The sequence below is a fragment of the Pezoporus flaviventris genome, unplaced genomic scaffold, assembly GCF_033815535.1.
Source record: "Pezoporus flaviventris isolate CSIRO_AGI_PZ_B2104156 unplaced genomic scaffold, CSIRO_AGI_Pfla_v1 ptg000002l, whole genome shotgun sequence".
Taxonomy (NCBI): Eukaryota; Metazoa; Chordata; class Aves; order Psittaciformes; family Psittacidae; genus Pezoporus; species Pezoporus flaviventris.
Genome location: NW_026892550.1, coordinates 64500800 through 64644978, shown reverse-complemented (window position 1 = coordinate 64644978; position 144179 = coordinate 64500800). Strand labels below are relative to the sequence as shown.

General features: G+C 39.3%; 1 protein-coding gene across 2 annotated transcripts; it reads right to left on the bottom strand.

The window, feature by feature from the left end:
• Positions 1 to 24070: 24070 nt before the first annotated feature.
• Positions 24071 to 91393, bottom strand: SLC7A11 (solute carrier family 7 member 11). Of its 2 annotated transcripts, XM_061442320.1 has the most exons (13): positions 91309 to 91393; positions 82713 to 82938; positions 81179 to 81305; positions 77037 to 77152; positions 69170 to 69295; positions 66858 to 66957; positions 63689 to 63733; positions 38214 to 38337; positions 36933 to 37036; positions 36341 to 36437; positions 33239 to 33388; positions 31368 to 31545; positions 24071 to 26293 (listed from the first exon to the last, which is right to left on the bottom strand). In XM_061442320.1, exons 1-13 carry the CDS (start codon positions 91324 to 91326, stop codon positions 26226 to 26228), a joined length of 1479 nt encoding a protein of 492 aa, XP_061298304.1. In that variant the 5' UTR covers positions 91327 to 91393; the 3' UTR covers positions 24071 to 26225. The 2 variants fall into 2 exon arrangements, with proteins under 2 accessions (XP_061298304.1, XP_061298300.1); XM_061442316.1 differs by lacking the exon at positions 91309 to 91393 and having other exon boundaries at positions 82713 to 85228.
• Positions 91394 to 144179: the final 52786 nt, after the last annotated feature.

Genomic DNA, 144179 nt, shown 5'->3' with positions numbered 1-144179 from the left:
CATAAAGGCATAAGATTGGTGCCACGAATAAAACTTCCCCCCCCCCTCAATGTGAAAAACACCCTTGTTTTTGTTGTGCTTCTACTCTGCACATGCTCAGACAATTCAGTTATCATCTCGCACTTTTTCAACAAGGCAATATCTGAAGATTGCAGCATCTAAACAGGGATGGTTTTCACCTCCAGGGACATGTAATTAGAGATAAAACACAGCTATGCATGTGGGAATTGTGTTCTCAGAGTATGAATGAGTTCCTCCTTTTTGTTAGTCAGTAATCACTGCATTTCCAACCACCATCAATCAGTGCATCAGCTCAGATTTAATACCAAAAGAATATTAAAAGTCCCCTAGAAAGCTTCCAGTTCTGCCAAATGTGTAACCTGGCAGCTACCCATCTAACATGTGGCTCCTGTGCCACCCTTCAAGCTCCATCAGTGGACTGCTGGCCAGGCACTGAGTTCATCTTCATTTAGTGCAGGAACATTCAGCAGTGACAGTTCTGAGTCAATGGGAGTCTACTCCATGGAAAAGGAACACCAGTGACAGATGATATATGGTTTCTTTTGATATATAGTTCAAAGTGACGTTTAAAGCTTTGTGACGGAAAGTTAATTTCCTGCCTGCTGGTATGATACAACCTGGAAGCACAAGAAGTGATCCTCCATGATTCACAGTCAACAGATTCTGAGCTTTCCAGATTTAACAGTTAACAGCATACTCTGTGCATTTCTCAAGATATTTGGGAACAAATAATTGTTCTGACAAGGTCATTTCTACTGCTTGGATCAGTTAAAACTCTTGAAGAGAAAAAAAATACATTGCCTGTTAGCACAGGAAATTCAGCTGTAGATTCAAGGTATTTCAAAGTGCCTTCATAGTTCAGAAAATATAACCTTATAACATTGGAACAAATTCTCTAACACAGACACCTCTGCACAAACAGCTTGATTTTGTTAAATGTGATCAATATACAGAGTTCTCATAATGGGTGTGTGACCCCAACATGAGATATCCAAATAACCAGATGAGCAATCTTTCCATATTCTTCTTCCCACGTATCTCCTTACTGTCCACATTTGCATGTCCTTATTGGCAGCCCAGGAGAAAAATCTGAGGAGTGTGGACTGATGGATTCCTATCACTTTGGGAGGCTGGAGGGCTGTGTGAGCTGAGTCACTGTGCCACAGATGTTGTCTTAAAATAACCTAGGAAAATATTCAGGGAAGAATAGCAGTGTTCTCCGGTTGTATCGTTATGCTAACTTTCCTATACTGACAAGCCCTCAGAGAAGGCTGGTGAGAACTACCTTACTCACACCAGCTGAGTATGTTGAGATTCTTGATGAAAAACATTGCTGAGGTACAAGTCTCATAAGCAGTGAGAGGTCTGAGATGCTGGCAGCTGGCCACCAGAGCAGCTGAGCGAGTGCAGCCTCATAGCAGAGCTGGGGTGGCTGGAGTCTTCTGAGGAGCTTTGCCCTGCTTTGTGGAAGGGCAGGTGTCGTAGCTGTAGTCTGCAGGTTCGCATGGTTTATGTTTACAAGGTGATTTAAGATGGAAAGCAAATGCAGGCAAAAGCCACAGAAAGTGCAGTCACCCCTTATGTGCCTCTGGCTACAGCAATTGGTTTGCCTGAAGCACACTGCACTGGTGGGTCACAAGGTCTCAGCTGGTCATTGGGGTACAAATGTACAAAGTCAGGGTAATCTCACAGTGCAAAAATCTCCACTGTATTACTGCTTTGCCTGCAGCAATCACTGTTATCTCTTCTGTAAGCATAGCTGTTATTGTTGCAGCTGAACATAATTACATTAGTAATTTGTCTATGCTTTGAAAAAAATGTGTAGTTTGCAATGGTGTGAGCCACTGTCACAAACTGTCTTGACTCTGCTGCTCTCTTTCACATAGCATGTTTGCCAAATTTGCTTTGTTTTTCTGTTTTTTTTTCCCCTCTTGGTCACAATAAACAAAAAAAAACCCACATAACAAAAACCTCCACCAGTCCCGAGGCCCTTAATCTTTACTCTAAGGCAAACATGCTATTAAAGTCAAGCTGATAGCTGTCTCCATTCAGAGGGACTGGCTCCAAAAGGGCAGGTCTGGTTTCTCCTTGTAAACTTCCCCATCCAGACAAGCCCTGGCCCTGGGCACTGGCCTTTACCTGGTAGTGCTGGAAGAACAGTACAGGTACGGTCTTTTGTTGTAAAGACTTTCACCACTGACCAGAAGGTCTCTCTTCCTGCTCAAAGCAATGGAGAACCCTCCGCTGAAGACTTTTTGAGGCCAAACTACATAGTTCCTCTCCCCAGAAGCAGAAAGGGCCATCTCTCTCTTGCAGTCCAGCAGCATTTCCAAGGCACCAGAATAGAAAAGGGGCTTACATAGCATCAGTTCATGAAACCTTATGTCATGTGGAAAGGGTCATCTCCTATGCCCTTTTCCTTGCTTAAGAAAATTAAAGAAAGAAAAGAAGGAAAGACACTCTGATGCACAATAAAGTGAAAAAATGTAGACAAAAAGTAGGCAGAAATACCTATGTTTGTGTGTTATTTATGAGTGATTAACAGATGTTTTTCATCTCTGGTTATATAATACATCCAATCCTTGAAATATACCTGTATGTGTGGATATATGTCTTTTTTTTTTCCCTCTGGTATAATTAGTTCATTTGTTAGCTTAGTGTCATGCTGTCAAAAGCCTTCTGGGAAAAATAATCAGGATTTCATGGTTATTCTGAACTTTTCATTCCTTCCTTTCAAACAAGGTCTATGGATTTCTTATCTGCTCCCTTCAAGTGTGAACACATTCTGTCATACATTATTACATGAACCTCCTTAGGGACTATATAATGCAATTAGATCCCCTTCTGTCACCTTCTTTCTAGGCCTAGAGATACTGTACTTTTCAAGCCTCTTTTCATACATAACATACTCATTTAATTCCCCACAGTACACTTTTTGCCCTTCTCTGCACTTTCTGCAGTATTTAAGTACCATTTTCAAACTCTTGTTATGAGACCATCCAACGAAACAGCACACAGAAATTAGTCCAATTTCTGGAGACACTGTAAAGATGTTTTCTTTGACTCATAACAAAGCTCTTGCTGGTCTTCTGGCAGCTCAATCCTTTGAGAAAAGGAGCCTCAGAAGCAAGTTATTTTGAAAAGAGAGCTACAGCTTTTTGCTTTCTCTGGTACACTTCAGTCATTTTCAGGGCTTTACTGAGTGTCCTGGGTTATACAATTTCCTTTTGCTGAAGCGTGTCATCAGCACCTAGATTCTGTTTTGGTAGTGTTACAGTCAGCATACAAACAGTGCAAGGGATGAATTTCAAAATAGATCTGCTGGGAGCTAAAGGGCATTTCCTTAGTTTTCAAAGTGTTGTCACAAAACTCTAAAACCTTGAATAGCTATCAGACAGAATGAAACGTTTGCTTAGGAAAGGAAGGTTATAATTTGTAACAGGAAGAGTTTCTATTCTAAAAAGCTAAAATAAAGCTAAGGGAACAAAGTATCAATCCCTTATCAAGCAGCCCTCTAGAGAAATCAGCTATCTCCTTACTAGCAATGCCACTTATGAGTGAAGTATTCTCCACTTTTCTTCCCAAATGAATTTTGTACTCAATAAAAGCATGAATGCATGATTACATAACGCTTCTTACAGTTGCCACTGCCTAAGTGTATTTAGTCCACTTCTAAACCCTGTCAGGTTTACATTTTCCCTAATGTTAAATAGACTATTTTGTGGAGTTCGCTTCTTCTGCACAATAATGAGCAGACTGGTACGTGTCGCTCTTGCACTGTCATTAGCAGCATTCTGGAAAGAGGCCATGCCTTGCTGGAGCAAAGCCAGACTAGAGAATTGTCTTAATAAATGCCAAAGCTTGTCCAAGAGAATACCTCATATAAAGCAAGCCAAAAAATTTCCATCAAAATAAGTTTTTGTTGAAATGCATCAGGTTTCTCAAGCACAAAATATTAAATACAAACATGCTGATTATGGTGATAGGGGCCATGAGAAGTATGACTAGTTTCCAGCCAGGTGAAGCAATCCTCAGAAACTGTCCAGGTCTGTACTGGAAGCATCTTTTCTGTCGAGAGCCCAGCAGTTATTCCATGACTCATGGCCCAGGAGCAGATCCCACTTGCAGGCTGGCACAGGTAAAGGGCTCTGTGAACTACTATGGAGGGATATTTCCCCAAAGTTTTCCCCAGCTTTTCACTGGAAGTTTCACATACATACTTTTTCAAACCCCCTCCCCCCCCCCCCCCCCTTTTTTTTTTAAGTAAAAGTACCCAAAGCCCCAGGGCTTCTGGGTATCTCAAAACTGAAAAGAAATCTCTGCTTTCCACTACCTCTGTTTTCAAATATTGACTTCTTCAGAGAGCTCATAGTAAATTTGATACGCAGGTCTACACAATGCAACACTTGGGGTAAGTATATGCTTTAACATGTAATTGCTTTGGTTTCCCTACAGGTAGAGGAAAAACACAGTAATAATGATGCAGTGTTGCCCGCTCTTAAGTGTTTCTTGTATTTCTTTCCTTTTTTTGGTGAAATACAGTATATTTCGAATTTTTCAGTGGAACCATCAGCACTATGCAGCCTTATAGTACAGGAAGTATACTCCTTGAAGCTTGGATTTAATAGTAGGTTTAATGGTCCAGATAGTGTGCTCCTCTGCCTCATCTGAGTATCATTACAACTAGCCTGTGTAAAATGACATGAAGATCCAAACCAGATGAATCGGTATTACATCTGCAAAATGAGAATAGCATTGAACTCTGGTCTTCCCACTAGTGTAGTGCAGCACAACTGTAGAGATGACTTATGAGGCAATTCCTCTACATTAATTTAGATGACATGCTCTCCCCTTCAAAAATAACTTAGGCATTCTTCTGCCAGCAAGTACATTGTGCTGAGTCAGCCTCTAGCTAGCTCTTTATTTCAATGCCATAAATTTCAACAACTGGTAATAAAATATATACTTTTTCTTCGTTAGGAGAACCAGAAGTTTGAGGTCTACATTTCTTTAACCATGGAGCTGGGTTTGGTCATTGCAGTGGTGCCTGTGGGTAGAAGTAATTAATTGTTCCTGACCAATACTCTTCCTCAAAAACAAGTCATCATTTGTATGAACAGACATATGTGTCTGTGTTAGGAAAAAAAGCTCTTGAAAAAAGCTAAAAATTCAAGAGATGTGAAAATTTGCCTTATAGTTGGGGCAGGGGTAGTGATGCTGTAAATTATATTTACAAATGAAATTATGCTCTCTTTTGGTTTTAAGATCCAAACTTGCCTTAACTATTCCATCAGCAGTAGCACCTGGGTATTTTATAAGAGGATACTTATACATGCCAAATCCTAGAAGAAAGATTTTATTTCACTATTATCTTGAGTCTGATAGGGACCTGGATTGCTATTTCTGTGATTTTAATCCTCTTATTTTCTGGCCTCATTTACCTGGCATGTGTGGTTCTATGTCATGCAGCGGGAGAGGTTTGCTTTCCCCTGGAGTGTTGCAAACACTGTCTAAAGGTTTACAGACTCTTAGTGGTAATAATGTCTAATGTCCCCAATTCCCTGTTCTACTCACACACTCAGTATCAGCCTGTAAGCCAGATTTAACGTCTAGACGGATTTTATATCCTATTGGCTTGGCAAGGACAAAAATATGGCAGCTTTAGCTCTCCATTGTGTGGAGTGCAAAGGGATCCCTAGGCTTAGATGGGCATTCTACCCTACAAAATGCTGTGCCATAGGGGCACGAGACACTGGTCTTTACGTACATATGCATGCAAAAGACTTAATCTCAGTTTTTCTCTGCTTTTTTTTTCTGGCCTCTCTCCAGTGCTGCTTCCTGTGGTTCATTATTTTTTTTTTGCCTTTGAATCACTTACTACAAATCTTATGTTGATTATTGGGTATCAGAGTGATTTGCAACCGCTGCAGGCTGGTGACAAGTAGAGTAGATGTTTTGTAGACCCTTCTAACCCAGACATCAATAGTACAGTTGTCTGTGATAGTCAGATGATCCCATATTTCTAACATATTTGAGCAAATGTTAAATGCATCCTGTCCCTTCCTTCTCTCTGTTTTTCCTCTTAAAATGTCATTTGTAAAGTTAGACTTGTAAGACAGAAAAATATCTGAAGATACCTGATTTAAGGCTAAATTTCCCTTGGTTCATGAATATCTGCCCTGAAGAAGAAAGGACTATAGCACCTTGAAGGAAACACTGCAGTGCCTTGGAGGAAAGACTGAGAATCAAAACGCACATTTTGAAGAAAACAGATACCCAGTTTCACGTATAATATCTGAAGGCGTGGGTTGGTATGCTGAATCTTACATTTAACTTCACAGTGAGAGGTTATCTTTGTTTTATCTGTAAATATAATGAAGAACTGAGCCCAAGGGCACTGATTCAGCTCCCAGGTTGCAAATGTCCCTTCTGCATCATATCTCAGGCTCTGTAGGCGGGGTTGCTTGCTTGTTCTGAGCCCCACTTCTACACATTAAGCATAGAAGTCTATAATTAGTGTCTAAAGTAAATCTTTATGACTATTCCAAGGTTTCTGCCTAAAGCAGAAGCTTCAAACAATTGCAGACAACTGAAACGGGGATGCTGTACTGCAAACCATTCCTTTGTTCAGCATTTTATTTATTCCTCACTAGTAGTTCCAACTTAATTTATCTCTTAAATATTCACTTCTCTTCACTATGATCTTATAGTGTTGAAGGTTGACCACAAGCTGGGCTGTACTGGTAAGACTGGAGGCAGCAACTCAATAAAATTATTATGCTCCTCTTTTTAGCACTTCTGAGACCACGTTTGGAGTAGCATTCCCAGTTTTGGGCTCCCTGATACCATCAGGACACGGACATACTGAAGCAAGTCCAGCAAAAGGCCATGAAACTGGCTGGGGATCTGTGAGAAGATGCCAAGGGAGACACTCAGTGTAAAAAAGTAAGTCCTCAGCTGTCCAGTAACAGGTTTTATGGAAGAGCCAGATGCTTCCTGGAGGAGTAACAGTGAAAGGACATGAGGCAAAGGACACCAGATATGCCAAGGAGCAGAGTTTCCCACAAGGGTGGTCCAACACTGGAGGAGATTGCCCAGGAAGGCTGTGCCATCTGCATCCTTAGAGGCATGCAAAACTCCACTGCGCCTGGCCCTGAACAGCCTAGTCCAGTGTAGAAGTTGCTCATCTTAGATAAGGAGGCTGGACCAAACAAGCTGTAGAGGTCCCTTCCAACCCATTTTTTCCTCTCTGCAAATTTAAAACCCCTATAATGAAATTGAGCAATGTGTAAATCAATAGGCAGAGGTGCAGAGAAATGCAGGAAATCAGAACAATTTTAATCCTGACCTGAATTTCTCTGTCCTTTGAGACTGTAAATTATTTCATAAACATAACTAGGGAAATGTCCAGTTCCTGAGGCACATTTATAAAATGCGTTGACATTGAAACAAGTCTTCCAGAGCAACATCTTTCCCCCTCTCACAAAATGTGTTTTTTGATGACATTTCACAGAGGGACAGCCAGCCGTGAGAGAGCGGATTAATTCCACTCCCTGTTCACTGGGGGTAGTTTAAAAGCTGAAATGCAGGCATCTAGCCTAGCAATACTAATTATAGTAGTAAGATGACTAATGAGATGAGTAATGGAGGATATTATGGCTTAAAATTTCACCTTTCCCAGGGATGAAAGGTTGACGGACATAGTTGCATTTACACACTAATTCCTCCCATGGAGGGACCAGATGGTTTTTAGAATTGATTCCATTGATTTTTTATTTTTTTTTTTTTATTTGACATTCCAGCAAGAGAGCTCTTCTTTCACAGCAGCTGTGGGACTTATCTTTTCATAGTTCTACAACAGTTCTTTCTTCCCTTTCCTTTTCCTGATCTGTGCAGGTTTTGATAACCAAAAAGCCAATTTTGCAAAGTTTAAATGGAGCAGGAGTGCAAGATGGAAACATTATTCTTTTGCTTAGCATGGTTTGTCTCTTATGCTAAACAAAAATTCAGCCCTCAGAAAAAAATTTACATGCAAGAGAGATAAATGGTGGCTTACTCTAAAGCATGTTAAAATGTTTTGCCTTCTACTAGGCTCACACTGCCCAATACTGTGTTAAAGTCACACCTGAAAAAGCACTTAAGCACATACCTATTTACAGGTGGCAGAAGTATTTTGCAAACCAGGAATGGACTACTCAGCTGGGGACCACATTTGCAAATTGCACACTTATCAGCAATCTAAGTATTGTAAAAGGAACTGCCTGAATAGCACACACATGGTGCAGAAATTACCATACTCCCAGAAAGAAAATATATGGAGTGGTAATGATAATTACTATTACTAGTATTGTATAGAAATGATGAGTAACCGGTAATGATGTATCCCAGTGTTTAGATTTGAAAGTTTTTTTCTGAGATTAGGAGTTTCACAAAAGTTTGCACTATAAAGGGCAATATTTCACAAAGCAATGCAAGCTTAATGCCATGTTTTAAAGAGCTCTGAATATCAGGATGTTTCAACAACAGAGGCTCATTCAAGCATTGTTTTGCAGGGCCTTACAAGCAGGCATTGCTAGGTGCCACACAAGAGGATCTTCTGCTCCCTGTGAATCAGTATCTGTTCCTTGCAGCAGTACTGACTGTGCTTGGGTCTGCTACCAAGGGTCTCTCCAAGTGGACTGAGGGTGTTGGAAAAGCAAGATGTTGCATGCTCTGACTTAGCATCTTCATCTCTTGACAGCTGCTGAGGTGAATAAGTAGCTTCAGCATCAGGTTCTGAAAAAGGAGGTTTCCGTACAAGTTTTGCATCAGAGGCTGCGGACATAAACAAGTTTGTTTCACAAGGAAACTCTGGCCTTTATATCCCCAACTTCCCTCTGATGAGAAGACAGGTTGCAAGACTGTAACATCTGCTGCCTCTTAGAAACAGGACAATGATATTAACTCAGCCTAATTGCACAGGCTGAATACTTGCATCCACATAAATGTGGAGATCTGCCCACAGGGAGCACACTGACTTCCCAAGTCACTTAGAAATTTTTTGAGAGTCTTATACATCAGATCAGATTCACCACCAGTCTTCTTTTGCCTCAGAGGAAACCATGACAAATATGTTCACAGTTTTTACTTCACAAAGCGAGACAGTGTATGCGTAGTGCCAGTTGTCTTTGCTAGATGACTCAGAGTTTTCAGTTCTCTGTTCAAGAGGTCTATCTCTCAATTTGGAAAGACTTTTTATGTTTCAATTTATTACCCCGAGTTTGTTTCAGTTGAATGGGAGATACTCAGTTTAATAATTTGAATTTATATGCCTTCCGCTAATAACTTCATCTGACTGTGAAGTGTGAACAATGGTAAAGACACAGAGTAGTCTTATAGCAAAATAGCTTTTGAAAAATTGAAGTTGGATTTATGCTAATACAGCTATAAATAAACAGGACTAGTCTATGACATCTCTACAGAGAAAAATAAAGCAGCAGGGGTAGTTCTTATGGCCTTTCTCACACTTCGTTTTTTGATTTTCCATTTCAACTTCATGCACTTCAGGGATGAAGCGCAGCAACACCTAGTTACCATGGCAGTACTGAAAAACTCTTTCAAATTCACCGTGAGTGTAGCCTTTTGCTTGTACAATTTGCCTGGTATTGGCAGCCACAAGAGGCACAGTCCTGGATCCCTGAATTGCTGATGGGAAATGGGGAGGGGAGTATTTACCCCGTATAATTGCAAGACATGAATCCTCATGTAAGCCAGGGTCTTGGGTCTTGCCTTTATTGCTCACCTCAAGGAGCCTTTTCTGTTTTCCCTGATGTACAGTAGACCAAAAACCACTAGCAGATACTTTAGAGAAAGGGGCTTTTCTCACAGCCCTTTCCTCCCTGTTCCAATTCACTTATGGGCATTGCCTAACGTACCTGATAAAAATCATAGAATCATAGAACAGTTTGAGTTGGAGGGCACCTTTAAAGATCATCTAGTTCCAGCCTCCCCTGCAATGACCAGGGGCATCTTCAGCTAGAGCAGATTGCTCAGAACTCCATCCAGCCTGACCCTGACTGTTTCTAGGGATGAGACATTCACCACCTCTCTGGGCAACCTGCTCCAGTTTTGCTAAAAGGTCTCCCCAGAGCTTTCTCTTCTCCAGGCTGAACAACTCCAGCTCTCTCAGCCTTTCCTTATAGGAGCATTCCATCCTTCTGATCATTTTTTTATAGAAATAGGAAAGCATCCTCCTTCCCCAAAGCAATGACTTTATTTGCAGTTGATATTTATCCAGGGTTTAGGCATCACACCTATCTGTTGCCTTCTTCAGCCACACTCCACCCTCTTTTTGAAACATGAAACCTTTCACTTGTACTGCCCTTTCTGACTTGCAGATGGAGCTTTGATTGCAGATGAACTTAGAAAAGTCTCTGTTACCCATTAACTTTTTCTTTCTATAGCTATATTGCAGCTCAGCCACTGAAGGCTGATCCAACTACAGTAACAGGAACTGAAGAAGCAAGAGGACAAACTCAAAGCAATGTACAGACAGCCCTGATATATAAATGTGTATCTTTGTGTGTGTCTGTGTGTGCACGTGAGATAGGTAGTGCATGCTCATCCCCCCACACACACGCAAAATTGCTAGATTACATTTTTTTTAATAACTTCAGTCTGAGACAAATTAAATCACCCCTCCAAAAATAATGAAAGCCAAATTGATCTCCTAAGTGGATCAATAGAAGCTTAACTGAAATAGATAGGGGAGTTTATCAGACCCGATGTAGTAAAACACTAATAAGATCGCTTCCAATTCACACATATAGGACTAAATTTTAAGCACAAATTGATCTCATTGCCAAGGATGAATGAGAACCTTTAGTAATGGATTAGGGCTGTAAAGCATTCTTTTTCTATGCAAAGAGTAGATTTTCCTCTTATCCTTACTGATTGCATATTTTTAATGCTGCCTTCTGCACAAACCAGTAGATTTCCCTCTGAAGTGCTTATTTGTTTCAGAAAACAAATTATCAGTTCATCACCTGCACCCTTTTACACTGAATGGTACCTGAAACAAAGAATCTGGAGTAAAATCGTTTATTGTCATGAGTGTAAGAGCACTCCTCTCACAGCCCTCCTTGCTATCCCTGCCTTCATTGTCCAAATAGTGAGGTTGGGTAAAGTGGAACAACCTCAGGAGAAGGGATGGAGAGTCCCCAGCAGCACTGAAGAAGAGGGGAGAGCTGAAACGGAGGCTCCCATGGCTGGTGCTGACCACTGGGTATTTGGCACCTTTTGCCTTAAAATTTCAATTTTGAGATTTTCTACACTACTTTTACCCTAGCTCCTTGATTATGAAATCTGCAAAAGGCACGTCACTCCTTCTGCTGCAGCAACAGGCATAAAGCCATCTTTTCCAGTGAAGCACCTCCTTCTCCTCATTCTCCCCAGCTAATGAGTTGCTCTCCTCCCTCAGCCCGTTATCCTGGCTGTTCACACAAGCATCCATACTGCTAGCTGGATGGATAATCCCATTGGGTTTATCGCTACTACTTCAAAGAGTGGGATTTACGTCATCTATTTTCAACTGCCCAAAAGTCCAATGTGTTTGTTCTTATATAGTTCCATGGGCAGTGGGTAAAACCAGGCTACTCCAGAGGGAGTGATGAGAAAACCCACCATACTCAAATGGCTGTGAGCTGAGATGTGTAAGAGGCAGCAAAGTCCAACAGTACTGGAGAGACGAGAAAGTACAACTTCACTAAAAACAGAAGGCAGGCAGATAGAAATCATCCTGCGTACAGCAGAATGGCTCATATCGCCTCCTGGAAGGACGAGTTTTTTTCCAGTGACTAGAGATCTTCAACACTTGCACTGACTAAATGCTTAGTTTTCAGATGGTTAGAGGCAAGTGAATCAAATACACCTTTGAAGATCCAGCAACCACAACTGTGAAGTTACCTCTTAATTTGATTCAATTTTTTTCTGGAAGGCTGTTCATGCAGCTGGAATATAACTTGTTTACTGCAGGTCGATCCATTTAAAGGAGGAAAAAAAAAAAGGGACAAGAGAAAACACTTGTCTTCCCATTTTTTGTTACATACATGTAAATAAATGTGTTCAGAAATGAGACAGCCCTTGTACAGCTTTACCTTTCTCTGTCTGACTCCTAAAATGAAAATTAGAGGAATTGCCAAGAGGAATCTTTCTTGTGCTATAGGACATGAAAAAAAAAAGGGAAAGAGACACAATAAAGTATATAGATAAAAAACAAACAAGAATTTTGACTATGTGAAGTTTTGGTAATGTTAAGAGGTACTCCCTGTAGCAGCATTTCTGACCCATTGGGTATAGGATACAGAGTTTTGTTGTAACCCTTTCTGAGTCTAATATACCTTCTGTGAAGTGATACAAATTGTTTTGATGCAGAGATATTCAGTAAGGAGTTTAGTATGCTCTGGGATTAAAGGATCCAGAAGACTTTCAGCGCCAGAGATGAAAGATGGCTAAATATTTTTATCCCAAGGTTTAAATTTCCTGTAAATTTATAATAATTTACAGGAAAAATAAGGACGAAATTATAGCACAGCATAGTAACATGCCTTTCCTAGTGGTTTGAAGTTTTTGTTTTGTTGGTTTTTTGGGGGGTTGGGGTTTTTTTTGGTTTGGGGATTTGTTTGATTTTTTTTTTTAATATAAAGGGATATTTAACAGGATCATTCTTTCTTTTTAATTGTAGGACCAGCTATATATCATTAAGAAAATGGACTTCATCGATAAATACATTTATGAAAGGCAATAACTGCTTTGTAAAGAAACCCTGTAGCAATATACAAGAGCAATACAGACGATACACTATGAAGGAAACCGGAATGATACTGAAGATTTCTGACAGCAAAACAACAGGATACCAATTGCAGGTATGCATTTGATACCAAATGAGAGGACTCTCAGCATTACCTATTACTACAGATAAACTTACTGAAAACCACACAGGACTGAAGAAAGATAATATGTCCTGGACCAGAACTTCTGAACATGAATTATTGTCTGAAACAAGCATGTTGAATATGGCATATTATAATAGATGACAAAACCAACTAAAGTGGAGTTACAATCAATTTTTGAAACAACAGAAACATAAATAAGAGAGCAACAGTATCATGATACCCATCAGACCTGAATTTTGTTAATGAGAAATAAAGGATTTCTGCAAAATAGGCTGTTAATGTAAAATCCATAACTCTGCCTAGGCTTCAGATAGCTGTCTCTGGAATGATAGCTCCTGATGTGCCGAGAATACAAGAATGTAAACTGTATGCAGAGTGCAGACAATTTTTTTTTTTTTTTTAGTGAACAAAATCTTCTGGTAATGGACTTGAATTACAGGCTTTGCAGGCAAAAATTCTGAAGCACTTTTGGAACACAATAAGTGATATGCACACTGTTCAGAGATTAAAAAGAATAAATTTACTGCTCCAAATAGAGTCCCCAGCTTCTAATTTAAGGTTCTAAAAGTCTGAAAATTAAACTCGAAGTATAACAAACTAGATGCTCTGAAACACAGAAAACCAAAATCTGTTGCTCTATGTCAATGTATTTTTTTCTTACTTAAAAGACAATTGGAACTGAAGCCCTTTGTGCATGTCCTTTCCATTATCATTTGAACTGAATGTTTGGAATAGGTGCCCTAGATGAACAGAAACAATATTGTGTGTCTGTCTGAACCAATCACAATTGGTTTATGGCTATAATTCCTCAATTGTAGACTAAAGAATTCAAAACTATTTCTCGAATATGTTTGAATGTCAAGTGACTCTCAGGGAACCACAATTTGTTAGTTGATATAACAGTATCAGAAAAAGGAGATGCAACTGGCAAAAACCTAAAAATGCATTGTCCGTGTATTAGTAAGAAACGAAATCAAGAGATAAATTTCTATTAGATGCACAGACATTGTTGGGGAGCCACAAACCTCACCAGAATAAATTTTCATGGTGAAGAAAAGCAGGACAGAAGAAACGACAAATAAACGGTGCTGCAGGGACACTTACCCCCCCGGGTAGGCAGTGCACATTCACAAGTGAAGAGAGAGGTTATTGTGTACCACTTCAGAAGCACCCGCGTAGAAATAGGAGGGGTGCCTGACCGACAAACAGCCTATCCTGGGCCATGTGTCCTCTGATTTGTGTGAGCACCTGCTGAAGGTTCAAGTCCACTTATTGGGTGTTTTTTCTTTCTTCATCTCTTGCTGAACCTTTCACAAGATGAAGTGACTCTGATCATGGCTGCAGGCAGGGGGGACCTGATGTGACAAGAATTTCGTGAAGTTTGGCACAGCATTTTGGAGTCTGAAGAGGACTATTTTGGTGCTAATGTTTCAGTGGGAACTCACTAATGCTCAGTTATTTCTTTACAGAGCTTTGTATACAGCACAGCTCTCTGTTAGGTGTCTCTCCCTTAACCAGGACCAAAATATCATGTGTTACACAACTCGTTAAAAGCGTTATTGCTGTCATGAACCTTGGAAATATGTGATTTGTTCTAACGATTAGTTCTGACCTGGAAGAAAATTAAAGAAAACAAAATGGAAAAAAATTCCAACCCAAAACCCCAAACTACTATTCTTTAAACTGCACATAGCTATCCTCCTTCCTATATTCCTTCCCAGATAGGCTCAAAAGGAGTGAGAGCACGTTTTTTGATGATGTGCTTCTCACAGCTGTTAAATGCCCTAGTCCAGATGCAGTCACTGGCACAGAAAGTCCTTTGTCCCCTGGGTTGCTGGGAAGCAAGCCAGAGAAGCTATGTCTCTCCCTCTTTCTGATAGTTTTTGTTCTCAGAAGAAAAGCCACTGGCAGGGACAGGACACTAGATTACATGGACCTTTGCTCTCAGCCAGTTCAGCAACTTTTATATACATAGATCTGTTTCAAACATTTACATTATTTTAAAAAAAAAAAAAGTTAGATTGTACAGAATACAAAGAAACTCCTTGGTCTCAATTTCCTGCTTGTTTCAGTCCCATCTGGTGGCTGGAAGGTCTTGGGACACACACACACACAGCTGAATCAGGGCTTGCTGTGGAAGTTGCCCAAACTCATGCATTTGTTGCCTGAATGTAAATATGGAAAAAAAAATAGGGAAGACAATTCAGACAACTTGAAAGGTTTATATAAATGTTGCTTCTGTATTCATACGAATGGAGGCCACAACAGTTTCGATCTTTTTCAGCTCAGTCCTAGTCAATATAACTTGTCCAAGGAATCTCTTGTCTGCCCTCAGGTTTCATACATCAGCCATCAGTTTCCTCTGGCTGGGAGAGATAGGTCTGCCTCTCTAGCACTCTTCTTTGAGTCTTTTAAGCCTGCAGTTACCTCTTTGAGTCACCTTGACTTGAAATTCATGGCAACAAAACTCTGCCCATTCATTCTTGCTGATGATGACTCTGTGTATTGCCCTGATCCTCAATTTGGTCTGTCTCCCTTTAACTTCCCTCTTTTCTCCAGCTACCTAAAATAAGAAATAATCCAGCTTTTGCAACTGCCCTCAGAAAATTAGGCTTTTTTTTTTTTTTCTGTAAGATATGCTTGTTTGTCCAGCATGTTCAGTTAATTATCTCCTATGGACACAGAAGCACAGGAATACACACAACACTGACAGCACTGATATGGTTGGGTTTGGGGTCTATTTCTTTTATACAGTCTATTGTATGCTGGTATAAAAGACTTTATTGCAAACTTCACATAGCTTGCATTTGTCACAAATACTAGGTTTTGGATGGGCTCTCAAAAGCCAGCTGTTTTCCCCAGGCTCTCATTAAATACAACATTCCCCCTGGGTATGGCGAGACCAGGAACCAAGTGGCATAGGTCATGGGTTGCCTCTCCATGAAGGCTAATGGCTTTTCCCAGGTGCTTGCTTCTGCTAATGCTCTGTAGCTCATGCTTCCCATTTCCAGGAAAACAACACTCCAGCCAAATTTCTCCATGGTGTCAGCACCTGAAAAGCTGGCATTGAAAGTGCTTGGGAGGAGAGATGGGAATATCAGAGGGGCATCCCAGATATGCAGCAGCACAATGCTCCCACTACTGGACTTGCTCCTTCCCTGCAGCTGGTGCCTGACAGCTCAGTGTTGGTACACAGAGCACTGCTCTTACGTGCTGCTTCAACCAGTAATGTTTTATTCGTCATCTCCCACACACAGCTATCCAACTTTTATTAGAGCAAAAATGTTTTATATAAGTCTGGAGGACTGGGGTTTATTTTTAAAATGCTTGCAGTAGTACTTCTGAAGCATCCCTATCATCTGGCAAAAAAGGGAATTTAATGCAAACCCATATTTCAGTCACTCTCCTAACACTGCTTCTTCCCCTACAGAAATTGTTTTATTGAATCTGAGTTTTTTTAAATGAATTTGGTATTCATGAAAGAGCTCAGATTGATAGCTTGGAAAGTGATGGCCAGATTTCCATGCAGAAGCCAGGTAGCAAAACTTATTTCAGACCTGCTGCAATAGCTGCTTGAAGAAGTTCAGTTTTTAGAGAGGTTCATCTGGGCTTTTGGTTCTAATCTGCAGAAAAACATTTCCCCCATGTGCACAATGTCATGCAAGGCAATGTTGCCACTGACACCCAGACTTCTTCCCAGGCTTATTGTAAAGATTTTTTTGCCTGGATGGAGCTCTATTGGAGGTCCAGCTCTGCATTTGGTGCCTTTGGGAGGCAGCATAAAGACAGACAGTGACCAATAATATGGTCAAACAGTGATTCAAACAACTGATCCAACAACAAAAAGCTGATTTATTACCTGACAGATTCAATATTCTCTTTCATCAGTATAGTTAGAAAGAAAGGAACTGGTTGCATTTTAAAAGCAATGTTGAAAAATATGGTACAGATGAAATACGAAATAAAAAACCTTTTCTTTCTTTGGGCATCAGAAGAGACTACCCAAAACCTTACAATAGTGGCTACATCCTCCAAAAAAAACATCAAAGGTTGCATCAGCCTTTGTATCTAAGAGTTATCTTCACATGACCTGATAAACACAGCCACTTTGATATGAGTAAACACAGTTTCAGATTTGCATCAATCAAAAGAAAAAAAAAAACCACAAAACCAAAAACTGTGTTAAGTTTATCCAGCAACTCCCTTTTATTCTATTTTCCATTTCTATCCAGCTTTGTTCGAAGTTCAAAATAACAAGCCTTTACTTCATGCACAGTTTTAGCATTTGGCAAACTGGAGGCTGATATGATACCTTACCAATAAAGATGTTACATGCATAAGGAAAAGAGGGACCATCTCATTTTATCTCATATATATAGGGGAAAAATAGATTCTGAAGTACTGCAGAATTATTACAGAGAGCTTGAAAGAACCTCCTAATTATTATTCACTGCTTTATACATCATTGTTAAAAGTGTTAATTTCAATATCTAAATGTTTTTCTGGCTTGTATGTCATTTGCAATAAAATTACCAGGGCCAGATTTACTGGTGTACACCATTTGCTGCATGCAATTCCAGCCTTGGGTTTACGACTGCTTTGTGTTGCTGGAGTGGTGTACTGAGCTTTCTAATGAATCTGGCTTATTGTCTTTTCCCTACACATTCTGTATCAATTTATTATTCCATGGTGGATGGTTATATGCTTTCTGCAATTTACTTTAGAAATAATATTAAAAATGAAGTTGACATGCATTAAATAGTACTTTTTTTTTTCTTACTTTTTTCTTAAACTTGAAACACAGGAATGCACCTCTGTAACACTAGTCCTAAATCATATATATACACATATATGCATACACAGAAAACCACATGTATAATAGAGAAAACCAGATGAAAGCCATATAAATTGAGCATAAGTATATCTCAAATAACATATTGAAAAATTGTGAGGGAAAATATCCCCAAAATTGTACTGCATGAGCCTGTGCTTTGTATGAAGGCACATTCATAACATGAATGAAATACCATTTCTCCATAAGCATCGCTTCCAAATGAGCCACACTGTTACAGTGGCTACACAAGCTGCTCGCTCACTAGCAAGCCCAGGAAGGGGAGACAGCCACATGCTGCTCCCCTCATGCCTCTGCCCAGGGAAGCTATTGGGTTTCAGACCATATTTCAAGCACAGAGTTTCGGTGCAGGCATCCATCAGCAAGAGCCAAACAGCAACAAATGAAACCCAGATCTGTAGCAGTAGATGGTTTTTGATACCCGATTAGCCACTTTTTTTCTAAAGCAGAAATGAGAGCAATATTTGGGTGACCACCTAACCTTCTGACTAACACGCAATGATTTAATTTCTAAAAGAGGCAACTCTAAGTGAGCTTGGAGGCGAGGTATTTTATTACCCACATGTGCCTGCTTTAGATAATATCTTTACATTTCCATTTTGGAAAGGATTTTGAAAGCAATTTTTATTTAAAATATGGGTAAAGGAATAAAAATAGGTCAAGGTGGATTCAACATAAGAGATAATTATTAGCATGAGCTACAGCGTGAAGCATTTTAGTGTACACATGCCGCTAGATAAATATGACACTGGCTCAGCACTGTATGTTATCTTCTAAGCTAGCGTGCTTTTCATCATCCAGATGCGTTTGTATGATCTGAAGTAAGGCTGCATGAAACTTGTAGTCAAATGCAGTGCTGTCAAAAAGGTATGATCAATCATCTCTGCCAAGCTGACAGTACAGAATCTGATTTATCCTGCCTCTGACTCACATATTTGTTATAAAATCAAAGGTTGCCAAGGTTTAGCACCAGTACATAGTGCTGGAGTTTTGTTCAATAGTGAGCTGTTGCATGTGGAACAAGCATCAAATCTCCTGGCATTTAATGATTCATTTTAAATATATCTGGCACATGAATTAGCGGAGCTGTGGAATACTAACAGCAGCCAGAAGTAATTTATGAATATCAAATTGCACTGTGCAGTATGTCATGTAAAAATACAGAAAGAATTCTTTTAAAAGATTCTTTACATGTCCCAGCTTTCTGGTAATCAGAACACCTGAGCAAGCTGCACTGAATGTAATGTTCTAAATCTCCAAATTTAAGAAAAAATAAAAAAAGAAATGGATAGCAGATATTCTTTTAATGAAGATGTTGTTAACTGAAAATATGCAAGTAATTAAGTATATATAGATAGCTAATCACAAGACTCACTGCTGTTCACATAGCCTTTCAGTTTGTCCAAATCTATCAACATCCCCACAGAATTTTCATAACCTCTAGCAGGGTTTGTCACGTATCCAAAATTTCTAACGCAAGTTGGCTGTGTCAGGACCTTTAATAAGGTGTTGGAACACAAGGATTCTATTAAACCACTGCAGCACATCTGAGATACCCTCGAGGAGCTGAGTATTTGAAGTGATAAAGCCTTAAGATCCTCCAGTTGCAATCTGCAAACAAAACTATATGAGGCTGTGAGGAAGGAGCTGCTTGGAAAGGCTTTAGAGCCTTATGTGACCATAACTCGTGATCATGTTACTTCTTAAAAGTACTGTTACAGCCTGGAAAACAGGTTTTCTATGACATGACAGTTTTCAGATGAAGAAAAATATGAGGCTTAAAAAAAATCAAAACTGTATGGGCAAGAATAGCAACCAGCTTAAAATTAAATACAGATATTTCAAAAAGCTAGCTTGCAGAGGAGACACTGAAAGGAAATGCTTTCAGTGAAAAGTTATTTGTAACATTCAATCAGGGTGCATGTAGGAGAAAGTACTAGGGGAATGGTAAGAGCCATCATCTGCCGAGGAGTTCATATTTATACCTCTAAGATTTTCCTCATTGCCTCCACAAAGTGCAGCAGAATGCACACGTGTATGCAATCTAAAACACCTCAGGCTTTGCGCACACTTTGTCCTGGGCTGCGTCACAAGCCCTTTTAAAAGCCCTCATCCACTTCAAACCAGAGATCCTGCCTCAATGCTTTTAAACAGCTTGATAAGCAGGTACTGTGAAAACTCAAGTTCTTGCGAAGATTTACTCATTCATCTGTGTCCGTCTACTATGCTATGCATATTCATTGATTAGTATCCTTTAGAAATCAGCTGGATGTCATAATTAAGACAAGCCAGCATTGCTAGCAGCAAATTATACACATACTTTAGATCCAATTACATTGTAATGACTGTGTGGCAAAGAGATATTGGCAGCTAAAGCTGAACCAAATGACTTTCTTGAGGCAGAGCCAACAGCATGGGGTAAAATTAGAAAACTGTCCCGTAACATTTAGACTTCTCATAACAAACAGGGAGGAGAAACAAAAACCCAACCAAAATAACAATTTTGTAAAACATTGTAAGTACATGTGTGAGTGCTGATGGAAAAGCCAGCTACTTTATAAAACCCAGGACTCTAGTTTCTCTTGAAGAGAGCAAGCTTTGGGCTCAGCAAGGTACCTGTCTGCAGCTAAAGCTCACTTGTTAACAGCCAGCGCTGTGAGCCAGGTGGTGAGGCGTACCCCAAAGGAAAGGATATTTCTCTTTCAAAGGGGATCTAGCCAAATTCCAGGGAGCAGAAAGAGGCCTTCAGGAAAGCTTAGCAGTGGGAAAGTTTTGTAGCTTGCCTTGTGAGAAGAGCATGAGCTACAGAAGCAGAAACCTGACTGTAACCACAGTGCTTTTATAACCATGTCGGATCATCATCAATATGATATTTAGAAAACATCAAAGCTGTGGTTTAGATCACAATGCTGTAGACATTCCTGTAACAGGGAAGGTAAAGAGCATCCAAACTCTCTCTTGATAAAGTCAAGCCTTTTTTGAAAAACGTGTTTTATCCATTTGGGTCTTTGCATTTCAAGGAAAAAAAAAAATTATTTGAAATGTTTCTTTGAATAAAAAGGAAACAAGAAAGCAAATGTAAACAGAATTGTTGTGTCAATTGTAGACATGCTTCCCAGTATTTCCTTGGCAAAAAAAAAACCACAATAACAGAAATCAAATTAAACATGGACTAACATGCAAGAAAAATACAGAGACTTCTGAAGGCAAGCAGAAACATCAGTTTGCCAAGTCTCAGCAAGTCACCAGTAGGTGTTTAACACAAGGAGACTTTCCTGAGTCACTCCAGACTCCCCACCACAGAGAAATGGATAAAAGAGTGCAGGGGGTGGGGTGGGAAATGTACAAGGGGAAAGAAATCCAACTGCCGTCTTCTGCAAACAAGAGCTCCTTTCTTAGGATGCTTGTCCTCACCACTGTTACAAGGCTTGCACAGAAAACACCTTTACAGACTATATATAAAGCCTGAGTAGGCTTAAGAGTGCAAGTTCAAATGCTTGAAGGTCCAGTGATGTTCCTGAACTGGCATTTGGTACTGGCCTTTTATGTGCCAGCAGTCACACAGACATTGCAGCCACTACAAAAAAGACTCTGGTCTTTGGAAGCAGCCCTATAACAGGGCTCAAAATACCAGTTTTTGTCCTTCTCATCCTTCCCAGACATGAACACCCTTTCAGCACTGCATTTCAGCATGTTCCCTGCTACAGGGTCTGCTGTATGAGCCATCTGTGCTCTGATGGTCATTAAACACAATGTTTGATAGGTATGTTGCAAAAATCAAATGTCTACTTTCTCCTGAAGAAAAATTAACATCCATTTTTCTAAGACCTATACTGATTATAATCTGCCTGGATTCTGATACATGTCTAAAGCTTGAACCAAAAGTTCTGGAGGTACTGAAAGTTATGAAAAGTCCTTCTCATCTTGTTCCATCAACACAATTAGCTACCTACCTTGTGAACATAGGTAACATCTATCTTTTTCTGTAGAAGAATGTTTGAGAAATATTCTTAAATCGAAAGCTGATTTTCCTCTGAAAATCAAAAAGCAGGAGCATACACGTTCAGCCAAAAATTATATCTACATAGTCAAAGGCAGATGAACTTCTTACAAGCCAAGTGTTGGAAAATCTAGAAAACGGAGTGTGTTCTACTCAAAGAAACCTCTATGGCAATCTGAACTTAATATAAATAATTCTTAGGGGGTAACTGTAATCCTCAGTACCACTTTAGAAAATAAGGGGTTTTAGTAATTATATTACACCAGCTGCAGTAATTTAGGGTTCATTTCACTCCTGCTCACCTGACGTGATAAGCATGCCTAAACTAGTCTTCCCACCTCCTCCTCTAAGAAAAACAGAGCTATGAGCAATTCCAGAGATCAGTTCATGTAATTTACCTTGAATACCTGTCTTAGCATGGGATGCATCACATCCTCAGGCAGCTTAGTTTTCTCAGGCTTGTCTTTCACTAGGCCAGCATGGCCGTTGGTTTATGATACCAATCTGATACATATTTATATCAAATCAGATTAAATGTCTTTGTTACTGTACACTAGTATTAAAAGACTATTTTTGAAATGCATAAGTGAGAATAACAATAAGCAACAATTTCTGTATAAAGTTAAAAATGCACAAAAAAAAAAAGCATGAAAGTTATGATACTGTTTCATTTTTAATGGCTTTTCCAAAAGTACTTGGAAGTTTTTTCACAAAAACATAGCTTGAACACGTTATGGCAATATATACAAATATGTACATATACACATGCTCCTAAAACACCATGATCGATAGTGCAGTAATTTTAAGGCAGACCAAAATCCTTGCAGATTGACTGAAAGTACTACACAGCAAACTGCAGCAGCCTGGGAGCTGATTGACAGGGTGAGGAGCTGGAAACAAACATTGAGCTAAAAGCATCTTTGCTCCTTGGCCACATCTGGAGGCCCTGGTGTCCCTGGAAAGGTGTTGCCTGTCATCAGCATGTTGGCACTACTTCTTCACAAACAGCATGCCATCAGAACAAAAAGCACCCCTAAAACATTGCAGCTGCCAGTCACATTAAAGACCTCAATGTATTTTGTCCTGTACCGAAAATGTTCATGTACAACAACGTAAAAAGGGCACTACGAAAAGCTCTATAGAGTGGATCTGGAAGCATCTCACACAACAAGTACAGTTCAGATTTTATCAGATGACAGGCACCTCGTTTAAAAAATGAGATTCTCTCTTACCTGCTTTGATTCCTGTGTATAAAGGAGATTACCTGGAGTAGCAGCAACAAAGCATTAAAATTAGGTCCAGAAAAGGATGTATTGCCGAGGAAGAGAGGACCCTCTAGCTCCCATCCGATAGCCCCTCAAAAGCCATAGGACACCTGGGCTGGGAAGGGATGGCAGAGACAGACTTGCAGCACGTGACACCATAGAAAAGGTCAGCCACACTGTGCCCATGCAGAGCTGGGAGCAGCCTTCAGAAATCAAAACATGCCCCTCTGATTAAATTATGCCTTAGGCAACATCACAGTTGAGATCAGGAGGTGCAAAGATAGATTAGCTTCTTTGGAGGCTTCAGATGCTGAACTGCTTCTCTAAGAGGTGCTGTACCAAACCTCATCAGTATTTGCTGCTCACAAAAAAAAACCTGTACATTTCTGCTGCCTTTGGTGACACTTCTGCACTTACCCCAAAAGAGCAACAAATTCAAAGGAGAAAAACAGCAGCACAAATCTAAACAAAAAGAAAGACATATTTTGACAGAGTCCAGTTAATGAAAACATGCAAAGTGCAAGGACAAATAATGAAAAAATTAGGGATCATTCAATCCCTACAGAAGCAGTCTCATTGGCCTGACCACCTTAGACCCAAATTAAAAAATTACATATTAAGTTTATCTTTTATTCTAGAAGAATTTGCTTCATGACTCTGAAGACAATACTTTCTTGAAAGTCCTGAAAAAATTAACTAATGCTTTAAAAAATATCTGTCTTTCCTCCGTTTGTGATGATATGCTTCACTTCCAGATATAATAAAGTCCTTAATACTGGCTTTTATAACACAGTGGAAACCCAGCTACAATATTTTGTATTGTGATTCTGTGTGCTAAAGAAACTATACCTGGAGTTAGAATCCCTGTGCATATCAAAGTCAACAAGCCTTAGGATTTTCCTTACATGAAATAAGCCTTGTAAAATTGTGGTCATTGAATCAGGTTTCAGAAGCATTTCTAAACTTTAATGTCCATGACAGGAAAATAAAGCAACACCCAGTTATATCTACAGAGCCCATTTATTTCCATAAGTTAACATTGCCTCCATTTAAGTTTTCAAGTAATGTGGCACAACAGGAATGAATACTTGGAATTATACAGTTGGTACTGAAAACCTGGCACCCACAGTAGCAGTGTTCAGGTGTTTTCGCTTTGGACTAGCTCTGGTGGGATCCTGTGCACTCAGCATCCATCAGCAGAGGAGTGTGTTAGTTGCAGTCCTGGAGGGCATCATGTAGTTTATTTTTATCAGAGAGAAGTGCAGTCTGTATACTTTGAAGATGCTCCACGATGACACAGGCTAAACTCTGGAGAACTTGGATGGCAGAAGGTGGCATCAAAAGTAGTATTTTACCCAAACATAAATACTAATGAAACACATGCACTGCCAATATAAAAATCTCTCTCAAAATGTTTGCTTAAAAAAGTTTCAAATAACATTTTAAGTTACTGTAAACAGAAAACATTTTAAGAAAAAAGTGTTTGCAAGATGTTTTCTGTGTCTTAAATTACCACTTTTCTACAGAATTAATTACTCACATTTCTCTACTTCTATGAAATTCCACCATAGAAATACAAGAAAGAAAAACATGTATAAATTTAAGGCATTTTCCTGTACACCCTTAAAACAGTTGATATTTTGGATATATACAACATATATACAATACACAGTCTCCCTCTACTGTAGTGGTATGGCTACTAGTCGTACTTTTCTCCCAATTTAGGAAGTTTAATGTTGCTTAGTTCCATAAAATTTTCCTTGAAACATATGACTTACTGACAGCATACAGCTCAAAAAGTAGTGCATTAAATATTTAAGCATTATATTCTTGATAGAGTGATAACAAACCTTAATCTTAAGGTTGAGTAGTCTGACTAACAATATAAAACTGAATTTCTAAGCATTATAAATCTTTTCATCTACAACTGTTTTTAAAAAAGAGTAAAATGAGCTCACATTTGAGCCAAATTTCAGCTTGAACATCATTCTGAAGATGAATTTCATTTGAGTTTATCAGTTTTCATGGCCTTTCTCTGTTTCTGCTGAGATAAAACTGCAAAGAAGACATTGGCAGAGCACCTTTTCCTTGGTGTTTCAGAGCCCAGTTAATTGGAGTGTGCTCGAATCTCAAGCCCACAGATTAGGCAAATATCCTACTCAAATCAACAGATCTGTTGTAGCTTGCCTATACCTTATTCATAAAAAGGTATTTCATTTATTGCCTTGTCTATACAGTATTCTTAGTAGTAACTATTACTTATTTCTGCCCACTGACAATGATATAAAACTTTAAAATCAGTTTTGCCTGACTGATAACTGAAGGTCCACAAGCTTCCCGACAGAAAATACTCATATAGCAACGGAGGCTGCATCTAAATGTTTTCACTCATTTGGAGGTGATTACTCATTTTCTGTATTTCCTATACATACGTACACAGAGAAACCTTGGCTAAACCAGTCACCAATTCCAGACTGGTAGTAACTTTAACATGTATAAAATCAGTCCCCAGGCTAAAATCTTCCTGCTTCACTGTCAGGAATACTAATTCTCAGATGTTCCTATCAGGTATAGCAGAACAACCCTGGAATGAAGAAACCTTGTCACCACAAAGGTGTGGAAACAGTTGTGCTTCTGCATCAGCGTGCTGGTGCTCCGAGTGAGCCAGAAGTTGCCAAATCGGGCTACCAAGTGGAGTGATGGGAAGAACACTAGTAAGTGAAACTCAGCAGCTTTATCTCATCCTTTCTCTGAGGAGAGTCAGGCTCTTCAGGGACAGCAAGCCGGATACATTCTTCACAGTACACGACTACTACTTACACATTACTTAAACCTATTTTCAGTGACAATGCATCTCAAAATCCTAGTCTGAAGAACCTAAGGTTTGTTAAAATATGACACTGTAACAAAAGAAATAGTGAAGAGATTAGCTCCCTCGTAGCACAAGTTCTTGCTTTCTACACATAAACCAATCATATTAAAACAAAAATTTGCAACATCATAAAATATAGGCCTGGTAATTGACTCGCTAGGTATCCATCTCAGCTGTGTCTTGTCCCTCCAGTTTGCAGAAGAAGATAAGGTGAGGGGATAAATCCCCCTACCCTCTTCCTCAGGTAGAAATGAAACACCAAGTCAAAAGCTGTACATGAAGATCATGATTTCTGGTCTTCCTCTGATGGGACAACTTCCAAGAGGATTTGCAATGTCACAGTTAGCTTGTCTGCAAAGATAAAAGCATACACATGGGAAATTGGGGTGGGGATGGAGAAGGCAGAAGCAGACCGGAAAATTATCTTAGCTGCTCTATAGCCTGCTTGCACATGTGGTTCACAGTTGTTACATATACCAAGTGCATATATCATTTAAAAGTCTGGTTTGATTTTTTCTTCTCTTTAACTATGGGGGTTTTTTGCCTCTGGTCCAAGCCTACACATGTACTATAATAATGGAAGAGTATAGATGCATAAACTTGTTCAAAAAAGGTCTTCATGTATTCAAAACCTTTCTTAAAGCCTAACTAGTCTGCACAACTGCTTAGCTTTAACAAAGTTGCAGTGTTGAAATAAAAGCCTGGAAGAGTTCAAACAAGTTAATTCAGGTGTACCAAAATCTGCCTCAGAAAAAAAAAGGAAGAAAGAAAGAAAAATAATGCAGAAAACACTGATTACAAAGCTTCCCAGGCCTAACAATGTCACACATCCAAAGCCACTTCACACTGTCTTTTTGTCGCTGTGAACATTTATTTCCTTCTGGTGGTTTTGGTGGAGGGTTTTTAGGGCACTGATTCATAAATGGCACAGTTAATTTATCTACAGAATAGTAAACCAGCATTGTCTTACCACTGCTTTCACTTACCACTTTTATCTTAGTAACTCATTTTAAACAAGCAGGAATTATTGTAAGACAAAGTTCTGATATTCCTTGTCTAGCTCGTCATCAGTGTAAAGCAAGGAGGATAACACAGTGCAACTCACAGAACATATGAACTGAAACTACTTTCCTGATCTCCTGTCTAAGGCATACTCTACCACCTTTTGCTCTTCTCTCTGAAGGTCACCAGTTCAGTGCAAAGCCAGGTTGCCCTTAAACTATAAACTGATGGGGTCAGGGAGGCTGAGAGTCAACAGGGACTGCATTTTCCTCCCATCTCCCTCCCCTACCTACAGCGGGGACTTTGGAGCTGGGCTGAGCATGGCCGGGGTGAAGGGCAGGAGGAAAGCCAGCTGCAGGAGTCCAGCAGGGCTTCCACCCAGCCATCCCACCCCTGCCAGGTTTGAGCCTGAGCAAGGGAAGAAGAAAAACAGACTTTCCATCAAGCTGAGCTGTGCTGTAACAGCTCTTGGAAAAGGGCACGGCAGCAGAGGAGAAGCCTGGGCATCTCAAGAGCTGTCTGGGATTTTAAAATCCTGTTTGACAAAACGGACAGAGCCAACTGCAGCAAGACCTTGCCCTTGCTGTAGCGGGAGGTGGCTGCCATTCTTCCACTGATGCACAGAAGCTTTGCTCTGTGCTGGGATTAAGCCATGGAGCAGCAATCAGACAACTTGTGGGGGGCTGCAGTGCTTGTTTGGTGTTTCATTAGGTTGCAACATACTCAGGATAAGACAGTATAAGGAGTATTTCACCCAAAAAAATGTTCTGATCTGTACCCAGTCAGTGTATCTATATCGTGTGCTTTGAGCAGTACATAGGTTTAAGGGACTAGTTTCACATTTGTAACAAGACGACTTAACATACCATAACAGTAACTACAACTTCCCATCTCCCCGACCTGTAAACCTTAATTTTCCCTTTCAAGAAGAGAATTCACAGTAAATGGGTCCCAGAGGACAGCCTCTAGAAAAAAAATAGACCTGGTATCTGCATAAGCACCCCATAAAACTTGGGTGGGGAAAGAAAGCAGTAATTTACTGCATCTGCATAAGCTAGACATGAAATCTGCAACAGCAAAACCCTGAGATGATTTCCTGTAGAACCCAACATAATAAACTTGACAAATATAAGCAAACCAAGCTTATAACACTATGTCCTGAGGGAGCAAGTGTCATCTCTTGGCGTTTGTAAATAACCCTGAAAGAGACATTTTGTTGCATAAACAGATCTCTTTTCCAGTATGGGCTCAAGCTATGAAGAAAGCAGGATTCAACTTTTAAGCTCCTTGCAATTCAATCCACTGTAAAGAAATAGATGTTTTAAATATAAGTCTAAGGTTGGGTTTTCAAAGGAGAAAGACCAAATAGAATCATTCTCATGCTGGTGCTTCATCCTTTTACACACTGATCTGCTTTGTAGGATTTGCTAAGCTTGACTTTCTTTTCATTTTTGCATTAGTTCTACAAAAAGCGAGAAAGTGGAGGTCAAATGAAGCCTGTACTAGCTGGAAATTATTTGTCCCAGCACATCTGGTGCTACAGTGATTTTTTTTTTGGAAGAGGACAGAACAAAATGTTATTCTCACTGCAAAATACCACCCAAACCCTATTAAGCCCACAAACTGTGATGTTACCTTTTGTTCAATACAGTAATTTGGTAAGGGGAATGGGCAACATAACTGCCATTAAGGGCAGTCAAAATGAAAGATGTTCAGCCTGGGAGAGGATTTTGTGGGTAATCCATTTGAGGGCTACTGTAACCAGCCTGAAACCCCTTTCACAAATATACTCATCTTCAGGCTGGGTCTTTTATCCCACTACTCATTCTGGCTGTCCAACATCCCTTTCCTCTGATCCTAGTAAAACCTCTTCTGAATATCCCGTGTAATCTTATGTGGGGCTGGTCTGTACCCATGCGTCCTTGCACCAGCGTTGTCCTTTACTTAAATAGCACATGTTCCACGTGAGGTTTATGAGCAGCAGTCATTTCTTGTACCCATATCTGGGTAGCTGAACTAATCAAGTTCCCTACAAGGCGACTTTGCAGATGGGTAGAGAGCCCCATAGTGCTCTGTTCATGCACTGAGCTGCACAGATGAAGCAATTTGGGAATAGTCTTGTTAGCACAGCGTCATGTTCAGACAAACAGGCTTTGAATCTCCTCATGGTACTACACAAAATGCTTTGTTGAAATCTAAGTAGATTGGATCTATCACATTCTCCTTTGTCTAGAAAAATCAGTTATCTTCTTAAAGAAAGTTACCCAGTTCATCTGACAAAAATCTACCTCTTAAATTACAATCCCACTCTTTCCTGCTGTCCTTTACCTCATGTCTGGCCTTACTCTTTCATGCTTATATACACCTAATGCATATTGTTTCAAGGTTAGAATATTAAGCTTGCAGCTGCCCAATGGCTTTTCTATATCTCACAGGAGTACCTTAAGTGAATTTATCCTCACTCAATGCCTTTGAAAAATGCTCTCAGGCTATACAATGGAGCTCCCTTAACACTCACAAAATAATGCCAGTTTAATGACACCACACAGAAGGTTTATTGTTTCTTCTGAGGAAATAAAAAAAAATCTTTATATTTAACAAGTAAATATCTGTTCTGCACCACCTCAAAATTGTCAGCATCAGTTTTCAGTCATTACTGTTGTTATTTTGGGAATAATAATTGCAAAGCAAACAAGCTGTTTCACCCACTGACTGGCATCCACTGCTTTCCCCTCTGAGCCAGTAAACTGTGTCCCTTCATACGTATTACACAGGCAACAGGCCTTCTTTCTAGGAGGGGAATTTTGTGTTATCTGAAAAGCTAGAAGATTCACCTTCTGCGTCACAGCTGGCAGAAAAAGCTTCACATCTACCCAGTCTACCTTAAAGAGAATATTTTTTCCATCACCCATGTAATGTAGTTCAACACTGGCATCCTGTGGCCAGAGATTCAAGCAACGATTCAAAACCTCTCAGACTTCACAGAAAATGCCAGAAATCTCCTGGGTTTGATAAGGGAAAATTTCCTAAATGTCAGGGCTGAGAAATTATAAACAGACAAAATCCCAACTATTTAATGCAATGTCCTTTTGCATATAACTGTTTTCCTTTGCACTGGAGCTTTCCACCCATTCCCAGGACATTGGAAGAATTTTATAACCCTATGGATAAAAAAATTAAGATGACCAGATTGTGCTAGCCTTAAGATAACATCTTTTTCTGTAAATACTTTCTGCCCTATTGTCTATGGAGTTCCCAGCATGACTTCAGAGGAAAATTCATAGATCCTGCAATAGATAGATAGCACATAACTATGCAGCCTATATTTATAGAGAGAAAATACATACAAAAGGTTATAGTATGATAACATACATATAAAAAACCCATTCTTTTATTCTGAGCAGCTCATTTTAAATCATCCTTTAAGACAGAAGCACAGAAGACGATATGCATTTCTGATCTGGCACCTATACAAGAAACAATTTTTAGTTGAAAACTTTCATGGCTTGAGTTTTTCTTTTGCATCAAAAGAGATTTTCTTTCAGTTTGGTTTAATAAATTATCCAACATTTCTGAAATATTTTGTCTATATTCTTGTTTCATGTTTTGAAAATTACCTCTACTTTGAAAACCTATCATACTGAGCAACAAAAACCAGAATAACAGGGAACTGTAATAAATGATATTGACTTCTTTCTAATGTAAATGCTCCAAATAACTTTTCTCTAATACAGCAGAACTGATACAAATGCTTTCAAAAACATTCAGAAATGGTACAAGGATTATTCTTAGGGTAATTCAGATGTGAAATACTACAGCCAAGCTACACAAAAGCTGTTTTTCATTAAGCACAGAAACAATTTTCCACAGAGGTGTATCAAACCCAGTAGTATCTTTTGTTATTATTTTGTCAGGACCCACTGCTAAGGACAGTGTCCTCATAGCAAGCCCGCCTGCACCTGTCCCATTCCAAATACTCCACAGGTGCTTCGTCTCAGTAGCGCACACCAAGCCTATCCTGTCACTCCCAACTGTGATTTTTAAGTTTCCAAACTGATTCTCCTGAGAGTGTAATACTGTCTCTACTAGCATAGGCCAACAACCAGGGGATGGAGATGTGTGATTTAAAAAGAATTGGATGTTTGTAAGAGAGCGAGAGAAGAATAGGACAGAGGGAGAGGCATCTAGTCTTTTAAAGTCAATCACCAGGTGAAGAATAGTCTTGCTGTAGATGTATCTCATTAGTTAGTGAACACTGATTGTAACCAGCAGTGCAATGCTACAGCATGCGCCAAAAAGAAACTTGCATTTTCATCACTGCTAAGAGCAGCTGAGAGGGTTGATCGGGAAGTATTTCACAACACAGGGTGCCCTGAGAAATTCCTGGAGGCAGTATGAAGAAGAGGAGTCCACCGGGGCTTACCTAGGAGGTTTTTGAACCACTTTGGCTTATTGTCCCATACAATAAAGAAGTAGTAGGCAGGAACTCCAGTCAGGGTTATTGCAAATCCAATCCCTGTATTCACTGGATCAGAGTAAAGTGACAGTGCAACCATGAAGAGGCAGGTGAAGGAAAACAACGCTGGAATAAATAGAGGTACCTGAAACATAACCACACAAAGAACCATTACTTTACATTGACCTTGCTACTGAATGACTGTGGCATTTAATGTTCCATTAAATGTAAATTGGATAAAACCCAGCAGTACAGGATAGTTCTGGAGAAATACAGGCATCCAGAACATGGACACAAAATGTCAGTGACTGAAGAAACCAAGCTATGCTGAGTGTTATGCAGTAAGTACCACAGAAGTCTTTTAATTACACACTAAAACACTGCAGTGTTTTACACCCTCGAAAATGTAAGGGCTGTAAATAAGTTACTTTGCAAAAGTCCTTTCTCTAATCCCCCAGTAGATAAGTAAGCAGGTCTAACCTCAGTAAAGATATCCTCTTTGATAATTACCTATTAGAAAACACTTTAAAACACAACCAGGAGCTCAAGTCACCTTTTAAAACTATTAAGAACATATTGATTTTCTTCCTAAGGTAAAAATTAAAATCTAGAAAGAAGAGAGCAAATTAGACACTAATTTGACCAGTGATAAAGATTTTTGATAACATTATGCAAGTGGTAGCTACTGAAAAAAGCACTTTCTGACTGTATGACTGGTAGTATTGCCAGTGTTGAAAGTAGAAAAAATAAAAATATCAGATTAATTCTTTCAATTTTCAAGAACATCACTACAATCACTATGGTAGCACCTCTCTGAAGGAAACACCGGGAGGCATGGCTGAGATGTTTGGTATAACGGAGAGCTGGAGAATTCCTTGGAGAGTACTCTCCTCACTTCATGCCTTGAAGCATTACTGTTCCTCTTTTGTGGACTGTCAAAACCTTTTTTTTTATTTTTAATCAAAGTAAAACAGCTAGTGCTTTTGACCTTATTTACAGATATACATACAGGAATGCAACACTGCAGATTCCTAGTTCTTCACAAAACAAGCATCTTGACAATACATAAACAGGGATAGATTCCTCCATTTTTTTCATGATAGACATTATCTTTCCAAATACATACAGGACAACTTACTTTGTAAGATGTTACTTCAAATAAGCAAGAAAAATGGCAGAACCAAAGCTAAAACAGCTACTGTTCAATGGGCCAGACTATTAGCACTTTCAGGGTTCACAATAACTGTGTTTGCAAATCCATTGCAAGTCCCAGACATCATATTAATAGCATTAACAACTCATTTGTGCATCAAATTGGCATATTGGATAGGCAATGAAATAAATGTTTACTATTAATGCTTATGCTTAACATGAATTCTGGTGGCAAAATTATTCAGGCCTTTATCAAAGAAGAGATTAAATAGAGAACTGGCTGAAAATCAAGGTGGCACATGTAACCCCAAGATTTGAAGTTTGAATGCTATGGACTACAGGGGACTAGAGGCATTTTCAAACAGCCTGAATCACACTGCCTCAGTGCAGGAGATAGGCAAAACTAAGCAATTCCCTTTGGAACAGCAGCTTCAGTTGCTGCCACCGAAGCACCACGCAATAGACAAGAATTATCTTTCAGAAGTGAACATAGCTGAAGAAGCACTGGGGAGCTTGCAGGAAAACACTCAGAGACCTTTCAGTGCAAAAGACTATTTTCTATTGACTCTACTTTTCTCAAAAAAAGAGCTTAGCTTTCTACATCATAAAATTCTCCTTTACTGTCTGGCCACACAATGGATAGGAGGGAGAAGGATTCATGTAAAACAGTAGAGAGTAGAGGTTACCTTGAAAGGACGAGGCATATCAGGACGTTTATATCTGAGATAAATCAACCCAGCAACTACCAGTCCAATAAAAAGCCACCTGGCAAAACTGAGGAAATTCAGGAGGCTGTAGAGATCACCGGTGAATAACATTATCATTGTGAGAGGATGCTGCAAAAGAAATTCAGAGCATAAGAGGGGGTTAGTGGATTGTTCTCTATTATTTTACAGCCACGACATCAATTTTTTCCACAGGGACAAGTAGCACAGCCTTGTGCAGAGACACCTGAGGGCCACAGATGTGGGGCCTTCCTTTGTCATACAATCAGGTGTGTAATCAATCCAGCTGTCCCCTGAGATCACATCTGATAAATATATCTGTCTCATGTGGCCACATATCTGTGACCAATACATGTCTGTCCATTGTGTCCCAGAAAAACACATGCAGGCACACAGCCCACTGCATCACCAAAATGCTTGAGCATCCTAAGCACTGTTCTTGTGGGACCTGACAAATATATTAGCCCACTGTTTTACTTGCCCGCCACTGACACAGATGACAAGAGGAGATGAGTCTTGGTCACATCTGATTAAATGAAAGCAGAGGTTTCCAGGTGTCTTGTGGAAGGACAAAGTCTTAAAGTCCTGCAAGGTGTAACGGGAAATCTGCAAAGAGGGCACGGTAAGTGATAGCTACACACTACAGGATGACAGCTGGGCACACTGGTTTGCCACCAGCTTGTACTTTCACTGTGCCTTTCAAGCCTGGAGGGTGGACTGACTACACATCAGAAATGCAAACATTTCTAAGCAGGGAAAAGCATTAAGTTGTCACTCAGGCAACTACTGAAGAACAAGAAAGAGAGGGGACACTAGAATAAATGCATTTCCTCATTATAGAGCTGTTCTGAGAGACAAGGTCTCTGTGAGGCAGGTAAAAGCTCACATATAAACTAGTGCTGTGCCTTGGGTTAGATTATTAGCGTAGGCTACAGGGATCTATTTTAGGGTAATGTCTTGAAAAAAGCGTAATTTTTGTAGCTTGGATTAACTCTGGAGGGTAATCTGCACTTCCCATGGGACAGCCTATGCCCACAACAACACAGTCCTCGGATTTGGGGATGAAGGAATGAATCAAATCCAACACAGCCCTTATTATTCAGCAAGAGGGATGATCCCGGCAGCCACAGCCTCTCCAGGTATGTAATGAGGCAACAGGTGAAATCAACTGCAGATGCAGTAAAACACTGGGCTAAATCTTAATGTAAGGAAAACTAACTTTTATTAATTATCTAGATTCACAGTCTCTTTGTCTCTCTCTCTCTGCCTTTTAAGCAGTGAAGACAGCAAGGATTTTGGACCAAAAGGATCAATATTTCAAATGTGGGTCTCTGGATTCCAGCCTCTAGTGACTTACAAAGTTCTTGGTCCTTTATGTTGATATTAAGCAAACTCCTCTGTAAAGGTCAAAGGAAATTTTACCACTGCATTATATCGGGCAAGATTTCTTCTATATAGACTCAACCCCCAAAAGTTTAAAACCTCAGTTATAGGCACAATAAAGCTAGAAAAGGCCACAGACAATGAAGAAGAGGTATCAAGAAATAAAAAATAACTGTGATTGCATGATTTCTTGGAGCTGTTTCACACACATCTATCAAATACCAGAACATACATACATGAACGGATCTCTTAATTACTAAGAATGGGTTTTTTATTTAGCAAGCCTCAAACACTGAACATGCTCATTTTCTGTTTATCCTCAAGAGTTTTCTTTTCTTACAGTGTGGAGACCTTGGTAGAAGAAATAAACCAGGAAAATGTTAAAATGCAGACTATTGATGCAGAATATGTTCTGCTACTACTCTATTTGCAATAAGGCAAGAAAAAAAAATTATTATCTCTGAAGGAAAGACATCTTAATGTGGGAATATGACTTTTTCAAAGGAAATCAATGCATAGGTGTAACAGAACCAGATGCAATAGCAGAAAATGTATTTCAGAAAAAAAAAATTAAGTATTTCATTCTCCAGAAAACAATGCCTTTACGTGAAAGATATTGCTACTCCCCCAAAGCAATAAGATGCAAAGTAAATGCTTATGTAAAATGAATTCCATAAAACTTTTCACCATAATCACATTGCCTAATATTCAAAATGTGGAAGCCTTCAGTTGTATGTGCAAATGTAAAATTCAACACTTTAGCTGGCACTTCAGAAGCAAGCTTATAAGCATATAGCTCAAAAACTGATTTAAATTCCAGTATAAGCATCTGATCTTACTACCACAGACTCACAAGGGCACATGTGTCTTCTGCCATGGCTAGATCTCCTCACAGATGCAGAGTTTCTGTCCAGATACATTACAGTCATTAGTCCCAAAAGAAGGGCTAAACACCCATGGTTACAAAGACTGCAAGTTAAGTGAAAATCTTCAAAGCACTTTGCAAACTGAGGTTTGAGGTCAGTATTTTGACATTTTGTCCTAACATTTTACCATACAAATTAGTCTGCAATGCAAACACATGGCCAACATTTAGCTCTGCTGCTATTTTAGAACTCAGTAATAGGATTTCCACTATAATGCTGGTGTTTTTCCTTAGACAATTCACAGACTATTGCCCAGGCACACTTCTCTCATTTTTTTAATCACTGCTACACTGCACTGCTGAGGGTTCCCCTTCCATTATCTTAGCGCATAATTGTTTACACTTTTCACTATAAGGTAGTGTAATGAGCCTTTAGGGTGCTCCCAGATGCTGGTGTTTAGCTGCATTTTCAGTTAAATTGAATCCCTTTTTTGTTTGTTTGTTTAAGTGGAATTTGTTCCTCTGAAAGGGGACTAGCACATCACTAGCAGGTCCTTAGAAACAAAGTGCAATAAGACATGAATGAGGTTGTGGAGATAAGCAGACAAGTGCTACCAACAAGATTGCAAGAAGGAGATGATAGAATAAGAACAACTCCCAAACCTCATTCCTCTCTTTACTGTCCTCTGCCCTGCCCAAAGCCCACGTACACATTAATAAATGAGACTCAAGCAGTGCCCAAATTCTGTTTGAATCCTCCAGAGCAAGGCTGTAATATGAATTCTTGTGCAGGAACATTTGTTTGTATGATTTACCAAAACAATGACAGCTGGCAGAGGAGTGTGCTTGCGGACATGAATCATGGAGAGAATTTCCGGAAGGTGACCCTCACGGGATGCAACGAAGAACATCCTGGTGGGAAACAAATGTGGACAGACTTTAAATGTGCTCATTACTGCGACTAGGCAAAGCAGCTCATGAAAGTCACAGAACACAGCAGCACTTCTTAGGCTTGTTTGAGGCATTCTGAATGAAAAGACTAGCAGGAGAAGCCTATAAGCAGAAATCAAAGTCATTTCTGAAGGTGTCCCCTCCTTACTTTATGCTATGATCAGTGTTTGGAATTAGTTAACATTTTTCCTCCGATTTCCCTCCTTCACACGAAACAAAGCAGCCATTAAGTGCTATGCTCAGAGGGATCTACTTCCAAACATTTCAAAGGGTTTTAACTATAAGAGTCAAACTCAGCAGGAACAAAGATGAGAAATAGACCCACATCTGGTAACCACTGTAGTCATTTTTCACTTCCTACTAAAGAAATGAATCCTACTCTCCTATCCTCTTACTTCCTTGCTTCAAGTGTATATCCTGTGCCCTTTACCTCCAGTAATATTAGCTAATGCTTACCTGGAGACTGCAAAAATGCCGCCATTCATAGATCCAAAGCAGGAGAGAGCAACAAATACTGGTACAGCTAAAGAAAAGTTTCCCATCAGTCGTTCAGCAAAGGTCTGTTAGAGGAGAGAAACACAGTGATTTTTCCTAAAACGTGAGAGTAATTTTTATCTATTAGCTAATCACTAATAAGTATGATAAGTTCTAGTCATACACCTTTTCTATATCCCTCACTGGAAGTTGCACTGTGCCTTTGTTACCTCTTATTTTATGTTGCGAACACTACTGTGGATGAGGTCTCCCACCCTTACTCCTGACTGTGTGTAGAAAATAGTCAGTTGAGGCAATGCTGTGGTGGTCCTTTTTTTTGTCAGTTTAGACCATTATGACTCAAAAAAAAAGAAGACCTAATCTGAATGGATCATGGCCTGATCTGCTTACCTAATAATTTTGTCCTACAGTCTTCACTCAGGTGATACTACCAAGTGGTACTGTCCATCCATTCATGGTTGTTTTTTTTTGTTCTAGATTACCAGAAGAGCCTTAATTGGAGTTTGAGGCACCACAGGAGACATGCACAAATTTCTTCAGGTTTGCAAAATGTTTTCTTTCTAAATCTCTCATGAGCTACAGAATTTGGTCATTTTAAATGCCACGTCGATTGAAATAGCCACAGACAGTACCACTACTGGAAAGTAAATGGAAATTTTTATTTCCTCATTGTGAGTCAGATACTGTAAATATGAAAATCAGTGTCATCACCACAATTCAGCAAGAACAATCAAAGCAATAGTGCCAAGCCAGGTTGTTTTGCAACTCCTTCCCAAATGAACTTCAGTGTTCACAGCAACCCCCTTCCTAAGTACTCCAGATGCACAGTTGCAGAGACTTACAAGAAGCAAGACAGCTTCTTGCTACAAAAAACAGTTCAGAACTCCCACTTCCACAGGTATCTGTGTTTCCTGCTTCCCATTAGTTTGGCCTACAGTTTAGCACAGAATTATTCAAGCATTCACTTGACGACAAAATTTAAGTCCTATTGACTTTGTTTTATCAGGTAAATAAATATGGTCTAACATTACTATGAATGCTAACTATGGCCTTAAGTGCAATCCCACTCAACCAAAAATCAGAGTAATTTCACCAGGATGCTATTATACGGTGTAAAAGAGGAGCCACAGAAAAGCCTGATTGTATGTGTCCCCCCGATTTTTTTTCCCCAAGAAATAAGAATACATCAACAAACACAACTGCAGCAGGGATATAGCTTTGTATTTTTCTTCTGTAACTTACCACTGCTACAGCTTTTGAAAGGAGCAATTCCCCAGCACTGATTGTAGTGAAATAAGCCACGTTTGTTAACACATAGCCAACTGTGACGATAATCATTGAAATGCATATTGCGAGGGGTATGTTTCTGAAATACACAAGGTAGCTCATTATTTTGCAATCTTGTTGCTATTCCCTGAACATGAAACAAATAACATGAGAAGAAGCCACTAATGATGGTGAATGCACATTTGGTGATCCTGAAATACCATAATTGAAAAGTACCAGTAAAAAAATAACATCTAAACAAAACCATCTATATAGAGCAAATAGGTTTATAATGAAGAGGTGAGAAACCATTTGAGGAAGGAGTCCTTTGGGGACACCAAGAGGTTGTGGTCCCCATACTTCCCATGCAAGAAGTATTGCCGATTTGAACTGCCTACCCATATAGACTTTCAAGCTGAGCCCAATGGGAAGGCATCAGGCATCAGTGCTTGAACCAACAATAAAGCAGATGACAGACACAGGTGATCCAGCTCTCTATCAGGAGAGCAATCACAATAACATCTACAAAAACCTACTACCACTGAGTGCCCAGCTGGAGGTGGTTCAACACCCTGCCCTGGATGCCAAAACGTCTAACATTTGGAATTCTGCTCTTTCCTCTTCTGTGCAATTCCACCCTTGCACACCTTATCATAATCCCAGATATCTCTATACTTTTTATGGATACATGAGGGCAGAATATGACACAGAAATAGGAAAAGCATAAATTTGTACTGTTGGTACACCAGAAACGTTACCGAAGAGCACAAACCTAACATTTTAGCTAAAAAACAATAATAAATAAGAATGTTGAACTTGTATAGAGCACATCCTCCCAGTCAGCAAAGCAGAAAAGCAGATTTCTATTTTCAAAAAGAGGAACAGAGACACAGTGAACTCGTCCGAAGCCACACTGCCAGCAAACATTTGAGTTAGGGGAAAAAAAAAACAGATGCTTCAAGGCTTACACTAGTCTGTTTTCCCTTGATATCATTGCTTGATATCATTGATACCTGCATTGTACCAAGAAGAGACTCAGAGCTGAAACCAATGTTCAGTCCTTTAATTCCAAGGCTGAGAGATGCAGTTGGAAAGACACTGCATGTGTACTCCCTCTGAGGAGAGCTGATCGCTCCTGCTTCACAGCTTGTTCCCTCTGGCTATCTACATTAAGACAGCTTTTGAAGAGATGGAGAGGTTGCCATATGTAAAGAACCTTATTGTGAAGGTCACCCCATCAGGTGGGAGGAGAGACAGAATGAGGAATTCTGGTGTCCCAGAAGAGACTGCAAGCACAGTCCTAAAGGACTATTGCAATTAACTCAAAGGAAAAAGTGTTTTGAAATCCAACCAAAGATGTGTTATTTTCTGGTATTTTTCTCAAAGAAACACAGCTAGGTCTGAATTTAAGGATTCTCTTGGCTATCAGTCATTTCTCAGCAAAATTCCAATTATGCCTGTACAGAGCTGAAAAGCAGTGCTAAATGGAGACTAAAATAAATAAAGCGGGACAGTAATGCTGTCGCACACCTTGCCTATGAAACCATGATGGCAAATACTGTCACTAACCCAGACCACAGGTAGGTAAGAGGATCATACCATATTGCAGCACTAAATCTGGGTAGACAGAATGATTCTGCATTAACCCATTGCTACCTCACACAGTCTTAGATGAAGAAGCTGGAAGGAGGGAAGCCAGTCAGCTTGTAGGATGTGCTCGTTGATGAAAAAGACAACAGCAAGGACCACAGCAAACAGCCCAGAACACAAGTGCTGTATTTCTAGGAAAACCACAGAGTTGCTGACTCAAGCAACATTGCAGAACTGCATGTTGATATATCTGCAGAAAAAGTTTTTGTAGGTCAGTTGCCAGATATTTTGCAACTAGTTTGATTAAGCTCATTACTTGACCTGGGTGTAAATTAAATTCAATCCACTTGGCATCTGATTCAAGGTATGGATACATTGTTTTAAAGCCTCTCAGAACAGAGATTTTAATTATATCTTGTGCATCATAGCTTCAGCCATGAAGCTATTGGATAAATCAGCACTTACTAAAACCTTAAAAAAATATTTCCAGTCAAAGATATCAAACTTGTACTATTTTCACAAATACTGTTTAATGACTGAAACCACACTGTTGAATTTAACAAAATATTTCTATTCTGACTGTTACCTAACAGCTGCTTGTACTGGAATAAAACCTGTAATGCTATTACCAATAAAGATTACCTCCTTTCCTTGGAGAACCACTGTACCAATTTTTTTGTATTTTAGATATTCTCCTAAACTTTCAAATCTTTTCTCCAAATCAGGAAAAATCATACCTAACTTCTATTCTCCATTAAACTGTCTCTATCGATGCAGATTTAACCTTTTCACTTCTGTATCCTATAAGCCATCCCATAAGCCATGTTTCTGATATAATGTAAATTTACAACTGCCACACAGCTAGACAGGAGATGTTATGGAGAACAGCATTACTCTGTGCAACTGGTACCTTTCTAGGTCTGAAGTTTTAGCCTAGAATGTATTTGTGCTAATTTGGTTTTTAGGAAAGCCTGCTGGAAAGGGTATTGAAAGCATTTGAGAGGTGGTGTGGTTTAATCCTGGCCAGCAACTAAGGACCATGTAGCTGCTTGCTCATGCTAACTCCCTCCTGGTGAGATGGGTAGGAGAACTGGAAAAAAAGAAAAGTAAAATTTGTGGACTGAAATTGATTAACAATCAAAATAAGCCAAAGTAAAATATAATAATAATACAAATAGTACTACTGCTAATAATAATAATAATGAATAATAAGAAAAGAGGAATAAAACCCAAGCACAATACAGTTGCTCAACACCCACTGATGCATATCCAGCCCCACCTGAGCAACGATGAGTCCCTTCTGTGTGACTCCCCCCAGTTTATATCCTGGGCATGACGTGCTGTGGTGTGGAATACCCTTTTGGCTAGTTTGGGTCAGGTGTCCTGTCTCTGCTTCCTCCTGGCTTCCTGTGCCCCTCCTCACTGGCAGAGCATGAGACCTAAAAGTCCTTGATCAGGGTTAAGTGCTACAGAGCAACAACTAAACCATTGGTGTGTTACCAGCACTGTTCCCAGACTAAAGCCAAAACACAGCACTGCACCAGCTACTAGGAAGAAAATTAACTCTATCCCAGCTGAAACCAGGACAAAAAGTTAATAAAAGCTACTGCCCTTCCTAACATGCTTTTTAACACAGTTTGACCCTTTAAAGTCAGCTGGTCATAGAAGACCCGTTTTATGAACTGTAAGCAATTATATTCCAAACCAGTGAAGTCAAACACCAGGAAGAAACCAAGTAATTAGGCACTGTGGAATCTTTTCTTCTCTTCCTAGGTGACAGAAAGCAAGAAGGTTTCTAAATACAGACTGCGTGATTCTTCACTCTATTATCCCAGTGCCGTGCTGCTGGGTGTCTGCAGATGTCAGAGGTACAGAACCAATGCATTGAAACAGAGAAGGGAGCCCTTTTTAATGCTCACTGCGGCAGTAACATTCATGGAGTGTGTGGTGGCATAAATGACAGTGCAGCTTAATAGCTAGCCTTCCTTTTTTTTTTTTTTTTCTTCATTTTTCCCTGGAAAATCACCATCAGAAGAAGATGAAGCAAAGTCATGTAATTTAATAGTGTCTGAGCTGCAAGCCCACAAGTGGCAGCTCTGTCCAGAACATGAGGTTTGAACATACTGGGGGGCAGAGGAAGGGGGAAGCAGTGATCTAATGAGGAGAACTTTTGCTGCAATAAACAAATAATAATTGCTCATTTTTGAAGTCAGCCATTGCTGAGACCTGTATTAGCATTTACAAATACATGGAATCAAGAGGTGCTGTAATGAATTCTACCCTTTTTGCCTCTATTTCTGACTTTGATTCTGTCATGGCAGGTGGCCAAGTTTTGAATCCTCCTTTTAGCAGATAGGCTAGATTGTAATTTTTTCACCTGTTGACATGGTGAGAACCATTTGATCCCTTCAGTATAATGGGCTATGCCGTATGCTGCTTTTTACATGGAAAACATGCATTCCATATAAGTAAATTTATATCAAAACATATTGCTTTGCTCTCCAGGTTTCAGGATTGTTACAGCTCACAGAGTGACTAGCTAGGAAGGGTGAGAGATGTAGGTCAGGCTCTGGAATGCAGCACTTACTAAGCCAAGCCTATACATCTTCTGTCCTCGCAATGAGGTCCTAGTAATATTAAATTACCAGGTCTCTCTTGCTGCTTTCTGTATTGTATTTGTTTGTTGTTTTTTTTTTTTTCCAGTGTCAGGTTATTTGGATAAATTTGCACTTGTGAATTCTTCTGCCCAGCATTTGCCCTATGGGCAGTGCAGTGGATGAATGGATTTTTTTAAGAGTGACAAATCTGGAAGGAGTTCCCTTTGAAAACTGTTTAACAGATTGCAAATGGTGAATAAATTATCACAGAAGGGAACTTTTGAAAAGAATCTTAAAATTCCTTTGGTGGTAAATTTTCAGCTAAAGAAATATAGCATATACAGATCCATGCTCACAAAAAAGCAAGCAAATCCCTGCCAGGAAACCATGTGAAGTAATTAGGACTTTTTCTCTCTCTCCTTTTTTTTTTTCTTTAATTTTAATTATAACAAAGTATCTTTCACAATTTCCATATCACAGTAAAGATGTGGCTTATCTCACTTAATGTTACCAGTAATTAATTGATTTGTTTAGACCTTCTTACTTACGTTTCCCATCTGGGTCCCACTGACACAGCTTTTTCCAGGACAGTTAACTCAGACTAGATATTTGTAAAACCTGTCTTTGAAGTGGATGCAAGGAAATTATTTTGGCACAGCCTCTAAACAACAAAGGATGCAGTGACAATATGTTTCATCCTTGTGAACTCAGTGGGGCATATTTGACTGTGTGCTTGTCGTTTCACAGAAAGAACAGCCCACAGTGGTCACAGCTCTTAGAGATCACTGTTGTTATAAAAGCTGTCATTAAGCTGGGATATGAGCTGCAGACATCTGGAACGTTCCTCAGCTGATTTATTGGCATTGTTGTTCTTATTCCCAGGTTCTCACTCTGGCTTGCTTGCTTTCTTCCTTCCTGCCCTCCCCCATCCCTTGGTCTGCTTTGTTTTTTCTCTCAAAAATGTCTGTAGGAGGTAGATCAGTCTCAGAGCAGATTATCAGAAGACCTATGATTCTGAAACACCAAAGGTCAAATCCAAAACCCAGTGGATTATCCTGATTAACTGAACCCTGTGCCCTAGCTCTGGGGCAGGCTCTAGAAGAAGGAAATTTGCTTTAAAGCTGTATACAGCAGAGCTTGGCAGTGCATTTCATCCCTGTATAGCCATGGGATGTGCTAGCTGTGTTCCTAATGATGAGTTTCTTTGTGATGGTAGACACCTCAGTGATTCTTTCAGAGAAGCAGAAGGTAGGTGTGCTCTTTCTGTAAGCTGTTGCAGTTCTTCATTACAATTGCTTTGTATTAGGGCAGAAGGGGAATATTTGGTTTCGAATTGTAGTTAAATCTTAAAAAGCATGGAGATTCAATTATGATCAACATTCAGAGGTTTATAACCTACCCTAGCTGTCTCTCATCTGATTTTATTAAGACTTTTAAATTGCATTGCTATTTTCCTGATTCAGGCTACCTCAGTTATTTTTTTTCCATTTTGATTCTGATTTTCTTCAAAGTTCTGGGAGAAAGATGAATATTGCAAGAGACATCCATAGAAGTGGCTTCCCCTTCTACACAAGGAGCAGCCTGCTTGAATATCATCTTGGCAGTAATGCATGAGACAATCACAAATCATTGTACAATATTGGGTCTAATATCAGCACCTCAAAATTTACTCAAAACCAACTGATTTGAAAAGAGTTTTCTCAATTTTGAAATCTGTTGAGATTACATTCCAAGAAGAAATGCAAAAGGAAAGAACTGCCCTGCAGTAACCAGTGGCCGCTTCAATGAAGTTCAAGTCCTGGGCCTTATTTAAGTAAATAAAATATTGCAATCTCCGATACCAAAAAAAAATAAAAATAAAAATGTATTGGAACACATATAATGCTATGGATTTTAAGCAATTGGCCATTCTGAAGGCTTTACCAGTTGGACAAGATTTACGTCTTGATTCTAAAATTTTTTTCCTAAGAAATGCCACACTGAAATGGGTCAAGCTTTTCATCAGAAGTTTTAACTTCAGTGAATAAAAATCTTAGAGTAAATTTCTTGCATTTTCTGATTACCTCTAGTCTAAAACTTTCTCCTTCTAGGCAAATCCTCCCAGCTGAAGTCTCAAGCAGAAGTAGTTCTGTCAACAGCTTTGAGAGACTGAGAATAATTGTTATGCTCACAAGGTGCAATTTTCTTTAATTTAATAGAGATTTAAACCTGGTTGCATTCACATCGTGTACCAAGTCAAGTTGGCAAGACAGATCTCCCCAGTGCCGTATCATTTACGTCATAGCCCAAGCCCCAACTTGTGAAGCCAATGCTTTTTCTGAAACACCTTTCTTCAAAGAGCAGGATGGATTCCTCTGAAACTTGGACTACCAGCTAGAGAGATCTCTTATGTTCAAGCAGGATCCTGAATCTTTTCACATGGAGTGCAGAGCATTCCTGGCTTTCCCAAGGAAAACTAAGCCAACAGAACAAACACTAAAGATGGTAGCTAAATCCACAAAGGATTTTCAAGGTCACAACACTGTGTTACTCACTCTGTCTCTGCTTGACCATGCATATTTCTTGTACAGCAAGCATGTGAGCATTGTTAGGAGCCAGAGAGCGAGCACAAGAGGCAACACACATAGCTGCTGGAAAAATATGAAATGCAAATTAAATGGGGGCCTAATTTTTAAAAATAGCTCTTTAAAAAAGAAATAGAACACAGACTTGAATCATAAGATATAAATTATCCCCTGTGACTTCTCAGTCAAGTCTTTGATAAACCACTTCCATATGTCCATCAAGTGCCAATATTCAACATTACCTCACTTCAAAATAATTGTACAAAGTTTATGACCATTACCCAAAGACATATAATCAAACCTGGCTTTAATTTTGCACTGTAATTTGTCCCCAAGCCACATTCCTCCCCAGGACCTAAAGGTCCCAAGGACCTAAGCTGGCTTTCCTTTCCCATGGAAATAGTCAAGCCTAGCCACCCCTGCCTGCAGCTGAGCTTGCCCCGGGGAGCTCCAGTATGCTTATTATCAGACAGTTTAAGAGGTTTAACTGGGGAACAGCCAGGTGCCTGGAAATATAGGCAGCAGCTGAGCAGGATCTGTAGCAAAAGATCTGCGTTTAGCACTTCAGAACCTGAATTGACAGTAAAGATGTTCAGATAAAGATGCTCATTTGTGTAGGGCATTGCAATAAAGGTGTGGTTTAGGCTGGACCAGTAACTTAAAAAGTGTCTGCCACATTCTTTAACAAAAGCTTGCTTTTAAAATGCAGCACAATCTAAATTCAGAGGATTCAAATGCAAATCTATTGTCACTCCTGGGTCTGAAGAATAACTTGCATGCTTTTACCCAACATCAGCCTTTTGACATCCTCCCTTTATTTATTTGCTATTTTTGCCTATATGGCTAAGCGACACTTTTGAGTAATGCAAGAGATCAGGCTGGAGAGGCTGCTATCATTCCAAAAACGAGCTGCTCAACTTTGGAGCCTGGGAACAAGAAGCGTGAATACAGAACACCTCACTCAGCTCTGGTGGAGGGCACAGGAGGGTACAGCCCCACAGCTGAACTTCTTAGGAAGCACTGCTGGTAGCATATTAATGATTCTTTACGGTATCAAGAGAAGACATATTCTTAGGTGCATAAAGGGATGAAGGCAGGAGCCTGTGTCTCTGTGTGTGTGCATGAAAGGAGTCGGGTTTCTTATACTTGTTAAATTCCTTGACATTTAATTTTGAACAAGAGAATTTCCACAATGCAAAGGATCATAAAGGAACAATTTGTTGCTGTATGTTATCACTGATATTTCAGCGTGAATGAAAATTGCACCATTCGGTGATGAAAAGAGCAGCTACTTATAATAAGGAGCTCCATGGAAACTGAAATATCATTTACTAAGAAAGACTCTTCTTCTGAAGGAATTCAGAATGAGAAAAATGGTAATGGTGGTTGCCTCGAAGCATTAGTATTTTAAAATATATAAAAGGCTTTAAATGAAATTAAAAGGAGATGTCTTAACAATACTGCACTGCCATGAAGAGGGCTGTCTGTCAGAAAAAGAGTTCTCAGCAGAAACCTTGGAAATAAGGCTTTTGCTAAGGACAGCCTAGCAGTCTGGCTACAGCTGTGGAACAACCCATATAGCACACAGAAATAACTCTGGAAGAAATGACTAGGTTCTGACACAGAAATCTAGAAAACTCCAAGTTTGAGCTGAAATATGCCTTTGTAGCATGTCATAACCAGAGGCACTTGAATGGAGCTCAAATGGGAACTTTTCCCCTTTTATTACCTTCAGTGCTTTGAGAAAGGAAATATCAGTGAGCTGAAATCTGCTTGCTAAAACTTCGTAATGCTTGAACTACCATCACATGCATAAAGGACCATATCCAATTTCAGGGGGGGTTGTGCTTTTGGTTTCTGGTTTCTTTTAGGGAGTGTTGAAGTAAAGTCATGAAAAGAACTATACAAAGTCTTCAAAATTTTAATTTTTTTTTTTTTTAAAGGCTGGTGGTTTTGTGTCCAACCTGAAAAATCCTAAATATAACCCTTAGAGAACTAGTACTGAAACCCTTCTGCAAGTCAAGCTCCTGCTAGTTTGGATAGTGACATGAAATAGCCAGAATTATTCATCTTTTTCAAGAATCTTGGACAAGATGGTCAATGAGACTTGGGATTTTAAGGATGACTTATCTTTGCAATGGCACACCGCTCAGTGTACCCTCTGTCCACGTTGCACTACTCTTCCATGCTGCAATCATAAAATGAAAGTGATAATCATGGTTTACACAAAATTTACTGCATCATCTCTTATTCTGACTCAAAATCAACACATTAAAACCCATATATTGGTGCTATTGAAAAGCCCTACATTCTGGCACTCTATAGCACACAGTCCAGTACCACCCTCCCTGACATCTGCATTTGAAAGCAAGCCTAGAGAAAACACAAGCTCTGTAGAACAGGACAAGTTTATGTGTTAGTTTAGCAAAAGCAAGCTTGCAAGGGCTTGTTTCAGTAACCAGAATAAGCACAAAGCAGATGGCAGGATTTGGGCCACTGTGGGAAAAATTACTTTCTTAAGAGTAATAAAAATATGGAATTCATTGAACTCCAGGGTAGCTACTCTAGGACAGCATCCCGACTATGACAACGGTCAACATCATGCCCAGGTGGACTAGAGCTGGGACCCACTTGTGTCTGGGATAATCTGCAACTAAGAAAAAAATTCTCCTCATGACCTTCACAAGCACCAATCAAGACTCCTAAAGGGATTCTGCTTATTTTTCATATCTATAGAAATATTTTTTCCTTAGAACCATAAGAAGCTCATCATCTAATGGTGTTTTGCCCAATTAAAAGGAATTGCATGGTCTTCTATGCTCTTTGTGGATGAATATTTATTTTCTTCTGTTTTTTTCTTAGCAGCAGGTTTTTTGCTGTAATAAAAAGATATGAAAATCAGAAGCACCTGTCATTCCTTCACTGTAGGATGAATCTAATTTTTCTTTTCTCTAAAATAACCCGCACAGAAGCTAAACTTCTTGTCATACTAGGTTGCTCTTATTCTCTGTTCATTCTCATGATCTATGGAGGAGGTCTCTCCATCACTGTTAGAACTCTTAAAATGATGATATCGAAACTAGACTTCTAAGGGAAATTTCATTCCACCATACTTCAAAAAAATTAAATAGTGTTATTATATAGTCAATTTTTTTACCATGAACTAAACATAATGACAGGGTGAAGATGCAAATAACAGTACTTGCTCACAAACAACTGTTACATGTGAATGAGGATTGACATAATAGACCTCAGCAGTGCAACTTGTAAAATGCAGATTATTCACTTCACAACTCCTCTGGAGCCATTATAATCATATATAAATCCCCTTAGTTTACAGTTTATGAATGTAGGCTGTACTGTAATTTAAATGATTGAAAACCCTTATAGGTTGTTAGTTAAAAATATTATTTTCTTAAATAAAGTATCACTGTCACTGTGCATTTAAAATTCCAACATACTCACAGCCAAATATCAAAGTATAAGTAGCACTGTAAGAGACCTGCTTGCAGAACATCAGTACACCATTAAGCACACACATAAAACAGCTACACGTAAGGAACGAGTGTGCAGGGGAATAGGAATCTGAGCACTCACTGACTACAAACAACCTAGAGCCTCCTCTGATGGCAATTCTGTGATCACACAGAATGGGGTATGTCATCCACAGGAAAGATACACAAAGCTGAATTGTCTTGTTTTGATACAACTATTACATATCTTAAATACAAGCCAGCTTTTTCACTACTTATTGAAGCGGAACAATCAAAGATGACAACCCCATTGAATGTCCCATCCACCAAGACCATATCAAAGTTAAGTAAGTTATTCTGCTACCTGAACCAGGTGGATTATATTCCTTTTATTGCATATGATAATACCATTGCTACTGATATTTTGATGATGCTGTTCTAAAGGATAAGTACTCTTGATGACATGGCACATGTCAATAACTGTGCAGTTGTAAAACTCCAGTCTGATGCACGTAAGTACAACAAAGAACATACCACCCTTGCAATTTTAGTATTTCATTCCTTTGGTTTATGCTCACATCTGTTTTTTATACCAGTAAAAGAAGCTATCTTACTTTCTCTGTCAGTTAGTTGCCAGCATCAGCCTATAGTACATTTAGATGATGCTCTAATAAAAGAGTTACTGCTAATGACATGCAAGATGTTGCTATAGTTTCCAGTATAACACCACTCTCACCTAATACCGGCTTAGCACCCTAACAGTTTTGAGACTCATCATTAAATGGGAAATGAAACAAAAGGGGCACAAAGAAGCTCATTCTCTTCTGCCACCAGGATGCACCACTGTACAGATCAGAACATCATGCTGTGAATTAAACTAGCAGTCCCTGCCATAGGTAGCTACCCATAGGGAGTGTGTTGGCTTGCTTTTACAATTAACAGGAATAACAGCTGAAAGACTCCCCTTTTTTCTATGCAGAGGATGTAACTGACACTGAAAGTACCCATGAGCAGACTGCTCTACACCTGTGCAATTTCATGAGGAATTTCTTTGCAACTGGTGGGTTTTACAGTGAGATTTCAGTGTTATCAGGTCAGAGATTTTTCAGTTCTTTGAAACGCAGATTTAAACCTCAGACAAAAACATTAAGGCGAGTACTCAGATTGTCTCCCCAGTGGCCAACGCAATTGGTAAATAAGAAGGACAGCATCAGAGGAAACCAGGCTTCCATTTTATAGTGGGAAGGGGAAAACCCAGGAGAGGTTTGCCTCCACTGCAGACCAAGATCAACACCAAAAATCATATAAATCACACTTGCTTTCTTTCACACAAGGCCCAAGATGATAAATGTGGAGGCCATGGAGGAGCCACAGGGACTGTGCTCTGTGTCAAAAGCCAAGCTCTGACCAACATCACTTTGACATACACTTTGCCACATTACCCAGTTGTTAACCCAAAGCACTGTGATAGTGGTTATCAGCCAGCACAATCAGAGGTTTTAGGTATTTCGTTAGCATACAAAAAGGCAATATGTCATAGTTAAACGAAAAAACCCTTCTTGATCCAGTAATTCTTATGTAGACAAAATGTTTGCTGACTTGGCCAGGTATGTTTGGCACAAAGGACTCAGCGCTGTGGCTGACGTTAAGTGCATAGATACAGCTTTATCCGATCCCTATTTGGACAATTCGATTTTTTTTTTTTTTTCCTCATCTAGTTCTAATTGATTTAGTAAGTTCAGTCACTTTTCTACCTGCCATCAATGCTCTGCTGCCTCACCGCCTTTCCAGTAAATTCAGTCAAGTGACCTGCTTACGGACCACCAAAAAGAATGAAAAAATCTGAGAGCCTGGGACCTTCACTGCAGACAAGAGAAGAGCTAGCTTAGCCCTGGGAGACCCATGATCTCTCCAGTAAAATGCAGCATGATTTGCAGCTCTGGAGCATTAGCTGTACATCAGTCTTGCAAGAGACTTTTATTCCTGCAGTGGATGTTCTGTTGAGCAGCTCAGGGTTCCCTTAAAGGCTAAGAAAATTTGGGCTGTTCAGCCTTGAGAAGGCTGCATGCAGACCTCATAGCAGCCTTCCAATATCTGAAGGGGGCCTACAAGGATGCTGGAGAAGAACTCTTCATCAGGGACTGCAGTGATAGGACAAGAGGCAATGGGATCAAACTTAAACAGGGGAGACTTAGGTTAGATATAAGAAGTTCTTTACTGTGAGAGTGCTGAGGCACTGGCACAGGTTGCCCAGAGAAGCTGTGGCTGCCCCATCCTTGGCAGTGTTCAAGTCCAGGTTAGACAGAGCTTTGAGCAACCTGGTTTAGTGTGAGGTGTCCCTGCCCATGGCAGCAGGGTTGGAACTGAATTATCTTAAGGTCTTTCCAACCTTAACCATTCTGTGGTTCTGTGACTCTATAAAGAGGATACTGTCATCCTTCTGCACAGGTGCTGCTATGTCACTTTATGTGAGAGAAAAGGATGTTAAAATAGTCTGGCATGTATTTATGGAGGTGAAGATGAAGGAAAACACAGGGCAGTGGAAACTCCGAAGGTTACATAGTTTTGTCATTACATTACATTAGCCTGCTGGTAAAACAGATTAGGATTTTGCCAGCTACCCCAGGGACACTGTGAATAAACGTTTGTTCTACTTCTTTAGCAGGGCTGATGCAGAGTAACAATGATTCATATAAACAAACAAAAAAGAAAAGGAAAAAGAAGCAAACAAAGCAAACACACCTTGCACTCAGCAGGTTATCACATCAGCAAGCACACAGGTCACAAAGGCTGGAGAGGAGAGACCTGCTCTCTAGCAACGGTGGCACAACACAAATTAAACATCCACCACAGCGACAGCCAGAGCCAGCATGTGGCTTATCACATCCTTACACCTCAGAGTCACCAAAGCTCCATGAAACTCTGAGCCAGAGGTACTGCAAGGCAGCCAGCCAGCTCCTGCAAACCTGGAGCACTTGAGGCACTCTGGGGAGACACCTCCGCCAGTGTGGAGGAGGAAGGGCAGGAAGCTCCAGTTGAGTTCCCTGAACTTTGCTTCCTCGAAAGAGGTGCCACAGTGTTGGCAGAGGATGAAAAACCTGATTGAGGGTTTGACTCTCAAGTGTCCACTTCCGTGTAGATATTTGCCTCTTCTGTGTATGTTCCACACAACAGCTTTACCCCCACCCAGTCACAACACCCTACATCATCTGTGTCAAATTAACAAAGGCAGTCACTTGTAAAAATCAAAGTATTAAAATATGCTCATCCCCTGAAGAAGCGATTAGCCTGGGCTCCTTTCTCCAGTACTCTTGGATCAGAAAAAATAAGCTTACACATCATGGCAGCCCAGGCACTTGCTTGTCCACTCATCCCATCAGGCAGCACACAGGAACCTCTCCCATCCAGCAGACACCTCTCCTTTGGTGGGAGCCCACCCAGATGATGTTTTCGAAACTATAAATAATCCTCAAAAAGTTTCAAGTGTCTCCAGAATTGACAGATTTAGTGCACTCATTTTCATTTCAGGTTGGGCTTTTTATCTTAAACCACAGGGTCTACATAAACAGAAACAAACATATCAAAGCAATGGCTTCTGAAGTATTGCCTTAATGTAGGTGCTGCCTCAGCAGGGAGACCATCTCACATTCTGCCTCACCCTCCTAAGAGCACACATACGAACACTGTTACACAGGAACAGAACCACTACTAACCCTGTGTCCTGACATATCAGTGTGGCATTATGGCCTTTGCCTTTACAATTTATCTTTTCCCTTTCTTTCTCCTTCCATTCTCCAGCTATGCTGAATACCTTTGATTTTTCAGGTGGGTGAGTATTTTCCTGATTTCTGTACTAACGTTTCTGCAATATCTTTATTACATTCTTGAGAAATAAAAGGAATTGAAATCAGATCCTATATCAGACAATTAGGGGAAAAAGAATAACAATAGCAGTATTTATTTTAATACACATATCCATAGCTAAAACCCAGCACAGTGATACTGATTTAACCCTGCATCTACAGCATTCATTTCTGTTCTTCCATTTTTCTGATAACTCTTCCTGAACACCCAAACCACATGTGCTATAAGTTAACTTTAACTGTATGAAATAGTAAATCATACTACAATATCAAAATCAAACAGAGATTAGACAGAAAAATACAACTACACTTTTGATGGGTTTGGTGTTTTTTTTTTTTACCTTAAAGCTTAGGTATGAAGTCTGCATTTCCTAGTCCTAAATGTTTCCATGGCCATCAGCTCAAGTTTTGTGCCAGTAGAAGCATTTTATAAATGAATATAAATGTTCTAAAAGGTAATTAAACAAGTGACCTTGCCTTTCTTCATTATTAGTCTCCTCAACTGTAATTTTATGAGGCATCCTTATTGTCTTAATTAATGATCAAGGTACATCTTTGAAACCTTTACAGACTCTATAGATTACACCAGCCTCTTTTCTAATTTATACATATTGACTGGCATATCAGTTTAAACATGTAGCTCTTCACTTCAATCAATTGCTAAACAGAACAATCACTGGTTTTTTCTCTTTTTTTTTTTTACATTAAAATAGAAGGATTATAAAGTGGAGTAGGAGACAGGAAGATTGGAGGTCAGCTGAACCAATTCAAATGCTAACTTGATGTTTAGAAAGCAGCTGCCAATGACAAGGTTCTGCTGTCTGAAAGCTGCACCAGAGGGTCATCTCTCTGTCTCTCCTGGTGTGGAATTGCTCCACAGGACTCGGCACTGTTATAAACACCAAAAAAACATGGGGTGTAGATAAAGCAAAAACTAAACATGAAACTGCGCAAGAGAAAAGGAAAAAGTAATAATAGCATATGTTGAATGCATGCCGTGTACACATTCCTGAACGTATAGACTGTAAAGGTATCTGTTAGGTCAGTCCCTAATTACATGCTTAAGGAAAGCATGCAAGCTCTGGAAAGCAGTACGCACACACAACAATACAGCCACTATCTCTGACTGACTGCAGAGGTAAGGAAGACAAGGAGTGCCCAACGAAATCTGCAGCCTTTTAGTTATCCCTGCAGTGAAGCCTTTGCTCTCTGAGATCCCCATTCCAGATGACAGGTGAATTCATGCAGCAAGTCATCTTCCCAGCCCCTCTGCTGTCTGCATATATTGCTCTGGTGAATTCAAAGCACTGCTTAGACATGAAATGCATGTGTCAAAGGCAAGGCAGGGGATTTAGGTTTACAGAGTGTCTTTCTGCATACATCTGGATCATTCCAGACTCAGACTACATGGTACACCATGTTTTACAGCTGTGCTCTCTGTTTCCTCCCTCTTATGACACAGCACTGCTTTTGAGGAGGGCACACTGCACCCACAGGGCAAGGGACTTCCCGGTTTGGTAGGATAAACAGCCTGTAACAGGAAAAACAAGAACTCAAGGAATGAATCTGCATCCTCAGGTAATTGTGAGATACTATGTATGGTAGCTAGTATGCTGGAACTCTCAAAAATTGCAGGTCCAAATCCAGCTACCTGGATTTTAATTTAAGTTACTGATTCAAATTCAACCCTATTATTTTCCCTGTTTTAACTCAAGCTGCTAACCCTGTTAAAATTGCAGTTTCTTTTCTTCACTCCAGCTGGTTGCAAATCTTTTGTCGATTCAGTGACTCTCACCAAATCCTACCACAGACAGGCCCCAAGTATGGCTCACAAGTAAGTTGCAGCCCCTGAAACATTTGCATGTCTCACATCTTAAACAGATTGTCAAGGTTAGAGCATTTATAGCATTTACAGCATGTCTCATGGGGGGTGGAATGAAAAGGGGAGAAAGAAAGAGAACTGGACTTGCCTCAGTGCCTGCTGCTCCAGCACAGACTTTTCCTTCAAGATCATTTTACCTGTGTCTCTAAAAGGTCCAGTCACTGACATGCAGGACAGTGCAGCAGCAAAAGCAATATGCCCTGAAGGAAGTCTGTTGGCTTTATATAAAAGCATATTATCCCTTATGGATTGACCAGCATCTCCAGTAGGAATTAAGAGGCATTGCAAGAAAATCTGACTGCAGTACTATTGTGTCCAAGATAAGATCATACTTTTATTTTCAATACTTCTCCCCAGCTTTGTAATTGGTTTTGAATCCAAGTTGACTCAAACTATCACCAAAAATTAGCTGAGGTCAGGTGCAAGATAAAGTAATAATTATTATTTCCTACCAACAAGTTATATCTAGGAAGCGTATCATGTCACAGCTAATGCCTGTGCTGCCTCCCACATAATACTCCATCAAGCAATTCTGACCCTGATTTTGTACTCATGGTCTTCAAGTGACACAGTCTGGGAGACTCCTGTATACCGAACTATAGGATGATTAAAGTCTCCCAAACTAGGAGTTTTAGTGAAATATATATATATATATAAGAGCAAAGCAACTCAGAATATTTTTATCCCACTCATAAGAGAGTGTTTAGCTTGCAACACGAGAAGAAGCAACATCCTTTAATTAAAATAAACAAATAATTCATGAAGAGCAAAATATCAGTTTCTATACTGAGATTTCAGAAATCTGAGCCCACCAAAAGCATGCATTCAAGACTGAAATGCTTCGTTTCAGAAATTATCATTTATAGAAAACTATAATGAATGTGTTGACCATGTGGGGCATTTAAGCAGTAAGTAGTTAACAAGGTTAGTGAGAAAGCAAAAGTAAAGGCAAGTTCATTTTATCAAGAACAGTTTCATTCTGGTGAGCCATCTCCCCTATGAGCTACTAATTGTTTCTCCCTCTCAAACACACACAAATACTACTGAATTACATTCTTAATTAAATGCTTTTTCATACACTTTACAAACAGCAAAACCCATGTTTGGTTTTATTAAATATATTTGGCCTAGTAAATTAATTAGTTTTCTCTATTTAACAGATTCATCTCCATATGAAAGGATTTTATAGTTCTGAAGACATGATTGTGAATCTATTGCTTTACCTCTTACACAGGGTGCAATTAAATTGTGGGAAGTGATGTTGGATTCACCAGTGTCTGGACACCTTACCTTCCGGGATGCTTAGCAGATAACTGAGGGGAATTTAGGTAGCCTGTTATGCTGTTAGATAGAATAAAATTTAGAGAGAATAAGATTGACTGAAGTGACACATAAAAATAGTTGGAGGGAGGGTAATTACAACATCCTTATTCTATCATGGAGAATAAGTACTCAAATAGAATAATAACCCAAGACACAAATAATATCCTGAAGAAAAAAAAAGCAGATGCTCACCTAACTGTCCTGGCTTTCCCTTTAAGGTAATCTGATGAATTTGCATGAGCAAATGGGTTTTACAAAATATTTGACAGATTAGCATTTGTCGTTTTATATTGTATTCAGATAAAATATCACTACATTATCCTGTAGCTTCTGCACTTAATATTTGGCACCGTAGCCTGACATGAAGAAAATGGAGTCAAATGTATCTTTTACAGGTACGTGAAACAGAATAATGTAAGAAAGATTTCAAACTCCAGGTACCAAACATATTTTGCTTACATCTAGGTGGGACACCTGCATCCAGTGTTACACTTGAAAGGAAGAAACTGTACTTATGCCCACCTTTTTTGTAAGAAAAGCTTGTCCAAAGTTTATTTAAAAACTAGACTACAATCCCATGGGGAACACCCCCAGGTGCTAGTTACTTGTGTAGGCACCTACACACGCTTCCTTGTTCCACTGATACCATACGAGACTTTACAGGACCTACAGAACCTACACCTAGGGTTTGATAAATCTGCTAAAGGCTACAGTTTAAGTAATAGTTGTGTAGATTTTTAAATCCAAATAAACTCCTTTTTGGTTCCCCATAGCCCATGGCTTGCCCCTGACCTTAGAAGGACATAAATACCTCAAAAGGGAAGCCAGGAGGTGACACCTCCCACTCCATAAAGTGAACAGACAAAAGAAGGGGAGCAGAGAAAGGGAAACACAAGGAGAAAAGATGAAGTAATCTGCCCTCCATTTTCACAGCAAGTTTGTGCCTGAGCCAGTTTTCCCGAGTCCCTGTTCATTGCTTCAACTACATCATCTGTCTTTCCTGAATAAAAAGCAGTGATGAGGTGTGTTTGAAATGATTGACAGCATCACTGCAGGGAGATAAACTTCTGACTTTATTCCTTTTCTGATGCCCAAGATAATAAATATCAACATTAATGTTCCTCTTTAGAATAGTTTGCTATTAAATTCTAAAATAACAAAAAAATAACAAGGAGGCAGAAAAGGCAGAAAAGGCAAAGGCTTCCATTCTCCTAATTAGCATAAAAAATATTTTTCATTGTTATGATTACTGGGAATGAGTAGGGTCTAGACTGGTAAGTGAGAAACAGTGCAATACAACTTTCTGATTGATACTGGAAGGGAGTGGAGGGATGCATCCTAATGTGAAGTGCCAAAATCGTATAATCTTAAAAAGCTAGGGAGCTGGAAGAGTTTTAGTGTCTTAGCCACCATTCCCCTCCCATCTATCTGCACCACTATAATGCATAAAAACCTTAAAAAAAAAAAAGTCACTAATACCATATTTCTCTCAGTCCTCATAGATGCCAAGTGTGACTTTAAACTTTAATTAATACAAATGGGTGGTACACATTAGATTAATTAGACAGGACACTCACATTATTTAAGCCCAATATAAAATCAGTTTCTGTCAAACATTTTGATATCCTGATTTTACAAAAAGTCCGATGACATCAAGCTTTGGTGACATGCTATACATCTACTGTTTCTCAGTTCCATACAAAAGAAGGAATAAATGAAGTGAGAAGAACACTGGAAAAATTTAATAGACAAACTGACTAATCTCAGACCCCAAGGTCATAGCAAAGCAATTCATTTCGTGGCTTTTCAACAGCACAAGACATGATTTATCAATCTGAGACCAGGCTTATAAACATTATACATCTCAATAATACGTTCTTTGCACTGTGTAACTTTTTAAACAATGATAGATTGCCTGGGCTGAACCAAAGTTATTTTACAAACAGAAACAGAATATATATGAATGAAATGAACCAATAAGGGAAGGGAAAGAAAAAGAAGGAAAAATAAAAAAAGGAGGAAAGGATTATGCCAAATAACAGTTATACTGCTATGCAACTGTAAAGGAATCTTAACTTTTTGCTGTAAAATATATTCAGAAAACATGCCCTTTAATTATCTCCTATCTATCATTTTGTAGAACTGAAATGGAAGACCACTAAAGGAAAAATATTTCCTAAGTTCAGCAACACTAACAAAAACTTGCACTGCCAAAGAAATAATATGACTGAGTTAAAGGACTGTGAATCAATACACCTAGCTGCCCACTTGATCACAGACTGCCGTGATGTCATTATCGAGTTCAAGTCTTAGTCTCCTTTCCCTTAAAGTGAAATAATATTTTCTTTCTCTTCCAACAAGAGCCTAATCTTTAGGTGAAATGTTTGGGTTCATCATCTGCTCATCCTGAGGATGAGGAACATAGTTTTTTTAAAGTAGGATTCCTTTTGGCCAGCATCCAAGGCAGTCTGGCCCTAATTTTGACAAGGCTCTGAAGACATTGCTGTAATGTAAAAACATTCCTGTGTTATTTTCTCATATGGAGTCCACTGAAATTCCTGACAAACTTGAGCACTGATCCTAGGCTCTGCTCTGCTTTTCCTGGGAAAGGAGGAGGGAAGTACTGTTTGGGCATGAGCTGCTTTTAGCATCTTTATTGAAAAAACATTGTCTTGAGAGTACAGAGTGGATGCTTGAGAATACAGATGAGCTCAAATACTATGTATAAGAAATGAGTTTGAAAGTTCAACGTGCTTGATTTTCAGTCCACTAAATTTACTGCTCCAGGCAACACAGCTCCTGTCAATTTTCAGGTGACAAATTCTCTCTCAGAGACCCATCAGTTCCTTCATTCACTTATTTAGACAATAAAATACAACCTCAGTTTAAGTAGGGCTGATCCTTATAATGTAAGAAAAATCAAAAAGATCAAAGCTGCATGTGATGTGGCTGTATGAGGTTATTTTGGTGAAATTTTGCTTCAAGGATTTTTCATGGAATCATAGAATGGTTAGGTCTGGAAAGGACCTCAAGAAATATTTCAAACAGCAATCACTAATGACCCAGCATACATGCACAAAGCATAATTTTCAAAAGTAAAAGAAATTTGTTGCACTTCAACTTTGTTCCACATATTCTTAATACTAAAATCATTTCAGACTCTTTTTCAAAAAGATTGTACTTTAAAGCACCTGAGCACTGCAACCACAGCTCCTTGTAAAACAAACACCAACACTGTGTTGCTTCAGGTCCTAATAATGCTGTATGAAGGAAGCACTTTCACAAAGAGGAATAAAGAGAATGAGTCCAGGTTTAAAAATGAGACATCAAAAGGGAGTTTAGCAGGAGACCGAAGCAGCTTTTACGTCTTATGATAATTGAGGTCATAATAATGTCCCTTTTTTTTTTTTTATACAAAAGAAGGGACTGTGATGTTTCCAAAGTGAGAATTCAGCACTAGTCCCAAAAATCTGTTAAAAAAATAATGGCATTCTCTTTCAGATTCCGCCCTCCCCCCACCCCTTTTTCCATTCTCCCTTCTATAATTTAAAGGGCTCTTCCTCTTCACTTGGCTCATTTTCACTCTCAGCTCTGTCTCTCCAGGATTTCATATCACCTAGCTATCTCAGTGCCTCAGGCCCATAGTATTCATCTTATTTATAGACCTAAATCTGCAATTTGTTGCACCTGGACAGACTGCTGCACCTACACAGACTCCCACAGCTTTCAGGATCCATTTCTGCCAGTACAAACAGCAGCTCTGCTGGAACACAAAGGCAGCTTTCAGCTGGGCAAGGTCGTGAGCATCTCTCCTCCCCTCCCCTGCTTCTCTCCTACGTTTCCAATGGCATTCACCGTACTCTAGCAAGCTCTCTTGGTGCTGAACACACAAGAGCAAACAAAGCAATCCCTATCTGAAAAACTTTAATATCTAAAAGTGTATGTTTTCACCTTCCTGTGCATTAAAGGATATATCCTAGGGCCCTGACCCATCTCTCTCTCACCCTCCACAGTACCACAAAAGTGGAGAGGGAGTCGAGGATTCACCACATAAAGAGGGGCTTAAAGCCAGGTCTACACAAATGCAGGTCCTTGGCAGCTCTGCTGTAACTCCTCTCTCTGCTAGAGCATTTCTCCATTCCCCTATTGCAACCATGTTATTCAAGGCCAGGCTGGATGGGGCTTTGAGCAACCTGGGCTAGTGGAAGGGGTTAGAACTAGATTAGATGATATTTCAGGTCCCTTCCAACCCAACCATTTTATGGTTCCAAGAATCTATCCTCCCCACAACTCTTGCAATACACTGCATTATGTGTTTGTGTCATGGTTTAAGCCCAGCCGGTAACTCAGAACCACACAGCCTTTTGCTCACTCCCACCCTTCTTCCTCCCCATGTACCTGGAGAGATAGGGAGGAGAATCGAAAGAATGTAACTAACTCCCACAGGTTGAGATAAGAACAGCCCAGTAACTAAGGTATAACACAAATCACTGCTGCTACCACCAATAATAATAATGATAAGGGAAATAACAAGGGAAGAGAATGCAACCGCTCACCACCCGCCAACCGATACCCAACCCAACCTGAGCAGTGATCTAGCCCTTCCGGGTAACCGCCCCAGTTTGTGTACTGGGCATGACGTGCTGTGGTATGGAATACCTCTTTGGCTAGTTTGGATCAGGTGTCCTGTCTCTGGTTCCTCCCGGCTTCCCCTCCTCCCTGGCAGAGCATGAGACTCGGAAAGTCCTTGGTCAGAGTAAACATTACTGAGCAACAATTAAAAACATTGGTGTTATCAGCGTTGTTCACAGGCTGAAAGTCTGTGAACACAGCACTGCACCAGCTACTAAGAAGGACAAAAATGACTGCTACTGCTGAACCCAGGACAGTTTGCTGCAGGATGGTTAATGTGGGGACGATGCTGATCATTCATCTCGGTACCAGCTGTCAGTTACTCCAAAAGCTTCCACACATCTGGAAATACACAACTGTGACTGATTCTCAGAAAAACATTTACATTGGCACACTCAGTACAGAAGGCATTACCGTGCTCACCTCGGTCACTGTAATTTGCGTCCCTAACCACTAACAAACATTACAAATTGCACACCTGGAGCTGTTACAGACTCTATGTAGTTCAAGCTTATACTTCCTTCTTCCCTTTTAAAAACAGCTACATAATAGCTCTGCAGCACTATATGCAACCTTTAACATAAAGCATACAACAGGAATGAAAGACAGGAAATTGCCTCAAGCTGCACCAGGGGAGGTTGAGATTGGCCATTAGGAAAGATTTCTTCACCAAAAGGGTTATGAAGTATTGCAGGCTGCCCAGTGAAGTAGCTGAGTCACCAACCATAGAGGTATTTAAAAGACATGTAGATCTGGCACTTGGGGACATGGTTTAGTGGTGGTCTTGGCAGTGCTGGGTTAATATTTAGAGCCAATGATCTTAAAGGTCTTTTTCAGCATAAACAATCCTAAAATTCTATGATCTTTGGTAAAAATATGAATAAAAAAAAATTAAAAAATGAAAAAGCAGTTGAGTTCTAATGAATGCCTACAATAGCAGAACAATAGGGGCTCATCTAACGTCTGCGCTGTTTGGCAGGAACTGAAGCAGTTGTCCCTGGGATTAGTCTACAATATTCCCTTGCCCTGGATGCTTAGGAATGATGGTGGAACAGGTCTCTATTCAGCAGGAAGTCTTTCCAAGAGAGCCATTCACAGCTGGCAACTGGATAAAAACAATATTCTAACTGTTCAGTTTAATTGCTTGGTTTGGGTTAATAGAGTCCACAATTCCTATTCACAGGCGATGCAAAAGTCTCCACCAGCCCAGCTGGTAGCAATCCAGTTGCCCTGCTATCAGCGGCTACTTATTTAGCAATGTTTGAAATCTCAACTTCTTCTACTATATATTTATGCCTTTACTTGGATTGTGATCCCAGGCACGCTGCTGTAAAACCTGGGCATCTTCCCTTATCATCTCAAATTGCAACCCCGGGACAAAGAGTGATGAAGTGAAGCTATAATAGCTTTGCCACAACACTGCACAAGTAACATTGAGGGTTTTTTTCCAGAGCCATCCTGGGATACCCTGAACCAGACAGGCTATGTGGCTTGTAGTCCTGCATCCTCACTAGCAACATAATTAACTTCAGCAGCAATCTAAGGTAACCGGGAGAGCAGAGAAGCTCTCCCTAGATGGTAGGCAGAAAAGACAGTGTCTTCCTACTTCACATCCCAGATGCAATGAAGAAAACCCCAAAATCTAATCCATATCACTTTTCTTAGCTGTGATACAACATGCTTCAGTGGGTGCTTAGTTAAAAACATACAAAAAGAGGAACTATGCCTCTTTGTCCTACACAGCAGAGGGCACAAAACATTCAAAAATACAACTTAAACCGCAAGACAAAAAGTCAGCATAAACCACAATAGCTGTAATAAATATTACCAATAATTTCACTTAATTGTCATACAGTTAAGGGGACTGCAGAGACACATCAGTGTATGAAAAGTCCCAAGGGGTGGTAGGCATGTGCACATTTAATAATATTACATAGTATTAATGGTAACCACATGATAATTTACAAATTATATTGCTTCTAGCAAATACTTTTGATCACATCACCAAGTCTTTGGCTCCTAGCCCATCTCTGCAGAATTTCCTGAAGCAGTAGAAGACTTGGACCAGAATCACTTAACTCCTTTACTTAGTTTCATATTTCCTTCTAAGTCCATTTACCGTACAAAGATTTCTTAAAAGAAAAAATAAAATAAATAAAATAAAATAAAATAAAATAAAATAAAATAAAATAAAATAAAATAAAATAAAATTAAATTAAATAAAATAAAATAAAATAAAAAAGTCCCAGGCCTAGGAAGCATTAGCCAGCTGCTCACCACTGAGGCAAATTACTTGTGTTTTACTAAAGCACAGCTCCTAAAAAGGTGTTCTTTCTGAAGATTACCAACAAAAATCTCAACTGTACACAGGTATCTGTGTTAATGATTACTAAACACAGTGTTAAATATTAATGTCGTATCTACCTCCATTTGTCTGGTTTCAGCTTCCAGTCATAAATACCTCTGTATACATATCCTGATCACATTAAAGAGCATGTTAACACCCAAGCCCTCTCAAAGGCAATGAAACAATAGCAATCTGCCAGTCTTTCTGCCATCCACATGTTTAATCACCAATGTCTTTATAATTATTTTCAGGTCTCTGAAGAAAACACCGAACAGCACTGGGCTTGGTTCAGACTTTGAAGAAACCAGCTAAAAAACTCCTGCATGCTCCCTATTTTTCTTTAGATGTCTCAGATACGTAGCTTCATATTCTCTGCATGTACAGTGCTTGGGTGTTTTTAAACAGTAAGTTCTTTGGTACCCAGTCAGGCATCTTATTTTAAACACCTAAGAAAATGTCGTCTACCCATTAATTTTTAATCAAGTACATTGTTAATTTCCTCAAAGAACATAATTTGACTTGACAAAGAGTATTTTATATAATTTCTAGAGAAGGTTAATATTATTACTGGCTCTCTGTATGAAAACATATCTACTAAAATAGATCTGCTAAATCTAACTCTCCCTAACAGGACAGCTTTTCTTGCCATATTTTACAGACAGACACTGGGAGTGTATTTGTCCCTGCTTTGAAACAAACTCCCACCAATATTCCCTCTTCGCTTAATTGGATTAGATGCTGTGCTACATGTATTCAAGATCCTGCAACTCTGAGACACTTAAAACAAGTAGAGCTAAGTATTTGATTAATATTTAAACATAGCAAAACTGCCAAATATTGCAGGAGATAAGTTTCTTGAGCAAGATTTCCCTGACAGGATACCAGTAACTTCCACTGAAAGGAGCCACTGATAGTTACTTGTATCCTGAGGGGGTGAATCAGAGCCCTGGAGATCTACTTAGTTTTCTGCTTTCTGTGCACATAAAAGCAGAATACATAACAAGGTCATGACAGGCCGAAAATAGCAAATCTTCAAGCAGTTGCAATTCAAATGGATAGCAGATCTGCTGGAAATCAAGCAACTTGACCAGAATGCAGAATTTCTGAAGATCAGTGATTTCATAAGCATTTTAAATTTACAACCATTTCTCAAAAGTCAAGAAAAACATTAGGTACATACTTCTCAGGGTTTTCCACTTCTTCAGTAACAAAATTGAGGTAAAACCTAGAAAAGAATTATAAAAGCTATTAGAAGGGCTTGGTAGATTTGATTCTGTATTTCTTTCCCAAAGAATCAAGAAGATGCCTCTAGTTAAACACCACTGTCAATTATAGACGACTTTGCAGACCCATGATTTGGGTTAAGGAGAGTGTGAGATTTCACGTTCCCTCAGCCCCATGCCCAGGAAGGGAATTCTTAGAAAAGATAACAAAGTAGAAAAAAAGACAAAAGCTCTCCAGTGTCAGTGTGGAATTATTTTTTTCCCCTGGCATACTAGGCATATTACGGTTTACCCTAATCTTATACACAAATGCACACACATACCCTAAAGCATCATATTCCATTTGTGGTTGTAGCCTTGTACAGTTTCAGGTTGTATTGGCAAAAATTCTCAGCAAGGTACTCAGCAAGGACTTATTTACAATAAAAACAAATGAGGCCTCAAAAAAACCCTCCTAAAACCAGTATTTTGACACTACTGTGTCATACGCGATCACAAACCCAGGCTGCTAATCCTGTGTGCTCTCACACAGCCTCCTGTACAAGTTGCTCTCTGGTCATATTCCAGCAGCATACAAGAGATAGCTATGTATGGGAATTCATAGGAGCTATTCAATGGGCACAGCCTTGCATACAAAGCAACTGTAAGCCTCGAGGTCACTGAACCCTCTGTTCTGCATTTATTAGCACTAGGTCTGCTCATCACTGGATCATACAGATGTGCCTGGCTCAGATGTGGGCACAAAGTCACATCCTGGCTAATTAAACAGAGCAGTCAATACAGTGCTTATGCTGGCTTTCTGCTTTTATGCAGGAAGGCAAATGATATCTGACCCAAGAGTGCTACAGTGAATAAACAGATGGTACCTGAGCTGGCAGAAAGTCTGTGGATCTTTTCTCCATCACAGGTCTTGGAGCAGATCTGGGTTAGCGGAACAATTTCATGCTGGCTTGTGGTTTTGATAAAATATGATTTTGTGACTGAGCACCAAATGCTGTAAAAACTAGATTTGCCATTTATAGAACCACCCCCAGTACTTGTTTCTAAACTTGATATTGCACAGAGCACAAAAAAAAAAAGAGGTTAGGGTAGTTCAAAGGAGAAATGGTTTTCAAAGAGTAAGACATTCAGCTACTTTTTTTTCTAGCCTTAGTCCTGTTCTAGACAGAAGTAACCTGACAGCCTGGCATCAGTGATGCAGAGACATGCTTCCTTGCATTCTTTTCTCTACTTGTCCTTTTTCACCTAGCATTTTATATATCAGATAGTCTACACTCACTCTTCACATGGATAAGCCCACACATACATAAGAGATAACACCTTTGGTTTGTTCTTTAAAGCTGTGTCATTAAAAGTTAATAGCCTCATAGGCTATGCATAAAACTTTGCCTACATCCTCAGACATAACCCCAACACTTGTAACACTCCTTCACATTCAGCTTATTGGATTGATTTAGCCCCATGAAACTGTTAGTGCAAGGGTATTGACACTCCACTTAATGGTCTGCTCTCCTATGCTCTCAGGCAATCAATTTGAGCTGGTGACAAAGACAAATAGGCAGCTGGGAAGAACCACTAGCCAAATTAGCTCTTTTCCTGCTAATTTCTTTTATAAGTAGCAAATAAGAACCTTGAAATAAAAGTCAGATGGTGCAAAGGAAAAACAGAGATTGTTTTTATTGTACGGATTTGGAACGTTTGGTGGAAAATGAAAAGAAATGGGAAAGAAGAAACAGAATAACAGTATTTTTAATGTAGCATCTTACAGCAAATAAACTATAACTCAGCGATGAACAATATAAAAGTGCTTTTAGAATTCCCTTCATACAAAAATGTACAGTTAGGTTAAAGTTTTAAAAGTGAGAAACCATCACATGTATGGATGTGAGAAACAAAGGCAGTTATATGAGAGAGAGGGAAGAAGGTAGAGACTGTCTGCATAATGAGTTCAATTTCCTTGAGGCTTCAAAATACCAGGCTTTCATATATATATAGGTAATATATTTATATCTCACAGATAAAGGGTTTAGACTCTCTTGGATTCCCCCACCATCACCATTTAACATAAAAGCTCTGTTCAGTATTTCAGCATGCATGTTTATAATACTCCTGCAATCTGGGAGTTACCGACAGACAGAGAACTCAAATGCTCAGTCCCTTGTCCCTCCAAATTAAATATATAAATCCCTTATCTCTCTGCCCTCACCTTTTTATGCAAGATGAAGGGACTTGGCTGCCTGTGAAGCTATGGAAAGGAAAGGGAAGACCTGCAGACAAAGCTGCCTCAGAATAAGCCCACTCCGTTCACTGTAGTTGTCTTTTTTCCCCACACACTGCTGCTGCAAAAGTATGCTGGCGCTGTGTAGTGTGGAGCCCTCACTAAGCATGAATAAATCGTAAGGCAGATTCAAAGCAGCAGTATCTTTCAAACCAGCTGCTGTGTACTTTGGTGGGGAGAGGGAAAGAACTTGAAATAAAGTTCTGAGTAGGGTACTTGAAGACAGATTCTCATATATTTGCTTACAGTCAATAGCACTTGACTTCCGCAGAAGCCAGTTGCTTTTCTTATAAAGTGAGGTTCAATTCTCCCAGAGCAAAAGGCATAAGAATCTGTCATTTTATCTTGTTTTGTGGTCTATACTGATGTTATCATGGTTCTCATTCTTCAAATACTGCTTTTACAAAGCAAAGGCTGAGGTCCACACAACTTTGTAACAGTCCCTAGAATTATTTTTCATGTAATTACATTCTTGCTCAACAAAAATTAAAGCTTCATTATCTCTTTTATCCTTTTATCCAGTTACTTGATGAAAATTTAGAAACATCCCTTTCTTGTTGCCTTTATTCCTGGTCTTAAGAACAGAAATAAAAGTCTGAGGGTTTGTTTTTCATTTTTTTTAATGTTCAGAGCATGTTTACTTACTGCACACTGGAGAAGAAAAATCTTTCCCTCGCAGAGCTGCTTGCAGAATAACTACTGAGCATATGGAACAGTGGTGAGATCCACCCTTACTACATGATGCAGTTCGAATATGTTGCTCATTTCTTCATATAAATAAATCTCCTCATTAGAGCATATATAGTGTTTATTTTCACGATAAATACTCACAAGTTTCAACAACTTACCAGCCTGAATAGGCATACATTCCGGAGTAGAAAGCAAGTGGCAATCCCATAACACTGGCATCATTCCCCGCAAAGGCATTTTTAAAGTGCTGTGTTTCTCCTGTAACATCAACAAGAACCATATTGAAAAATAAGCTCTTTTGTCATCTCCTACTTTATAACAAATAAATATATCACACCATGCAACATTCAATCACCCAGCAGTTCATTAACTTCCAGCTCTGCCCTTGACCCTAATTCTGACCCAACCCTTGCAGCTGTAAGCTGACACTGACTGTAAAGGTTTTGTGGTGTCACTAAGTCATGCAATAGCAGAATTTGACCTATTAGTCTGTTTTCAAAGCATTCTGAGCTTCATGACACTCACTTCACTGTCATCTCCAGCAGTGACTTATACCAACACGGAAGAGCAGAATGAGCTCTGTCTTTTTATGCTGTGGAAAATCTCGCTTGTTTAACATTTTAATCAGAAGGAAACGCTGCTAATATTTCACTCAAAAAAGAGCATTTTTAAGGTAAATAAACCCAGTATCTCTACCGCTGAAAGATTAGCAATTCCCTTTATAATTAGTATTGTGTTAATATTACGCTAAGAATTACAGACCTATAAATGCAAACATTTAAGAGTTACATTGTGCTTTTACTCATTTACAAGGTCCGGTATGGTTTCTAAGACCTCTCTACAATATCCCAGATTTCATGAGAAGCAATGATCCTCCAGTGAAAAGGAGCAGGAAGAAACAGAATTCATTCAGACTTAAATTAACAATAGGTCAAATCCTCTAACCTTTACTCAGTTTTTACTGAGCCCTCAGTCTAAATTCCCACCAAAGAAGGGGCTTTTTGGGTAAGGGAAGAGCTGCAGCCAGAGGTAGGACCCCAGTGGGGAGTCAGGAACACTATCCAAGCTACTTAAGGGTAGCAAACCTCATCCAAGCCTGGGTCTGGCCTACTTCAAAGGTCTAGGAAAAATGGGGCAGATGGGAACAGAGGGGCATTTTGCACATGAAAGGAGGTAAGGCAAGAGGCATTGCAGCTGCCAGAAAGGAAGTGAAAAACACGAAAACAGAAACAGTGACTCAGTGGAGTGCTACACAGGAAAAGTTTTATTTCAGAGTCTATTGCTAACCACAGAGAGCCGCCTGTCCCCGAGCAGCTGAGCTCACCGCAGAACCTAGCGCTGCCCTGTTGACTCAGGCAGGAGGGTTTGCACAGCATCACAGAAGAGCATCCCAGGGACACAGCCAACAGCCATGATAATTTTTTGTTAGATGAAATCTGCCACCAATTAATTAAAAAGTGCTCCCCGTTCTGGCCTTCTGTGCTGAATAGCTTCTTGGGCTCCCTGTAGTTACTTTCTAGCGTTATTGTAACGACAGCTAGGGCCTCTCACCATTTCACAGCTGCTGCTGACAGGGATCTAATGGAAAAGCCTTTTCAGGTAGCTGAGCGTAAAACACTGAGAAGAGTTTTTCTGCAGGCATGGCTTTACCCAAACACCTTCCAGAGAGCCAAAGGAAGGCCTCCACAGCTGTGTTCGTGCTGGGTGCTGCTGGGGAGAACAAAGGTGTGTTTTCACACTCCTTGCTTATACAGCAACACTGATAAAGTCTGTAGAGTCATTCTGTCCTTCCAAACACTTCTGATCTCCTTTCCTACGCTTGGGTTAGCCCCAGACTATTGCGTTTAGCTGTATGCTTTTTTTTTTTTTTCACTTGGAAGAAGTAAAGTGTGCCTGCAGCATGAGCATCCGGTATTTGTAAGCAGGAAGCCCATGAAAGCACTCTCTGACTACAGTTTCTCTTGCCGGTACAGCACCTTTAACTTCACAATTTACATCACCAAAGTGATAGAACCTCATCCATGATACTGTTTCTTTCATATATTCCCCAGTACTGAGCCTCCTGAAGTACCAAGCAGACTAGGCACTAGACCATTTAAAGGAGACATACTCTGCCCAAATAGGAGTGTGCTCTGGGGAGGGATATACCCATCTGTCATTAAAACCCATCCTGCCCCTGCCACAAAGTTTACACCAAAGGCAAATTACAGAGAAGAGCAATCCTGTTGCTTATTTAAAACATGACTGCGATCTGAATAGACTCATTGGCATGCTGAAGGAAATACCAGTTCATCCCAGTGTAGTTCCACTTCAAATCAATTACATGACAGTACAAAGCTTCAGTTTAAGCAAGCACAGACTAATTAAGAGATTTTGCTGCTATAAGCATTATTTGGTGGAGGCAGGTGGGGAAAGACTGGGGAGGGTAAAGATAAAAACACTTTAAAAGCGTTTACTTTTCATTTCATACCTCTAATTAGCTGGATAACTCCAGGGACTATAATTATCAGAATTGCTACAAGCTTGCAAAAGGTAAGGAATATCTGTATGCGGGCACTCCAGCTGACACTTGTGCTATTCAGGACCATCACCAGCGCTGCAAGGGGAAAAAGCAAAATCAGAAAGAAATAGTCATGCTCCTGAAATCGTCACAAAATTCTTCACCAGCAGCAAGGCCGTACACCCCCTAGATCCTGATGCATTAAAGGCAACACACCCTGATAACCTTCAGCTTCAGCTGGCTCCCTCCACACAAAATTACAGCTTCATTTACCCAGAATTGTTACCTGCTGGCAAACAGCTGGCTGGCAGGGGCCTGCCTTGAATAAAAGAAACTAATTGCCCAACCCTTGTCACTCCAGATTTCTGTACCAGTGCCACTTTGAGTGGAGATCTGCATTTTCAGAAAACAGTAACAATTAATGATCATATTAAACTCTCACACCCACATTTAGCCCCCACATAAATCGGTCACTCACTCACTCACTACCTTATTTACCTCTGCTCCTCTTTTCCACGCTTTCCCCTCTCTTACTGCTATACCATCAGATATACAGGAAGGCAAGAGTGCAAGTAGCACGCCCATCCTTGCTGGGAATTGGTGAAGAAATAGAGAGTTTTAACTTTTGAAAACAAAGCCCAGGTCTGCAACATGTAGAGAGATAAGTGAGAAGGACTTTTACGTCCTGTCTGCTTGGCTGACATCTCCTTCCGGGTCAGGGAGGGCATCTTCTGGCCTTTACTACAGCACTGACTGACAGGAGGACTGTAAGTCTTATCATTTGAGTGCCAGTTATTCTAGCTTATTTAAACTATTAGCCTGGAAAAACATAATCAGTAAAGGAGTTTACATTATGGTTTTTTTTTAAAGTACCTAAAGAATGGAAAATGTGAGTCACTTCACTAGATAAAAAGTCCTGTTCCCTCTCTGCTGCTGGGAAAGGGGAACATAGTCAAACAAGCCTGGTGACTTATCTCCTCTTTCCTGCCATCATATGGAGCTAATGAATTAGCTCCTCACCAGAGTTCTCCCATACTTCAACCTCTTTCAAGAGCACTGATTCATCTACATCATGAGCCATATCAACACATCCTGGGGCACATAAAAACTCAAGCTGCTATCTCCTGCCAGAGTCTGGGAGCTAGTTTGAACGAGCTGGCATTGTAAATCTGGCATGGTACAAACTTTCTGGCAGCAAACCACACTGATTTATCCCAAGTCTTTTGTACAGATTCTGTTCGCCAGCAAGGCCAAAACATACATATCAGAAAAAATTCTCAGTTTAAACAAAAGTTTAATGGAAAAGGAAGAAAATTCCAAGTAATCTGTATTGCAATGTATTTTTTAGATACTTTTAATCAAATAAAAATTCCAGGAAAAAAATATGAAAGTGTTTCCTGGAATTTTTATCTGGGAGGAGATGCCCCCACTCTCAAATGTGCAATTTACAAAAGTCCATATATATTTGCAACATCACTTAATGCAAATTTTTCACCAAAAGAAGATCTTAAAGGTCAAAATGTTTTTCCAGTTCCATATTTCACCATATTTTGGAACCAAGGCATTCTTACCTAAGTCATGAAGTAATCAGTTAAACTTCTGCAAAGTTCCACTTGAGATAGAAACACTTATTTTTTGCTTTATTACTTCCCTGCATACCTATACTTGCCAGGAAACAGAAAATCCCAGGGGCCTGATTCATTACTCTGTTGTCCCTGACGTACCTTCACTTTTAAATGCTGAAAGATCTCTTTTGGTTGCTGCTGAATATTAGCACTGATTGAGGCTCCTCCTTTTTTCCCAGGGCTTGATTACCAGGTAGGTTAACAATTGTCATTTAAGCAAAACATATTCAAAATATTCACTAGACCAACAGCGTTTCTTTATGAAGGACTTATAACGACAATCCAATGCCATAAACAAGCGCTGGCTTATTTCAAATTTCTTAGAAAGTTCAGGATATCATACCTCTTTCCCAGAAGACGAAGCCCAGTCAGAGACCAGGCCACAAGAAAATATCAAGGAAGAGTTTAATGTGTAAGAAAGTATCAAGATATTGACATCCAGCTTATTCAGAGTTCAAGCTGACTGCAGCTGTCTGTTACTTTACACAGGTCAGAATAGGTAGCATGAGCAGCCTCCCTGCAGAGAGCCCCCCTCAAGGTTTTCTAATGCATCCGTTTCACCTTTCTGATACACATACAAGAATGTCACTGCATAGCAAACTAGTATAAACACTAAGGTCAACTCACACAGTAACTCAGAACCTTCCTTGCTGGCAATCACAGCCCCAGATCTGTTGGAGAGCTACACTAGCTTGAAAATAACAAATGCAGGCTGGTTCCGATCACAAGCAGTGTTAAAACTTCTCCATTCCCAACTGTGAGCTCAAGCCAGCCAAATATTTCATCTGAGGCTTTCTAATGAAATAGTGAAAGCAAAATGGATACCGCAAGGACCTTCATTTAATTGGGAAGCTGAAGGGACCCTACACCTGCACAGTCCAGTCCACATGCCATTAGTTTTGATGGTCCTCTGTCAGAGTAAGTCCTTTGGACAACTACACAAATATTTGTTCAGGTTCAGGTTGCAGGGCCGGGACTCAAGTTCTTATAAGAGTTAAGACTGATTTGGTATTTTGGGGAATTTCATTTTATTGGACTTAATAGACTACAGGAATTTACAGCCTACTTATTTAGTCTTAGCAGCTGTATGCGCACAACAGACATACAAGGATATAGGGCTTATATTGTTACCATGTATCAGCGCCATACTGGTTGTATTAGCAACTGGATAGCAAAAGGAAACAGAAGAGTCATGAAGAAAGCTGCTAAAGACCAGGAAAAGAATATGACAGCTGTGCCAGGATTCAAGAAGGAAACTGTATCTTGGGACTGTAGTCATTATTGAGCACATCACTTCTATGAATAGGGCCTTATGGAGATACTTCAAGAAACTGATTGCAGACACTGTGATACAGAATCACATCAAAGATCAGAAGGAAGCAGAAACTCCCCAGACAAAAGGACAGTGAAAGGAGGACTCATGTCTAACTTTGCTAACTAGAAGTCAAGCATCTAGCATGACTGCACCCCCAATGAGGATACAGTTACCTCCAGAGGATGAATAACAACTCTTCCAGACGCCCATCTCAGATAAGACGAGTTGTCTTCAGGAAGCATCTCTTCCCCTCTTTCTCCACTATGGGGAGCATAGACAATTACCTTAAACTAAACACCTAACTAAAAGCAAAATGAATCCTGACCGATCAGAATATGAAGGGAAAATAAAATGGAGTTCATGAACAATCAAACACAATAGTAACAAGAAACGTATTGCTTTTCATAATCCCTTTTCTCCACACAGCCACAGCTATAGCTGGATAAAAAAAAAAATCTAATGGGAGAACTAACAGTAGGCATTACATTCTGGCCTACTTTTCAAGACTATACGTACCACTGCCTCAGCAGGAAACCAAGGTAACTGCCCTCCCCTCACTTGTCAGGCTTTTAGGATCTAGACATTCACACATAGCAAAAAAAAAAATACCCTCAATTTGCAGATCCTAATGTGTCAATTAAAACAGTCACAGGAGGCACAAGAGCACCCACCAGAGCAGGTTTTGCTATCCCTGCAAGCCAAGAGATGTCTTAATTTGAACTGCTTGTCTGAAAACTGTCAGCAGTAGAGAGCAACATTGGCCATGACAGGGACAAAAAAAAGCAACTAACTATAGACTCACGTACACACCAAATTTATGCCAATAAAGCTTTGGGCTGGAGTATTTGCCAGCAAGCACTGATAGATGTATACAGCTGACCTTTGTTTTCAAGCATAACACTGCCTCTAACAGCCATAGTTTTTAACAGCCTTATATTTGAGGGGTTTTGGCAGACCTCAAAAAAAAAAAAAAAGGGGGGGGGGGGTGTGTGTATTTTATATTGTTGTAGTGTAAAATGCCCAAAATACACATGAGTGTTAAAACCTTAAAAACACGTGCAAGTTGTCTCAAATTTTAATAGCTGAAACCTGTTTATCTGCTTTCTGATATAGAGAAAAGATTAGAATAGTTAAGATTGCTTATCTATTCAGGTTACATATTGATAGTACAGTTCAATACCTTTGCACAGTATAATTTATCCCTTCCTGTTACCAATATATTTAAGTTTGCCATTAGCAGAAGAATTGAAAGATATAGATAAAGCAATATACGAATAGGGAGGTTTTGCACTGTCTACCACCATGCTTTGCAATCATGATAGGATGTTTCTTCATTGTAAGAAACAATAACTATGCAATCTAGCAGTTTTCACATAAACAGAAAAATGAATTTTTAACTCTTTCTTCTAAACAGACCATCTTCAGCATCAGAACAAACGTGGACATTATCCCTTCTGCTTTGTGTTCTGGGGCTGTTGTGTCCAACTCAAGCAAAGCTGGCATTTAAAAGGTCTCTCCTCCCGCTTGTATTTTCTTCAGCTGTCCTTCCTTACGCTGGGGACATCCAGGTTCTCTCTCTTCTACCTGGCCACTTATTTTCATAAAAATTGTAGTAATTAGATATCTCTGAGCTGTCTGCTCTTCTCTCCAGTACTGACCAAGATATTCATACCCAGCATTTGCCTAGGCTTTTTTCCTTCCAGAGATACACTTGAGAAATACCAAGTGAAAAAAAGCAATTTCTAAGTTTGAAAAAAACAGGCAGCCTTTGCTTCAGAGATTCAGAAAGCTGGGGTATCTGCAGAGAACCTCCACACAAGCATCCTTCTCTCTACCAAGCCCCTGAAATGCCTGGACTTTTTGCTTGGTTGGTTTAATAATTATATTTAAAAAAAAACCACCACAAAACAAAACCCCAAGCATCATACTGTGGAACAAAGATTGTTTGAAATTCCTCAGAACAGAGATGATTTTGAGGAGAGCTTTGTGCCCAGTGCTTACTTTTTTTCCTATAAATACAAAACCAAGAACGAGGGGGTTTTTAAAGGTTACCCTCTCCAGAAGTTCCATTTTAGGTCTCATCTGAGCTACGTCTTCTCTGCAGCACCATTGTTCCTTTTGCACCACAGAGACACTGAGGTGGAGTGGTGGGGATCAGAACAGGCTGTAGCCCCTCCATGAGAAGTACTTGTTTGCAGCTTGCAGAGGAGCAACAGCATTTGCCATTCTCCATCACAATTCTGGTTGCATCCATCTTGGGTAACCTTTTAGTAATAGGATTAAATTGCAGAAAAGGAAGGGGCGGGGGGAAAGATGTCTTGTGACAAGGACAGAAAAAAAAAAAAAAAAATCAAGCCACAATATTAGATGAGGTTTTAGAAACATCCGTGCTGGAGGTTTTAAGACCAGGTTAAACAAAGATCTCTCAGAAATCTTTTAGATACACTGATTGTGTTGGGGGGGCAGGAGATCACCTGGAGATTTTTCAGAATCTCTTCATGCCCTTTCTAGTATGATCAGAAATGACAAGGTAAAAACTACAGAACAAAGTCTCACACAAGGACAGAGTTTAATGTTGCTTCCCGCTACCTTTCCCTCATGCAATAAAGACAGATATGCAATGAACATTCTGTCATGAGGTACAAGAGGGAAAAGGGACCAGGAGATGATAAGAAGACAAAAGGCAGTTCACTTCCTGATTAACTTAAAATTCTCAATGGAAGCAAAGACTACCTTTGGCACCATTAAACTGGATTATTCAGGGCTCCAATGTGTCTGCTCAGCTCAACACCACCTTAATTAAAGGAAGTTCTTTACTGTAAGGGTGGTGAGGCACTGGAGTGGGGTGCCCAGGGAGGCTGTGAATGCTCCATCCCTGGAAGTGTTCAAGGCCAGGTTGGACAGAGCCTTGGGTGCCATGGTTTAGTGTGAGGTGTCCCTGCCCATGGCAGGGGGGCTGGAACTAGATGATCTTAAGGTCCTTTCCAACCTTAACTATTCTATGATTCTATGATTACCACCACAGCAACTAATTCTTACCCTATGAGAGTAACAGTCATGTGTTCTGGGATCCCTGAGCTTGAGTGTAGCATATAATCAAAAACTACTACAAATGAAAGTCCACTGTAGAGCATACTGCAAATAAAGATCAAGCCTCTGACATGCCACTTTCTTCCTGAGTGCTGTCCCATTCATTGCTACAAACTTTGTATAAAGAATCCCTTCTTTCAGTGACATGACACCTCATCCTACCTGTGCTATGCAGACCTGCGCTCACCATAGAAGCACTCTGCCGTAAACTCCTCTCTCCCTTTATGCTCTAATTATTTCAGTATAACTCCATCCTCCCCGGCACTGCCGCCCAGCCACCCCCTCCCCACCCAGTGCTACTTCTTTGTTTAATTACTTTGCAATGCCCTGGCTCATCACACAGATTTTCAATTAAATTAAAAGCAATAAAAACCTATTTTGAATTGTTCACTTATTGTGCTTGAATCACATGCGCTTAACAAAATGCTTTGACGGAGTCCTCACTTAAAATTCCTTCTGTCTCAGTGATCTTGAAGTTACTGAACATCTGTTTCACCCTTATCTTGCACTGAAATATTTTAGACAGATGTAGCTATAAAAAGTCATTGACCTCAAAATTTAAGCTCTTAATTCAATTATTCCTATGAAACCTATAGTGTGTGCATAATTAAGTTAGAAAGAAATGTGGTCACATAATGATTTTTTAACACTCTGGGCAGAAGGGAACTCTTGTCAAGAGAGTGCCTACAAAAAAAACACCGTAACCTGGAGACTGGAAATTTCAATGTCAATTGAACTCCCTACCCCAAAGAAAGAAAAAGGCATCTGAACCTATTATTGTGGAAAACTGAAGGGGTCTCCTGTGTGCCTTTGATCATTTTGCATGTCTTAATTCCTTTTTCCGGTCCTTTCGTTTCTGAGATGTGCACTGACCAAATTGAAAGAAACAATCCCTTACTAGTTACTCAGGTCTACTCATCACTCTTCTCCCAACACAGTTGAATACAAATGTGTGCACACTTGTGCAAGGAGCATCATAACCAGGGACCAGACAGAACATGAAAAAAGCCTCTAGTGCTAAAGACAAAGTGCTGCAGAGTCCCATTTGCATCATGATTTGTGCTTTCTTGTTTCATACCCACACCAGCCCAGGTACACTGTAAAGTTCCTGGTCTCAGGGTAGCCTGCATCCTTCCACTGGAAATTATTGATTGTCTCTAGCCCTACAGAGTCCTTTTCACACTAATTTCAAAGTCAGCAAGAGTAAGATGAGCTGCTTGTAACAGATATGCATTTTCACCAATCTTCACACCCTTCTCCCAAAGTCATCAGTTGGGTTTCTGCTTTCCAAACTGCAAGTGCCCCAATAAGTTTTATTGCTGTGAAGGACAGAGTGGCACTAGGGATGATGATCTCCTGTTGCCTGTGCTCCACTCCAGAGAACTACATTTCTTCATTGGCATTATACTTGGCACTCAATTGCCTCCTAAAGCAGAGGTAGAGCAAAGCACTTAAAATCAGGCAGTCATTCTTCCACATCTCTGGCACTGGCTCACCATCTCTTAGGGACTGAAATTGCTTACACAAAAGTAATGAGAGTTCTGCCATTAATTCAAGTGGCAACAGGACCAGCCTTGGCGATAGATTTTGCCTGCCATTAATAAAGGCTGCTATTCTCTTTACTACTGTGTATGTTCACAAACACACATACCCAGGCAAAAAGTCACACCAATGCCCTTGACATTGGACGCACAACACTTCTGTAATGATTCATACAAAACAAGTAACTGTTCAGTGTTCAATTACTTCCCTCTCCCCCAGTTTATATCTTCTTTACCCTTCCCTTAAACTAAAATTAGATACTTACTGATGCCAACAGCTGTAATAAGTTTAATTGCAAGTTCTGGGATTTCACACTGCATAAAGAAAGGTTCTAAAATGTAACGTCCAAAGGCCAACGATATCACTGCTGTGGCAGCAGGGCTAGAGTAACAACAACAAAAAAAATCACAAAGTTAATCCACAATAGATAATATCCTTATGGGATCATGCTTTATTATCACAGAGCTGTGAATCATACTTAATATTGGTGGGTGCTAGTAACCTGCTGTCATGTACTGTGATCTCTGAATGTATCAGGGAACCATAAGCAATTTAGTTTTGCTCAGCTGTTCTGATCTTGACAGCAGCACTTCTTACCAGGATTATTCTTGCAAATTCCATGCTGTAAAGCAGCCATAAACAGAAAAGGAAGGTATCAATAGAAATCTTCATTCACTTGCTCAAAGTGAACAAGGCCAAAATTAGATTACATGGGCAAAACTCCAAGTAAAAGTCATTGAGGAGTGAATTTTAGTGGCCAGTTATATCTCACCACCCCTCAGACACAAGCAAATTAATTTCAATCAAGCTGAGAATTCTGCTATATTGAAATAAGTATCTCAAACCTACTCAAAGCTGTTATTAAAATCTGAGACCATGCAACAAATGAATGAAAATGGTATTTCCTAAAATGCAAACAGAATTTGTTTCTTTTATTGACTGACAACTTCCTAGCACTGCAAGTGAAATCAAAATTCCTTGAAGCACAGAAGGCACCTACCATGAAAGAGAGAAATGTGAAGGCATGCAGTTGTTGCCTTTACCAATTTGAAATACACAATGTTCATACAGCCTTTCTCTTTGAGATGCGCTAAAGGTCTGCCAGAAGCCTTAGCACTGGCACAATTAACAACAAATTATCCTGTGTCTCAGATCAGGCATTGTCTGCATATAACAGTTCCAGTGACCTATTCACGTTTGGTTTGGGAGGACACTTTCACCCTTCTCACAACAGCTGGTGGCTTCTGTGCTTCATCACCCACACAATAAGGACAAAAGGCAATACGATTCTGCCTTAAAGGATTTTTGTGTTAAACAAGAGTCCATGCAAATCGATTGTGGAAAAAAAAGATCCAGAGCATTTAATAAAGTAATGCCTCACCTTAAAGAATTAGAATAGAAATACCATTGCTAAATATGCTATGAAACAGTGTAAAAATTCTGCAGAGAAGTTATTATTCTCCATCAGACAATAAAGGAATTTTCCACAGAAGAGTTTTGCCCTTGAAACAGAACCGACTTTCTTAGTGTTATGACTCAACCAAAATGTCACACATTGCATTGAACCAAACTGCAGAGCAGTAAAAACCAGAAGTTTCTTCCTCTGAAAGTTTCTGTATGGACAAATCAGGGCTGTGGCTTGTGCATCCCCCACGCATGAGGACGTCTCCTCTCACTGGCCAGCAGCTGGCTTAGCAATTTTTGCCTTTGCTCAGGGACCAAATGTCCTCTGTGTTGGATTTACACAGACATTTTATGACTTTACCTGGGTGCAATATTTTTAATTTACGTAAGATCACCAGGCTTACTTCCAGCTTTTCAACACTTCAGGCTGCCAAAAGTAGTTTGAAGAGTCCTAGATCAGATGAAAGATCAGATCTTTGGAGCTTTCCCAGGCTTTTTTCCCCTCAGTCCCAGCTCTTCTTTCCAGAAATTGGATTTTTCCTTCTCATCTTAAGACAGGCCTTTTTAAAGAGGCAGTCGCTGTTATCCACACCACTATGTTTTTAAAAACATAGTTCCTAAATTATACTTCGCATAGCTGTGTCTCTCGCATTCACATGTTTGAGGGGAGATGTTGCTGGCAGCTTAGTCAGCCAGTGGAGGTGGAAGTTGAAGGAATGGGACATTTTCCTTTTGATCACAATCCTACGGACAGACTAGCAGCCCCCTCATTACTGTGAGTTCAGGAGTGGACAGGAAGGACAACAGCAGCTTTCTTTGAAAGGCAAGGAGCACAAAAAACATCAGCTAAGGAGCAGGCATAGTGCCCCAGCACATACCACAGGTGAGTCAGTCGCTTGGCAGCTTCCTCTACCCAGCCTATATGTAGCAACTACTATAGTTAATCACTACAGCCAATGCATTCACATAGTCTTATTCACTTGTTTGAAAGCTAGCCTCTTATTTTTTTATTTTTTATTTGGTTTTTTTTAGGCACGTAATATACCTGCAACTTGACTTTTGGGGAGAAAAAATTTCCTACTTGTACTGGATGAGGAGCACAGTATAAGGTACACCTAAACTGCAGGTAATTCTGGCACAGTTTAATCAGTGTGTGAGCAGAGTTTAAGTGCGTCCTAGACTGTAAATAGTGGCTGAAAAGATATATGAGAGCAGGATATGCTGAGTCTGGTTGGGGCTTCTTTGCCAGCCTGTGGGTGTGATAATCCTGTGATCTTTCAGAGGAAAAAACAGCTTAGCTGAGAAGTGTCTGTGCAACTTCATCTATTGAAAAAAAAAACCTAGATACGTATTAGTCCTTAACTTCTTTGATAGTAGCAGCCAATTAGTTTACCAATGCAGGAGTCAGATATTAAACCCTACACAGAGCATCAGCAGCGCTGCTCTGATCATCACAAGTTTTAACAAGTCCACCTCGCTTGCTACCTCTCACATTTGATGATTAAAGAATTCAGTGACATTCCTTCCAATGCAAGATGATTATTTACTGGGTGTGGGGCAGATCATGGTGACTAAGAGTGTTTTTGTGACATTCCTGGGACACTGTAATATGTAAAAAAGCAATAATTTTGCAAGGAGAGGAATTTATGAAACCTGGTTTCTTGTTGGTGTTTGTGCCTACGTTCATAAGGTCTGCCTGCCTAGCAAGGTGCAGGTTAAGAGGGGGATATTTCAGACTCTTTTCTTGATCCTGGGATGTGTAATGATATAGATACGATCACAGCACTGTGATTCTCACAGTTTAAAAACAGATCTGCTCCCTGTCTGGTTTTCCTTTTGTCAAGAAGTTAATAGGGTTAAGACATCTGCTCTTTCATCACATTTGATGGAAGTTACAGAGTTAATGCGAAGTTTACTTTTGGGGGTGAGGATGTAAGGGACCATCTGACATACAAGATTACTTCCTCCGGAAACAAGATAAAGATCCTTGGATTCATAATGACTCAGCACTGTCAGTGCTTTTAAACTCAAATCTATGCTAGAACTTGTTGATATTATGTAAACATAGTCGTGATTTGAAATGAGGCGTGCACTTCTGTGACTAATTTGCTGATTGCGGAAGAGAGGGGAAAGGAGTGCTAACTAGCCTGAGGCAGGACTGGAGCATTCCCAAAGTTGTTTTATAAGTGAGTTGCCCCTGTTCTACCTGTAACAAGCCCTCCAGCTTCAGTGATACCATAAAAAAAAAAAAAAGGGGGGGCATATTTGAGTTTGCTGCAAAGATCCATTTAAATTACAAAAATATATTTGACATGATTTGGCATCTTCATATTGTAATTCACCTATACAGTGTCAAGAGCTGCAGGAGTCACAGGCCTTCGTACCAAAACAATACTTTGAACATTCTAGATATGTAAAGAATTAACACTGCTTTATCTGGCCAGTTAGTGCTTTTCATAGTCATCAGGATTTAAGCTTTCCAACATCCCACAAAACCAAAAAAATGGGGACCTGAACTGACATATGAAGAACACGTGGCGCCCCAAATCTGAAAACTACTGGGCAATAGCTTCACCAGGAGTTATTCCTGTATCCACAGACAAAAGCAACTGCTCCAAAAGCCAGTGGCAAGACTGAGAAAACATAAAGGTGACTTCCCTCTTCCTATAAGACATATAGACACAGATATTGGCATTACTTTTGACATTAATGGATACAGTAAGCTTAGAAAAATTAATGCAAATAGCTGAATTTGTGTGGCAGGCATTTTTTTCTCCCCCATACATGCACGTCTCCTTGACTGTTTCAATCCTGACAAGCAAAATAGTGTTGTTGTGTTATCTGAAGTAACCATACTAAAAGAACACAGCTCACTGATCAAGGTATATTTGACTTGTTTTGCCCACCACAGAGTGGAGTTTTTTCTTTATGATTGAAAAGTGTGTTGCTGTCAGAAAAAAAAAACAACAAAAAAAAACCACAGAAAAAACACAATAAACTTACCGAATGATGAGTAACTCAACCCAGACTCTCACAAAAGCAGGTAAGGGGCCAAAGGCCTCCAGGATATAAGTATAGTGACCACCAGATTTCTTAATGCACGTTCCTAATTCAGCATAGCAGAGGGCACCTGTGAGAATTGAACTTTGGCATCACAAGAGATATCCAGAAATGCCTTTCAAAACTTTTATAAACAAAACAACAGAGCTGCTGTGGTATCACAACTACTTTAAATATATTTTAATAACTGTTTTCAGGCAATTAGGTAAGTTTTAATTCATTCAGCTAGGCTTGCAGTTAACCAAACAGTACATGTATCTAGTTACACTTGGGTGAAAAGCCACCGGAGGAACTGTTTGCTATCAAGACATTTCATTACTCATACACATCTCATGAAGAGGGACAATAAAATGCTGTGTCATGCCAGCTACCCCAGCTCCCCACCCAGCCACCGCTAAGTGAAAGCCTTCTAACACATTTGCTTGTTATCAAATAATGATCAACAGGTTACACTGCACATTGTACAATACATTTAACATGTGACCTACGGGTTCTAAACTCAGTCAGGTGGGCTTAGCTCGCAAACAGCCCATGTTTCTTTTAAGATCAGAGCCAATTTACACAGGGCGGCATTTGCATGTTCTAGCTATTGAGCAGACACATGTTAGCCAGTCTTTGCCCTCTTTACCTCCTGCCAGAAAACAAGTCATTTATGTTTTAAATAAAGCAAATATTCCTGCTAGTTCTTCAGCCTCTTTAAGATTAGCTCATTAAGTAGGTCAGCGAACCCCTCTGTCCCACTGAGTCAAAGGTGCGGTTTACCACTCTGAATGGAGGCTTTGTGTACAGAACAAATAAACTGGCATTCTTCAGAATTTAACACTCTTCAAAAGTACACAAAATTAGTAAAAATACGATAACTGCTGGCCTGTCACGGTACGCAGGCCAGCAAAAAAAACTTGCATTACAAATTTGTTTCCATTATGTTGTTTTTTGCAGCTCAAATTGTCAAAGCAACATCACGAGGAAGGACTGAAGTAAAGACTGGCAAGAGGGGTTATTAGTGTTATTACTATTTTGTTCCTTTGTATGCCTATACAGCTTAGTTCCAGAGGGAATTATTCCCCTCAGACCTTGCTCTAGCCTCCAGGGAGCTAAATTTAGATGGCTAAAACATTCACGTGGTGTTGGAGTGGAGTGACCCCCATCCCCAGCTGCTGGGGGCCATCCATAAAAAAACTCAGTATACATACATCATGATGCATGGCATAAACTGGACATTTACTTTTCCTGTTCCTTTAGGGACCCCTAATCACGTATTTATGCTTCCAACTTGACTGACCAGGCACTGGTGGGACAGGAGTTGCATACCTCTGCGCCCTCCACACAACCTATCACACAGCAAAAAGCCTTCTGTAGCCCTATTGGTCCTTAAGCTCCACTCTGTACCTTGACATCCAATGACAAAATCAGACAAATAATAGCAATAATCCACCAGCTCCCCTCTGGACTAATTAGAAACTTTTAAGGGACTTACCGAAGAGCGAGAGGATACCACACACTGTCCAGACAGTCAAGGACATGCCCACACTGCCCGTGTTCTTCAGGATGCCTTTGGGAGAGATGAAGATGCCAGCTCCAATGATAGTGCCAATTATGATGGATATCCCTCTCAAAAGTGTCACTTTCTTCTTCAGCACAACTTTTCCCTCCTGGGCTGGCTGTTCGCTGTCCATAGAGGGCAACCTGCCATTAGCTTGCCCCTGAAAGTAGCGTCCATTAGAGACCGTGGTTACAGCAGCCTTCCTATACATGCTATAGTGCCACCAGCACACGGACAGCAAGCACAGAGAAAAAAGTTTTCAGCAGAAACTCAAGACTTTTCCCCCCCCTCCCCTCTGTGTAGCCAACCACTTGGTCTCTTCCTCTGCCCTCTCTTATCTTTCCAGCTGCTCCTACACACAGGTAGAGAGCTCCTGAAGTGTATTTGAGCTTTTACTGCAATCAGAGCACTGCTCAGGAACACCTGCACTTTCACACTGCGAGCTGGTACTGCCCTATCATTGGGAACCAGCTCAGCTTCCGCATGGACTTGTATTTAAGCTCTTGTCATACCAAGTTACTCCAGCTGAATGATGATGTAAATTCTCCAGGTTTGCATCAGCCATTTGAGAAACCTCTGGCATTACTCAGCATTTCTCTTTTTTTTTTTTTTCCTTTTTTCTTTTTGAGCAGCAGGGGCATGTTGCACAACTGACCTGAGGGTGGTGGGAAGAACAAAGCACTCCCAAGCAAGCCGCGCCAATCAAGCTAAGCACATCACCCTTAACACCCCGAGACACACTCCCAAATGTTTTTAAAGCAACTCGGAGCCAGAAACAAAAGCCTGCCTAAACACAAAGCTGGTCAGAGTGCAAGGAGAAAAGAAATCAAACAGGGTACGTCATCTCTGGGTCTAATCCAATTTCTTCCTTGGAAAAACTCCTCTTGAAAGTTAAGTTTGTAGGGCTTAACTTCTGGTGTGGCAGCTGATCAGCTTCTCCCACGGCTCTGTTACTTACCTGGAAATCTCTACAGAGACCTGTACCTACCAAAAGAATACATAAAATCCCCCTTGTTGCCCCGAGTTGCCTAGCAACACACCCAAATCAGCCTAATGAACACCCGGGGTTATTTCCGTGGTACAGTAATTTCCACGCATGCTGTGTGTTTCTAGGATGTCAGTAAGCAATGCCTCTATGACACTTCCCCTTCAGAAATATTCATGTTTACAGCCACCTCTTGAGTGTGACCTGGCAGGAGGAGGAGGAGAATACCCCAGAGCTCAGGATCTCCTGCAGCTCAGGAATCAGAAAGTGGGTTTTGTGTTAGACCTAGTTCTTCTCTGACCAGATAAACAGGTAATCAGATGCATAAATACTTTTATCACATGACTTGATCAATCAAATTCAAACCTGAGAAATTAAAAAGGAGAGTTCTCATAAAACAGAGTAAAAATCAATAGCCTTCAAGCACTTGTAACTGAATCAAGGGACAGCCTGTGCAATATATGCCAAAGGGGAAAAATCCTTCGTAGCATAAATACTGCAGCTGCTCGTGACTTCAGATTAGATCAGTGCAAAGAGAAATTATTACTGCAGTTACTGCTGTTACTGCTTAATTGGGACCTAGGATTAAGGTGGGGGGAATCACAGTTAAAACATTTTATCATTTCAAAAGCAGGCACCAAGCTCAGAGCACTACAGTGCTTTCAAACTTATGTGAGAAAGAGATCCTGGAATATCAACACTCTGCAGCTGTAAACCTTCAGTGTTTTTAAAGCCTCCTATTTGCAGTCATAATTCACCCTTAGTAATTTGCACTGAGATAAAAGAAGGCATAAAAAAAAAAAAAGCTTATCTGGTTTAAATGCACACAAGTAGAAACCAAAGTGATTACAGGTTTTGACTGCATACAGGGGTAGCACTTGTCTATTTTCTGAGTACATCCTACTTCTCCCTCTATCTGCTGGTCCCTCACTTCTCTGCACACCTCACACTCCCATTGTCGCTGCCCCATGTGCCCAACCTTTTGGGGAAGCAATTGCCCCTCCAGCAGGTGCTGCAGGTGACTAACCATGGGCAGGACCTCCTCTGGTCACCCCAGAGTCCAAACCAAGCCAGTTTTCACAGCAGCAGTTACATGAAAACCCACAAGTAGGTGGTGTGCTATGAAGAATTGTTTTCCCCTGGTAGTACATTTCATAGGCTGCCCCCCAATAAGATTATAAATGCCTGAAGGGAATAACTAGATGAAATCACAACAGGAAAAAAACATTAACCACAGAACTCTGTTTGGGCTGACGACTTCTGTTTTAATTTTCAAAGGCTGTTTAATGAAGAAACACATGACATCTTACAATATCTAATACTTTAATCATTCTTATCTAATGCTTACACTATTTACATAGGAAGATGGGTCCAAGATCAAACCAAAAGCTAAGTAACCTCCCAGATGATCCTGAGGCAGCTCCCAGTAATTTAGCTATTCAGTACAAACACTGGACAGTATAATGGTTTTCAAATTTCATTTGACCACTCACCAGAAGAATGTATGTTTGCCATTGGACATAGCTATTAATGCTCTCCTATGAAAGGAAAAGGGTGCTTGCTTCTTCTGTGGTATAGGGATAACACACATGCAAAGCTTAGGACCATGTGAAAATCCCAGTGAAATTTCTAAGTTGGGAACTAAGGAAAGCTGGATGCAGAAAGCTCTTTTTCCTAAATACTGGCAGCTTGCCAGCGGTCACGCTATTTGCAGCCTTCCTGGTGAGTACTGTTACACTGCTTCTCAACACTAACCCCTAAGAATAAAGAAAGAAAGAAAGGCACTTTTTTTCCTTTGAGTTCCAGCCTTACTTCCACCCAGGATAGGGAATACTTCTTGGTGTTGGGGGATTATTTGTTTTATTCTGGAAATTTATAGAATTCTCTATCAGTTGAATCTATTCCTGAGGAGGGCACAAAACTGGAAAAGGGCCACCACTGTTTGCTGTCCCCCATTATACAGAATACTCACAAAATCTGTTCCGTTTTTTTGCAGTGCAACAGCCGCTTTCATTTGAATTATTCATCACAAAGCAAGGACTGTTTATCACTATGCAACAGTAACATAAAATGCTCTGTGACTTTTCAGAGAGCTCCTCTGAAAGCAAAGGGCTTAACCTGTCCAAGACTCAGCACAGTCCTGTTCTTCCATAAAAATCCACTCTGAAAACACACCAAAAAGATATAAGGAGCAATTTTCTCTAGATTGATGAAATTATTTGAAACAATGAAGAGAAACATCCAGCCTTTAATGGCAGCTAGCATTGTGCACAACTTTTTATTGTTTCTCTCTAGCTGCTGGGGTTTTCTTTTCCAAATCCATAGACATTTTCTCCCAAACATTTTAAAACATAACTGAGATCATAACTGTGAAATGGTTCCATTTTGAATCTCACCATCCACTGAACCATCCACTATCTGTTTCAAACTGAAATTCTCATTAGCTTCTAAGTCCTCCTACTCTCATACTGTTAGCAAACAGCTAAACCACTAGCTGAAGGGGTCAGCTCCCCGTCAACCAGGACTGGCTGCATTGCTGGGACCTTTCACAGTGCGTATAATTTTTTGGAACCTGCACTGCACTACTCCAGCAAATGAAATACTCAAGCATCACAGGGAAACAACAATACTACAGTGTTTCACAGGATGAACATACTTGACGTGGGGGCACCCCTGTTTTTCATATTAGTAGAGATTGTGCCACATACCTGGGACACAGCTGAACCTCTGATTCCAAAGAAGATACAGTTTTGATATTTCCCCTGGGGAGTGCTACAAAACACACACACACAGCATTCCCCTTTATGGGAACACTACAACACACACAGAGCAAAGTGAAGCACCTGAAATTCAAGCCTGGACTTGAGTTTCCACTTCTCAAGCCCACAAAAACTCCATAATTTCTAGGTGTAGTGAGCATACCTTAACAATCCTTCCAGGCATTTGTGTATCAGCTTATTGAATCGAGCAAATCCAAAGAGTCACAAGCCAAGCCTCCAGGCCACACATTGCCACACTGACTGGAGACTCGGGAATAAAAAAGGAAGTGTATCAACACTGAAGAGGCGAGGAAAGCCCCAAACTCTTTTGTGTGGGTAGCATGGCATGAAAATGTTGTTTGAGAAACTGAGCTGAGTCTTCTCTGTATAATGCCGAGCTGTTCGTGAGACTCAGAAAGCAGCCCTGTAAGAAGCCAGTAGTCTGGTTTCAAATGTCAAAGAAGGGCAAAAATACCTAAAAGTATTTGACTCATGTAGACAATCTAACACTGAAAAGTTCTGACTGGGAATTTTCTGCTCCTTTTGTAGTGTTAAGAAAGAGTTTAAATAGCATTGAGGGGGGGGAAATAAATCTGTAAGCAATTTAAGAATTAAGGTGTCATCAAGAATTAAGTGTGAATAGTAACATCATGAAGTTTACAAAAACCTCTAGATTGAGACTAGGTTTTGAAGTTATAATGCAAACCTAGAACTTTAAGAAGATTAAAACAAGTTGTTATTGTCTCTACGACAGGCCAAAACTTTAGTTAAAAATGGAATCACTGAGAACGTTGGGGGGGGAGTATTATTTTGTAGTCAGAGATTCACAACTTACTTGCTTAATTATTTTGCATTCTACTTTGTGCAGGATACAAAGAAGATATTTAGAAGAAAAACAACAAAAAAAAAAAAAAAGAAAAAGAAAAAAGAAAGAAAAAGGCATGAAATACACATCCAGCTCAGAGGCTTTCAAAATAAAAATCCTATAAGAAAATCCAAAAGCAATTCAAACATTAGTTTTTTGTATTTTCAGTAAAAAGGTTCCTACAAAATGCCTATGCAGTCAGCAAATAGAAATCTGGTTCCAAGAAGACTGCAGGCACAATGACAGCAGTTTAGAAGGCAAATATTTCTGACAGTTTCCCTGTCTCCATTTGCTGATAGCTGCCAGTCAATTTTCAGCTGGGAAAAAAAAAAAAAAAATTCAGAAATAGCTCCTCTTTTTCTTATTATTAGAGCTTTATTCCAAAAGGTACTAGGATTTCTATTGAATGCTGTGACATTTTAATTACTTTTAAGTGGACAACAATCATCGGTACCACGCAAGAAAGCTCCACATGTAAGAAGCCAATACTTACTGAAGCCCTGTGTATGTGAAAACATGACTGTTCTTTATACCACCTCATTTTTCTTATTGAGAATATATGCAACTATAATCTAAGCAATGCTGCACATAAATATTATTCTTGAGTTTTCTGTGTTTGCATTTCTCATCAGCAGAATGAGACAACAAATTCCAGAGTCACTATGTTATTCTTCCTCAGCTTTTGGATGCAAACACTGAGGTACCCCACAGCTTTCAAGAAATCAAGTCCTCAGGGTAAATTTCCATCAAAACTGCATGTGCCAGATACCTGGCACAATGGCAAGATTGCTGTTGGCTTCAGGGAATCAGGATTTTACTTGAGCTCTCTCAGGCTAGGCTAGGCATGTGAACAGAATTAATCAGCACATTGGAAAAAAATTAGGATTTCTAATTTAAAAAAAGAAAAGATAGAGACAGAATTAGCACCAAGAATATTTTCTTTCATAGCTCCCTTCTCAATTTTCCTGATGAGAATTCTTCACACTAGATAAAAAGCTGGTAATGTGAAGAAATCATTCAACAGCAGCCTAGATTATCAAATTTAGGTCCTGTTATTTAGTTACTCCTTACTCACTTTTATTGTATTTCTCATAAAATTTACACAATATCATGTGTACAAGAAACAGGATCCTGGAGCATTTGCCTTACTTCTCTATTTGTCCAGGTACTGTACTTTATGCGAAATCAAATATTTCTTTTTTAAAGAGGCTTACTGATACTTATCCCAAATCTGTGTGACAGACAGATTCAGCCACTGACTTCATTTACTGAAAGTTTACTGAAATAATCTATCCAAAATCTTAGAAAAGAGAATTTCAAGAACTTAAAGGATTAATTTACTGGCCACTTCATGGGGAAACCTTTCAGATCTCTTGTCTTAGTCTGAACTCCAGTTCCTTATTGCCACCCTTAACAGAGGTCAGCCTTCTTTCCTGTCAGATTTAGCAAGCTCATTCCCCTCCTCTTGCATATAACAGACTAGATGGAGCACACACTCAAAGTTATTTGATTTTTCTGAAACAGAAAACTACGCTTGTACCCAAGAATAATTGTAATGGGATTTTTAGTTCCCATTTAGTTCTCATTCCTCTCTCAATTGCCAGATGCAGCAAAAGTTTCATCTGTGAATTTCTCTTTTGGTTCATTTAATGTAGTTTTTTGTCTGGAGACCAAACATTTCTTGGCTGTGGCCTCTTGCAGGTCACGAATGCAACTAGGTCAGGCTCCAGTCAATAAACTGCCGGTGGTTAGGGATGCTTTAGCATCAGCGGTGATGGCACAACACGTGCATTGAGACAGATGGAAAGAAGCATCTCAATTAGGGGTTGAAGTGGTGACAGAGTTTACCACAAGAAGGAATTAAATTGCAGAAAAGCAAAAGCACGTGTGTGCAGAAATGCTTCAGTAGTGATTGGTGGTCAATCATTTCACACTGTCATTGTAATTTAGCATTGAAATGCAGCCTATGGGTCCCGCAGGGAATCATTTTATTGGCATCTAAAAGCAGAAAGTATGTCTTCTTGAAGTATTAAAAACTCCATCAGAAAGGGCATTCATTTGGAGCATCGCCAAGGTGCTTCAGCAGTTTGTATTAATGCAACTCCATATATTATTCCCACATTTCAGTAGAGAGAAGCATCTTAGTGCTGAGGTCAGCCTCTCTTTCTTCTTTGAAAGCAAAGTCCCTCTTTTCCATTTTTACAATAGATTCTTCAGAGACGCTGCTTATTCAGGCACAGTAATTTTATCATGGTTTTGTGACTTTTGGTAAGAAGATTATGAAGCCAACATACAGCAGACGTGTGCAGCGTGTGGGCATGATGCATTTCTGCCTTGTCTACCCTAGAATTTGTACTGTACAAAACCATCATGTCAGAAATCTGCCTTCTTCCCCCTTACTACCTTTGCAAGGGGGTAGAGGTTATCCAGATCATCAAATGTCAAGTCTCCGAGACAACAAAAAGTAGTGGCATGGATTTCTAAGTACATTTTAAATTCATGTTTCACATATAAGCTTACAGCTAACAGCTCAACCCCTTCTGTGTATAATGCACCAGTTCTAGCCTTTTTCTATCCCTCCCATGTTTCATCTAGTCCAAAGGTTAAGAGAGAAAGCTTTTTTACCAAATACCTCCACTTTTATCATAGGCTCTTTTACAACAAAATGGACACCATCTGGAGTGTTTTATTCTTCTTTGTTAGTATCTTGCTGGCACATCAAGGAGGAGAGTTGAGACGACCCTATAAGAGCACACTTTCATGACTCCAGCCTTAAAATAAATTGATATAGTCAGTGCTCACACTTTTTCAGAGATTCCAGGCCACTGTAGGGAGGGTGGCAGAGAGGGGTTCAGCAGGACAAAAGACTCCCACACTCCTCTCTCACTTGCACACTGCTGAAATCTGGAGCCAATACATACAGCGGAAAATGTATACAGTCAGCCACCTTTACAGCAAAAGCAAATCCTACCCACTGCATAACATGTCCCACACAGGAGGAATCTTCCCCGGACCCTATTGATATCTCCATTACTTGATGAGTACCCCATCAGCTCTATTGAAAGTATGAACTTGAGTGAAAACAGTACCTAAAGTAACTATGGTCATTTTCAAGTAGCACGACACCTCCCTGTAAAAGGTACCCGTTTTTCATGCAGCAGGCTCGAAGAGGGAGTACAGAAAGATGCTGCACTGTAAAACTTGTGAGCACTTACAGCAGAATAGCTCAAAAGTAACACAGAAATTTAAATCAGGGAAAACTTAGCCTGTATCAATTTCTAGTCAGGTTATACAATGCATGCTTTTATTTATTCTTAATTTAAACAAAAAATTGGAATCTGGACAGGAGTATACTCCAAGAAGAGAGATCATACTTATCATTTCAGTATACTTTTTATTATCAATTAATTAACTCAATTTATTAAAACCTTTCAGAGAAACTAAGGAACATATCCCAAACTGGCTTTCTCTGAAAACAATGCCAATTTAAAGGTACCTCCTCAAATGGTACATGAGAGACATGTTGCTATTAGTTATTGGTTTAATTTTCCATCTTTATTTTTCACTTTTTCTCCAATTTAAAGCACACTCTGTAAATTCTACACTGAAGTAGGAGATATTCAGAATTTCTTCTTATTTTCCATGCCCCTTTCCAGAAGGAAATGGGTGACCAGTCTCAGTGAATCTCCAGGAATAATATAGAATTTACTCTTTGATCCAGGTACCTACCATTATCCCAGATGTCTCAGGTAAGCCCCCAACAAGCCAAGCAGTTTAATCCAGAGGTTTTTGCCATCCTGCCTGCCCCTCAGGCTGTGCTAACCTTACAAACTAGAGGAGGATTTAACCAGTCAGCTGAGCCAGCCTTGTGCACACTAGGGCACAACCCAGCAGAAACCTTAGTGAGGAAACAGCAGTTACCAGATTATCTTTTGGCATTTGCAATTTCTTAAGCTAGTCTGGGGTCTGCCACATCCGCTTCCATTCAGTGCAGAGTCAACTCTACTCAGCATACAAAGACAGGAATGTCTGGTTTTCTCTAGACAACGCAGAAAGAACAAGCAGTATCATTAAAATAGGAACTACTCTATTATAGGTCATTTGGGAATAATTCCACTAGTCCTCGCCTTCCAAATGGGAAAGGCTTCATTGCTCCTTTATCATCAAGGAAGAACAGAATAGGTGCTAACAGTCAGAATACTAAAGAATACCAACAGATCCTGTAGGCAGAGCAGAGATTTTTTTTTTTTAATAGGCCCTCCTCTTCATATGGACAGCCTTGCTAATCTTCAGAATGGAGGATATCACCATGAAGTACAGTGCAAAGTCTTGAAAGGTCAAAGTAGTAAAGAATTTTATGTTACAGAATGTATTTCATATTATATTTCTAATATCGCTTCTCCTGACAAAAGCTATTCTGAGCTCCTGACAAAAGCTATTTTGTCTCTGCGACAAAACAGAAATTCAACCTCCTGACAATTATTCCATCAGAGAACTGGAAATGAGGAAAAAATGCTCTGAGCCACAGTTCATCTTCCTAACTTTACCGTCACCATCCCATAAAGGGTATGAAGTCCAGTTTTCCTGGAAGAGTTCCCTTTCCTCTTGTCTTCTGCATGGCAAGCACATGCAAACATGTATTTGGGAACCTTTGCACCAGCAAAGCCAAGCCACAGTGACAGGCAATTTTCTCCAAGGGTTGGGAGACCTTTTTACGTGCTCTGTTTTAATTTTGTCTTGTGAGCTTATTCTATGCCAGCCTTAACTATCCAGAGACACAAAAACCACCCCTGTAAGCTTCAGGATCAACTAGAAAGTGAATTCATCTTGTTCAATTTGAAAATGAAGTAATCTTCCCACTCCAAACAGTCCAATGTACAATCTGCTTCATACATTCTCTTTTGATTTAAACAAAAAATACAAAAGCAATTTTCAATCTCTTAAGCTAAAAAACTGAAGCAAGAACTCCTCACCTCACATACACCAGGGACAGAACTTCTTCCATCACCTCTCATGCTATGCTGAGCATAATAAACTCAAATGACATGAAATCACAGTATGTCTTGTTGGAAAGCAATCTGCAACTCCTTAGGGTAAAATACCCGTGCATTTTTATTTCCTCTTGCATGGCCTTGCATTTACTTCTTCTCCACTTCTGATAATTAGTGACTTGGGAAAGCAGAGAGCAGAGAGACAGGTGGGCAGAAAAGCCAAGGGTTGTGTCAAGCTCTGTTTTGAAAAAGTTGCTTTCTTCACTATTTTGGCAGTAAAATTTTGCATTAGTTTTCTTGCATTCCATAATTGTAGCTATCACTGACTTAGTTTACAAGGGGAAACTGTCAGAGCATGCAAAAGTCATTCCAAAGCTAAAACGCAGGAATGCTTCAGCCTCTGTATTCTGGATTTTCATATATCAGTTGGCAGTTTCTGTAATTGAAGCAGCAGATTCAAAACTCAGAACCACCAAATATGTAATGAGGTGCAACGGTACAAAAGTTTACTGGGTTAAAAGGAAACCTGCAACTATTTTGTACAGCAAATAAAGCCTGAAAGTAAAAATAAATAAATAAATAAATAAATAATTCTGGGAACAAACCCAAACATGCATCAGTTTGTTTCTTTCCTTGAACAAATAAATGCCCAGGTGTTAAGCTATCACCCAGAAAGTGAACATTTTGGCACACCAGGGAGTATGCAAGCATGAACAAAGGGATTTCTGGCTCCTTTCTCTGCAACCAGTTGACAGGCTACTCTCTGTATGTATTTTAACAGAGCCTAGGGATTACATGACCTTGTCACTGTTAGGTATGAAAAGAGCCAAACATATCTGAGGCATTGCTGTAAACACTGCAAGACAACAAACAGCAGCCAAAATGGCAGGCGAGCACCAGGACCACTCCAGCATAATCAGTGCAGAAATGTAGTCATCTTGTAATGTAGTTTGTCAACTTCAGGTTCAGAATCTGCCCTTGCATACACACTGACCTTTTGACAACATCTATAAGCATCGGGAAAGGGATGCTTCCTTTCTCCAGACAAAACAGATGTGAAATTTAAACCTCTGGTTTTTACCAAAATCTCCTTCCTACCTAGCTGTTAGCTAAACTAGTTAGATTTGCACGATAACCTGGTAGCATGAAGTGCAGTACGACATCTCTGGTATTTAAGATTCTGTTTACAGGTATGCTCAGTACTTAACTTCATCTGCATGGCTGTTCTGCTTCCATACTCCTCTTCTGACTTAAAAGTACAGAAATTTATTTGCATTCAGGGCTCCTCAATATATACTTTTTGGCTCTTTTTGTGTTCATCAGAAGGATATTTTTATCTTCTAGAATCTGACACCCATCTTGAAGAGCAAAACATAATAAATAGATTATAAGCAGTGTGCATTCAAATTAATTACATGTTTAAATGTGTCAGTTAAATTATAATGCTCAATTAGACAGTTAATTATGTTGAAAATGCAGTTGTGTGCATAAATTGATGGCCACTCCCCCAGCCTGCCTGGCTGTTTCCATTCATATATTGTTACTTTTTAGTTTTATTTTTCAAATATCACCTAGCAGAAATTTTATCTAGGCGCAGGCATACATTGTTTTACTATTATTTCATAAAAAAAAAAAAAATTTAAATACAATTCAATAGTCACACTGAATTTTACTACCTGCCACTGGAATTTTCGTGGCAGTAGGATTTGTGAATCAGGGTCCCAGACTCCTCAGGATCACATTCCCAGAAGGCTTTCCCTCTGTTTATGACGTCTTACTTTCCCGGATGCTTCTTAATCACTCTCACTGCATCATTTTATGAAGAAAAAATTAATTTCTTTTAAATTTACATGCACATGTGACTTTTACAGATGGCTTTATGAGGTAATGAAGAAGCTGTGCAGGAAATCATAACTGACACACTTACATTTATATAACATAGTACTAAAATTGCCATTGCACTCATTAATACCAGCTAGGACCTGGAAATCAGGTAGGAGAAGAGTCTGTCAGCATCAATTAATCAAAATTTGATTTAAGGATAATGCCTTGCTATGATAAATTACATCCTTGAACATATTCATGACATCTCATCCTACGATCATAATGCAAAACAGAACCTTTCAGAAATATTCTCCATGTTTCACCATTTGTTCAGTTTCTATAGTTTACAGTGTTTATGTGCAACCAATCTAACTGAAGCACCTACAGCAAAATCCAAGCTCTTGTAAATGATTAAATCTGTGAAGAGTGAAATAATGACTTGTTTTGTGTTTCCAGGCAGTTACATATCTCATTTCTTACAATATGAAAAGAATCAGCAGTAAGTTCAACAGTATTGCTGTGTTAAAAATTTAGGCAAAATAAAGACAGTATGATGCCACCAAAGAGAGAAACTCCACTTGAGCTCAGCATACAGTAGCATTTCAGGCAGTCAGCTCTTCTTTTCAGTTCTTATGCTTCGGTATGAAGACAGGCTGAGGAAGTTGGGGCTGTTCAGCCTGGAGAAGAGAAGGCTGTGTGGAGACCTCATAGCAGCCTTCCAGTATCTGAAGGGGGCCTATAGGGATGCTGGGGAGGGACTCTTCATTAGGGACTGTAGTGACAGGACAAGGGGTAACAGGTTAAAACTTAAACAGGGGAAGTTTAGGTTGGATATAAGAAGGAAATTCTTTCCTGTTAAGGTGGTGAGGCACTGGAATGGGTTGCCCAGGGAGGTTGTGAATGCTCCATCCCTGGCAGTGTTCAAGACCAGGTTGGACGAGGCCTTGGGTGATATTATTTAGCGTAAGGTGTCCCTGCCCATGGCAGGGGGGGTGGAACTAGATCATCTTAAGGTCCTTTCCAACCCTAACTATGCTATGATTCTATGATAATACAGAAAAAAATATGGTGTCGAAAAAAAAGACAACCAACAAAAAATCAAGCCTGATAACTCGCTATACCTTCCAGCTTTTTGGCCTTTCTTCCAAATTGTCAAAGGTAAGAGTTTCATTTTTAACTCTAAAACCACTGTCATACAGTTTCTCCATACTGTCAGATCATACATTGTTTGTGGAAGCCATAATTATTTGTGGAAGTGTTCTCAGTTAGCCCATATTTCCTGATCATCTATTTAAGATACCTCCCAGTAAAGGAAAAAAAAAACTGAAATAATCACATGTCTGCATCTCTGGGCATATATGGCAATAAAATCCAGCTCCTTGAGACCTCCAAAATTAATCTGGATAAGTACCACGAATGAAAACATATAAAGCTACTTCAACTTTGACAAGAGAGAAAATGATCTATTGCACTACATCTTTTTTTTCTTATTGCCTCTATGGTCATTCAAGAGGGAAATCTTCATACTTATGCTATGCTTTGTTCTTCTGGGACTTGTGCTCTGAACTATCTCAACTACAGAAATCTGGGAATTCCAGAGTATGATTTTATGACACACACTACAAATTATTAAATTCCACTTTGAAACTAAAAGTTCTGTTTAAGTCTCTTTTTTCAAAAATGGCATTAAAGTCCACACATCAATTTCTGACATGTCATTTTGAACCACTACTCATGGTACAAACTATTTTAAATATATAGAAACAGCAATAGTGTTTATCATTTGGTCTTACATCTCTAAGCAGTGCCAGTCTGCCAGCCTACAGAGTGACACTGAGAGGGGCTACAAACTGCTTAGAGATTTCTAAAGATTCTTATGACTGTCACTAAGCTCGCTGCACCACAACAGATTGAAAAATGAGAGAGGTTTTCCAGCTGAAGTCACGTGTGTGTTAAAGAGGATTAACATGAACAGCCAACTAGCAAATGCCAGTTTCTTTCTTTCCAATTTTTAATCCGCCTTTCTTTCTCTCCTACAATAAACTACCCTCTCTTCCCCCTTCCCCCCCTCCAATTCTATATATTTTCCCCTTTTTGGAATAACCCACAAAGGAAGCAGGAAGTCATTTAACACATGCATCTAGCAGAATGAAATTCTGTGCTACAGACTGATGATACAGACTGTGTAGTAAATTTCACTCAAAGCAGAGAGTATTAAATCAGAGAACCCCTGGAACAACTGAGGGTCACAACTGCTCATTTACACAATTCAGTTACTGCATGCTTATCTCTGCCTTCTCTCCTGTCCCCCGTGTATATATCAACAAAACCTGCTCAATCAGAAAAACACCTTTGGGTTAGCATCCAAAGCCATTGCAGACAGAAATAAAATAAAAATGCTTTGGGTGAATCCCACTAAGAACACATCCAATACGGCTTTTGGATGCTGCACAGCCTCACCCCATCATCTGGCCAGCTTTCACCTTCATCTAAGCCTCCGAAACATTCATGATATCACAGTTTGGCCCAGTTCTAGAATTACTATTCACACACAGTAGGTTGGTTGAGTATGGAAAGAAAATTGGAGAAACAAACATTGTAACTAACAGATCTCATCATTTTCCTAGGTTTGAATAGTTTAATCAATTAGCTGTATACTTCTTCACGTTGAAGTGTTGCCATGATGAACGGATGTGTTCCCTTGATGTGCTCTCAACTAAATCTTAAGGGAAAGAAAAGATACTAAGGTTAGTTGGTTTTGTTTTTTTTTTCTAGTGGAAAAAAGGTGAGTCCAGAGGGCTGTGGCTGATACTGAGCCAATGTTATTCACCTTTCTCTTTTAGGAACATTCCTTTTCACAACAAAGAAGTAATTTCTGGTTACCTCAGTAACTGCTGTATACTGGCTCAATGCCACCAGCACAGCAGTTCTTCAAGGCCTGGTAAACCAGGTTTCCCAACAAACACCGTCCATCTGCAGGCCACAAAGAGTTGACTGCAGCTGCAGTTCCAATACCTCTTGACACAAAAGTTGCACCTGAATTACAACTATTTTAATTGTCAGGATACACCTCCAGCATGAATTTGCACAAGTTTTTCAGACAATTCAAGTCTGGAGAAGCAATAAAAACAAACAAGCAAGCAAACAAACACCCAACATTTTCTTTAATTTTGCTTGAAAGTTTTTCTTTTCTTTTAGACCATCGACTCATACAAATAAAAAAATAACATAAAAAAAAACCAAACAAACAAATTACCACACCAATAAAACCCCCAACAGACTGTGCTCTAAATTTTTTGCTTTAGAAGGCAGATTTCTAAGATGTATTTTTCAGCAACTTTCAGGAAACATGTAAAAAAATCCCCAAACCAACAAATCCTAATCTTCACTAATTTCTCTCATAGGATTTTTTATTTTCCCAGTTTACATCGTTGAACATCATTCACAAAGCAATTTGACATCTGTAGGAACTTCAACTATAAACATCTCAACATTTCTCTTTTAAATTCCTTGGGAAGTAGTGGTCAGATTTAAATGCCAGAGATGAGGAAGGTAGATTTCTGCATGGGATCTCCAAGAGATAGACTATAGCACATTGTATCTATTACATTAAGCTATCTCCTGGTGGAAAAAAAAAAAGCCAAAGGTAAAAGAGACCCCTGGGTCTCTTACACTATTCATTTAGGTCAGAAACCTTTGTAGTGCCTCAATATTTCAAACTAATTCCCCTAGAAAACCTCAAACAAGTAGTATTTCACTTTTTTTAGTAAAACCTGAAGTACCAAGTTGGCTGAGCTTCACATAAGAAGTGGCACATTACTACAATGAGAGACTGATTTCACTGTACTTACAAACCAACAGAGTATTGCTTTAGTGTAATATCTTCTTCTCGTGCCCTTTTGCAAATGAACTTGATTTGAGCCAACACTGTTCTCAGATATGGGTGCAAAGGATGGGGTAATTTAGATGTCAAAATAAAATCAGTGGGGTTTCTTCCCACCATAATTGTTTCATTTCTTATAATTCATATATTCTTGGTTCAATTACCTGTCACCAGAGAGTAAATCTATGTTTCAGACCTGAATGAGAACATAATACCCTTCAAGATACACCTGTTTGCTGTGTTTAAGGCATTAACTATTTAAATGTTATTCAGTTCTCACAGAGATCTTAAACCCCTTATTGAGGTAGTTTTCTAAGCATAAAAATCACCACTCTAGCATGAAATTTTGCAATGTATATCCAACAGCAATTTTTTTTAAAAAAAAAAAAAAAGAAAGAAAAGGCATTTGGACAAAATAAAAAACCACAAAAACAGGCATTTGGACAGATTTCATGGTTTAAAGTTTGCAGATCCTCATTTTGAGGCAAATAACATTTGTACATTGCCCTGGCTTTGCCTGGGAGCAGTGCTGTGTTTTGGCTTTAGTCTGAGAACAGTCCTGATAACGCACCGATGTTTTTAGTTGTTGCTCAGTAGTGTTTACCCTGATCAAGGACTTTTCAGTCTCTCATGCTCTGCAAGTGAGGAGGGGCACAGGAAACCAGGAGAGAGGCAAGACAGGACACCTGACCTAAAGTAGCCAAAGGGGTATTCAGTACCACAGCACATCATGATAAGCATAGAAACTGGGGAAAGTTGTAGGAGTAGTTGGCCAGGAACCACTGATCACTGCTCAGGGACAGGCTGGGCATTGGTCAGTGGGTAGTGAAAAACTGTGCTGTGCATCGCCTGTCTTTGTTTGGGGGGTTATTTCTCTCTATTTCATCATCTTTATTATTATCAGCATTATTATAATAATTATTATTATTATTTTACTTTATGTCAATTATTAAATTGTTCTTATCTCAACCCACAGGTCTTACCTTTTTTCCATTCTCCTCCCCATCCCACCAGGTGCATGGGGTTGGGAGTGAGCGAGTGGCTGCACAGTCCTTAGTCGCCAGCTGGTGTTGGACCAGTCTATCACTAACATTGGTAACTTTATTACTCTTGGTACTTATGTCACCCTTGAAAACCAAAGAAACCAAATTAAAAGGAAGAAAAAAATTAGCTTAATGTTCTCTTGGAAGGAGACGGAGATGACAGTCCACGTGCAACTTCTTGTATGCAGTTGTTCAAAGAATTGTGCATTGGCTGCACAAAAACCTGTCATGAACCATCAAGAAAATGCTGAACCTTAAAATAAACCCCCTCCACCGCAAAAGTAACTCTTCCAGCTGCAGCAGTAGTCAAGAACACAGTAAATTTATTTATCATACTACACAAGCTGCATGAAAGAAAAGGGAAGCACAGCAGTGCAGAAAGAAATACATGGCTGAATCTATGTGATTTGATTACACTTATTCCAGAATCATGACCAATGAAATAATCATCAACTAATCTCAGCACGTAACTACAGAGATGCTGATGGTAATGATCACTTTATTTTTACATGGTTATCAGGCAATTTGTTTTGTTTTAAATAAAAAGCAGTCCACTCTCCTTTTTCTGTTAGTTTCAGTATTCATTATTAATATGTAATTTGCTTTTATTGCTTTTTTCATAACTTTCATCAAAATCTTATGCTTATGGTATCACTGTTTGCTGTGAAAATCTTTACAGAGTAGTGAATTATAAACAGCAAAGTCAGCTTATTTTAGAGTACATCAGTTTTTCTAACATAAAATTTTGGTAATTTTCTCAAAAATTCCCCCATGCGAGTAACAAAACGGAATTTTTCACTCTGCTTTTAAAATGAGGAAAACATATAGCCTCCGAGTGACTGTGGGCCATGGGAGAATAGTGTGACTTCTGCTTTTCCCACCTGCCACCTCCACTTTCTTGTATTCACAACTAACATCACAAGTCCCACTGCCTGCCAGTGACTCCCATACATTTCAGTAGGATTTAGGCTGCAAACCCTTTAAGGCAGGGATTAGGTTTTAATTTACAAATGTGAACCAACTGTCCTGAGTTCAGCAGTAGCAGTCATTTTTCGCCTTCTTAGTAGCTGGTGCAGTGCTGCGGTTTTGACTTTCAGCCTGAGAACAGCACTGATAACACCGATGTTTTTAGTTGCTGCTCAGTAATGTTTACTCTGACCAAGGACTTTGTGAGTCTCATGCTCTGCCAGGGAGGAGGGGAAGCCGGGAGGAAGCAGAGACAGGACACCTGAGCCAAACTAACCAAAGAGGTATTCCATACCACAGCACGTCATGCCCAGTATATAAACTGGGGGCAGTTACCTGGAAGTAACACAGAACAGAATGACTGCATAAGAGAAGTTCCTCAGATCACTCTGTACATGGGCACTTGCAGGTATCTTCTCATTCCAGGTATTCACACTGCTGTGGTTTACTGCAGTGCCACTCTCTGTCCACACCAGTCCACTGACATGCAAGGCATCTTTTGCAGCTGTAATATAAACACATCAAGACGAGTCAGTTCTTGAAACCCAGCTGGACCCAGTGCTATGGAAAATAAAGCCACATGGCACAACATGTTTTCTTACCCACCTCTACTGATGGACATGAAGCAAAGACTTCCTCATAACATGAGAAACCTCTGTCCCCCAGTTTAGAAGTACAAAACCAGCCTTTCAGTCTGCTGCAATTCCTATACTTTTGAGAGCGATTCCTGTTCTTCTAAGAGGACACTGTCTATACAAGGTTTGCCATCACAACTACACCCACTGGCAGGGGAAAGGAGAATAAAACACTTTGTCAACCCAAATAAAAATAGCAAAATCCCTGGTGTAGAAACAGATTCACTAACTGCTGAGTACTATTGCAGGCTTAGGTTATGTCATTTGTCATTTTTTGTACTATGCAAATACTCTGCAGCTCTGCTAGACAGTGCCTCCACCTTCACCATGTTAACATTGTGGCATGTTACTAAAGCCTTTCCAGTGCTGGCAAGGTCAGGACAAATGCTCAGCAACTCCAACATTTTTTTTCTATCTTTTCTATGAGGAATAGAAACCCTGCCTGGAGAACGTGGATTCATTGCAAGACTTCTCCTTGTCTTCTTTCAGTTTTGGGTCATCAGAGGCAGACAGAGGTTAGATTGGGCTCATAAAAAGACACAGAAAATGCAGACTTCTGCAAGAATCCCAGAACCATCTCATTTTCCTCCCTTCCCTAAGTTCATATGAAAACTATGCGTGATTAATTTTTTAAAATTGGGAAAGTTGATGCCTAAGGCAGCTCTAATCAACTTGCTGGCAAGGTACATACGACTGCTGCAATCCTGCATGGCAAATAAGCTACATAGAATTTTAATACAGAAATTACAGCTTGCCACTTCAAGATAATGACTACCTACGAACCCATTTAAGACGTGTGTGTATGTGCATCAACAAGAGGGATAAATTGCAAGTTCCTTCAGAAGAGGAGGTGACAAAATGAGGTTTTTACCAGATGAACTATCCCATAACACTCAAGAACGGTAAAAGGAGTCGTCTAGGCAAAGTAAGCTCACAGAGTACCTCTTCTTTACAATTCTCCAGGGTCAGATAATGGCAGCATAACAACAACAAGAAGTAAGACCACCCATCAACATAACAACACCCAGCATTAAAGCCAGTAGTCTACCAAATATACTGGCACAGCCATATTTTTGGACAGAGAAAATGTTGATAACTGAGGAAACAACACTAGGAGAAAAAGAGGGTTTGGAGGGCACACCTATCTACTATAAAGAAAAGAACCACCTGAAAATATTGCATCATTTCCCACCACTGTGCTTGTCCTTCTGACCTGTCCCTGAGCATCTCTGCTTTTCAGACACATCCATATAATCCTTCTGGGCTACAAAAGGCCCTCACAACAAAAGGTGGTGTACTTCCTCTGCTTATCTAGCATTACCCAGCCCAGCTATAATTCGGGTGCAGCCAGACAGAGATTCAGAGGTCACTGGTTATTTTGAAGCTCCATCTCTCTAAGAGAAGCTTTTCTCATGGATGTTACCTATCAGTTGAAGTAATTGTGTGCACTCTAGAATACATCGAGACAATATTATGCTAAACCCAAATCTACAGCAAACTTCTCTCTAGCTACACAGAACCAACATTATATATTATTATGACACAGTGATGGACAAAATTTGGCAGAAAATGTTAAGATATAAAAATGCAAGAAGTTGCCCAAGAAGGAAAAAAAAAAATAAATAAAAATTAAAATATCAGGACCCAAATAAGCATGGCTAGGAACAATTTTCTCATACTTGGGACTAGCAGACCCTGGGAACACAAAAAAATTACAAGAAGAAACAACCTATTGCTGCCTGACTGCCATAGTCAAGCAGGGAAACAGCTAGCTTCAGAAAACAGCCCAGCTTTCTAGTTAGTTTCACAATAGTGCATGAATGTATTCAGAACACAAGAGGTGACAATGAGAAATACTGTAATGGATAAGAAAACTGTAGGGTCTTTACCACTGTGGGTAGATCCTGAGAGAATAGATTCATTGCAGTTAGTCTTCTCTGTGTTTTAGAGTATAAACCCAACATGTGCACAAAATTCCTAAATGTTTGATTCTTGGTACTTTATATAGGATATATAAGTATAAACGCACAACTTTACACTGCTTCATATCAGTAGGATGACAACCATTTGACCTGTAGACAGTGGGAAGGTGCACATACAACAACATTTGATAGAAATTTTTGAGCACGAGATGTCATCCTCCTGTAGACAACTGCAAGGAATTCCCAAAAGAGAAACAGAAGCTGGAAGGTGGATTTAGCATTTCAAAAAGACTTTTACAGATTTTTTGCATTCAGTGCAATAAAGTAAGTTAAGTAACTTAGAAAAATAAAGTTCAGTTACAGATTAAAAAACTTAAGGGTAGTGGGGTTTAAGGCAAAAGATCATTGAGTTACAGTATACTTAAGGGAATTGTAATAACATTAATGCTCTTTGCTGTGTTTACTGATGAAATGGGAAATGAGGCAAAAAGGGGGAAAAATTAATGATGGCACAGAAGTAGTAAGAATTCTGAGAAATAAATTCTGAAGTCATAGTAATATTTAAGTATGGAACAACATAGAATTGAATCTAGGCAAAGACCATCTGTTAACAGAGATGTCTTCTGAATTACCGCAGTTACTGAGGAAGAGCAATAGTCAAGAACTGTCGATGCATGAAAAAAGTCAGAGGAAGAATACTCAATTACAAACTTTAGAATACCCTTTCTGAACATCTCCAGAATACACTCTTTATTATCATTTCCAGCTTTATGAAGAACTGGAGGTCCATTTCTACTTTACATCTAATATTTTGATCTTGTTTATGCAATCCAGCAATGCCAGCTCCCAGTTTTGCAAAGAGTTCTTGGCTTTGTTTCTTTTAGCAGTTCTGTTCTCCCAGGCCATTGCCCTCAAAGAAAGCCACCAATTACATCAGAAGTCAATGATGAGCCCCAAAGTCATCACTGACTTTGGAGGACTTAAGAGAATGCACATAGCATCTGAGACAACAGTGGTAGGTGGACAGCCAGCAGCACTTTGTTAAACAAACTTGTTGACTACTTGACCATACAACACAGCACATCTTCCAGAGTCATGTCACTTATTCAGGGCTAGCAGGATTTTATGTTAAAAATGCTGACTGATTTTTTCCTCTAAGGACATATGACTCCAAATACCTAACAGAAGCTGAGACAACTCTAGCACCTTATTACTCAGGTTTTTACAGAATTTCTTTGCAGGCTAGCTCTTCTGCTTAAAGCTTGTCTCTTTCTGTGTTTAAGGTCTACTTTAACAACAACACATAAAATAGGCCAGAAGATGCTTTCCACTGAAAGCCTACATTACAATGCATAGCTTCTGTACTCCTCCTCTGCTGAAAACTCTGTGTGAATAAGTGTGGGAGATGGACATTTTATAAGGTTAGAGCATAACACGATACATGTCTACATTCCTCACTTTCCCCTGACAGCTGCCTCATACTCTGGTTTTCTTTCTGGAAATTGCATATCACTGTATGTCAAGTCAAAAATATTTGAGGTCCATGAGGAAGCATTTCTACCTGTTCCAACTTTGCTGTTCGCACTTCTTTGTCCATCAAACTCTCAGCATATTTCAAATCCAGATGAAGATGTTACAGAATTCTACATCATCCTTATAGGTAGTTAAATAATACTGTACTTTTTTGTTTGTTTGTTTTACCTCCACTTCATGTTAACGTTAGTTTTCCATATACATGTCCTCACTAATCTATAGCATAGCAGGAGGAGATCTTAAGAACATTTAATTGTCGTAGTCATGTTCCCAGCTCTTTATCTTTTGGTACTTAAAATCAGACTAGAATGCAAAGAAAGAGGATTAGCTTAGGCTGTAACTGAGCTAAAAAGGTTTTGCAACTCTAAAATCATAAAAAGAGATGGAAAAAAACATCATGCAAGGGAATATTTAGTCACATATGAACCAGAGCAAAAAGCTAAGCTGTGCAATTGCTTTGCTTCTGTGGCAAGGGATGTTAATGCTAGAGTTTTTGCTGAAGAGGAAACTGCTAAAACTCAGTCTTTGTGATGAGGACATGGCAGTAAGTACTTCTGATCTTGTATCCTGTGGACAGCTTTTGGCAATGAAGTCTCTAATACACTTGGCTGCACTTTTTTTGTTTGTTTTTTAATTATTGTTATTTTTACTATGACATACAGTGATTTTTTGTGTGTTAACAGTGGTATCAGGCTGCAATGGCATCAGCACTTCTAGCTGCGGGGCTACAGAAGACTGCAAAGCCGTCTACGTTCTTCTTCAATGTAGCACTGAGATCAGTGCTAGTTGACACCAGTAGGAGCTTCATGAAAGCCAAGTAGTTATACAGTTAGCTTTCCTTTAAAATACATTCCATAGCTGCTATAACCTGCTAATAACTTTCTGCAATGTATGAAGTATCTCTGAAAGTCACACGCTAGGCAAAATATGCCTGATCTCTCTTAAATCCCACTGATAAGTTTCCAGAATGATGCTACTGTTCAATTACATTATTCTTCTGGTAATACAACAGGAGATGAGGGTGGGTACTGAGTCATTACTCAAGTCTGCAGTTGAAACATGCTTTTTCAGCACTGATGAAAGGGAAACATGATGTCACTTTGAAATTCCAACAGAGGAAGATGGAAAAATTCCAATTAATCCCAAATGCTCAAAAATAGAGAAGGCTGTACAGGCCTGAAGTTTCCATTAGAAGGCTTATGAGATGACAAAAATGTAAAAAAGCATAAAATTGAATTTATCTTTATGCGAGTAAAAACCCCTGCATAAATACAACAAAAGCCCTGTGGAGAATAAAAATTTTCCTAAAACAAAGATATCTCACTGGCCCTACATGGATGTGCTAGTCTCTTAGCTGCAGAAAAAAAAGAAGCGACCTCCATATACTGAAGGCTTGATTTAACAAGTGAATCCCTTAGAGTTTTTATGGTGCCCATAGATGGTAATTTGGATCCAGCAAGGCTGTTGTTCTTACCACAAAGATGAAAGCCTGTTGAAGATGAACAAGTGCATATGCCTTCTTTCATTTTGCAAGGTTGCAAACATGCTGATTGCAACACAGGAGCAATTTTTGAAAAACAACTACCTGCATACCTGAAAGATGTGATGAGCCAAAAGATAACCTTCCAGTGTTCCTCTAACCTGTTGTAGAGTTACCAGCAACATCTCTGCACTATCACAGAGGCAGTTTTCTAGCATGAAAATAAAAGAAAGGATGATATCTTATTAAGAGAGAAAACTGAAGCCATCTATTGTCGGTACAAACGACCCAGAATGATCATATGTTTTAGGAGCATTTCCCCATCCCAAAGCCGCCACCTAGGATTATTCCAAAACACACATGACAGTCATTACACAAAATAGCTGGTCTTTCAAAGCAATGGTAAATTCAGAGCCCAGTGAGGGTCAAGAAAGGTCAGGTAGGAACTTTATAAAATCAATTGTGTCAGTGAGAGCATCCTAATTAAATTTCTGCTTGGGTCAATGACCAGCAGCTCCTGTGGTGCCCCTGATCCCATCCCTTCCCACCTTCTCCATTTCCTTGTGAAACTTGTCAATACAATCGCACACTCTTAAGAGACTATCTGCGTTTCAGGGGTAGTCAAAGTTAAATTTGTATAGCTCAGTCTTCGCATGTGATGTGGAAACTCAGTAAGATAAAATAAGCACACCAATATGAAGTTTTTCTCTCAGAAGACACCATAAACACTTGGAGGAATGACTTTGTTACCTTTACACAGCCCTGGGGACAACTTTTCTCTTTCTTAACTCAAAACTTTTCAATAAAAATAGAAAAATCCCCAATAGGATAACTTGCAGCAAATTTTACTGTATATTTTCCGTAACATTGCCTATCTTATTTTACAAATAGCCTTTTTTGGGCTCCAGGCAGAAGAGCTTAAGTTCCAGTGGGCTTCACAGATTATCCATGTCTATACACCCCCCTCCTATCTAGCAACTAAATGTCACCACGGACATGCTAAAGAGAGGTACATAAAATGAAAAACTTTAATTGTAGCACCTAAAATCCAGGCTCACTGTTATTTTGCTGTTCTGCAGAGACTTTCTTTCAACTACTGCTTTATTTGTATTATATTTGTTTTGGTCTACACAAGAAGCAAAAGTCCTTCCCTACATCAAAGTTATTTTGAAATAAATCCACGGAAACCTGTGTGGACATAGCACCTCCTGATCTGCAATCAGAATTCGGCCTAAAGTCAGGATTTATAAACCTGGCAGTAAAATTTATGGCAGCACTTAAAAATGACACAGTTTAATTAAAATGAGAGATGCTAGGATAGATTTTTTTCTTTCTCGTTTTTATAGTTTCGTGGCCAGACTGCTGTGGTAATTGAAGACTCATTATTATGATCTTCATCATAATTATTTTTCTTTGTTTAATGTTCAAACAAAGTTTTGTTTCTATCTTCCATTTCATTTTACAGATTTTGATCTTACTAGCAGCCTGGAGAGCCTTGTTTAATTCTCCTACATGTTAGGACCAAAGAAGAGGACTAATTAAAAAGAAAAACTGGGAAGGACAAAGAAGGTTCAGGGCAAGGTGGGGGGGAGCATCATAACAACAATTGCCGATAAATGCACACATAATCAGCAAAAGGAATTATCAAGGTAGTATTCCAAGTAGTAGTCTCCTACCTGAGTTAAGCCTTTCCTCACTAGGTGTGGAAGCAAGTTTCTGCTTGTATTTTCATGAGGCCCTCAAACATCAAAATTTCTCAAACATCTAAATGTTTTCTTATTTATTTATTTCCATTCATCTTATGAAAAAAAATAGGATAATTTTAAAGATCATATAGCCCCTCTTTGTGAACTGAAAACCAATGCAACATGAAAATCTATTTATTACAGAAATCATGAGTTCCAAGTATTAATCGTGCTACAGTTAAAATGTGTCAACCCAACTATCATTCCCTTATAATGATTATAGCCAAAATGTTATCCTCAAATTTGGCCTAGCTGACTTTCTAAAACAAGTGCTAGAAGACATAAAATATTACTCTGCCAGTAAGGGAAGAGTAGATCAGAACCTGTCATACTAAGGAGCTTAATAAAGCAGAAGGGCCAGGAGGTCACTGTTGAATTCTCACAGCTTTAAGAGGAATTCACATGCATAGACACTGTCTTATTCATTTGAAATGCCTTCAGGTATCTTTCTGCCTCAGCTGACATTCCACCTGGGCATGGGTATCCCATAGATCCTGTATCACAATAGCCAACCATACAGAGGTTGTATCAGCAGTTATAGGTGTCTATCACAGTTAAGCACCTGAATCACTTTTATCTGTCTTTCACTGCCTGCAAACTGTAAGCTTGTAAAAAACACTCCTTGTAGCAGTACTACTCCTTGTAGTACTCCTGATACAGCATTGTCCAACACAATCCATTGACACTGGGATATTCAACATTTCATTTTATAAAAAGGTCATATTCCTTCTTCTTCTTGCATTGGTATAATACGAGATACCAAAAAGGCATGCAGGATTTAAACAGGTAGAAGTTAGACTGCCCTTGAGATCAAGTATATTTAGTTATCAAATTTATGTATCAGACTGGGACAGATTGCATTGCAAGATGCTTCAGAACAAGGCATAATTTTAAGAATCAAATTGCAGCTTCCATGTTCATGGTCCAACTGCATCCCAACTCCACCAAAAAGGAAATCTAGGCACCCAGACTAGACAGAAGCTTTGGCAAGTTCTCCCAGCCATCTTGCAAGGGGATCCATGACTCCAGGGAATGCTGTAGAGCTCCTCTGCAATTATGTAGATGTCACTGTTTGTAACATTCAACGTGCATTTCCTCTCTAAAATTAACCCTGAATCCCATATTCAGAAGGAATAAGAAAGATTAGCATTTAGAAAACAAACATAATTATTCTCCTTAACTATTGGGGTTTCAGGGGACTCTGGCAGAAATTACCAGCAAAGGCACTTGCTTTGAATTACAAAGAGCAACAGGGAGACAGACTTGTTAAGCTTTCAAAATTGCTTTCATTCCATTTACACCAAAGAAATCACACAGTGCTCAACACTTCTAATTTTCAATCACAGCTAGCCAACCTTGATCCCATGGTCTCTTATTAATTTTTCCTTCTCGCACTCTCAAGCAGCTATATTAGTTCTCCATTTTAATGTGCTTTCATCCTGTGTGATTTAGATTCCAATGGTCAAACTGAGAACTTCTATTACAGGTATCACTTGAATTGGATGAAGGGCTTCAGACTGCTTCTGTTAACAGAGAACAGTTGATTGTTTATTAGTGATATGTTTTTAGCTTGTTTTTGAGACACTGCTGCTGTTTTGCATCTAAGAGGCAATTCAGCACTTTTAACATTGCCCAGACCCAAAAGGTCAATTCAAGAGAGCTGCATTATAATGCGAATAATACACAGATGCAAATTTTATTCTATAGACACATCCTGAAACAGAATACCCCTCAGGCTTTTTCTTTAGGTGGAGCTATTTAGGACAAATTCCATACATACATTTTCAAAGAAAGGGAAGGGAAAGAAGTACCAAGTACTATATTTACTTACTCTGCATTCAGAAATAGCTATTGAAGTAATTAGTATCCTATTTTCTTGGATGTATAGACAGTAACACACATCAAAAACAGGATTAATACCTCAGGTATTGTATCAAGTTATCTTTAAAGGCCAGTGCAAAGAGAGTAAGACTTGTCATACCTTGATGGTGTACTTCTTATATGACAGTGGCTTTAGGCATGGTTTACTTTATGGAGAGCATAAAATCATTTGTAATTAAAAATCAGTATTATTATACTTTATAAGATGGTAACTGAGAAAGGCCAACATTTTCAAGCAAGCCTTGACCTCCAGTAGGTGAAAATTTACAGATTTATGCTCCTCAGGCTACTACTACTCCTGGGTTTATGATTAGTCTGAATTTCCCCAAAACGTATATTTAACTGCCAACATTTAGGTTCAGATGACTAAACTTTAATGGGTCACGTAAGGTGTGCTTCATAACATTCAACTATAGATTGCACCATAGGCTCTGTTAATAACAAAGAAAGGCATTTTTAGGGCCCCAGGATCATTCATCCTTGTTCTATTCCCTGCAAATTGAGTTTAGCAGTTTCCTCAGATGGAGACACACCATAAAGGTCTACATTTGAGCAAATGAATCCCCCTCAAAGAGGCAAAGGGCAAGTTCCCACTTTGCAGAGGTGGGCTGAGTGAAGATCCCTGAGCTAGTGGTGACGTATAGAGCTGGCATATGGACAGACAGCAGCAGAGAGCCACATAGCAAAATTAGTCGGGAATCCGGGAGCAGCAGATGCTGCACTCAGAGCACTAAGTTTGCTTTCCAGACAGCTCTGCTTGCAATGCCACATTCACAAAGAATGCTCCTCTATATCAGGAAATAGTATCTTAATTTTATTTGCTGAGTATAAACAGTTGGATACTATTCAGCTTCAAGTGAGGCCCACTAATGCACTATTTACAATGACCGCTTGCTCTCAGAATGCTTTCAGACATATATTCAAGGTTCATTTATATTTTACATGTCTGGAAAAAAGGTATTATTCATAATACTAAAAAATATGTGACAAGGAAAAGTAAATAAACACCACTGGTACTGCAGAATTGGACTTTTAAACTGGTGCAAAACCTGTATTTCAATACCTCTGGATATTCAAGGGCAAACAACAACTTATTTTTTTTAAAATGCCTAATGCTTGACAGAGTGTTAACTTCACAGTTATAGATCATTATACCTCACTTCTACGACACAGGTCTGTTTACGTATCTGTCTACGTATCTCTTCATGAAAACACAGGTTAGTTTACAAGACCCCACATTTAAAGTTTTCTGGAAGTGAATTAAAAAAAAAATCCTACCAAAAAAACCCAACAACTAAAAACTTTCCTGCAATGAAAATCCCTATAAACACTGGATAACAGTAAATCACCCTCCAACAGTATACAATTAAATAAAGTCTTTCAAATAAAAAGATTACTTAATCTACTGAGAAAGAAACTGCTGTTATGCTTGGATGGGCTTTAAAAAGGAAACGTTTTGTAACTGGTGACTTCAACAGTAAAGGTTTTCCTAATCTTCTTTCTCTGTCACTTAGAAGATTCATTTCTATCTGCTTTCAGTGCTAATGAGAGTATGAACAATAGTTATTAAGACGGACTTACTTGAGGATCTTTATTGGAGCAGCATGTGTTTTTCTCTTTCAAATGTACTTGAGTTTTGAAGTTAAAATTATTAATAAATAGTAAAAAATGTCTCTTCTCTATATTTGTTTCCTCTAAGTTAGTGTGTCCATTTTTGGGGAATATGTTTTGGATGTGACATCATGTAAAATCTAGAGGGCATTTCTCTTAGGAATGTCTCCAACCTGTGACAAATCCATTGCAAGTTAAAATCTCCAGCAGTTATGTTGAGACTTCACACAAAAAATTAACTTCAGAAACTGTTGAGGTAGAGATCCATGTCAGCAGTTTCCAGAGCAAATCTGATCACTCCACAAACAACACTACATCTATAGCAACTGTCAGTCCTACCTATAAATTTAGGCTTTGGCATTAGAACAGAAACATGAAAGTCATGTACTTTGTTCCCAGCACAACACTAAGATAGGACTGCCTGTGCCCATTTTCTCCTGAGGAAGAACAGAATGATACTCCCACTTTATACCCTCAAGGTCTGACACCACATTTTAGTAAATAATGCTTTACCCTTCAGATGTCCACTAGGATTAACTACCTGTATGTGTAAGGATTAAATTTCAAGAAGTAACGTGAAACAAGGCTGAGAATAACAGGATAAAATAGAGAACAGAAAAATACACTATATTTCCTGCCCACAGCTCATGTGTTCAAGGGATGCTGCTTGACTTCTTTGTTTTGCCAGGTTTCTCCTGCTTTCACAGTTACAGACTCGAATGGCCTTGAGAAGCTTGAACCCTTAAGATATTAAATACCATAAGAAAGTACAACGTCTCTCTGGAAAACAACCCTCACCTGGCAGGAGGAGTTAATTTTAATGCTTTATATACCTCTTAAACTTATAATTACCAGAGCCACAGAAAGTAACGCATGACCTACAACGTTAGTTACCCAACATGTCAGTGCTCAGTGAAACACTTTGGCCAGGAACATTATAAACAAATAAACACATAGTTCTATAGCAGCTTTATCTCTGTTACTTTAGAATTAATCAGAAATCAGTAATTTGTTTTGATGACTACCCAGTCCTGGCTTTCTCACAACCGAGCAATACAATTTTGCCTCCATTTCTATGAGCAACACCAGGACAGGAATTTGAACAATACTTTCTATGCAAAACTTAAGCTGACTTAAACTTTTCTTTTTTTTTTCTTTTTTTTTTTTTTTTTGGTAGGAAATTTCACTGCATTGCAACTGGTTCACAGTTGGGGTTTTCTTTCTCATACGAACAATGTATGATAGAATAGTTCCCCTAAAAATTAATAAATCAATCTCTCTTGCCCATATTTCTACACACTTCTTCATTGCTTTGATATACGTATGATCAGCCTAGGATGTAGCTCAAAATGTACAACATACAGACATACCTTATACATACCTTATGTATGATCTCTTCAATCCAAGTAAAACTACTTTTTTTAAAAAAAGATAGCAAAAATTGATCTCGTTTTGTTTCTTCTATCTTAATTTCCTGAACTTGCCCTTGAAGACTTCTGTATCTAAAAGGTGAACAGTCAGAAAATACAGCAGGTGACAAGTGGAATTTTTCATTATTATAATAGGATATATACCACAGCACATCAAGCATTAAGCACTCCCTAGATTTTCTTTTTCCCTGGGGAATACCTTGCCCTGGAATAACAAAGTATTTTGGTTTGCTTTTATTTAAAATGAACAATGAATTCTGCTGTTTGGATCACTGGTGACATATTACTGAATTTGATGATTTTGTTTAGCTATCTGTTATTTGTCCACCAGTATCTTCAAGCAAAGAAAGTTTAAAGAAGTTCACATTTTATCTTAACAGACGGGGGGGAAAGGTGGTTGCCCAATCAGGACTAAGCAGCTACAACCTTCTCAGTGAAACAAATCTCCCAGTTTCCAAAAAAAAAGGTTAATGTAGTTTGAAGGGTGATCAGTTTTGACATATTTCTCCTTTAACTGATCTGACCATAATAAGGCACATATCAAGACTGCCACGTGAACAACACTTTTTTGAGCTGGGCGTGATATCCGCATGCACAGAAAGCTCTCAGTCGCTGAGTGACAGCAGCTATTGCAGGTACTCATCCTTAAAGAAAACATATTTTCTCTTAATACCTGCAAGTGTTCTGCTAACAGGAATTTCCAAAATCTGGATTATCATGGCTTCAACATGCTTTACTGATCTCTTTTATTTCTTTATTGGAGCGTGGCTATAAGCAAGATGATCCGTTTCATATAATATCCTGACCTTCCCCTAAGCTTGGCAGAAAACCTCAGGCATAGCTGAAAGTATGGATGTCATGTAAAAAAATAGATTTTGAAAAGGCTTTTAAAAAATCATTCTCCAGATAAAGGTCACTGAACACTAGTTAAATTATATAAGGAGACTGGGAATTAAGATTATGCACCTTTGGCTGTTTTCCTGCTTTATAGAATGTGAGAACAATTAATAATGGAAAGAGTTTACAGTATTTAATGATTCAGTGCACTTAGCAGAATTACGCATGCTATTTCCAAGACACCACAACAAAGACTGAATCGTCTGAAAGAGGTATGCTCTTCTGCCTGTACAGGCTATCATCTTGTTCCTTCATGATTTTTGAAAGCTCTACCCCATTCACAACTTCTTTCCTGAAGAAGACAAGACAAACACAATCCAGATTCCTTTTTCATAACTGATTTAGAATCATAGAATAGTTTTAGAGTTGGAAGGGAGCTTTAAAGATCATCTAGTTCCAACTCCCCTGCAATGACCAGGGACATCTTCAACTAGATCAGGCTGCTTAGAACTCTGTCCTGCCTGACCTTGAAGGTTCACAGGGATGGGGTTTCCACCACCTCTGGGCAACCTGTTCCAGTGTTTCGCCACCCTCACAGTAAAAAACTTCTTCCTAATATCTAGTCTAAATCTCCCCTCTTTTGGTTTAAACCCTTGCCCTTTGTCCTATCATTATTGGCCCTACTAAAAAGTCTGTCCTCATCTTTCCTATAAGCCTTAAAAGGTCACAATAAGGTCCCCCCGGAGCGTTGTCTTTTCCAAAGTGAGCAATCCCAACTCTCTCAGCCCTCAGTCCTCTTTAAGTTCCTCCTCTGGACCCGAAGGTTTACCTTCAATTACACCTGAACTTCCAGTTAACTCCAAACAAAACAAAAAAATACAAAAATACCTGGGAGAGAGCAAAGACCCCTTCCTAGATTAATAACCAGTTAAAAGAAAGGGCCAGTTTTTGCAGCAGAGGGAGACTACCAGCAGGGTCTGTATTACACTCTATTCTGCATCCCAAGAATCTGCATAAGTCAGAAATCTGAGAACAGAGAAGACAGCAAAGTGAAACATTTTCTGTTTCAAACAGAATATGTTTGAAACCAGGAATTATTAGGAAGGAACTGAAAGCGTGATGGAAACAGACTACCAAGACCAGAGGTAAGGCAGAGGTGTGTAGGTAGCCATGAGGCTCTGCCTGCACCCTGGGCATTTCTGAGTGCAAGAGTCAGAGCAAGGCAGAGTCTGAGAGCAGGCTCTAGCAGACAAAAGTCTAGGAGTTGAACCCAGCTCAACAACCATCACTGTGATGGCTCCATGCACCCTTTGTTGGTCTCAAACCTGCATAAATGTTTGTTAGAGAAAGAAGAGAGGCAGGAGCTGCAGAAGTCAATATGTTATTTTAATGCTTTCCTGAGGCATGTGCTTAGATTAAGAGATTTGAAAGAAAAATTATAGAGGGTAAGAAACAGCAAAACTTCAAAGATGATAATGAAAACGGTTGACAACTTCATTTACATCCCCTCCATATCAGTTTTCACAGTGGAAGCTGAAAATACACAGAGCTGAACGCAAGAAAACAGGAGTTGGAGAACACTGCCTAGGAGGATATGATTCAGAAACACAGGGTACTTTGGGACTGGCAACACTTTCCCTCTTCCCTAGTCTGTTTCTGGGGCAGGTCATAGTTGTGGCTTTTAATCCCATGTTATACTGCAAGTAGACACTTTGGGACATACTGTGTAGCAAAGCAAAGAGGTCTGAGGGAGTCTGCTAAAGATCTAATGCAAGTCTTTCTGTGGCTGTAATCCGCTTTCCACCCTAAACTGTACGCAAGCCCACAGGAGACAGCACCTGCTTTGGTTTCCTTCGTCCACTAATCTGAGGCAGAACAAGAGAGACACACTGATTGGAAGGAAAGGAGTAAGGAAAGCAATGGAAGGGGCAAGAACACACCCAACCCTGTACCTGATCAATGCAACACTAGCACTCACTTCAGAGAAACAGAAATCAGACTAAATAACTATCTTTATTCACCATCTTTTGTATTAAAAGAAAATAAATCTAAAATAGTATTTGGCACAAACCCATGCCAACTCCCACATTAAACACATACTTTCCTCAGCTATATATATTTACCTGATCAAATCTTTCTTACTCACTCCCGACCAGAGTGAGTCAATAAACTTGGGATAATGAAATAATTTAGTTAATAGTTTTAATTAACAGAAAACAAACAATCCCACATTCATTTAGGGGGTCTGAAAAAGGAGAAAAAAAAAAAAAGAAAGAGAACAAATGAAAATATGGATGAGGAACATTTTATTTCAGAGAGCTAGCAACTTCTTTCAGGAGTTTTGCACAGACTTTTTCCTACAGCGAAAGCGTATGTAGCGTATAACTAATCTGAATCCAGACCTGTACTTCTACAAAGCCAAGTCAATTTTGGCTCATTATCATCAAACTAAAAAAGGAGTGAAGGGACACATCATTCCTAATATTTTCCTGTTCTAAGGTATATATCTGATTTGGTACCTTAGAAGAATAATAATCTCATAACTGTAAAATAATGGGCTATGAACTGGCTATAGGAAAAGCATGGGAATTTTGATAGAACAAAGTTTTTGCGAGTATACGGTGAGTTTTACTGGGACTACAGAACTACAGATTTTTAATTTTTTTAATTTTTTTTCTACCTGTTCTGGGCATCTGTATTTTTATTTCTCCAGCTCTGAGAGTGAATGGGAGTTGAAAGCAGCTCCACTGCAGGTTTTGCACTTTTGCACAGGCTGAGTACCAGCAGTACTACTCCTGTGTTTCCCACTAATACACATATATAAGAGGCATTTCTTTGTTTATTAGAAAACAATAAACAAAAAATATTAAAAGAACCCAGGAGAATAAATCCAGTTTCTAATGAAAGCTTTCATGACATGGCTTGTCCCACTCACCCATACATCCTCTGCTTTCTGATGTTCTCCCTCCTTATTCATCTCTGCTAAGTACTGCCAGAAGATCCTACAGTGAGGTTATTTCTTTCAGCACTGCTTCCAGTGCTTCCAGAAACTGCAACTAGTTTCTTCTGCATAAAAGATAAGAACAAGTGTCTTTCATTTCTTTTTCATGGATTTCATGCCAGAAAGAAAAGCAGGACTATTTAGCAACACTATTTTTGTCATCATAAGCAGAAACGGAAGAGGTTTGAGCTACATCTATACTACCAAGCTTGGCATGCACTCCAAAGCATGAGTTCTGCATCTCCGTGTGTCCCAAGCCACTCCTGAAATATAGCTTCTTTACTAAGGGCACCTGTATACCCCATAATTGACCCCAGTCTAGGTGTAGTTCATGTAAAGTCCTTTAATATACCACAAGATTAATTTAATCAAACAAATCAGCTTCTTCCATCTTACTTGAATTTGGGAGGCTGGTCAAAAAAATACAAGACTAATTGACAACTTTCAGCAGTTTCTGCTTTACTAATAAAGACTTTGTCTATGACTGAAATTTCTCAGAGGCTGTCAAGACTTTTCAGATGGTCAGCAGAGCTCAGCCTGCAAGAGATCAGGAAATCATTCATAAATGGGATTATCATTTTTAATAAAACCATATAGAGGTTCCTGCAGATAAAAGCAAGCCACCAAGCAAATCAGAAAACAAACAAACAAACAAAGACAAACAACAAATTACACCCAAATTTTTAAAGTTAACTATTTTGCCTACAATGTCCAGGACTGACCATGGTTTTTTGTCCATAACAGGTAGTCCTTAGATTGAGAACAACTGGGGTATCCTAAAAGAAAGCACTCGGTTGCCCAGGCTAACCCTATGGTATTTGCATGGCTAACTGTTCACTGCAGCTGACTTTAAGGTCTGAATAGAGAAAAAGATTTACTAAAACATGTTAGCAAAATGTAATGCAACGTAAACAGAGAAAATTACTGAGATTTGCAAAATTAAGTGCAGGTTTTGACAAATCTAGTAAGCTAGAGAAGATGTCAGAAAAACTGAAGAAGCAGAAGGAAAAGGCAGCTGCTGGAGTTTCAAACTACAGTCTTCCCTATCCTCATGCTGAGGGCTGGAGAAAGCATCACACAGCCCTGGCTCATATGGTCAGAAGAGTTGCTTTTGCAATAGGCTTGTGGCCATATGTCAAGAAAAGCCAGAACTTTTGATCCTGTAAATCTCAATCCCATTGAGAACAAGGAGCAGCATAGCTCAGGCTGGGAAGGACATTTTAATCAAGGGCAACTTGTGACCGCAGGGCTCTGATGGACATGCAGCAGCAGATGAAAATTGGACAGCTGAAGCCAATACCACTCCCTGCCTTCCTCCCCACCTGCCTAACAGATGTTGCTGCCCCCAAGGCAGGGATGTCTGATCCACTCATGAATCAACTCCTAACTCACACCGCTTTTCAGCTCGGCATTCTGAGTTAACCTGACATCAAAGTGGGTTTACCACCAGCGGGGTGGAGCAGACAGCTATGGGCAGTAACAGCTTTAGCTGTCTGATGCTAATTCACAGCCATGCTCTTAACAAAGCTGCTGGCCCTACTGAGTGGCCAGCTGTGCAAGAGAACCAGAATGGCAGTGGTCCCCTCTGGAAGCAAGCCCCAGCAGAGGAGGGCGTTTTGGCTTTCTCTGCCTAAGAACCAATTTGTGCCTAATCAGTAAATCTCTCCAGGCTCCGAAAAGGACAGTGATTTGGGAAAGAATTCACAGGGGCAGGGAGATTTAAACTCTACAGTGATGCTGAGCCCTTGCTTTAAGCACACACTTGACTCAAAACACATGTCCTTTTATGCTATAATTCAGTGTTATGGTGAGTTTTTAAGAAGAACAAGGAAAAATAATAAACTTAATATTTTATTATTATATTATTATATAATTATATAATAATATTATATATTATTATATATAAATAATATATTAATATCTGTATCTACATATCAATTGAAGCCCAAAAACCATCTGAGCAGTACAGAAATCACAACCTACCCATTTATTTCAACAGCTGCATGCTTAGCAGGAAAAGGCCTGACTTCCATATAATATCCCAGGCACTGTATCCGTGCTTAGCCCTAAAAGGAATATCCTGAAGGCATTGTTTTGTTTTTAGCTATACCTACCTGAACTAAGGGCAAAGTAGTAACCCTGGAAAAAACAGCCATCCCAGAAAAAAGAAAGTTAATTTTTTTAGGGAAAAAAACCCAAACACAATAAGGATATGGAAGTTTGCGGAACTTAGAGGTACTGAAAACCTGAGCACATTGAACTCCAATCTCCTACTTAAAGAGTTCCTGATCTGTTTGCTTGGGGACACAATACTAAGGACAAGATTATTTATAACATGTAATAAAAGTGCAACTTTAGGTCCTTTTAAAAAGTTAGTGATATTGATCTTAGGTTCTTTATACAAGACAATATCTGTTACTTTCCTAAACATTTACTGAATTGCAGCTAAATTTATTTTTTCATATAAAATGAAAGTGTGTCTGGCACAATTTATTTTTTTTTATAATGCTATATTAAATCAGTCCAGAGACATTGACAACAGAGCAGTAAATATTTAAGATTACATCTTCTTTCCTACAACATTATTCTTTTCCTTCTCTATCAGATCTACTGTCAAATAATTCAGTTCCTCCTTTTATTCTTACTCTTCAAATACTCTCAGCCTCTCTGCTACTCTAAGGTCATCAGATTTTACTGGAAAGATGAGCAGACGTTGAAAGCCTGAGAGAGCACTTAGGTCATGATCCAGAGCTACTGGAGTCAAGATGAAACAGTGTTTTCTGGATCAGCTCAACATTAAGCTCCAGATATTTATTGCCACTTCTTGTGATCATATGCCTAAATCTTTTATAATATTACAATGAAGTGTTTATTGGAAAATGGCAAAAGTAAATGATTGAAAATATGTCCAGGTAGAAAACTTGATGTTCATAACCCTTCTCCTATCAAGGGATTCCTGAAAGAGCAAAACAAGTATTTCTTTTTGATTTCTAGGGAAAAGATTCACAAAAGACTTCAAACAAATCTCAGGGAAGTGTAGGAAAGTAACGCTGTCCAGGAGAGCTGGGATAATCCTGCAAGTATTATTCTGAACTGGAATTCCCAGCAGGTGAACAGCTACCTTGCAAGAAACACAGGTGACCATCAGGTAATCACACACTTCCTGTGGACAAAAAAAGCAAACCTCAATCAACCAGTTATGCTTATATACGATGATACAAGACAAATGCTAGCTACCATCCACAAACATTTCTCCAAAGAAAGCTTTTGCATTTGCATGTCTCTGAAAACGAGTTGGGTCAAGTGAGGGTTTTTATTGGTCAGTTGTTTTGTTGGTTATGGGCTCCTGCTGCTGTTTTGTTTCTCCTACATGACAGACTTGCCTTGTTTTAAATTGTGATGCAAACCACAGCACTCAGGCAAAACTCACCATTTCAGGGGTCTGCCTTTAGCCATAATTACCTCACCTTTGTGCTCTGCACTTTTGAGGATGGCAGTTGCTATATATTACCACAGCTAGGAAAAAAACCTCAAAAAACAACAAAAGCATTCTTGAAGGGACACCAAAAAAGCTACAAGTTTGTCCACTGACATTTTCCTCCTGGATAACTCAGGCCAGGAGGTCAAAACAATAGCTGACTAACAAGACAGCCTGTAGGGAAAAGGTTACCATTAATAATGCAACAGAAAAGCACTGTGTGCACAAGTAATGGTGGAAAAACATACCAAGAAGACCAGTAGGATACAGGGGTCAAGCATGAAATGACTACACACTAGTCAGAGAAGTGATTGTCTGAAAATGATGCAATGTTATTAGCTAAACATCCTTCCAGGTGGTCAGAAACTTATGCTCCCTATGCATTTCCTGCAGAAAATACAGACCTACTAACATTCTCACTTTATTATTAACACAAGTCAGTGTTTTGATGATCTTTCTAGGAGGCTTTCCTGAAGGACCCCTGATCTGTGCAGTCAAAACAGGCAACTCAAGAAAAAGAGAGAAAAAGAAGGAGAGAATGTGAATGATGCTGTTCTGCCAGATCTGGAGTAGAAGATTCCTTGCTCATGGCAACGACTGCACAAATGGTGGCAGGTCAGCCAGATGATGCCACTAAACTCACACAGTCACCCCTAACAGTCTACACACTAATTCAATCTTTGGTCCAACAGATATTGATAATACCAAAAAGATTCATGAGGGATTTCTCAAGGAATCTAATGTCCATTAACCAAGTCAGCTTAGTAGCAGCTGAGAAAAGACTCCATATCCCACCATTCCCAGACCTGTGAAGAACTGAGTACTGTACAAAACACAGGCAATTTCATAGCAGCATTCATAAAAGCAATATCAGCACATAACACATTTGCATTTAATTTGGATAAAGTCTGCACATCTTTTTCCTTTCTATGGACATCAGGATGCAAACCTTGTTAGTGGAAATCCAAAAGCTCCAACCATAAGCAGTACAGGCTGAGAAAATAAATACTCTTCTTCAGACATCATTGCACTTCAAATCAAAGGTGGGAGACTTGGAAGCTTACTATTTGAATGGTGTGGATTCTTGATTTAAAAAAAAAATTCCACTAGCAGCATTCTGACAGGAAAAAACACCTTCTTATAACACACATGTAATTTTAAGGTTTTAGGAATGCATAATGTTGGGTATTAGGGAACAGCAAACCTGTTCCATTTTCTTAAAGTTAAGTATTCTCTATCTCTTATCTTACAGTACTGTAAACCTGGAATAACTTAAGTGAATTCCTGTGAGTTACAGCAGTCGAAGTGGGAAGAGAATCATGCTGTCTATGCTCCATAAACTATAAGCAGGCAGAAGAGTTTACATAATGGGTTTATAAGCAAAAGCCCTTCGTATTTATACTCCATGACCAGTAAATGAATCTGTCCTGCATAAAAAAGTGGGCCCACCTTACAACCCCTCATATGAATAATAAACGTGAGATACAAGCGAGTGATTGATATGAAGGAATTACAGATAAATCACTAACAGTTTTCCTTGTATACAGGAGCTTCGGAAGGGGTTTTGAAGTTTATTAGTATGAAAACTGGTCTTCTGTACAAGATGGCATGTGTGTAAGAGTATGTAATTGTAGTGAGAAGACGAAGACAGTGCGTGAGTTGCACATTTAGTAATCTTTATTTTCAGAGTCTTTGCATTGTCTTTCGCCTGCTTAACACAATGTACTTGCAAAGAGGCTTTTAATCACTGTCTTCAGGTACAACACAATAAAAATGATTTCAGAGCTGCTTTTGGTGAGGTAGTAGGAAAAAAAGCCTCAGCAAGGTAGCTTTCCCTTCTGAGCTCTGCACAAGCGAGGGAAGTAACAAAAGTTTCAGTTTCCTAATATTCTTTCTAATTCTGATCCCAGTCTTGTGATTTCAGCCAGTCGTTATTGCAGGCTGTTGAAATAAAGACTTAATGGGACTATGAGTGAGGCTTACTAAAAACAGCTAAGAGTTACCTATTTCATCAAGAACATATGTTGTACATATATATATATCGGACAGGTCAGAAGCCTATCCTGTCTATAACTGATCGTATTTGGAAGAACAAACCAAGTTTTTTCATTGCAGCATGTCTGTGGTGTCAGTATAAAAGCTAGAGAGGAACTGATCACAGCTTTTAAAAAATAAACTGATTAGAAACAACTATACTTATTTTAAGGATAACACCACCTAAAAATTATAACAAATTCACATGAATCTGACAACATGCACAAATCAGTTAATTGTGTTGCTGGCTTGTCCCAGTTGACATAAAGAACAAACTTTCTTGCATTTCTAGTTACTTCTCTGAAACGTCAAACATTCTCCTCAGAAGCACAAGGACTACAGATATTGATGAGAAGAAATATTCACACTCCTATCCCAACTGATTCATTTTCAGAAAAATTAAACCATATCCTGAGACCTTTGGGACCTCCAACCATCTATATGCCTCACTGGTTTTAAACATGCCCTAAAAAACTATGTTAAGCCACAAAATCAAAATTATCTGGACTAAGTGTCCTCAGCCAGTGATGTTTCCCCCTGAACTCCCTCTTTTGACAGTGAAATATCAAGGAGAAAAGATGAAGAAAAAGAGAGTGCCAGCCAAGGAACTAGACAACACTAATCCACCACCCTTCAAGGGGAAGGAATAGTTTTGCACAGAGCTGAGCCTTTTTTCTAATCATGTGGATATCTAATCTCTATATCAGAGACATACTAATGAGAACAAATGAAGCTACAAAGACAATGAGTTTTGCTAGACTTTGAGTATATGAGCTCCAGCTACTCGGGGTTAAACATCCAAAGCAATGCGGAAGCCAAGGTGTGCTCAAGTAAAAGTGGTTTACCTGCAACTTAAACACTCCCTGAAAAGCATAGAGACACAGAGGCATCAGAGCATCCAAGTCACTGCAAACAGGACAATCTGATTTTGGACTGGCACACACTTTTCATCCTTTATTTAATGAACCAGTGAATTCAACCTAGTGTTAAAGCGTACTATTCGTGTCTCAAGTGTTTTGTTACACTGTCAGATTTTATTCACCCTGTCTGACAGAAAGTTTATCTGGGCATAAACAAGGAAATGATACAGTGCCAATTTGTGTGGCAATTCTAATGGGGCCAGATGTCTATTTCATCTTCTCATATAAGCTGATACCCTTCAAAAAGCAAGAAAAGGAGATGCAGAGAGAACAAGCCAGTGAATGAATACTGAAGCACCTACCTTTAAAGAACCTGGCCCAAACAGAGAGTGGATAGGGTATGAAGAAGGCCTGCACTCCATCACAAGCACACACCTGTGCAAGCCAATGTGATACCTGTTCTGTACTGGCTTATTAGGGAGTTGTGGGAGTAATTGGGGAAGGATTTGGTTCAGAGGGCAGTAGCCACTAGGGCTCTTCAAGAAGGAGGAGGGCAGGCCAGGAACAGCTTCAGCTGCCATTGTGACATGCATCTATATGAGAATTAAGTCTCCACGTGGACTAAAGTAAAAAGCTATCAGCATCAACTTCCCTAAAACTTCTGGCAGTGCCAGCATCAGCCGACGGTGCCTGGGCAACCTGCACAGCCAGCAGTGCTGCAATTCTGCCAGCCCAGTCCTCCCTCCCCAGCATGACAGATCATTTCCTCTTCTCTGTCCACCAACAACCAAACTGAATCAAAACTGTTGTAAAATGATGGACATGATGAGAAGGGGACAATTAAATTGACAAGATGAGTTCAAAGGAAACAAATGTCTGTTACAGAGTTATCTTCTCCCCATTTGTCAAAGGGGAGAAGATATTGCTCATTTTGCAGTTGCATTTGGGACAGGCACTGAAGAAAATCCAGCTCCGATCCTTTCCAGTCAACTCCTCCCTGTTCACACATTTCTGCTCAAGTTATACAAACTGGTATAGGAGGTAAGAGGGTCAGAAGAGACTGTAGTCATGGCCAAAATTATTTTACACAATAGCCAACCCTGAATTAGCCAAGACTCCTGCAAACCTCATACCTTGTACTTCATCAAGAACTTTATTTGAAAGGGAATTAAAGTAACTTTACACAAGCAACTGATAAAAGAGGCACAACAAGTTACTGGTCATATGACACCTCCTTCTGTTAAGGCGACCTCTAAATGATATGTTGGTCTAAAACTGAGAGATCAGAACACCCAGCACACTGCTGAGCATCAAGTAATTCAAACTCTAAATGCATCTATATAATATCTGAGAGATTACCTTTCTTTATAACACATAAACAATTGGAGGATCAGTGTAATTGTTTTGCAAGCACAGGCACTTTTCTCTCCTGCTGTAATCCACTAACCTGGAAGTACATCCAACCTGCAAAACAAACAGAGGAGATTAAATTGTTAGCTGTCACACACAAGATAAAAGGCAGAAGTCCTTTCTGTGTCTCCGGTTGTACAGGCTGAACTCGGTTCCAGAACATAGGCAGCCTTGCCAATTCTAGGCATTATAAGTTCATCAGTCAGCCTTTACTCCTTCTGAAAAAAAACCCTTCCTCAAATGCCTTTTAAAAACATCTTTCTCATGATGGATCCTTTGTCTTGTGGTGTCTGGACACTGAGGAGGAATTATGCTCTTATTTTCAGGCTTTTCCCTGAAGAACAGCTGAGCCAAGAGATCTAACACACGCTCTCCTCTTTTTCTAATAAAAAATTAGGGTTTCTCCTCCAGAAGTCAGAGCTTCCAGAAAACTGCAAAAGTCCCTGGTGAAATATTGTCACTAGTTAATAGCTCACGTACTTCTCTGACATCGTGGAGAGAAACCAGTGGTGAAACTAATTTTGACACAAAAGTGTCATGATGAATGACATTTACAATAGGCATTCAATTATCTTGCAGTTTTATAAAATTTTTATATGAATCCACGATACAACTAAAACACAAGAAATTTATTTTTATATGTGACAGAAGTGGAGAATTGTGGAGAACAGCATCTTTAAGAGACTGCCATAAGCCAGTCAGAACCAGTCACAAGAGATTTTTGTAACAAAGCAGCTGTCTCTAATTCAAGCATAAATTATTAGGCTCACTCTAAGCACAAAGGGTAAATCTCTGCAGCCTGAAATATCAGTTTTCTAAATACAAAAATACTGATTAATGGTCTCCATTAAGACTAGCTCAGGAGGTTCCAGCACTGAGGCAGTATTTCAGCAAAGTTGTCCGATTTATGTTTTTATAAATTTAAGATAATTCTATAGCTCAAAAATTAACAGACAAGGAATTTTTAATTATCCTTAATTGAAACTAAAAGTACAGACCATCCCTGTCCATCTCCACTCACTAGAAGACTTCAGTCATCTGTAATCCCAACTCAGTCGCCTGTTTTGTGGCTATAGTCTACACTTGTAGGGTACCTTGAACTTCTGTACTTCTCTGAACCTGTATTTTGCACCTGAGCAAACCCAAAAGAATTTAGAAAATCTGGCCCCCACAAACACATAGGAAAGAAAGTTGTAGGACAAATTTGTAGGATTTCATTTGGGCCTAAGCCATTTATTATGCATTAAAAACCTTGTACATGTGCACAAAAAAGCATCACAAGCTGAGGTAGGTGTGTTTGAAAACTTTAATTTCACATTAAATTCTAGGGGAAGGGGAAATTATTTGTTTACCTACCTATTTAGATGATCTCGTTTCCTACAAAATTGGTGTTAAAGGATCCCTCGCCTTCTCCTCTGCTATCCTCTATTAGTGACAGTAGTACACATAGACAACACGGCTTAAAAATGTAAATTACCATACAGAAACATGTCATGCCTCTGGCAAGTGGGATATACCTACATGTGCTATCCTATACCATCCTGGACTTCCATTACAGTCAATAGAAAGAAAACGTGCACAGGTCAGAAGGAACTGAAAAGTGGTTGGGGGAATCACATCACAAAAATACACGTTTCTCTCTTTTAAATCCATAGGGATTTTAGGGTGACTGCCTCTGATGCAGGTGTTGACCCCTGTCAGAGACACCTGAAGTCAGGTAAGATGAATCCCAGCACCTGCAAGCACTCCTCAAGCAGGGACCTCTTCTGACTGAGAGGAGGCATGGGTAAGCAGCTGAAGGAGAGCCTTGCCAGAAGGTGTTGCAGCACAGAAGTCTCGGATTCCATCAATCTTAAATATACACATGGAGAATATGAAACAGAAGGAAAAACTTAGAATAAGAGTCTTACTGAGAGGTCCTAGCCTTGTCAGATACCATATGGCTCAGAAGATCTCTCCCATATTTTTCCACAAATGTTGTATCTTATTTACACTCCATTTGGATTTTGAACAGACATACTCTATTATTAATCAAATTTGTTTCACCTGTTCTCCAGCTAAAATATCTTTCTTCCATAAATCTATGTTTATTATTCATCTCCATTTTTCAATGCAAAGTCGGTCCAAACACATAATTGAAATTCCATTCCTCACTTTAAATGAAGGAAATGTTTCATGTGTATATATATTTATAATTTTTAATGAGATTTATACTAAACTGTGTCTACAGAAGATTCTCACATAACTAAATATTCAACTAGCAATCTGGAAGACATCTTAAATGGCCTCTCTGAAAAAGAACTTGAAACTCAGAAGTGTATATAGTTCATAAACTGTTAGTAGCTACTAAACTGTTATGCAAACATGTGCAGGATGAGAACTTTTAAACTATAAAGAAAAAGACCAGTGATGCTATTCTTCTAGGGATTTGTTAAAAAAAATAAAATAAAAAAAAAAAAAAGAAACCCCCCAAAAATCCACATATATAATTAGATAGTATTCAAGAATAACATATTATTCTAACCTATTCAGAATCCAAGTTTCTAGGATAATACAGGAAACTTCACATTTGTATCAATCACTACTACAGATTTTACTTGTTAATAATTTGCTATGAAGAAAAGGAAAGTAATTAAAGGCAACCATTAATACTGGGACAAAAGAGAAGAGGAGAAAATTTAACCAAAGATTAGTGTTCTGAATGAGCAGTAAAAGTGGAAGAAGAAACTTTTCTTCTATTTTAATTTAATTAGAAATTTTTTGCTTTCTTCTTAAAAAAGTGAAAGAAAAGAAAAATAGTTTGGAAATTTATTATTTTATCTAGTTATAATTAAAAGCCATCCAAAATCACAATGTAATATTTAGCAAATTGTTTTTCAGGTAGTGACTGTTCAGTTGGAGGTTTATCATACATAAAATTACACACACACGCCCCCCCCCCCAAATTGACAATAGATTGCATTTTACTGACTTGTTTAGAGTAAATGATCAGTTATTAGTTCCAGCCCAGACTTTACCGTGACACCATTGTAAATTCCTGCAAGAAAAACATATATCCTTTTTTTTCTTGCTGAAAGCGCTATTCCCTGCCTTCAGGCATCCATCTCTGGTTGCTGCTACTGCTGTTATATACTGGAATGGTTTTCACACAGTTAGTGCATGTATTAGCATTCACAGGTCTGGCAGAATTTTGACATGGGTAGGTATTTCCTATACCTTTCCTTCTTCATTATGAAAGATTTGTAATAAGTTTGTTCCCATATTATTAATTATGTGATCTAGAAATCCAAGGAGTATAATTATAGATTTGGGATAGTCCTAAATCACTCTTTAAAAGAAAATCTCTATTTTACAAGGCTACTCATGGGACAGTGCAGCTTCCTATTTGAATCTCATGAAATGTCCGTCTCATTCTCATGCTCCAGGCTGTACCCCCTCACTGCATCACACATCCATTTTCTTCCTCCTGAAATGGGAGGCTGTATGAGTCTAATCTTAGCACATTAAATCTTCCAGCTATTTTGTCTTCACCAGAACTTGAATCTATTTTCAGTCATTCAAAGAACATTTTCCCTAATGAAGGTACAGCTTTCTGGGAAATGAGACCCAAATTTGCCCATCACAACTGTCATTCACTTAGGTACTCAGCACATGCCATCACCTGAGACAAGTCCAGGTCATGAAGGAGAAGTACAGAGAGCAACCTGTGAGTGCCAATTAGTGTTCAGGTTCAAGCTGGCTCAGCTTCAGTGGCAAGACACAATCCAAATTTTGTGCGTACCAGCAATTTTCTGCTTTCTTGTGCCTATGCTCTGGCTATTACCAAGCTTCACTATTAAGATATTTTTTCTTCCTTATGTCCAAATATAACTGCTGTTTCCTTAGGCTTCTGCCTTTTCTTCCTTTTTGTATTACAGGCTTACAGGCTAACGATCTGTCAAGTAATATTAAATTATTTGCCCTCCTAATTGCCTTTTTTCAAATAATAGATTGTGGAGTAAAGTGACTACCTTAGTAATTTTCATGAATATTTCAAAAGAAGAATGTATACATTAGAAATAAAAAGCTCAAACACGGAGAAAACTCTAGTCCTAGTTATTATTCACAGAAATATTTCATCCACAATATCAAAATATTTTACAAAAATTCTGTAGTATTTATTTTTTCATCCTCTTCCAGTATCAGTTACTCTGAATCCAAGGTCTCATTTTCAGGTTATGAGATAACTCCAAGGTTATCTCATTTTGAGATCAAACATTCCAAGTCTCCTGAAAATTTAATACTGCCATAATGTTGTATTTTAAAACAAACATATAAAACCCACACAATTGAACCTACTGACATATTTCCACATTTTAAAAATTCTTCCTGCATAACAACTTAAAGAAAATCCACAGACAACTGACCAGGTTACCAGTTTGAGATCAGTTCATAGAATCATAGGATGGTTTGGGTTGGAAGAGAAGCCCCTGCCAAGGGACACCTCCTACAAGAGGGTTGCTCAATGTCCTATCCAACCTGGCATTGAGCACTGCCAGGAATTGGCATTCAAAACTTCTTTGATCAATCTGTTCCAGTGCCTCACCACCCTCACAGCAAAGAATTTCGTCCTTATATCTAACCTAAATCTCCCCTGTTTAAATTTGAACCCATTACTCCTTGTCCTATCACTACAGTCCCTGATGATGAGCCCCTCTTCAGTATCCTTGTAGGCCCCCTTCAGATATTGGAAGGCTGCTATGAGGTCTGCATGCAGCATGACACGGGCTACACAAGTAATTCAGAACTCAAACTTTCTAAAAGTTAAAGAGCTGATGAGGATCTCCCTTTATAGCGGGGAAAACACAGAAAGCAGATGTGTCAACGGGATGCACACATACAGGAAACAGGGTTTCCTACCTGTTTCCTCTAAATCCTGTAATTATTTTTTTTTAATGGATTTTTGCTTTATTTTCTTCAACTCCTTCTGGGCTTGACAACAAATCAGTTATACCAGCAGAGCACTCTGGTTGCCCTGAAACTCTGAACAGGCTGAAGGTGTAAAAAGATGAAAAAACACTGACTAAAGACCTCCTGGCAACTCAATAGAGACACATTGGAGGAAGCCAAATAGACCTCCTCTATTTCAGACCTTTCAGATTCACAAAACAAATTTGCTCTAACACTCCACTGAGAGCTTCATCCTTGTTTCACAAACATGCTGCAGTTTGACAAAAAAGAACTTATGGGGTTGGAGAACAGAAAAATGAAACATTTCATCATCACAGGGCACTTGGAGAGGCAATGAGAAAATGATATAACATCAGCTATAACAAAGCTGCGGCATTAAAACCATTCACAACCGTATTCCTTCCTTTTTGCTTAGCCTTTATCTCCAAACTCATGTGCTTTATCAAGCTACCTCAGAGATAGCTTACAGAGAAGAAAAATCAACATTGTGTGACACTGCTGTATCTTCTTATGACATTGCACTGGTACTATCAGATTATCTTTTGCCACTGTGGTCTACAGTGGTGGTCATCTGTCACTCTTATGGGTTCAAGGACAAAATGGCTGGTTCATGTCAGTGTTTCTCCATCATCTCTTGTTTATGTTACTAGGTTAGAGATGAAGTATCTTGTAATTAAGTTTTTGAGAAGTTATATTCAGTTACTGTTTTAACAGATGCAGATAATTTGTTAGTAATTAACTACTTTTTGAAAGGAAATTTAAAGTTAAGTTAAAGTTATCTTTTTTAATGTGACGGTTATTTTAGCTTTTTTTTTTTTTTTTTCATTAAAGGATTTAGGATACCTGCACTGGCTTAAGGCCTAGCTGGTTTTTTTGTGTTTTAATTTTCTGCCTATCTAAACATTAAGTATAGTTGAAGTTTTCTTAAGTTTTCTGTGTTTAATGTCAAACGTTAAAAACTTAGACACACAATCTCCTTGCTGTGACCATCTAATGCCAGGTCAGGGTTTGCCATCTGCAAAGAAAGGGAATGCCTCTGTTGGCCTTTCATAAACATTTCATTTCCATGATTTTTTTCTTTTGTGGGTTTTTTTCTTTTTCTTTTTTCCTGTTTTTTTTACATGCTTATAATCAAGAATATTTAGATCTGACTGTAGCTGCTAACAGCACTGTCAGCCTCATTACATATAGTTTGTGAGACGACAAGTCAACAATAAATATCCATTGCTACATGCTTGCATTCCCCATACAGGATTTTCTCAACCAAGCAAAGTGACCTACAGTCATACCTAGTATCTTCAGCCTGAATCATGGCCTTATGGCTCTTCGATACTGAGTGAAACTGTAAGTGAAAAATAAGCTCATATTATTAGGCAATGCCTTGCTCACATGCTTAAATTCACATTTTCTAAGTGACTACATTAAAACCAAGGTAGACCTTAACATTAAGATTTAAAACGCTACGTATTAAACTGAGAAAAGCACCTCCCATTCTGCTGGAAACTCCAAGTCACAGGGAGGCCACAAAATCAGAAATGCCAAGGGGAAAGTAGGATCCCTGTCCATCTCCTCCAGCTCCCTTACTTTTGGTTTCTTCATAGACCTTTTCCCTCCACGCAAGCATTCTAGTCCACATTCTAGAGTTTTGGGGGATCACCCTCTTAGAACACATTTATTTTTAAGAAGGATAGAGTTTGAAAATACAGTTCTTCAAAACAGAGGCAGATACTGCACAAAGGCAATAGATAAAAATGATTTAAAACCTGGCTCCAGTCCATCCTCAGCAAATGGAGTTAGAATTTCAATAAGAATTAGAGTGGCTCCAGTAAAAATTTGAGGTTTTGTGTTATTTGTAAAATAAGATGCCCGTTATCCTTGGCCCTGTCATTAACAAAAATCCAAGCAAAAATCAGTTCTCTTTTCCATCTCATTGTGGGAACAGGGGAGAAAACTTTCTGCATGGTTCATTATGTCTGACTGCAATTAACAGCAACACCTTCAGGAATTTCAAACAGCTCTGAGATGTCTGAGTACTTGCACAACAACCTGTGCCAAAGGAGACAAGCTGTGCTGCAAGGCCACTGGCCACTGGGCAGGGTCAAGATCTGGCTGAGCAGATCAGCCACCTTCTTATCAAAAGTGCTGGGCAGAGTGTCAGGTAATCATGAAAAGCAGTAGGCCATCACTCTCTGCCCCTATATTTTTTGCAACAGTTTTTCAAGTCACTTCATCTTTTCCCCGCAAGCCAAAGCCAGATGTAACACTGTTTTTACTGCCATGGAGAATAATAAGAGAGACGCCATTAGTCTTTAATTTAAGGTTTACGACACAGAAAATTTTAATGGGAGTTAAATTAACTATTGACATTTATCACAATAATTTGTTCTGCAGCCTCTGACCTGCAAGACAATAGCAGGATAATAAAGGCTTCACGGTATGACCGAACAGGGAGAAGAAATCGTCAGTTATCAGATATAAGTGAGCAGCCTGTCAAATGTGAGACCTTCTTGTTTTGCAGACAGAGGAAATCCAGTAGTGACTATTTTATCTTTGATATATACTCTCATACATGCAATCACATCAATTTTCACACCCATTCATTTCACAAGTCTATACAAAATTAGGTCCTGAAAAGTCTTTTTAGAGGTAGAAAGCTAAATTGCTACTGACCGTCATGGGATACAAAACAGCCAGCATGACATCCTCACGAGAAAAATGCTTTGAAAACTTAAAAGAGGATTTAAATATGCAAGATCAGCTTCAAAAACACTTCTGATATAAACCAACTATGTTTTAAAAAGTTTTAGACAGGGTAATAGAAAGGAGACCTGAGACAATAAGGGACAGAATCTTTTTTATTTAACGGTTTGTTCCAAGAACACTGCAAAAAACTGGAATATTGTGGATTTCCTCTCAAAATAATTTAAATATTTCAAATAATTTTTAACACCAGCTATTACTAACACATTACAGGTAGATCTATATTCCTCCAGTGTAATTTCACTGGATTTTACATCTTGGGTAGGTAAAGGTAGGGGGGTTTTAAATGAATAAAAGCATAATACTACAGCATATACCTGCTAAAAGCCTTCATTCTGGAATTCTCTAATTAAAATGTTGGTATCATATCAACATGACAGAACTTGTGTAGCCCAGGAGCAAAAATATTCTAATAAATATTCTCCTCCTACCTTACAACCCCTGTGGCTTTGCATTCTTGCAGGAAGCCTCAACTATTAGCATGACTCTACACAGGTCTTTATGCCCAGATCCTTGCCTAAAACTGTTCTGTAAAAGTATGGCCCAATCGAAGCTATTAGTGCAAGCTGGCTTTAACATCACAGGGCAGGATAAGTATGGTATGTTAAGACAAGCATTAGCTGACTTTTTCACAATAACATTTTCCTAAACAATGGAAGCTAAACAGACAGATGTTAGCATTAAATACTGTGTTTAGGCACCAAGTGGTATTTATTTAAATATACTTTTTCCTAATTATACAATCATGTGGAGAGGGCAGAATGATGAAGCCAATCACAAAGGCCTTAATTGGACCAAATTCTACTGAATTTAAGAGAATTTCTTCCTTTTTAAGAACTCAAGGCTCAGATATTTCATCCTGCACCCAGCAGTTGATCATTATTTTTCCCTTGAAGCCAGATTAATTGCTCATATAATGTAACTTTTTTCCTGGCTTGTGTAACTGAACTCCTTTTCTTGTGTGTCTCGTCATTTTTTATTACCTAAATAAGCTATTGGCAACAGTGTCCTCCTGCCTCAGCAATTTCTATGGATTAAATAAATGTTGCATGAAAATTTGTTTCTTTATCTGTTTTAAATTTGTTGCCTTTTTATTTCAATATTCCTTTGTACTTTTGTTATGTGAAAAAGCTAAGCATTTGATTGAGCTTCTCCATACCAGTTCATATTTTATACACTCCTAACATGTTTTACTTCCTTAACTAGGTCAGGCAAGCCTTATACCTGTTTGCTTAGTAGCCCCTCTGCCTCTAATAATTCCCATTGCCTTCTGAATCACTTCTATTTCTGCCATATCCTTCTGCTGTAATGCAACTAATTCAAGGTTAGGAGAAAGATATGTTTCTGTTTAGATAACACAAATTAAATATTTACTGTGTTATTGTCTGAGATATCCCACTACTTCACTTGCTCTGATTGCTACTGCAAAATCTGTCCGCCCCTACCGAACTGACCCTAGGTGCCTCATAACCCTATGTCATACTTCCAAAAGCCAACATTTTTTAGTGAATTCAATTGAGAGATGAAAACTTAACAACAAAACACTCCAGCTCAGACTGCTTTCTACAGCTCATGTTTTCTCACCCACAGAGAGCCCATGGCTCTGGCTGTGGTCCTTGTGCATCACCATACAAATACTGTCAAACACTTGGCCCCAGAAGCAATGGAAACCCAGACACTGCCTAAGTAAGTGGTTCTACACATACATGTTCACAAGAATTAAGTGAAACAAGTATCCAGAAGCCTGAGGGTAGTAATTATTTCTATTCCATAATTTAGAACTACCCGTTCCTATGCTCAGTATTTAGCATCAGACCTATTTGCATCACTTCCTGAGGTACTGGTTGTTTCTGTCATGTGGGTGCCCATTTCTCTTAACACAGAGGTTACCTTTTTTACACTAACAAGGCAAAAATGTTACCTGTGATTACAGCTTCTTTGCCATAAATTATTTATTGCTCTCAAAAGCCTGTTTGCTTTGGGGGTAGGGAGAAAGGGTTGTTTACCTTAATGAGGAAGCAGCCTATAACTGTGTTGGTAGTTTTCAACACATGATTTATATAAAAAAAAAAACAAAATCCAATACCGTAACAGTATTGAAAAATGCAGAAGTATCTACAGTTTTATTTAGGAGTGATTAATTTTGGGTTAGGATACTGCTTTCCCAAGGTGCTTGAATTTTTATTTATTTTTGATCCATATTTCACTTCCCAAAGCGTGGGTAGATAAATGCAGAAATACATATAGTGTGTTATGTTTAACTCCTCTGCTGCCCTCTGCTAAACATGTTATGATAATACTGTTCACATTCAGCCCTTAAACTACCACTGCCCTTAAACCTCCAGTTTCAGACACAGACTAAAGGGTCAGTAAGGCCTATCTCATATTGACCTCTAGCAGTGAGCCCAGCGCTAAACTCGAGGGTGGAAATGGTGTCAGCAGTAGCAGCTGCCCCCCCCCCCCCCCCCGCCTGCCCAGTGGATTCATGGCTGGTCTTTTCTGGTACATGTGGATTTGAAACTCCTTGACACTGTCCAGTTCTCAAAATGCCAGAAGATTTCCTAAGCAATATTATAATACAACTGTAACATATGGGTATGTACTTTACAATTTTAAATTTTTTTTTCTTTTTATTCCTCTTTAACTCCTCTCTTTAGGAGGGCATCTGGGGGATCTGAGAGGGGCTGGGGTTACTCTGATATTATTGCTCATCAATAACACAAAAGCGGTTAATCCATTGCTTTTCAGACACACCATCATACATCTTGGAGAACCCACAACTGGAGAGGGTCATTTGTTCATGATCTGATAACATCATTTACAAACCCAAGAAATTAGATACGGAGCGATCTGCCAAGGGAGATCACACTTAGCTCTGTTGTACTTAATTCTCAGAGACCAAAATCCACATATTATTTTTGAGGGAACCTTCCATAGAAATAACAAGCTGAATATAACAAGGAAAAAAAAGAGAAAAGGAAGGACAAAGTAATTGACCTCATTCATTCTTACCTCTCATGGCCCCTCTTCACATCTAGTTTTGTAAGGCATTTCAAATGTTTCAGTGAGAAATTCTTCTGAAATATCATAGACTAGATTATATTGGTAGTATATGATGAAAAATGAAAGGTAGATACCTAAAGAGAAGAAAATGCAATTAGACACAGATGGCTGGTAGTTGTCTGAGGACTGAGGGCATTTATAATTGAGACAGTAGACAGCAAGAGAACATCTAAACCCCTCCATCAGGATAAGATGTGAATAGCTTACTGTACCAAAGAGACACTTTTCTGATCTCCTACACCCTCACTTTGCTCAGGTTTCAGGGACAGTAAACCAAGGCACTTGGATTAGGAATGAGTAGTGGCACTCCCTGGCTAGACTGGCGATGCACATGGTCAAGAAAGAGAAAGGGATTTCAGAGTGCGCTGGAAATCCACCATTTATGGATTTTCACCCTCCTCCCTTAGATTACTTACAATTTTGTTTTAGCCTAAGGTACTTGGAGGGTACAGTTAGGTATGCCTCTGAGGCTATAAATCTCTAACAGTAAAAGATGAACAATCCCATTAGAAGCAGCTCAGTGAGCAATGACCAGGATAAAGAGGAACCCAAGAAACAGCAAGCAGGTATATTTAGGGCTACTTTCTTTACAGAAAAAGAACCACACTGAAAAGCAGAATTTCTGGCCTTTTTCAAAAATCCAAAAGAAAGAGTGAAGCTAAATCATTAAAAAAGAAATGGTAAAATTCTTAATTTTTGATTGTTTAATTAACTTGTATTGTTTTTATGCAGAACTTTTCCAATATCTGTTCTGGAAAAAAAAGGTGTTGACCAAAAAAGAAAAAAAAAAGCAAAAAAACCCCACAGAAGTCTTTTTGTGTTTCTTTACCGGCTGACTGTGGCTGGTTTTCTTTCATAAATATTCAAAATCCTTTAAAGTCCTCTTGTAGATCTAAGAGAGGAATTCCGGGGTTTGTGTGTGAAAAAAATAGATTTGGATACTCCTGAGAACAGAAGAAGCCTACCAGAAGTGCTGTCTATGGCAGCTGTCATCTTCTTTTTTGTTGCTGGAAAAGAAAAAAAAAAAAAAAAAAGACCTTTACCTTTTGTGGAAATAAACATACATTTGCATCTAGAAACAACAGCTATCAAAGTGATGAAACCCAGCTTTCTGGGGCAAATTCACACTGCATTGAATCTCATACTTGTGAGACCCCACTTGGAGTGTTGTGTGCAGTTCTGGTGTTCTCAATGTAAAAAGGACGTGGAACTGTTGGAACAAGTCCAGAGGAGGGCCACGAGGATGATCAGGGGACTGAACCACCTCCTGTATGAAAATAGGCTGAGGAAGTTGGGGCTGTTCAGCCTGGAGAAGGGAAGGCTGCGTGGAGACCTCATAGCAGCCTTCCAGTATCTGAAGGGGGCCTATAAGGATGCTGGGGAGGGACTCTTCATCAGGGGCTGTAGGGATAGGACAAGGGGTTAAAACTTAAACAGGGGAAATTTAGGTCAGATATAGGAAGAAATTCTTTACTGTGAGGGTGGAGAGACACTGGAACACACTGCCCAAGGAAGCTGTGGGTGCCCATCCCTGGCAGTGTTCAAAGGCCAGGCTCAACAAGGCTTTGAGCAACATTCTTGTGGGAGCCAGTTTATGCCAATACTTGCAGCTTTTAATCAGTCCACTGTACAAACACAAACATTTAGGGCCGAACACTCTCAGCATAAGCAAAAAAAAATTAAAAAAAAATACAGATGATGGAAAGGACAACCCCAACTCAGTGAGCCTGCAGGTAGCTACAGCCAGGCAGGACATTTGTTTGAACAAACAATTGCAGTAATTTAAAAGATAAGATTTCATGTTGGCTGTCAGGAAGGTAATCTCATTTATACAGCAGGCACTCTCCGGATTGTTTTATTCACCATCAAGAAAAGGAAGTTCATACCCTGTCTCTGGGCCAGTTGCCATGTAAGAGGTGCTGGGCAAGATGACCAGAAACTCTAAGGCAAGATACACACATGAATAAGAAAGCAAAAATTAGAGAGAAAGCCAGCTTAGGAATCCAGAAGAAACAAAGTCCACTAAACTTCCTCTGATCCTTGAATATCACAAAAACATACCACCTAAAGAGATAAGATGATAGTCTTTTTCTTAACACAACCTTATGGAGGAGATAGCCTGATTTGCTGAATGACGCAATGGAAATGAAGAGTCTTAGGTCCTCTACCTTTACAAACCCAAATCAATCAATGTTATAGCTCAAAGAGAATACAAATAGTAATAGTGCGGTAATCACTTCTGCACAAACACCCCCATAACTATATGGGTAAATCTATATTATTCATTTTAACTAACAGAAATAAAGAGTATCTTACAACCTTGTTGTAAGAAAACACTGTCATACAATCAATTTCCCCCTGCTTTGCAATCAATAACTTTGCTTTGCTTTGGTTTCTCTAAACTGGCAGGAGATCGTTGCCTTGTAACAGCATTCTTCCATTCATACCTCAACTCTAAAGAAACTGTAGAAACACTCCATTGGCCAGAATTTACCAGTAAATATTTACTTAAGATGAAAAAATGAAGTCCCAATAGCCATCATCATTTAAGCCGTCTAACTTGAGCAGAAGCATACTTCTTGAAAGAGACTTATTTTAATGAAGAACAGTACGACAGGAAAAAAAAAAAAAAAATCTCTTGTAGAGTTAAAGCGTGCTTGCTGCTAAACAGCCTCTTTGTATAATTAGGATTTGCAAAGTGGCAAAACACAATCCAATTAAGTGAGTTAGGTTCATGTGATTAACATTAGACAGGCAGTATTGCTCTCATCGTTCATCAGTAGCTTCACTAATTAGGACATTGCTAAGCAGAGACGTCTGACCTTGCCTCAGCCAGTTCAGATTATGGTTTACCCTTCTGAAGCCTGCATCAGCCTCACCGCTTGCTTCTTTCCTCTTGCCCTTTATTGGTGGACAATTTCCTGTGATATTCTGTTCCTTTTGAAAGTTGTCCTACCAGTCATCAACCACCATCAAATAATTAGTGCCTCTCTGCTCACTGACTGAAGAACAAAAAAACCAAAAAATAAAAGACCTTTCCAGAGGGATATTTTTCTGCTCATACTCTGAACTCGTTACAGTATTAAAATCAGTTCAGGCTAAGTAGAAAAGCAGCCAGGAAGCAATTTTAAGTTTCAAGTAGCAAAAAAATGAAATAATCTTTGCCTGCTAAATAGTAATCACGTAAGTCGAAACAGCGTCACAAATGTTGCTCAACAGCAGCTCCCTGGTAGAACAGAGAGGTTACTGAAAGGGAAACAGTATCTGTGGTTCCAAGTCTTGACAGCATCCCTGACCCATCACAAAAGGACAAACTGTAGTTACCGATTCCTTTGCTTTGTCTCCTGCTGCAGGCAGCTTTCCTTCCTGCACTGCTGTGTGTCTACAGCCCTTGTTATCAAAGGCCAATTATTTCTGCTAAGTAAAAAGAAAAAAAAAAAAAAGGGAAAGAAGAGTTTCTAAATACTCTTACATGTTATAGCTTTGTGGCTAAGTGCCTCTAAAGTGACAAAGTGACAACCAACAGAATAAAAGAGCTTGGAAAGTACACTCAACTTTGTACTAGTCATGAATCAGTCACTGGTAAACATAATATAGAAGCTGTAAGTATCAAGAGCAAATATTATACATTTTAATTTTCGCCAAAGCAATTCAGCAAATCATAAATAAAATTGCTTCCTAATGTAGAGAACTTATAGAGCACAAAGAACTCCTATTTGAATCAGGTTTTCCATTTGACACCAGAATGCTTTTCTATATATTTCCTAGGAATGACTGCTACGCTGCAGAAATAAAAATACTGATTAAAAATCAGCTGCAGGTCTTCCAGGATAAACCCCAGCAGACTAATGCCCATTACAACTGTGTCTATGAAATTAAAAGTAGGGACAGGTTAAATTAAAGTTAGGGACAGGGATGAATTAGGCAAGTTAGTGGAAAAATGAAACCTCTAAATAGAAAAGAACACTAAATATGGGATTAGGAAAGATTAAGTGACAGAGCTGGTGATGACAGGAAATTTTGCTCAATAGCTCTTGAAATCCCTTTTGTCCTGTATTTCCAATCTTTCCAGGAAAGATTCAAGCAAATTTCACTGCTGCACAGATCTCTCAGCAGTCTGTTCAGTTTCTCACCTAACCAAACTAATTTACAGTTGATGTAAATAATTTTTCAAAGAAAGCACAAGCAGTGTATCATGCTCTCCACTCCATTCCTTCCTCTGCTCTTCCCTGCTCTGCTCCCTCTTCTGTGCCTTTTCAGCCATTAGAAACACAAATGCCAAAGATGCTAAATTTCTCATGGACCTTGTAAATTAGTTCCTGGCTTGTTTCCTAGAGCAAGGCACATTTTCAGACACTATGGCAGTGCCTCAAAATATTACTGCAGTAGTAAAGCTTCTCAGAAATCCTATGTGTAGATCTCCACAGGAAAGAGAGGGTTTGGTTTTGTTTTGTATGTGTGCCCACATACACAAATATATACCCGCAAAATAAATCTTGTGATGATATTGAAAGGAAAATTAATTTCAGGCTGCAGAACAGATGAAGAGATAGACATGATAACATGATATACAAAACTACTTGCTATTTAATGTACGGGTTTTTTAAACATGTTAATTGATGCATATACCAGTTCGTGCTTATTGTCCTGAATGCTGGCAGATGATACTGTTTGGGTGAGTGAAATGATCCCAGAAGCTTCACTTTCCAGAGAGAACCATGCACAGGGTTTACAGGGTGATTGTTTGATCGTGCATCTTTGCTTGCAAGTTCTTTAAAGCATCACAGCACTTGCTGTATGACAAGCAGATTGTGGCTATTTCTGTTGCCACCAAGGAGCAGAATTAAGGTTGTGTGGATCCATTTGCAGTGTGTTTCAACCTTGGATTTAATTTGAGTTATATAATTTAAGCTTCTATCTGTATGATTTATAATGGATTGCATTTGGGATGATTAAAGAAGTTTGGTGGAAACAGCTCCTTTTTTCCCTACTGTCACACTGCCATCTGTGACAGTTTCCATGACTGACCACCTCCTACCTCCATCTTCGCCCTCACGCCAGGTCCATAGAGAGCTTTGGTAGATGGAGAGTGATGGGTGGCCTGGTATGTGACATAGCCTGGGAACACTGGTCAGAATTGCCATTTCCAACAATGGGTGTATGAAACCCAGCATTGATTCACCTGAGACAGGGAGCTTAAAGAACTGAAGGAACAATATGTGAGGACTGGACTTCACAAAGGTAAAAAGAAAAGGTTGGAAAATTGAGATTACCCTGTCAATCAGGTTATAATGCAGAGTTTACTCAGTACAGAGCTCTCTTACTCCTCTCCTTGTTCCCCAACATGCCTCTCAAACCAGACCTCCCAAAGGTACTTTCTGCTCAGTATATTCCACATACACAACAGCAGCCTTCTGCTGACACTCTCATCCTCATGTTGGGCACCACAGCCTAACAAGCCTGAAAGCTTTCTGGCTCTCTCTGCAGAAGCTCTAGTTTGGTTCTTTCCTTTGGCAAGAACTGTGAAATACCCATTTGTGAAGCACCAAATCTCCCATAAATCTGCCTGAACACAGCTCCAGAAAAAGTGGGCATGGCCAGGAAAAAAAAAAAAAAGAACTGATAGCAACCCTAACCATATACAATTTCTTACCATGGGTGATGAAGGTTTGCTATATGAAGATTTGCTTCTGAAAAGGAACTGTTCAACTAAATTCCATAAAACGCCATCTCTAGTGCAGACAACACCGACCTATCACCTAGGTCTTAACTTCACAGAGAAATATTTCTTTGACACTACATCTTCAGATAACCACCAAAATCTCATATTTTCTTGTTATATTTCTACTTGAAATTTTCTGCCCACAAATGCAACTCATATCTATAGAACTTGTGGGAAGTGAACAAACGCACCTTTATTGCATTTGTCAGAAAACAGCCATTTAAAGCTGCGCTAAAAGCTAAGTGGTTTATATGGATAGCAAGAAATAAATCACCGTATTCCTCAAATTCAGAGGACCTCGCCAAAAATCTTACCTTAATGAAAATCAGCTCACTGAAAACACTGTAAGAGAAGATGGTAGTGTAGAATAAATCTTTACCCTAATTTTATATAGTGACACTGCATTACTTCATGCATTCCACTGCATGCATGTAAATTTAATCTATGCTACTTTACACTATGTGTACATGATACTCTTGCAAATTATCTCCAGGCACTTCCTGTTATTATGGAACACAAATTTCATTGTAATCGATGATATATAAATCAGTAATTACAGGGTAAGGCATTAAAATTAGTTTAACTTTGCTTGGCTTATACTGATTTTTCTGAAAAAAAGTACAGTTTGCTTTTCTCCTTTTTTTTTCCTTTCTTTTTTCTTTTTTTTTTTTCCTTTCCACAAGAGCAAATAATAATTAAGGAGGTTAGCTAAGATGACCATAATGGTCCCTTTTGGTCCTAAATTATATCCCAGCTATGAATAAAACATTCCTATCTTTGATTACATTTTGTAAGGACAGAATTTTAACGTTAGCATAAGTCCACTTAAGAATTACACCTGGAAAGCAAAAACAGTCTATTCCCTCTACCCATCAAATACATTCTTGAAACCTTCACAAGGAAAACAAGAAGAAATCTAGGAGGGCACCTTACAGCACAAGCTTGTCCTCACAATTATTCCATCTTGCCAAAATCATTTCTTTTGCTTCCAGAGCCTTAGCCTTTGTAAAGAGCAAATACAGCAAAGGAACCCAAAATGGGACTTAAGAAATGGAACACACAAAATTCATCTTCTCTGCACATTTACCTAATGTCCCCATCTCAGCATACTTCTATCAATGCTGAAGTGACCTAGAGTAGGGGAATAGCACACTGCATTTATACAACACCTAGAAGAATGTCTTCTTAATCCTTAGTAGAGAGACTGCTGTGCAAATAAAAGTAATACAGAATCATAGAATGATCTGGATTGTAAGGGACCTTAAAGGTCACCTGGTTACAAACTCCCCTGCCACGGACAGGGACACCTTCCATCAGGCCAAGTAGCTCAAGACAGAGATATATATATCCCACTATATTTTTCTATATATCCCTATATATATATCTCTCACTGTATGCTTTTTATATAAATAAAATTCATTCAAGTTAAGCTCCCCGTATTTAAGCAAACATAATACAAAGTGCATCTTGTACTTCATTCTTCCACTTGCAGAATAATGCTGCATAAGAGAGTGTAATGTGATAGATTAGTGAACTGAATCTCTGAAATGTGCCAGAGGTAGATCACATATGTTATTAATAGTAGCAATCTGGCTTTTATAATGCCTTTCATAAAGAAGAAACCTAAATGCTAGTCAGTTTTGAACTGACAACAGCAACTATGTCAAATATGCTGGACTCACTCTGTGCACAGTTGAAATGTGAGAATGCAAAGGCACTAGCAGTGCAAAACGACCTCATACACCCACAGCATACCTCACCCATCTGGGAGATTGCACACAGTACTGTCCAAGGAGTAAGAACAAATCATTCTTTCACCTCTGAATAATTTTTTTGTCACAGCAGAGTTAGCTTTAATAATGGAGGGTTTTCTTACAATGCACTTGAAAAGGCATGAATAGCTAATGCAGTGACCCAAACTAAATGCCAGCTCCATCATCATGAGTTGATGTTATCACCTATATCAGCATCAAAGTTTTTGTAATGAGTAGGTTTGGCTCCATACAAAATGAGGTTTTGCATACAAAAGATTCAGGATGCTCCCAAATGGAAGAATGGTGAAGATAGCTCATCCTCCATACATTCAGGTGAATGATCATTTCTAGAGAATGTGTATGATAAAGATCCCTGTCCTAACCCTGTGAGCAAGAACAAAATCTCAAAGCAGCTCAGCAGGAAAGGAAAAATATTAGCTCTACAGGTAAGACTTTTATCACAGGCTCAACCTGGTACTAAGGGTATCCAGTGACTCTCAGGAGGATGTGCCAGCCAATATGACAGGGTTTAGGGTTTTTTTTTCCCCCACTCTTCCTTTCTCTCATCACTCTTGAAATTATGGCTGGAACAGTTTCCTCAAGTCAAATACCCAGAAGACTTCTTCTAATTTCCTAACCTTATCACAGAAAGATTTTGTGCCAAGAGTAAGTTTTAGCCCGTCCCCAGCACAGCAGATCTCCCACGTCTTTAGTAATTACTTCAGCTGCTAACCCCCACTGTTAGGGTGAGGCATATTCTCACTGCTCCCTTGTCTGTGTACTAAAATAGCCAAGGCTATGTTTGGATAGGCACTGATGTGTTTGATCTGCCTAACAGATCAAACTGAACAGATCAAATATCCTCAAGGAGACAGGTCTTAGACACGAGCTGCCAAAAAGCAATAGAAATAAAGTGCTTTTAGGTATATGTACAAACAGACCATAGCCAGCTGGGAAATCCTAGTGCAGTCATAAGTCATGTGGGCTGCAGGGATCTACCCCAGACAGTCATAAACTGGAGCTGCACACAGGTTTTTCAAGCTCACACATCTGGATGTAACTGACCTGTAGCTAAGACTTCCTTAACCAACCTCCTCTCCATCCCCCATAAATAACTACCCATGATAGTAAAAGTGTTCATACGTATTTTTCATACCATTTCTGATTCCTGACTTAACATTTTAGCATGCAGAGTGGGGAGCTTGTCTAAACCAGAAGAAAAGTAATGCAGAGGAAAATTCAAAAGCAGACATGTACAGGATTAGCTGGGGGAAATCAAGGCAATGTGAATTACCACTCTGAAATTTTCCCTCATTCCAGCTGATGACCAGAACATCTTCAGCTGTCTCATCAGCATCATTCTAGCCTTGCAAAGATTGAGATCACTTACAAAATACCACAGGTTTTCTGAGTGCATTTATCACTTATGTTAAATCATCAGGGATACAATACTAATCCCCAGGAAACAATAAACTGAGCTATCCTGTCAAGTTTTTATTTAGGCAGCCAGCAGTACTACGCCACAAGATCTTAACAGGATTTGAAAGTGTCCTCTCAGCAGGCTGCCATAAACATTTTGTTTCACTTGGAGAAAGCTGACGGGTATAGTTTATACTAGGTAAGTCACATCAGCCCATTCAAGGACACTTTTGTGGACTGGATGCTAGAGAGGAGTATAGGCTCTGGAACTGGAGTTTTGCCAATTAGAATACTATTAAAAAGAAAACAAACAAACAAACAAAAGCAACCAAAAACTAACCACTTTACCTTCTTCTTTCAAGTGCTGAGTTAGTGCTTGCAATGATTCTTTTGATCAGTGACCCAAAACGTACAATAAAAGCCAAGCAGTAGCTAAAAAGTACAGCAAATGGGCAGAGGCCTTGGAAGCATTAGACAAATATATTTCCATACAAAACACAGTTTTCCACAGAAATGAAAGGATGTGATCTGAAAAGAAATGCTATTATCGGCGTAACACA

Coding starts and splice junctions, on each gene's coding strand:
- SLC7A11 (XM_061442316.1), bottom strand. CDS start 82,989: ATGTATAGGAAGGCTGCTGTAACCACGGTCTCTAATGGACGCTACTTT. Junction 37,037..38,213: donor TTTCAAAAGCTGTAGCAGTG/GTAAGTTACAGA, acceptor CTCCTCTAACAG/ACCTTTGCTGAACGACTGAT. Junction 36,438..36,932: donor GGCATTTTTGCAGTCTCCAG/GTAAGCATTAGC, acceptor GTTTCCCACCAG/GATGTTCTTCGTTGCATCCC.